Source organism: Oncorhynchus masou, chromosome 31, assembly GCF_036934945.1.
Source record: "Oncorhynchus masou masou isolate Uvic2021 chromosome 31, UVic_Omas_1.1, whole genome shotgun sequence".
NCBI classification, from domain to species: domain Eukaryota; kingdom Metazoa; phylum Chordata; class Actinopteri; order Salmoniformes; family Salmonidae; genus Oncorhynchus; species Oncorhynchus masou.
In genome coordinates, this window is record NC_088242.1 from 21,715,449 (window position 1) to 21,859,627 (window position 144,179).

The following is a 144,179-nucleotide window of genomic DNA, read 5'->3' on the forward strand; positions in this document are numbered from 1 at the left end:
TAACAAGTGTCTTGTTTCAGCCGACTAGAGTCAAGCTCCCTCTACAGGCTCTCACTTATTCTCTTTCCCCCTTTTCTGTCTCTCTCCCCCACTCTCATCAAGGCACACATTGTTTTGTCTGCATCCATAATGGCCCTGTATTCTCTATAGTGGTGCTCTGATCAAAATTAGTGCACTATAGGGAATAGACTGCTGTTTGGGACATCCCATAACTCTGACTTTCTTTCACTGAATAAGGACAACTCCACGAGGGAAGAATGAGTTGCCAGAAGCATGTTGTGCCCTCTCACATTCATGCATTCCTTATTGAAAATAGAGTTCAAACAAAGTTTATGAATACATAATTGGTCATATGAGCTATCAGTTTGATCCAGTTTGTAACAAAAACAACAACAACCTTAATAGAATAGCACATCTTGTAATTTGCCCAGAACACACTGTCTGTGCCTATGTAGTGGACTGTGGGAGCCTGTGAGGGCATGGCACGAATCCAGATAATCAAAGTCATGTTTCCTGCAGGGAGCTAATTAAAAGTCGCAGAGCTAAGGTTTGGGCTCTGTTAGGAATTCAATTCAAACTGTGTTTTCTTGTCAAATGGCTTGTTTAGCCTAACCTCTTAAATGTACATAGAAAGAGAGAGCCCTTAAATTGAATTGAAATTGATACCAGTCTTGTAAATTGACGTGCTTATTTATTGTCCACTTCTCTTAATTCAGAACAAGAAAATAGTGTTACCAACTATTCCAAAGAAAATAAGCTATATACACACGAATGGATTTATATCTCATGAAGTCAGTTATTTAAGAAGAGGATCTTGTCCAGGTAGGCTACAGAAGACTGTCTATGGGGGCGTCGTTGAAAGCGCACACGGGTCTGTGAGCGCACGATCCGAACAACCCTCTTGATACAGACAGCGGTTTTGCCTTCTTTACTAGAGATACGGTTGACAACTCACACGTACAAGGGCGATGGACGGTCCGGTTTTCCCGGGTTATCTGAGAAGTATGTGAATTTTCCGAATTTGAACACATTTGGAGGTAGGCTATTTCAATTGAGAATAGTTTTTTTTGACAGTAACCTAAATGTTTAAAAATTGGTCTTGTAAACTATGCGCCACAAGTCATTTTTTTTTACAGCTCGTGCACTCTAATAGGCTACGTGCCACAAGTTAATTTTACCATTATTTTCCACAAGTAGGCTAATGTCTCGAACATTTAAACTAGGCTACATAGTAACACAGCATCGATTGCTGAAAGACGTGTAAAATAGCATGCTGTCTTAGTAAAGTAGCGGCCCGGTTTGATTTTCTTATTTCGGGTTTAAAAATATATATTTTCTATCCTTAGAAATTGGAATAAGAACCGCTACAATGTCACAAGTGGAGGTTGAAATAGCTGGACGCGGCTTCCCAAGCCTCTCCGTCGACCTAAACGATGACTGCTTATCTGGTCGAGTCCCGTCGATGCCACTGACCTACAATTTGGGGACCAGGAGAAACTCTTATGGGCTTCACAAAATTAACATGGACATTGACCCACAACTATATGGCGGGGCGCTTTCCAAGGCTCTGTCCTGGTCAGCGGAGAATATTTTAACGTTAAACGAGGCCAGAGTAGAAGAAGACGACAAAACGGATACTCCACCGGCGTCTCCATCTCCAGTCTCCAGCCCGGGCGCGAGCATCACCGGCAGCACGCCCCCCTGTACCCAAGTCTCGGACCCCGTCACCCCGCTGGACAACAACTGGAGCTCGCTCCCGAGCCCCAACACACAAGATGCCAGCTCGGACTCAGACAATGAGCTTGTTCAAAATAAAGCACACAAAGTTTTGTCACGCAGTCCGTATGAAAGCAAATGTGAACAGGAGGAGAGGGAGGACATTGAGACCAAAGCTGTGGCCACCTCACCTGATGGAAGATACCTGAAATTCAACATTGAGATTGGGAGGGGATCGTTCAAGACCGTCTATAAAGGACTGGACACAGAGACTACTGTGGAAGTGGCATGGTGCGAGCTGCAGGTGAGTGACAGACATTTTTTTTGTCACACAGAAAATTCCAGTGTTAAATCAACACTGAAAGCATGTGCAAGCTCCATGCATATCTTTTCATTTCACTGGGCAAGTCAGTTAAGAACAAATTCTTATTTACAATGATGGCCTACCCCAGCCAAACTAGAACAACGCTTGGCCAATTGTGCACTGCCCTATGGGACTCCCAATCACAGCTGGTTGTGATACAGCCTGGAATCAAACCAGGGTCTGTAGTGACACCTCTAGCACTGAGAAGCAGTGCCTTAGACCCCTGCACCACTCAGGAGGACATAAACAGTCACGTTGGGGCCCAAGCAGCAAGGGAGCCCCCCACCCCCCCCCCAAAAAAGAAATATGTGAAACTTACTGTTGAGAATTAGTAAAGTAGAATACACAAGGTGCAAGTTCGAAGTTTGGTTTTCCTCAGCAATGTTTATCTTGTTATGTTAGTCACTGACAGTCACTCAAATGGCCATGTCAGTTAACAATTTTTAGTTTGATAAATTAGTCTAGCCAGCTATCTAAACTTGAACTAAACATGGCCGATTAATGGAGTCCCCATTGATTTTGTTAGTCACTCTCACTCAGATATCATTAACATGGCATGTCATGGCAAAATGTGGAGAATTGCAAGAAATTAGCTGTAAACCTTTTTTTCTATGCCCCATCGCAAAATGAGTAGATTTGCAGCAAATTTGATATAAAATTGGAAAAGATTCACTCTGCCCCATGGAAAAATGTGTACAATTGCAGGAAATGTACTTAGGCACTGAACAGTATTGAATTAACACATTGCTTAGTGTAAAGATTTATTTGCATATTTCCCAGAATGCCGTGCCTTTCATTCATTCATTTGTTAGTGACAGAGACATGCTTGTGGCATACATACATAGCCAGTGCACTACTTTTTCACAAAAGTAGTGCTCTGGGCCTTCTCGTGGCTATGGTTGCATATATTAATTTTCAGTTCTATGAACTTCACCAAGTGAGATGCTAAGTGAATATGTTATCATTCAAATTTAACAAAATATAATATGTATATCATAAGGGCTTATTTGAGTTCAGGGCTTACGCTCAAAAAAATACTTGGTTAGGTGTTAGGATTACCCAACTGCTGGGTTGCAGTGATTGGATCACTTAGTTGGGTGTCATGCATAGGTGTAATAGGTGGCAGGGAAGTCAAGCGCAGGAGAGTCAAACTGAGTGTAAAATGGAGTCCTTTAATAAAGTTCCACGAGTATGCTCCATAACAATAAATGAACAAACAAACCAAACATGGGTACGAGGACCCAACGCGCACCTATGCAACAATCACACTATACTGACAATAAAACAATCTCTGACAAAGACATGAGGGGAAACAGAGGGTTAAATACACAACAGGTAATGAATGGGATTGAAAACAGGTGTGTGGGAAGACAAGACAAAACCAATGGAAAATGAAAAAAGGATCAATGATGGCTAGAAGACCGGTGACGTCGAACGCCGAGCACCGCCCGAACAAGGAGAGGCAACGACTTCGGCAGAAGTCGTGACATTGGGTTGTTTTTTTAAAAAGAGCATGGTTGGTTTGTTGATGCTGGGTTATTAAGATATGACCCAGGTGATCAGAAAACTGGAAGCTTGGGCCTCCTGAGTGGCGCAGTGGTTTAAGGCACAGCATCCCAGTGCCCACTTGTGTCACTACAGCCTGGGGTTCGATCTCCGGCTGTGTCACAACCGCCTTTGACCGGGATTCCCATAGGACCGCGCACAATTGGCCCAGCGTCGTTAGTGGAGGGTTTGACTAGGGGTCTTTACTTGGCTTATTGTGCTCTAGCGACTCCTTGTGGTGGGCCGGGCACCTGCAGGTTGACTTCGGTCATCAGTTGAACAGTGTTTCCTCTGAGACATTGGTTAAGCGAGCGGGTGATAAGAAGTGCGGTTTGGTGGGTCATGTTTTGGAGGACGCATGACTCAACCTTCGCCTCTCCCGAGCCCGTTGGGGAGTTGCAGCGACAAGACGAGATCGTAGTATCACGAAATTGGGGAGAACAAGGAAGAATGGAAGCTTGGCTTAGTAGGGGCGTGGCTTTCAGGAAGTAATGTTTGGCCACACATAAGAGTAAATGTCATTACGGTGCACCTGTTCTGTTGAATTGTTATCACATGTTACAGTTGAACGCGGACTCTTTTGTAGCTTTAATAGAGCTTTCAGAAGTGTACGAGTTCCTTAAAAGCCTATACAAATCCCAATGTGATATCCCCAATGGAATAGTAAACCACTTTGTTTCAGTATGTAAACATTTTTTAAATATATTTTGTATTAGACTATATAATGTGCAATAATATTCAAGGAAGATGTAACATTGTGTGTACAAACTTAACATGATCAACTGGAATGACATTTACTCTCACGGGTGTCGAAAAATAACTATCTAAAAGCCACACCTCTTATAAGCCACACCTCCTGAAAATAACCTATGGATTACTTTAAAAAAGAACCAGCTGCTTGGTCAACCCAGAATGAAAGTGAATGAAAAAACAATTGATAGTTAAATTAACCCATGCTTGGGTAATCCAAACAACCCAACATGTTGGGTTATTCACGCAACCTGTCACATTATGCTGCCTTGCAAAGTGACAATTTAATTCCTATTGAAATCCAGCCTGAGTGGGGATATCCAACCTTCAGATTTTTTTATCACCTGCGACCTTCATTCAGAATTACTACCAGGGTTGGGAAGATTGAAATATGAGATGACCTAAAGCATCTAAACTGGAACAACCATTTCAGTATCGGGTACAATAAATGCAAGTAACATTGGGTTAGTTTTGAAAATGTATGTCATTTATATTTAAGAAACATTCATTTATCAATCAATGTACATAGATATCACAGGAGGTTGGTGGCACCTTAATTGGGGAGGTAATTGTGTTAATAAGGTGAATGGTATCAAATACACGATGCCATTCCATTTGCGCCGACATTATTATGAGCCGTCCTCCCCTCAGCATCCCCCTGTGATAGATATTGAAACAAACTATTCTTAAAATCAATCTGCAATAGAGCATGCTGGGAAATATGATAATGATGGGCGTGGTTTTGGTTTAACTTTCAGAGTTAATTGTTTAGAGCAGTGGCGGTCGGTGACATTTAAGATGAGTTTGGCCTTATTTCTATTACAGCATATTGGATGACTGTCATTCTTATTTCATTCACCGAGGTCAATGCAACATCGATAAGTTAAGGCTATTACAAGATGCTCAAATTTTCCCTATACCCATCATGAGGTTGCTACAACCTAGCCTATGAATGAAAGTCTACAACGCAGGTGCACAGGTCGAGAGAAAAATTGGAGTAATCAAGGTGACAGATAGTGACACATTAAATACCCCCTTGCACACTCTTGCCTGCATCGAGTTTCTATTGGACAAATTCAGGTATGTTTATCCCTGTTTCATTCTGTTTGCTTCCATTTATTTAGGCGGAATGAATACACCCGTGATCACACACTAACACAGTTCACTTTCATAGCAGCCACATACAAACAGCATGAACATTTTGCTCGTTTTATATATAATTCCTTTGCGGATCTACGCGCTCTCACCTTTGCTTGTGGACTTCAGTGCACAACACATTGACTGTCTGTGACCAGGGGAAAAAAAATGTTTCCAAGCCAAAAACTTTCGTATCATAACCACTAACCGCTACACACAGCCTACATCGTTGTTACCTTATTAGCTAACGTTATAGTCAACATAGCTACTATAACTAACGCATTAGTAAACCCGTTACAATCATGCAGTACACATTCAGCAAGCAGTTTAGCAGTTACACCATCGGGCCCCGGTGGCAATAAATTAATAAAACCAAAAGCTTACCTTGACTTGGAAGAGTTCCAGTGTTCGATAGCCATAGCCAGCTAGCTTTATAGCTCTCTGTTTGAACCGGGTATTTGACTAGGCTAAACTCTCTCTCTCTCTTGCTCTCTCTCCTTCTCTCGCTTCTCCTTCATTTATTTTTGTGTGTGTGAATTTTACTCCCTTTTCGTGGTATCCTATTGTTAGTAGTTACTATCTTGTCTCATCGCTACAACTCCCGTACGGGCTCGGGAGAGACGAAGGTTGAAAGCCATGCATCCTCCGAAACACAAACCAACCAAGCCGCACTGCTTCTTAACACAGCGCGCATCCAACCCGGAAGCCAGCCACACCAATGTGCCAGAGGAAACACCGTGCACCTGGCGACCTGGTTATTGATGAGACAAGGATATCCCTACCGGCCAAACCCTCCCTAACCCAGACGACACTAGGCCAATTGTGATTTGTTCAAAACGGTTTGACTATTGTTTTTATCTCCCTTTGAGTCAACTACTCACCACATAGCTTGTGCTTTCAGTATAGATTCATTCTCTGATCCTTTGATTGGGTGGATAACATGTCAGTTCATGCTGCAAGAGCTCTGATAGGTTGGATGACTTCTCTGGAAGTAGTCATAATTATTGTGTAAGTCTATGGAAGGGGGTGAGAACCATGATCCTCCTAAGTTTTGTGTTGAAATCAATGTACCCCAGAGGACGGAAACTCGCTGTCCTCCATGATGCTACACTATTTTTTATTTTACCTTTATTTTACTAGGCAAGTCAGTTAAGAACAAATTCTTATTTTCAATGACGGCCTAGGAACAGTGGGTTAACTGCCTGTTCAGGGGCAGAACGACAGATTTTGTACCTTGTCAGCTCGGGGATTTGAACTTGCAACCTTTCGGTTACTAGTCCAATGCTCTAACCACTAGGCGCAGAGTGCTGTTGAGGCTACTGTAGACCTTCATTGCAAAACAGTGGTTTTTAATAAATTATTTGGGGAACGTGAATATATTTAGTATAGTCTATATAGATATATTTTTTACTTTTACCCCCTTTTCTCTCCAATTTCATGATATCCAATTGGTAGTTTTGTCTTGTCCCATGGCAGCAACTCCACTACTGACTTAGGTAAAGCAAAGGTTGAGAGCCATGCGTCCTCTGAAACACGCTCTGCTTCTTGACACACTGCTCACTTAACCCGGAAGCCAGCCGCACCAATGTGTCAGAGGAAACACCGTCCAGCTGGCAACTGAGGTCAGCTTGCAGGCGCCCAGCCCGCCACAAGGAGTCGCTAGAACATGATGGTACAAGGAAATCCCAGTCGGCCAAACCCTCCTCTAACAACTCTGGGCCAATTATGCGCTGCCTCATGGGTGTCCCGTTCACGGCCGGCTGTGACATAGCCTGGGATCAAACCCATATTTGGTATAGTTTTATCTTAAGATAATAACTTTTTAATGTTTCACAATTTTTATGAAATTCACTGAGGTGGAGTGTCCTCCCCCTCCTCCTCTGAGGAGCCTCCACTGGTTTGGAGTGTATGCCCTCAAAATAAGGCATTGTGAAATATGTATTGTATTGGGTTAAATAATTACTTTTAAATGATAACATATTCGCTCAGTATCTCACTTGGTGAAGCCCGTAGGACTGAAAATAATAATGATAATTTATTACATTTCTACAGCACTTTTCATAGAATCTTCAAGCACTTAAAAAAAATCAATATATCATGAAAGCAGCTTTCTCCAAAGATGGTGAGGGTCAGTTTATGGCTTGAGTGTAGGGAGCTGGTCAGAGGATAGTAGATGATGGTGATGGAGTCTGCTGATGATCTTGTAGCGGGAAAGTCAGGGCACCAGCCTAATTCTTATAGCCACTGGACTTCTCTTCCTCTCTGAGTAGCACCGACTTGGGTGATACCTCAGCAGCTTTGGGCGCCAGAAAGCTCACCACACAAAGTTCAGAATAGTAGCCAGTTGTCATCACTATGAGCCCTTGTATGCTGTATTCCTTTATTTTCAGTTCCTCTCACGCTTCAATCGACTCCTCAAATTATGTTCTCAAAAGATCAGGAATTGGTAGGTGAAACAAAAAAGCTGGTACTGTGTCCAAAAGCATTTTTCAAACAAAACATTAGCTAGCGAGCTAGCTATCAAGCCAAAAACATTCTGCTCTTTCCATGACAGACTGACCAGGTGAAAGCTATTATCCCTTATTGATGTTACCTGTTAAATCCCCTTCAGTCAGTGTAGATGAAGGGGAAGAGACCAGTTAAATCATTATTTTTAAGCCTTGAGACAATTTAGACATGGATTGTGTATGTGTGCCATTCAGAGGGTGAATGGGCAAGATAAAATATATAAGTGCCTTTGAACGGGGTATGGTAGTAGGTGCCAGGTGCTGTTTGAGTGTGTCAAGAACTGCAACGCTGCTGTATTTTTTACACACAGCAGTTTCCCGTGTGTATAAAGAAAGGTCCACCACCCAAAGGACATCCAGCCAACTTGACACAACTGTGGGAAGCATTGGAGTCAACATGGGCCAGCATCCCTGTGGAATGCTTTCAACACCTTGTAGAGTCCATGCCCCAAATAATTGAGGTTGTTCTGAACACAAAAGGAGGTGCATCTCAATATTAGGAAGCTGTTCCTAATGCTTTGTACACTCAGTACGTGTACAGATTTACTGGCGCTCTATGCTTAGGCTGCTACTAGGACGCCATGGCAGCTACTGTATATGCAACAATCATGTGTCTGTCACTAAGAAATGCGGTCATGGGTGGTAACTCTACAATTCACTCAAAAGGCAAGGCACTCTAGGAAATAAAGCTTTACACCAAGCAGTGTGTTAATTTAACACTTTCCAGTGTCTATACTGTTCCACACTTTGTTATTGTTAATTTAAAACTCTCACCATTGATTTAACACTGGAACATTTGCTGTGCATGAAACAAAGGTGATCATGATGTCATCAGACCTTTTTTTTCGTGGTGAATTGCTTAAATGGTTAAGGATAAATAGCTTGATCATTGCTGACACCAGCTGCTCCTGTCTTGGTGACAGTGGACCAGGTGGGACATAGACACCTAGGAGTCCTAGGCCTATACGTTCTCTCTTCACTTAAGAATAGGTCTAATTCATACTTCATAGGCATACAATCTCAGTACACAATCCCCCAACAACTCATGGGTCTCACTGTGATGAAAGCTTCAGTCCAGAGCATTCTGAAAAATTGGTTGTAATCCATATTCTCTGTGACTTTGAGCTGGCTCCTGTGGGTCAGGGCGCTCTTGCATATCAACCTGTCAACGGTCTGCTGCTCCAACTGAGCCAGTCTGCCTGCCAGTCTGCCTGCCAGTCTGCCTGCCAGCCTGCCTGCCTGCCTGCCTGCCTGCCTGCCTGCCTGCCTGCCTGCCTGTCTGTCTGTCTGTCTGTCTGTCTGTCTGTCTGTCTGTCTGTCTGTCTGTCTGTCATGATTCCCTCTAAACTGTGTTTTCATTAACAACCAGTGACACCAGCACACCAGCTCCCTGCCTCTCTCTCGCTCTGCCCTGCTTACGTGTGATCTAGGAACTGAGGCGGGCTAACTACCGAAAGTCACAGATGACTAATTTTTCCTTCTCTCAACCACACATCCTCAATCCCACAAGAGACCCCTACTGACTGACTGACTGACTGCTATTAGATTATTCACTCACTGTTATGTAGGAATACTTTGTATTGAGGGTCCTTTTATGGTATCTGTCTGAACCCCTCTACACACACATATCATGAAAGGGTAGCTTTGTGAGCAGTTCCTCCATTGCTAGAGTTGTTATGAGTGACATAATCCCAGTATCCCACCATAGGATTAGCTCACTTGCCACAGGTATAACTAACACTATAAACACTGGGATTAGGTAAATCAGTGAGGGCGATTTCCCTTCCCAGTTCCCACCATCCCTTTTAGTCTGTTTTAAAACCCTATCATGATGACTTGCAGAAGCGGCTGTCTGTCAGTTTAATACAACATGCATGCAGCTTCCCAACAGCTTGAGTAGCAGCAGTCAGAGCCAATGACAGAGATATGCTCCGCTTTGGTAGCAGCTTGCTAAAGCTTCCAGTGTGGTGGCAAGATGAGTCAAGGATTTAAAGGTGTATTCTTAAGTTCTTTATGAACTCTTAGCGTACTGCCTTATGTTGAGTGGAAGTGGGTCAGGAAAGACTTCTTATAGGGAAAAGTTGTGGCCCCCCTTTACCTCAGCTGAATGTTTGTTTGTTTTAAATCGAGAGACAGAGAGGGGCTACTGAGTCATTTTGCTACCACTCCCAAGTATTGTGGTAAATCAAGTTTTTGAAAACTTTGTTTGTATAGAAATGCATGCCGATCGGCCAGGTGTTGTTTATGTTTGAAACACATCCCATAAAAATAGATCTCCCACTGAGGAGGAGAGTGGTGGCTAAAGAGCTACAGAGCCCCAGGCATAGTTAGCAATAGCCAGTCTGATCTCCCCGAGGAGGCCAAGGTATGCATCCAAAATGGCACCCTATTCCCTATATAGTGCACTATAAAGGGATAAGGGTGCCGTTTTGGATGTACTGCAGACAAGTTTTTTTTAACCTGATTCTTATTCCCCTCTCTTCACCTACTCAGAATATAATTTAGTTTATTTTTGTTTAGAGGCCAGTATATTCTGCCTTCCTCTGGCTAGCTGCCATGTTCAGTGGTTCGGTTTGGTTTCTCCTCTCTCTCTTTATACAGGAGGGAGGCTTTAGAGGGGTTAAGGCCCCTTTAAAAAAAAATCACCTTATTTGACCAGGTGAGCTAGTTGAGAACAAGTTCTCATTTACAACTGCGACCTGGCCAAGATAAAGCAAAGCAGTGCGACAGAAACAACAACACAGAGTTACATGGAATAAACAAGCCAATAAGTCAATAACACAATAGAAAAAAAAGAAAGTCTATATACAGTGTGTGCAAATGGCATGAGGAGGTATGGCAATAAATAGGCCATAGTAGCAAAGCAATTACAATTTAGCAGATTAACACTGGAGTGATAGATGAGCAGATGATGATGAGCAGATGATGTTGTGTAAGTAGTGATACTGGTGTGCAAAAGAGCAGCAAAGTAAATAAAAACAATATGGGGATGAGGTAGGTAGATTGGGTGGGCTATTTACAGATGGACTATGTACAGCTGCAGCGATCGGTAAGCTGCTCAGATAGCTGATGTTTAAAGTTAGTGAGGGAAATGTAAGTCTCCAGCTTCAGCGATTTTTGCAATTCGTTCCAGTCACTGGCAGCAGAGAACTGGAAGGAAAGGCGGCCAAAGGAGGTGTTGGCTTTGGGGATGACCAGTGAGATATACCTGCTGGAGCGCATGCTACGGGTGGGTGTTGTTATCATGACCAGTGAGCTGAGATAAGGCGGAGCTTTACCTGGCATAGACTTGTAGATGACCTGGAGCCAGTGGGTCTGGCGACGAATATGTAACGAGGACCAGCTGACTAGAGCATACAGGTTGCAGTGGTGGGTGGTATAAGGCGCTTTGTTAACAAAACGGATGGCACTGTAATAGACTGCATCCAATTTGCTGAGTAGAGTATTGGAAGCTATTTTGTAGATGACATCGCTGAAGTCGAGGATCGGTAGGATAGTCAGTTTTACTAGGGTAAGTTTGGTGGCGTGAGTGAAGGAGGCGTTGTTGCGAAATAAAAAGCCGATTCTAGATTTGATTTTGGATTGAAGATGTTTGATATGAGTCTGGAAGGAGAGTTTACAGTCTAGCCAGATACCTAGGTATTTGTAGTTGTCCACGTATTCTAGGTCAGAACCGTCCAGAGTAGTGATGCTAGTTGGGCGGGTGGGTGCGGGCAGCGAACGGTTGAAAAGCCTGCATTTGGTTTTGCTAGCGTTTAAGAGCAGTTGGAGGCCACGGAAGGAGAGTTGTATGGCATTGAAGCTTGTTTGGAGGTTAGTTAACGCAGTGTCCAAAGAAGGGCCAGATGTCTACAGAATGGTGTCGTCTGCGTAGAGGTGGATCAGGGAATCACCCGCAGCAAGAGCGACATCATTGATATATACAGAGAAAAGAGTCGGCCCGAGAATTTAACCCTGTGGTACCCCCATAGAGAGTGCGAGAGGTCCGGACAACAGGCCCTCTGATTTTACACACTGAATTCTATCTGCGAAGTAGTTGGTGAACCAGGCGAGGCAGTCATTTGAGAAACCAAGATATTGAGTCTGCCAATAAGAATACGATGATTGACAGTGTCGAAAGCCTTGGCCAGGTTGATGAAGACGGCTGCACAGCACTGTCTTTAATCGATGGCGGTTATGATATCATTTAGTACGTTAAGCATGGCTGAGGTGCACCCGTGACCAGCTCGGAAACCGGATTGGTCAGTGGAGAAGGTACGGCGGTATTCAAAATGGTCAGTGATCTGTTTATTAACTTGGCTGTCAAAGACTTTAGAAAGGCAGGGTAGGATAGATATAGGTCTGTAACAGTTTGGGTCTGGAGTGTCATCTCCTTTGAAGAAGGGGGATGACCGCAGAAGCTTTCCAATCTTTAGGGATCTCGGACTAAATGAAGGAGAGGTTGAACAGACTGGTAATAGGGGTTGCAACAATGGCAGCGGATAATTTTAGAAAGAGAGGGTCCAGATTGTCTAGCCCAGCTGATTTGTACGGGTCCAGGTTTTGCAGCTCTTTCAGAACATCTGGATTTGGGTGAAGGAGAAGCTGGGGAGGCTCGGGCAAGTAGCTGCGAGGGGTGTGGAGCTGTTGGCCGGGTTTGGGGTAGACAGGAGGAAAGCATGGCCAGCCGTAGAGAAATGCTTATTGAAATTTTCGAATATCATGGATTTATCGGTGGTGACCGTGTCGCCTAGCCTCAGTGCAGTGGGCAGCTGAGAGGAGGTGCTCTTGTTCTCCATGGACTTTACAGTGTCCCAAAACATTTTGGAGTTAGAGCTACAAGATGAACATTTGTTTGAAAAAGTTAGCCTTTGCTTTCCTGACTGACTGTGTGTATTGGTTCCTGACTTCCCTGAACAGTCGCGGGGACTATTCGATGCTATTGCAGTCCGCCACAGGATGTTTTTGTGCTGGTCAAGGGCAGTCAGGTCTGGAGTGAACCAACGGCTATATCTGTTCTACTCACCTCTAATGAGCTTTAAAGGTGGCCGTTGTTGGTGTGGTTACCACTACGTTAGACTAACCTCAAGGGGAAGCTACCTTAATTGCTCTGGTTCTTATTACTGCTTTAGTTTATTTCAGTATCTCCCATCATCTTCCTTCTCCAATGGCTACTCAGCAGGGGCAAGTCATTGACAACCCCCCCCCCCCAAAAAAAAACAGTCAGATGACAGTTAGTGGCAACGGCTGACAGAAAGCAGGAAAGCTCTATTGAAGTAAGAAACCATCAGGTGAAGTAGTCTAGAGCCCTATTAATAACACAGTTCTAAATGCACACCTCCTCCTCTCCCATGCCATGGTTTCATACCTTTCTTGTCCTGGTTCATATATTTTGCTTATGTCAACAATAAGATTTAGAAATATTAGGACTACAGCACACATTCCAATTGTACAATGTGAAGATAATATTAAATGGTTGTTATAATGAAGGGTGAAAATTGCACTGAGATAAATAATTATGTAGTGCTGAAGTAGGTGAATGATCTACTAGACCATACAGGCGGTATGGTACTAGTTCTCCAGTCTAAAACCTCTATCAAATTAGTTTTGTAGCATAAACAGTGAATTTGATATGTGGGAATGATATTATGATGACCTGTTTGTGTTATTTCTGTAAAGTAGGTATTAACTCTTTTATACCATGGAACTTTGTAGGATAATATGGCTTTGGGGAGAAGCACCACATGGGGGCTATCGCCTAGCAACCCTCACCCACAGGTCAACCAGAATAAACTGTACTACTGCGTCAACCGGGGATTCAAGAAGCCATGTGCCAGCCAGCCGGGCCAATGAAAAGACATGACACCTAACATGGTCCCTTTCACTGCTAAAGAGGAAGAGGTTTGCTCACATTTTGCATGGGACGAACTAAGCAGGCCACAATGTTTTCATTGCATTCACCTCCTATTCCATAGTTTTGTTGGTCGCCATGGTTCCAGCTGCTTCCTAATGTTGATGGGGTCCTGAACTCTACAAAGTGCTATAAAATTGTGTTTTCAGTTCCTTTGATTTCAATAAAGAGCACCTTTATTCCTACAATGAGTAGGCCTATGATGTTTCTGGTTTTGGTGTATTATGGAGCCTTAGAGGCTATGAATCTAGACTACAACTCCATCCACGAAACTCAGTTAACATCACGGAACCATTCAAGTCTGGTGCACTAATAGGGACCCAGTAAAAGGATTGCACAACAGACTGTAAGACCTGCTATTGTTTAAAAATACGCTCCCACTGTCCAGTTCCTCTGCCCTTCATAACACATTAATACGAGCGGCAGCACTGAAACTCTTCTGTTCCACCTTTAAAACCTTATTCAGGAATCCTTCATCACAGACTCATTAATGATGCTTGGGGACAAACAGCAAATGCCTGAATCTAACTGTCTTGTCTTCCCTTGCCATGTGTAAAGAGACTTGTTCAGAATACAGGGCTTGACTTGGGTGTGTTTGACAAAACACAGCACACAGTACTCAAAACAAATTAGGTTTGAAATCTTGACTCGCGTTGAGCCTATTAATGCAGATGCAGGAGGACGGTGTTGAATAACAAACACATACCAAGGAAATAAGGCATTGTGCACATTTAAAGGTGTTGCCGATAAAGAGCCCTTTGTCTGAAAAAGTACCACTTCATAAAATGTAGTTTGCAACTTTTAAGGCAACTGTGTTGCTTTGTTAGTATATGACTGCAATTCATGTTTCCTTTTATACACAGTGGTAATAGTGCACTATTTCTTGGAATTCTGTTTTGTACTCTTCCAGCTGTTTGTCACACACAGCCCCAGAGAGGGGTGGTACCATGCTGTTATCTTTCTACTGATTAACTTTCTACAGCTTGGACACGCATGCATAGACCACAAGACATGCCACCAAAGGTCTCTTCACAATCATCTAGTCCAGAACAGACTATTGGAGGTGCACAGTACTACATAGAGCCATGGCTACATGGAGCTCTATTCCACATCAGATCAACTGATGCAAGCAGTAGAATCAGATTTTAAAAAACAGATAAAAATACACCTTATGGAACAGCTGGGACTGTGAAGAGACACACAGGCACAGACACACATACACATGACAAGATACGCACTCTACATGCACTGTAATGTAAATATGTGATAGTGGAGTAGCGGCCAGAGGGAACACACTAAATGTATTGTAAGTGTTATGAACTGTAATGTCATGTAATATTTTAAACCTTATATAGAGTAACTGTGCCTTGACAGCAGCCAATGGGGATCCTTAATCAATAAAAATACTGAGAAACTATTTCAAGCCTATAGCTTGGGTGTATAGAGCTGACTGACACGTGCTGAACTGGAGGCAGTACTCGGCTCCTATAAGCAAGCCATGTGTGTCATGCAAAAAATGGTGAAGAAAAAGAAACGGTGAAATCATCCATCTTTATTATTCCTCCCCTAATCGAATCAACATTGCCAAGCATATGGTAAGCATTTCCTATCAGAGGCAAGAGAGTTATCGTCATGTAGCCTATGTGCTAAGGCGTACTACATGTGTGTCTTTTGTAACAGTGGAGCAGAAGAAAAGCAGGAGAGTGCGAGGGAAGAATCACATCACCTAGGCTCCGGTAGGCAATGCTGCAACCAGTAACAGAGCAGTGAAAGTGGGCTCTGGAAGGGGTAAGAGCTAGAAGCTCTGGTGTTAACATTTAAGCTCTGCTTTTTGGTGCATGCTAGATTTGAATATCTTCCCGGTACCTTACAAATGTTCCATCCTGAGAATAAATCACTTTTTTTCCGCCAAAAAGCAGAAATGTCATTCAAAAGCATTATAAAGCATGTAAATATGTCTGGATTTGATTAGAGCTTTGATCACCATGAAAATTCAAGCCAGATGCTACCTGAACCTGATGAGCCATATATTAAATACATTTCATGAGCCCAAGCCCGAAAAAGCCCAAATTATTGTGCAGTTATCCAATACAGGCTAAATGATATAGGCTACTGCACATTACACACAACAGAAAAACATAAAAGTCCATAGATGTAGCTAGCGATATGCTCTCTTGCGTGAATACATGAAACTTGTATTATACTGCATTTTATGGACTGGAATTATGCACATCGTTCAAACAATGATAAAGCAGAAGAGAGCATGCGATTCTGGTGCAGTACATGCGGCCTACAAAGTTAAAAGTATAGGCTAGCGAATGTAATTTTAATTTTATAATAGGGTATATTTGTATAATTAGTAGGCTGATGCATATATACCTTTCATAATATCTCCCCTAATGTTATTTGCCTACCTCCTCTTTCTCTCTCTAGTGTTGCTTCAATTCTTCCTCGCTTTCAACAGTTAAATGAAATACGTTTCATTGTCCTTATCTTCATCATTCTAATGACATCCTTGAATAATATAGGACTAGAATTAGATGCAGAAGACTTTCACTTCTCTTCCTGAAGATTGAATGGTTATGGGTCTGAATAATAACTGCTATAGCCTAACATGCTGACCAGACCGGACACCGTGTGCACGAGTGTCGCAAAATAAATGTAGAAATCCATGTTATTCAATTATTGCTCCCACACTGCTTGCGCGCCAACGAGCATCTGCGTTGCCAAGGGCTAAAATAGAAGTCATTCCTATTTCTGACGCAGATCGCGCTGCAAGTCCTGCCTCTCCCATCTCCTCATTGGTTTATAGAAGCAGATACCCACGTGCCATCTCCTCATTGGTTATACCCATGAGGGTGATTGAAAGATGTAATGTTTTTCTGGTTGTTGTGGTAATACTATGAAAGTGTAGATGCCAATCACCATATAAGTTCAAAGATGAAAAGCCTGGGAGGAGAGATGACTAGAAACAATTTGGTTGGCTGTTTTATGTGTCGATTAATTGTCGGAGTAGAGGACCTTGTGCATTTCAGGTAAAATAACAACTCAATGTTTGTATCCCAGGACAGGTTTGTATCCCAGGACACCCCGTGAGATTAATTGGGCTGCTGTATTTAACATTCAGTAAAAAGAGCTTGCTTCCCTCTTTGAATAGTCTATTGGTAGAAGAAATGCTCAAAAAATCATGATAAGAACAAAACTCAAATCATTAGTTTACATATTTCTACTACTGTTCTATATCATGCTACTGTAATCCAGCCACTAGCCTGCGAATGTGTGTGTGCATCTGTGTGTGCATGTTGTGTGTGTGTGTGCGTGTGTGTGCGTGTGTGTGCGTGTGTGTGCGTGTGTGTTTGTGCATGCACCTGCATGTGCGTGTGTGTGTCCATTATTTCTGACGGAGTGGTTAATGTTCAGTGTCAAATGTTCAGTTCAGTGTCAAAACAGAGGCAGGGTATCGGAGTGTCTCCTATTAGTTTAGCTGCTGACAACATCAACACTGTCTATCCTCTCAGAGCCCACAATACTGGATCCATCTTATCTGCACCTACCTCATGGTCCATTGACTCACTGGGGAAAGTGGAGGGGGCCCACAATGGTGCAGTGTAGATGTCAACACGTCATGTTGACGTGAGTCAGGAGCTCTGTTTGTTTGTGTTAGCTTTACATGGGTCAGAGAAAACGGTGCACAACACACGTGTGTGTGTGTGTGTGCACTTAGTAGAAAATGAGGGGCTGATCAATTTATGTTTTCCAGGTGGGCGAAAAAAACCTTGTGGTTATTCAGATCTGCTTAATTTGTTTTGAAAGGTATTTTAGGCCAGGGGTGTCAAACTTAAGGCCCGTGGACTCGTGAGAGGGGGTCCAATCTATATATACAGTATATATACAGCACCAGTCAAAAGTTTGGACACACCTACTCATTCAAGGTTTTTTCTTTATTTTGACTATTTTCTACATTGTAAAATAATAGTGAAGACATCTAAACTATGAAATAACACATATGGACACATTTAGTAACCAAAAAAGTGTTAACAAATCAAAATATATTTTATATTTGAGATTCTTCAAAGTAGCCACCCTTTGCCTTGATGACAGTTTTGCACACTCTTGGCATTCTCTCAACCAGCTTCATGAGGTAGTCACCTGGAATGCATTTCAATTAACAGGTGTGCCTTGTTAAAATTTAATTTGTGGAATTTCTTTCCTTAATGCATTTGAGGCAATCAGTTGTGTTGTGACAAGGTAGGGGTGGTATACATAAGATAGCCTTATTTGGTCCATATTATGGCAAGAAAAGCTCAAATAAGCAAAGAGAAACAACAGTCCATCATTACTTTAAGACATCAAGGTAAATTAATCCGGAAAATTTCAGAAACAACTTTGAAAGTTTCTTCAAGCGCAGTTGCAAAATGATCAAGCACTATGATGAAACTGGCTCTAATGAGGACCGACACAGGAAAGGAAGACCCAGAGTTACCTCTGCTGCAGAGGATAAGTTCATTATAGTTAAGTGCACCTCAGATTGCAGCCCAAATAAATGCTTCAGGGTTCAAGTAACAGACACATCTCAACATCAACTGTTCAGAGGAGACTGTGTGAATCACGCCTTCATGGTTGAATTGCTGTAAAGAAACCACTACGAAAGTACATCAACAATAATAAGAAGAGACTTGCTTGTGCCAAGAAACACGAGCAATGTATATTAGTCTGGTGGAAATATGTCCTTTATTCTGATGAGTCCAAATTTGCCATTTTTGGTCCCAACCGCTGTGTCTTTTTGAGACTCAGAGTAAGTGAACGGATGATCTCTGCATGTGTGGTACCCATCGTGACGCATGGAGGAGGAGGTGTGATGGTGTGGAGGTGCTTTGCTGGTGACACTGTCTGTGATTTATTTAGAATTCAAGGCACACTTAACCAGCATGGCTACCATAGCATTCTGCAGCGATACGCCATCCCATCTGGTTTCACGTTTAGTGGGACTATCATTTGTTTTTCAACAGGACAATGACCCAAAACACAACTCCAGGCTGTGTAACGGCTATTTGACCAATAAGGAGAGTTATGGAGTGCTACATCAGATGACCTGGCCTCCACAATCACCCGACCTCAACCCAATTGAGATGGTTTGGGATGAGTCGTACCACAGAGTGAAGGAAAAGCCGCCAACAAGTGCTCAGCATGTGGGAACTCCTTCAAGACTGTTGGAAAAGCATTCCTCATGAAGCTGGTTAATTTTTAGTGCAACCCTCTGGACCTCGGTGTCAGGATTTGGCCAGGGTTGTTCCGGGTTTTTGTCAGTAGATGTCCCCATTGTGCTTTTTGTCCCTGTGTTTTTCCCTTGATCCCCATTATTGTTTGCACCTGTGTCTCGTTTCCCCTGATTGTATTTAAACCCTTTGTTTCCCTCAGTTCTGTGCTCTGTGTTTGTATGTTAGCACCCTGCCCTAGTGTTCTGTGTGCTCTTGTCGATTCCGGGTGACGTTCTTGTGGTATTCTGTTTTTTGTTTTTGTTTATTTTTGGTGAGTTTCTTTTGAGTTCTTTTGTGTTTTACCTACCACCTTTTGGATTTGCCATTTTTGTATTTTAGGATTTTTTCTTTATTAAATTCACCGTCTTAAGTACTGCTGTGTCTGCCTCATCTTCTGGGTTCTGCTGTCTATTCGTGGCTCAGTTGGTTAAGTGACTGTTTCTCACTCCGGAGACCCAGGTTCGAAACCGGGTCCTGACAGAAACACAGAGCCAAAAATGAACCCAGAGGCAGCCAGTTCCCAGGACCTTTTTGCCACGCTGTCCCACCACCAGGAGACTGTCCAACGCCACGAAGCCGCCCTGGTTCAGCAAGAGGCCTTAATGGCTAGACATTCTCATCTTCTGTCGGAGATGCTGACTTCCAATAAGCAAATATCTGATCGACTTACCCCGGCAACAGTTCCCGTCCCAGTACCTCAAGTTCACGTACCCATGGCAGTTAACCCCCTGGCTGAACCTCGTCTTCCACCTCCCCAACGGTTCTCAGGTGATCCAAGTGCTTGTAAAGGGTTTCTCACTCAATGTTCTCTCTCCTTTGAGCTGCAACCTTCGTCGTTTCCCACCGACCGGTCTAAGATCGCATATATCATCACCCTGCTGTCGGAAAAAGCCCTGGCCTGGGCTACTGCTGTGTGGGATGCCCATAGTTCCTGCTGTGCCAGCTACTCTGCCTTTGCTGAGGAATTCAAACGAGTGTTTCAAGGCCCAAGCAGTGGTTCTGACTCAGCCAAACAGCTCCTGACTCTCCATCAAGGTTGGCGCAGCGTGACGGACTATGCCATCCAGTTCCGCACGGTGGCAGCAGCGAGTGGCTGGAACAACGAGGCGCTCACGGTGTGCTTTCTGAAAGGCCTTTCCGACACTATCCAAGATGAACTGGCCACTCGGGAACCACCAGACAATCTCGAGTCCCTGATCAAGTTGGCCTCACGCATTGACCAGCGTCTGAGAGAGAGAGAACTCAACCGTAGACCTCTAGCTCCTATCAGTCCCAGCTCCGAGTCCCCACCTTTATCATCACTGGCTCCACCGGAACCCATGCAGATTGGACGCATCTCCCAGGCTGAGAGAGACCGCCGGATGAGGGAGCGACGCTGTCTATATTGCGGCAAACCGGGCCATTTCCGTTCCACGTGTCCCGGGCTCCAGGGAAACGCTCTGTCCCGTACAGACCGGGGGAACTGTAACGGGAAACATAACCTCCTCCCATCCGTCCAACTCCCGTCTGCTCATTCCAGTCACCCTCTCCTGGGACAACCACAAGCTTCATCTTCAAGCCTTGGTAGACTCTGGAGCCGCAGGTAACTTCATGGATGGTGTCTGGGCGAAGGAGAATGGCGTTCCCTCTGAACTTCTAAGTGACCCCATGAGGGTTACTACATTGGATGGAAGCCCTTTGGGATCTGGACTTGTCACTCATGTCACTACCTCCTTGAGACTTTCAGTTTCACAACACCAGGAATTGATGAACTTTCATTTGATCTCCTGTTCCGAGTTCCCTCTCGTCCTTGGATACCCCTGGCTTCACAGCCATAACCCTCACATCGACTGGTCTGTGGGCACTATCAAGCAGTGGGGTCCTACGTGCCAAGCTACTTGTATTTTCCAGAATTCCCCGAGTTCTACTCCCGAGTCTTTAGAATCCATCGACCTGACCCGAGTTCCCGAGTGTTACCATGACCTCAAACTGGAGTTTAGCAAACAGAGGGCCGCCATGCTACCACCCCATAGATCTTACGATTGCCCCATCGACCTGTTTCCGGGCACTTGCCCCCCCAGGGGTCGGATCTTTTCCCTATCTCCACCCGAACGAGCTGCTATGGATACCTACATCAAGGACTCTCTGGAAGCAGGCCTCATGCGTCCATCAACCTCCCCGGCGGGAGCAGGGTTTTTCTTTGTGGCCAAGAAAGATGGTGGGTTACGTCCTTGCATCGACTACCGGGGACTCAATGACATAACCGTCCGTAACCGTTACCCGCTACCCCTTATGGCCACAGCCTTCGAGCTGCTCCAGGAAGCAGTTGTTTTCACTAAGCTTGACCTGCGGAACGCATACCATCTTGTGCGGATCAGACCTGGTGACGAGTGGAAGACCGCTTTCAACACGCCTACTGGTCACTATGAATACTTGGTGATGCCCTTCGGCCTGACCAACGCCCCAGCGGTGTTCCAAGCGCTCATAAACGATGTGCTTAGGGATATGCTTAACATATTTGTGTTCGTTTACTTGGATGACATCCTCATCTTTTCGAGCTCCCTTCAAGAACACACTAAGCATGTCAGACAAGTACTCAAACGCCTCCTGGACAGCCATCTGTACGTTAAGCCGGAAAAATGTGAATTCCATTCATCCCGAGTACAATTCCTGGGATTTGTAGTGGAACCCGGTCGAATCCAAATGGACCCTAGGAAGGTAGGGGCGGTAGCGGATTGGCCCACCCCCAAATCCGTTAAGGATGTTCAGCGTTTCCTGGGCTTCACAAACTTTTACCGCAAGTTCATCAAGAACTTCAGTTTGGTGGCAGCTCCTCTCTCAGCTTTAACCAAAGGTGGCAATGCAAGGTTTTTGGGGAAGAGAAGCTGAGACGGCCTTCCAAGGACTCAAGCAGCGCATCCTCTCTGCTCCCATCCTGATACTACCGACTACGGATGAACCATTTGTGGTGGAGGTAGACGCATCAGAGGTTGGTGTCGGAGCTGTCCTGTCTCAGAGGGGTGAAGACAAGAAGCTTCATCCGTGCGCTTTCTTCTCACACCGGCTTACCCCGACTGAGAGGAACTACGATGTGGGGGATCGTGAACTCCTAGCGGTTAAGATGGCATTGAAGGAATGGAGACACTGGCTCGAGGGGGCTTCTCACCCGTTTCAAGTGCTTACGGACCACAAAAATCTGGAGTATATCCAGCAGGCGAAGCGATTGAACTCTAGACAAGCTAGATGGTCTCTTTTCTTCAATCGATTCCAGTTTATCCTCACCTATCGGCCCGGGTCGAAGAATCTCAAACCGGATGCCCTGTCCCGAGTCTACGCTCCTGCCATTCGAGATGACACGGACATGCCTGTCCTTCCTGCTGCTAAGATTGTGGCTCCGATCTCGTGGCAAGTTGAGGATACCGTGAGACGTGCTCAAGCTAGCGAACCGGACCCTAAAGGAGGCCCTGCCAATCGGTTGTTTGTCCCCAAGGCAGTGAGGACTCAGGTCCTTCTGTGGGGGCACTCCTCTCGCCTCACCTGTCATCCGGGCGTAGGTCGCACCTTGGAGTTCATCCAGCGTAAGTTCTGGTGGCCTACCATAAGAGAAGACGTTGCCACTTTCGTCAATGCCTGCCCCGTGTGCTGCCAGGGCAAATCTTCTCACCTCCGCCCTCAAGGACTCCTTCACCCTTTACCTGTTCCCCACAGACCCTGGTCCCATATCTCATTGGACTTTATTACTGGACTTCCTCCATCCCATGGCAATACTACTATCCTAGTCATAATCGACAGGTTTTCAAAGGCGGCCAGGTTCGTCCCTCTGACTAAGTTACCTTCTGCCAAGGAAACTGCTGAGTTGGTAATTAATCATGTGTTCCGAGTCTTCGGCATTCCTCAAGATGTGGTTTCTGACAGAGGTCCCCAGTTCGCCTCAAGGTTTTGGAAGGCCTTCTGCCAACTCATGGGGGCTTCTGCCAGTCTATCTTCAGGGTATCATCCGGAGTCCAACGGCCAAACAGAGGATGAATCAAGAGCTGGAAACCACCCTCCGATGTATGACTCGTGACAACCCGTCCACATGGTCATCCTTTATTGTTTGGGCCGAATACGCGCACAACACCTTGCGCTCCTCCTCCACTGGTATGTCCCCGCACGAGTGTCAGTTTGGCTATGCTCCTCCATTGTTCCCGGACCAGGAGGCAGAAGTCAGAGTGCCTTCAGCCTTGAGGTTCGTCAGACGCTGTCGGCTTATGTGGAGGAAGACCCGTCTTAATCTGATGCGTTCCTCACAGAGGTATCAACAACAAGCCAACAGACGTCGCCGTCCCGGGCCTACCCTGCGCCCCGGCCAGAGAGTCTGGCTTTCCACAAGAGACTTACCTCTACGGGTGGAGTCTCGCAAGCTGTCCCAAAAATACATCGGTCCCTTCAAGGTTGCCAGGAGAGTTAACCCAGTTTCTTATCGCCTACACTTACCCAGATCCCTTAAGATTAATCCCACATTTCATGTGTCATTGTTAAAACCTGTTGTTTTTTCTCCCCTTGTCCCGGCAGACAGACCTCCCCCTCCGCCTCGTGTCATTGGAGGCCAGCCGGCTTATACCGTCCACCGGATACTGGATTCCCGCCGGGTGCAGCGGTCCTGGCAGTATCTGGTGGACTGGGAAGGCTACGGTCCTGAGGAGCGCTCCTGGGTTCCTGCCAAAGACATCCTGGACCCTGACCTCATTCGTCAGTTCAGGGTCCTCCACCCTGAGAGAGCTGGTAGGAACGTCAGGAGCCGTTCCTAGGGGGGATTCTGTCAGGATTTGGCCAGGGTTGTTCCGGGTTTTTGTCAGTAGATGTCCCCATTGTGCTTTTTGTCCCTGTGTTTTTCCCTTGATCCCCATTATTGTTTGCACCTGTGTCTCGTTTCCCCTGATTGTATTTAAACCCTTTGTTTCCCTCAGTTCTGTGCTCTGTGTTTGTATGTTAGCACCCTGCCCTAGTGTTCTGTGTGCTCTTGTCGATTCCGGGTGACGTTCTTGTGGTATTCTGTTTTTTGTTTTTGTTTATTTTTGGTGAGTTTCTTTTGAGTTCTTTTGTGTTTTACCTACCACCTTTTGGATTTGCCATTTTTGTATTTTAGGATTTTTTCTTTATTAAATTCACCGTCTTAAGTACTGCTGTGTCTGCCTCATCTTCTGGGTTCTGCTGTCTATTCGTGGCTCAGTTGGTTAAGTGACTGTTTCTCACTCCGGAGACCCAGGTTCGAAACCGGGTCCTGACACTCGGTGAAGACAAATTGCGGCCCGAGGGTAAAATTTGTTTTACACCCCTGTTCTAGCCGTATTTGCAATTGGTACTGAAAATAGAACGCAATATCAGATAGTTGCTAGTATTTCAGTAAGTGTTAGGATATGGACATACTGCATCTGCAAGCTCATCATTGAAGTTTCTCAGCTATCAAGTAATCAATATTCCTATTGTCGATGCCCCTCTTCAGATCATTTACAGTAATTCTTATGCCCTATCCTAATCCCTTCTAGTAAACCAGTAAACAGGACTATTCCATTGACAATAATATTTTTTCTAAAATAATTTCTAAACGTTTCCTTCATAATTTCTGTCATTGTTCCGCTTCAGTTAATGAAAATGAGCGAATGGAGAGAACATCTTGATGGCTGTGTTGAGTGTTAGCTAAGTGTTCTACCCCCCCCCCCCACATGTTTTAAGATGACTACCATCATTCCTTTACCCAAGAACTCGTAAGGCATCATGCCACAATGGCTACAGCCCTGTAGCACTCACATCTGTAATCATGAAGTGGTTTGAAAGGCTAGTTATGGCACACACCAACTCCATCATCCCAGACACCCTAGACCCACTCCAATTTGCATACCACCCCAACAGATCCATAGACGACGCACTGCACTGCACTCCACTCTGTCCTCACCACCTAGATACGAGGAATACCTATGTGAGAACGCTGTTCATTGACTACAGCTCAACTTTCAACACCGTTGTCCCCTCCAAGCTCGTCACCAAGTTTAGGACCCTGGGACTGAACACCTCCCTCTGCAACTGGATCCTGGACTTCCTGACGGGCCAACCCCAGATAGTGAGGGTAGGGAACATCACCTCCGCCACTCTAACCGAAAAAACACATAACATCCACACTTATACTGACTCTACGCACACTCACACACACTCACATACAATCTTAATTTACGCTGCTGCTACTCTGTTTATCATTCATCCTGATGCCAAGTCATCTATCCCCTATACATATCTACCTCTATCACTCCAGTATCCCTGCACATTATAAATATGGTATTAGAACTGACCCTGTTATATAGATGCTTACTTTCTTGTGCTCTTCATATTTCTTATTTTTATTTCTAGTGTGTTTTTGTTCTACCTTATGTTATTTTTTAATGCTACATTGATATTGACAACTGCACTGTTGGGTTTAGAGCTTGCAAGAAAGGTATTTCACTGTACATGTGCACGTGAGTTTAAAACTTGAGTCTTGAACTTGACTGTGTTGAGTTAGCTAAGTGTTTAACGCCCTACATGTTGTTGCCTTTCCTCTCATTTGGAGGTAGAACCTGGCTCTGACCAATGGGAGACCAGAAAGACTGCTCATAGAAAACTCATTGGAACATAACAGACCAAGACTATATCGTAATCTGCCAGTAGTAATGATTTAGCTATTGTTCTTACTGCTTTTACACACATGACTGTAGCCTTGGCATTAGCACATCCCTATTGAGTCATCACCATAACAAGAAACCCACTCTGTGTATCAATACCTTAGTGGGATTCATATTTTTTTAGGATTCATATCAACAAGCCAGAAACCATATCATAACTTTACCAGCCTATAAAAGTATTTGAATAAAAATGGTTTGGTGACCCACATATTCATGGATGATTAGTTCTGCTTTTGCTCTCTTTTTCACATTAAGCTGTACTATATTTTTTTTCCGTGCCTATTACCCGATCTCTGAAAGATAGGCATAATCCTGGTTTTTGATTGGCTGCCCCCTCCTACCACTTAAGTCACTGATGTTCATTATTTTGATCTGTCTTCAGTTTCTGGCCATCCATATCAAAACCATCCATCGTCTGCCATGGTGCTGTAGGCCCACATAAGTGGTAAAACTGGTTTAGGCTCTAGGAAAAACCATCACGCCACAGCTCCGTGGTTTTGACAGTGGGCGCCTGTGTACCATGGGCTTTTTTGGAGCGAGGAGGTGCTGTTTTGGGGGGTAAACATGTGGTCCAGCCTGGTCTCATAGACTAGACGTAACATAGTACTTCTAAATCGGGACACTCGTATTAGTATGATATGTTACGTTTGATATGGTTACACAAGACAGATGGTTACTTAAGGCAAAAAAGAAAGTAGGGTAACCTACTTACTACTTTTTAGCTCCTTTGCAACTACTTAGTATGTTAGATAAACATTCCCCTAACCTTATCCATTTTAGCTAACCCTTCTCCTAACCTTAATCCTTCAACCGAACTCCTAAACTTCACCCAACCTTAACCCCTAGTCTAGGTAATGTTAGACAGCTAGCTAACATTAGACAGCTAGCTAACGTTAGCCACCTTGCCACCATTGCTGGAATTCGTAACATACTGTACCATACGTTTTGATATTCGTAACATATTGTAAATTTGCAAATTCGTAAGATATTGTACGTTTAGAAAATTTGTAACATATAATATGAACTGTAATTGGTATGTTATATACCATACGAAATGGGGGATGGACATCCACAAATTAATACATACCATACGAAACATGACATATCATACCAAATGGAGTGATTCGGTTTTACATACAGATTAATACAAAATGCTCTGAGACCAAATTGTTTGGTCATGTGTGTTCACTCAGAAAACAAACACAGTGTTTCAGTCACAGCCGAGTGGGAAAGGGTGCCGCAAAACCCCACCTTGCGGGTAACCCTCGGTCAATTTGCTGTACATGTTGTGACTACAGTGATGAATGGGTTAATGGCATAATGAGTGTTGGACACACTAATGGCTATAACCTTTTTTTGGACCAACACACCGCATGTCCAAACAGAACAACAAACATTCAAATGTGTTTTCTCAGTCAACAGCTAATAGTATGTACTTTAACAGTGCAAGACACCCCTTAGGGTTATTAAAGTCCCCCCTGTCCCCCCATACTTTCCTAAAAAAATGCTGGGTTAAAAACAACCCAATTTGGGTTATTTGGTAAGTCAGCACTGGGTAAATATTGGACAGACCACACACTAGGTTATTTTGACCCAGCCAGGTGAGTTGCATGAAGAACCCAACATTTCGGGTTGTTGGGAATACCCAAACATGGGCTAATTTATACATCAGTTTGGTTTTTATTCACTTTCATGCTGGGTTAAGCTAGCATCTGAGCGACTGCCTTTAAAAAGCAACCCAGCATCTGCCTTTTAAATCACCCTATGTGGCATCAATATGAGTCAGAAACAGTTATTCTAGTGTCAAAATTTACTACAAAGTGTAAATCGGATAATCTTGGTCATAGTCAGTCTCGTCTAAAACAAAGGTTGGAACATCCATGCGTCACAATGTGTAAATTTAGGTTGGGTTTTGATTTGACGATGTCCATTTTTCCACAAACATGGTGAATAGCAGCATCTCCAACTTTGTTGACACAAGACAACATATTGCGCAACTTGAGATATACTGCACCAAACATCTTAGCTAGATGTAAAATTGCGCAACTAAAACATTTATTAATTACAGTAAGTCAAAAGTTTGAACACACCTACTCATTCCAGGGTTTTATTTATTTATTTATTTATTTACTATTTTCTACATTGTAGAATAATAATGAAGATATCACAACTATTAAAGAGCACATATGGAATCAAGCAGTGACCAAAAAAGTGTTAAACAATTCAAAATATATTTTATATTTAAGATTCTTCAAAGTAGCCACCCTTTGCCCTGATGATCTGATCCAAGGTGGCGTAGCAGTAGGTCATGTGTGTTTGTCCTTGTCTTATCCCGTATCTTATACTGTGTAAATAGACGGTCTTCTTCGTTTATATCTTAATCTCACTTTCTATCTACGAACTAAATAGACTTTCTTGCAACCCCCCTCACCCAATGTGGTACGGATCTGCTATTTTTATTCCTTATAACCGGAACTTCCATCAGAAGCTAGCCAGCTAACTAGCTACTAGTCTTTGTTAGCTGCGGCTAGCGGTCTTCACCTTTTACTTGGTCACCAGCCAGGCAGCCTTAGCTAGCTCGGACAACACCTGCCTGTCTGTTTAGTGCGATATCAACCCAGAGCATATCGGACTGATTCTCTCTACCAATCACCGGATTCCTGCCGCTCTGGATATTTACACTGGATCATCGCAGCTAGCTAGCTGCAAACGAAGTGGCTACTGTTAGCTAATGCCTCTGTCCCAAAGCAAGCATCAGTTATCCTTGAGATAGCCTCGAGCTAGGCCCATATACCAGCTAATTCTAGGGCTACAACTCCTCCTTTGCCATTTGGACAGGACCCTTTATTGTCGACACGGAGCCCCGCCGATCCATCACGACTGGACTGCCGACGTGATCGCCTGATGTAGTTTCAACAGGCTATTCTGTTATGATGTCTCCGAAGAACCATCTACTAGCCCTGGCCCGCTAGCTTTTCTGAACGCTGTGTCATAGTAGTGACTACCGAACAGCACCCTGACTCACCTATTGCTGCTCTTTTGACCCTATGATGACTCGGCTACACAGCTGATGCCCCTTGGACTGTTTAAGTAACACGGTACCTCATTTTGTTTACCTGTCAGCCCCAGCCTCAAACCCAGGTCCTGTATGACCCGCTCTGCCCATTCATCACCATTTATCCGTTGTTGTCTTAGCTCTCTTGATCAACACCTGTGTTTGCTTCATGCCTCTCTCTAATGTCAATATGCCTTGTCTGCTGTTGTCTTGGCTAGTACTTATTGTTTTATTCCAGTGTAGAGCCCTCAGTCCCACTCAAAATACCTTAGATAGTTCTTTTGTCCCACCCCGCACACATGCGGAGACCTCACCTGGCTTAACTAGTGCCTCCAGAGACGAAACCGCTCTCATTGTCACTCAACGCCTAGGTTTACCTCCACTGTACTCACATCCTACCCTACCATTGTCTGTACATTATGCCCTGAATCTATTCTACCACGCCCAGAAATCTGCTCCTTTTATTCCCTGTCCCCAATGCACTAGACGACCAGTTCTTATAGCCATTAGCCCTACCCTTATCCCACTCCTCTTCTCTTCCTCTGGTGTAGAGGTTAACCAAGGCTCTGTAGCCCCCAGTTCCACTCCTATTCCCCAGGCGCTATCATTTGTTGACTTCTGTAACTGTGAAAGCCTTGGTTTCATGTATGTTAACATAAGAAGCCTCCTCCCTAGGTTTGTTGTATTCACTGCTTTAGCACATTTCACCAACCCTGATGTCCGAGCGGTGTCTGAATCCTGGCTTAGGAAGGCCACCAAATATTCAAACATTTCCATCCCCAACTACAACATTTTCCGCCAAGATAGAACTGCCAAAGGGGGTGGAGTTGCAATCTACTACAGAAATACTATTTCCAGAAATAAGTCTCTCACTGTTGCCGCTTGTTGTAGACCCCCCTCAGCCCCATTAATTTTGCCCCATTTATCTTCAGAGTTTGTACTGTTCCGTGACCTAAACTGGGATATGCTTAACACCCCGGCCGTCCTAAAATCTAAGATAGATGCCCTCAATCTCACACAAATTATCAAGGAACCTACCAGGTACAACCCTAAATCTGTAAACACGTGTACCCTCATAGATATCATCCTGACCAACCTGCCCTCTAAATACACCTCTGCTGTCTTCAACCAGGCTTTCAGCAATCACTGTCTCATTGCCTGCGTCCGTAATGGGTCCGCGGCCAAATGACCACCCCTCATCACTGTCAAACACTCCCTTGGTTCACTCCAGATTTGACTGCCCTTGACCAGCACAAAAACTTCCTGTGGCGTATTGCATTAGCATCGAAAATCCCCCGCGATATGCAACTTGTCGGGGAAGTTAGGAACCAATATGCACAGGCAGTTAGGAAAGCAAAGGCTAGTCTTTTCAAACAGAAATTTGAATCCTGTAGCACAAACTACAAAATCTTCTGGGACACTGTAAAGTCCATGAAGAATAAGAGCACCTCCTCCCAGCTGTCCACTGCACTGAGGCTAGGAAACACTGTCACCACCGATAAATCTACGATAATCGAGAATTTCAAGAAGCATTATTCTACGGCTGGCCATGCTTTCCACCTGGCTACCCCTACCCCGGTCAACAGCTCTGCACCCCCCACAGCAACCTGCCCAAGCCTCCCCCATTTCTCCTTCACCCAAATCCAGATAGCTGATGTTCTAAAAGAGCTGCAAAATCTGGAACCCTATAAATCAGCTGGGCTAGACAATTTGGACCCTCTCTTTCTAAAATGATCTGCCACAATTGATGCAACCCCTATTATTGGCCTGTTCAACTTCTCATTCGTATCGTCTGAGATCCCCAAAAATTGGAAAGCTGCCGCGGTCATGCCCCTCTAGAAAGGAGGAGACACTCTAGACCCAAACTGTTACAGACCTATATCTATCCTACCTTGCCTTTCTAAAGTCTTCGAAATCCAAGTTAACAAACAGATCACCGACCATTTCGAATCCCACCGTACCTTCTCTGATATGCAATCTGGTTTCCGAGCGGGTCATGGGTGCACCTCAGCCACGCTCAAGGTCCTAAACAATATCATAACCGCCATCGATAAAAGACAACACTGTGCAGCCGTCTTCATCAACCTGGCCAAGGCTTTTGACTCTGTCAATCACTACATTCTTATCTGCAGAGTCAACAGCATTGGCTTATCAAATGACTGCCTCGCCTGGTTCACCAATTACTTCTCAGATAAAGGTTAGTGTGTCGAATCGGAGGGTCTGTTGGCCGGACCTCTGGCAGTCTCTATGGGGGTGCCACAGGGTTAAATTCTCGGGCCGACTCTTTTCTCTGTATACATCAATGATGTCACTCTTGCTGCTGGTGATTCTCTGATCAACCTCCATGCAGACACACCATTCTGTATACTTCTGGCCCTTCTTTGGACACTGTGTTAACTAACCTCCAGAGGAGCTTCAATGCGATACAACACTCCTTCCTTGGCCTCCAACTGCTCTTAAATGCAAGTAAAACTAAATGCATGCTCTTCAACCGATCGCTGCCCGCACCCACTCCCCCGTCTAGCATCACTACTCTGGACGGTTCTGACTTAGAATATGTGGACAACGAGTTAGACTGTAAACATTCCTTCCAGACTCACATTAAGCATCTCCAATCCAAAATTAAATCTAGAATCGGATTCCTATGTCGCAACAAAGCATCCTTCACTCATGCTGCAAAACATACACTCATAAAACTGACTATCCTACCGATTCTTGACTTCGGCGATGTCATTTACAAAATAGCCTCCAACACTCTACTCAGAAAATTGGATGTTGTATATCACAGTGCCATCTGTTCTGTCACCAAAGCCCCATATACTACCCACCACTGCGACCTGTATGCTCTCATTGGCTTGCCCTCGCTTCATATTTATCGCCAAACCCACTGACTCCAGGTCATCTATAAGTCTTTGCTAGGTAAAGCCCCACCTTATCTCAGCTCACTGGTCACCATAGCAGCACCCGCTCCAGCAGGTATATTTCACTGGTCATCCCCAAAGCCAACTCCTCTTTGGCCACCTTTCCTTCCAGTTCTCTGCTGCCAATGACTGGAACAAATTGCAAAAATCACTAAAGCTGGAGACTTTATATCTCCCTCGCTAACTTTTAGCATCATCTGTCAGAGCAGCTTACCGATCATTGCACATGTACACAGCCCATCTGTAAATAGCCCACCCAACTACCTCATCCCCATATTGTTTTTTGTTGTTGCTCTTTTTCACCCCAGTGTCTTTACTTGCACATTCATCCTCTGCTCATCTATCACTCCAGTGTTTAATTGCTAAATTTTAATTATTTCGCCACTATGGCCTATTTATTGCCTTACCTCACTAATCTTACTACATTTGCACACACTGTATATATATTTTTCTATTATATTATTGACTGTATGTTTGTTTATCCCATGTGTAACTCTGTGTTGTTTGTGTCGCACTGCTTTGCTTTATCTTGGCCAGGTCGCAGTTGTAAATGAGAACTTGTTCTCAACTGGCCTACCTGGTTAAATAAAGGTGAAATAAAAGAATGTATTAAATAAAATAACAGCTTTGCTCAATTTTGCAATCTCTCAACCAGCTTCATGAGGCAGTCACCTGAAATGCATTTCAATTAACAGGTGTGCCTTGTTAAAAATTCATTTATGGAATTTATTTCCTTCTTAATGTGTTTGAGGCAATCAGTTGTGTTGTGACAAGGTAGGGGTGGTATACAGAAGATAACCTTATTTGGTCCATATTATGGCAAGAATATCTCAAATAAGCAAAGAGAAATTACAGTTCATCATTACTTTAAGACATGAAGGTCAGTCATTCCAGAACATTTCAAAAAGTTTGAAAGTTTCTTTAAGTACAGTTCAAAAACCATCAAGCTCTATGATGAAACTGGCTCTCATGAGGACCGCCACAGGAAAGGAAGACCCTGAGTTACCTCTGCTGCAGAGGACAAGTTCATTAGAGTTAACTGCACCTCAGATTGCAGCCCAAATAAATAAGTTCAAGTAACATCAACTGTTCAGAGGAGACGGCATGAATCAGGCCTTCATGGTTGTATTGCTGCAAATGCAACAATGTTCGTCTGAGGAAGAAGGAGTAGACCAAAGCGCAGCATGGTATGTGTTCCTATTTCCTTTAACTTTAACTGAACACTAAATACAAGAGAATAAATCTAAACCAAAACAGTCCCGTATGGTGCAAACATTGAAACGGAAAACAACTACCCTCAAACACCAGTTGGGAACAGGCTACCTAAGTATGGTTCTCAATCAGAGACAACGATTGACAGCTGCCTCTGATTGGGAACCATATCAGGCCAAACACATAGAACTTTAACCCATAGAACAAAAACATAGAATGCCCACCCCAACTCACGCCCTGACCAAACTAAAATAGAGAATGAACTAAGGTCAGGACATGACAGCAAAGAAACCACTACTAAAGTACATCAATAATAAGAAGAGACTTGAAACACGAGCAATGGACATTAGACCGGTGGGAATCTGTCCTTTTTGACAGACACACTTAACTTCATATGGCTGCAGGGGCAGTATTGAGTAGCTTGGATGAAAAGGTGCCCATTGTAAACAGCCAGCTCCTCAGTCTCAGTTGCTAATATATGCATATTATTATTAGTATTGGATAGTAAACACTCTAAAGTTTACAAAACTGTCAAAATATTGTCTGTGAGTATAACAAAACTGATATTGCAGGTGAAGCCCTGAGGAAATCTAAACAGGAAGTGGCTTCTATTTTGAAAGCTCCATGTTCCATAGCCTCTCTTTGCTGGATTTAAAGGGATATGAACCAGATTCATTTTCCTATCGCTTCCTCAAGGTGTCAACAGTCTTCAGACATAGTTTCAGGCTTTTATTTTGTAAAATGAGCCAGAACGATAACATTGCGTCAAGTGGTCACATGAGTTTTGCTTGCGCAACAGAATTCCGACAGCCATTTCCTTTCCCTCTCCTACTGTGAAAGACATTTGCGGTTGATATATTATTGATTATATATTTTAAAAACAACCTGAGGATTGATTATAAAAAACGTTTGACATGTTTCTGTGGACATAATGGAAACTATTTCGAAATTTCGTCTGCGTTGTGGTGACCGCTCTTTCCTGTGGATTTCTGAACATAACGCGACAAACAAACAGGTATTTTGGGTATAAAAATCATCTTTATGGAACAAACAGAACATTTGTTGAGTACCTGGGAGTCTCGTGAGTGAAAACATCCGAAGATCATCAAAGGTAAACGATTGATTTGATTGCTTTTCTGATTTTTGTGACCGAGCTACCTGATGCTAAGTGTACTTTAATGTTTTATCGTGCGATCGATAAACTTACACAAACGCTTGGATTGCTTTCGCTGGAAAGCATAATTTCAAAATCTGACACAACAGGTGGATTAACAAAAGGCTAAGCTGTGTTTTCCTATATTGCACTTGTGATTTCATGAATATAAATATTTATAGTAATATTTATTGTATGTAGCGCTATGCTATTCAGCGGTTGTTGATGGCAGCCATAACAGGTTAACCAGCATCGTTACCTCAGCATTCTACAGCGATACGCCATCCCATATGGTTTGCACTTAGTGGGACTACCATTTGTTGTTCAACAGAACAATGACCCAAAACACAACTCCAGGCTGGTTAAGGGCTATTTGACCAAGAAGGAGAGTGATGGAGTGCTGCATCAGATGACCTGGCCTCCACAATCACCCGACCTCAACCCAGTTGAGATGGTTTGGGATGAGTTGGACCGCAGAGTGAATGAAAAGCAGCCAATAAGTGCTCAGCATATGTGGGAACTCCTTCAAGACTGTTGGAAATGAATTCCAGGTGAAGCTGGTTGAGAGAATGCCACGATTGTGTAAAGCTGTCCTCAAGGCAAATGGGTGGCTACTTTGAAGAATTTCAAATATAAAATATATTTTGACTTGTTTGCACTTTTTTGGTTACTACATGATTCCATACATGTTATTTCATAGGTTTGATGTCTTCACTATTATTCTACAATGTAGAAAATAGTAAAAATAAGGAAAAACCCTTGAATGAGTAGGTGTGTCCAAACTTTTGACTGGTACTGTACATTATCATATATTCTTTCTGGGTATTTTGAGGAAGTAAAATAGGCTTCCGCTTCTACGGTGTCTCATGGGGGACAAATGTTGTTAACAAAATGCGGAATCAGGCAGGAAACACACCTCCAAGACTGAAACCTTGTTTTTCTAATGAGCAACAGAAAAACACACGTACCAATCGGCGTGTTCAGTTGCTCTTTCATGAAATCTTTAGTTTTTTTTGGGTGAGATGTGGATTATTAGGGATGTGGATTTCAGATAGTTATTTTTGACCACATGTGAGAGGAAATATAATTCCTGTTCATCATGTTAAAGTTTTACACTGCAAATGACATTTTACTTCAATAGTTTTGCGCATGAGGAATTTTTATATAAAATGTATAATGTTACCTATTGTAACAGTGGTAACTATCTCAATAAGCCTAATTAAAGTTACAAATGTGTTCAACATTAACATCTGATAACAATACAACAGAACAGAATAACCGGAAATATGTTTACTCTCACGGGTGGCCAAAAATAACTATCTGAAAGCCACACCCCTGCTAATCCACGCCTCCAGTCTTCTGATCTGACGCTCTGAGTCATACCTCAATAACCCAGCATAAATAACCCAGCATCAACAACCTAACCTTGCTCTTTTTAAAGAAAGTAACCCAGATAGTGTGGAATGGTGGACAACTGGACATGTAAACAAATGTTGCCCAAAGTAAAATATATCATGTCCATGTTGACACAATGCTAGTAGTTATTGACACTATCTCATTGGATGGCGATGTCATTGGATAGGGTTGAATCCCCAGGCATCAAGGTATCCAGTGTTGGTCTATTAATCATTCAGGTGGTTGGCTTCCTTCCTGTGGCTCTGAAGGGCACTATGAAGGGCTCTCCTCTCCTCTTGCATACCATCATGTCCTTAACTATATCCCTGCTTGGCACCGGACAATACAGTGTTGTCCTCTCGCTGTAACATTACCCTTTAGTAAAAGTGATAAATAGAACTGACGTAGTGTCCCAAATGGCACCCTATTCCCTAATGCCTCGGTCAAAAGTAGTGCACTATGTAGGGAATAGAGTGCCTTTTGGGAGGCAGAGATACAGATCTTAATTTGATCACCCTATTGCATTGTTAAACAGTGTATTTGATGTTTAAAAAGTCTTCTGAAGTATAATTTACATTAGAAATGTCAGACTTGATTTTCCCTTACCGAGAATGTATCAACCCCTGCAAAAATGGCATTAATTATAATCCACATAATAATTCACATTTCCAGTTGCTGCATGATTATTTGTAGGAGGTAGCAAACTGGCTCAAATTAAGATTCTACATCTGTATGGTAGAGTACCACACATCTCCTTGACTGTGAAATATGGACATTTCCACTTGTGGTAAGGCAAATCACCTGCACTAAAGAATGCCAAACACCATGGTTCTAAATCTTATTCTCAGACTATTTCTGGGTCCCTCACAAATATTGTACATACATACATCCTTGTTCTTAGAAAGTACCCAATAGATAATATATATATTTATAATATTTGATTCAGAGGCTGGTGGGAGGAGCTATAGGAGAACTAGCATAAATACATTTACCAGAGTGACGTACAGGAGCAATTAAGGTCAAGTGCCTTGCTCAAGGGCACATTGACAGAATGTTCACCTCTGGGATTCGTGCCAGCAACATTTCAGTTAATGGACCAACGCTCTAACCACTAGGCTACCTGCCAGCTTAAATGGAATTGTGTTAAACAAATGTAACATAAGGAAACCACATGTTTGACTCCGTTCCATTAATTCCATTCCAGTTATTACAGTGAGCCCATCCTCCTATATCTCCTCCTACCAAACTCCTCTGATTTGATTACAGGGTACTACTTGCTGTAAACCTGGTAGCATTCATGCGTAGTAGAGCATCTTTGTGTAGGGCATCTTTGCTTTCCTGGTTTGCTATACGATAAATGTACTTGCCTCTTGCTAATCTACACTACTAATGGATAGTACAACATTAGACATCACACTGTTTCGTGGAAAAAACAACTGAGTGGCCTGATTTTTGGGCTATGCTGTGTCTGTTATTCAGCCCTCTGTAATCACTGGGATATACTTTGCTCACATTATATATGAACAGAGAATGGATTCATTACACCAGGCAAAACAACATGTACTCACTACTTTTGGAAGTAATGGCTCAGTGTCATGCAGGAGACGTAATCTGCATCCCAAATGGCACCCTATTACCTACATAGTGCATTACTTTTGATTAGAGCCTATGGGGTTCTGGTCAAAATAAGTGCCCTGTATAGGGAATAGGGTGCCATTTGAAACGGCCCACTGTTACCTGGCCAGTGCAATGCAAGAGACTCCTTTAAGCCCAGTTTAAGAGCTCTGTGTTCCTCCCAGTTCCTTTACGACTGGTGTAAGACATAACCTTGAAGGAACTTGACAGCTTGTTAAGTTTTCTGCTCCAGTACACTGAACAGCAAAACCTGTGTTGCTTACCTAGTTCCAGAGGTGTAAGAAACCTCACATAATACGTAACCTATTTATTGAATTTATGACACATTAGCCTCGTGAAATTCGGTCTCTCAAGCCAGTGGAAATAGGCTTCTAACAACCAGTGGTACACGTTCACAGTATTTTTTTAGGATGGAAAATAATTGTATTTGCTAAAATGTTCTTCCTGTGTTTGCCAAGTATGCATTAGCTCCTTCAGATTTCATACGTTTGTGCGAAGTACTGTAGAGGGAATGATGTGGCTGGAGACAAGGCTGTGAATTCCAGGTTGTTATTGTAAAATAAAATGTGTTCTCAGTAACAACAGAGGGTAATATGCATAAAGCCCGTCATTTGTTCTCTCATCTGTTCGATAGGATTACATCATCTCATGTTGAAGTCTATCATTGCGTTTTTTCATGTCCAGGAGCAGATAGAAGAGTCATTGGGTGATTTATAATGCCTTTAGGCTGCTATGAAGCATAACCAACCTACTCCATTCCACCCTCAGTGCGTCCCCCAAATGGCACCCTGTTCCCTATAAAGTCCACTACTTTAGGGCTCTGGTCAAGGGACAAAGACTGTTTTCATCAGGTTACATAGCTGCAGCACTGCAGTCTGTTTAATAAGAGTAACCTCTGCAGGCTGTACTTGTTATCTATCTATCTATCATCTGTCTGTCTATGTTTCATGGGAAGACAGTTCCGGACAAAGTGTTTGTTCTCTCTGGTCATTTCCCCTTGGATGGCATTACATTTATAGACAACACTTGTATCTACCCTGGTCTGACCCTGTAAAAACAAGGTAGTTGCAACAATGTTAACATTTTTGCTGTATGACCTATTTAATTCAGGGTCAAGCAGGGTCAAAATGAATAGAGAATTTGTCACATGGATGATGCTGGGGAGGCGAAGCAGGTACGGGAAGTCAAACGTTTAATATAGAACGGACATGGAACGAGGCAGGAACAGCGTCAGCATACAAGAAAACAAAGACAAAAAACAATCAATACAGCAGCGGGGAACAGAGCAGGGAACTGACAAATATAGGGGAGGAAATAAACAGATGAGTGAGTCCAGGTGAGTCCAATATTGCTGATGCGCGTGACGAGGGAAGGCAGGTGTGCGTAATAGATGGAAGGAGTGCGTGATGCAGGGCAGCCTGGCGCTCTCAAGCGCCAGGGAGGGAAGAGCGGGAGCAGACGTGACAGAATTAGAGAATGTTCACTCAGCAAGCAGTAGTAGAAACCTGCTGTCTTTTTGGGCAATAAAACCCAGATTAATTACCTTTGGGTCTTTACAAGCTTCCTCCCCTCTTAGCGTTATCAGACTAGATGGTATGCAGAACGTCCTCTCCCTTTACTATCAGAGATAGTAACCCTAAGGTCAGACAAAGGTTGTGTCCCAAATGGCACCCTATTCTCTATTTAGTAGTACATTATATAGGGAATAGGGTTCCATTTTGGATGCTGACCCAGTTACCTCACAGGTCAGAGTGATCATTAGCTCAGCATCAGCCCCACTCAGAACATACCCAGGAGGATATAGAGACAGTAGACTTGAGGGATCCTTGCCACACTAGATGGTAAATGGTTTCCACATCTCTGAGAAATCCTGACTTGTTCCAGGATAGACATGATTAACTCATGTACTTACTGCTCACTATTTATTTGAAGCATGACTTACATGAGGCTTACAGCACAAACATCTTAGCAACTCTTGCCCCACAAATAAATAAGTTCTTATTCAACAGGATGATCAAATTAAGATATGTATGACTACATCCCAAATGACACCCTATTCCCTATATAGTGCACTACTTTTGACTGAGGCCTTGGTCAAAAGTTGTGATCTACAGAGGGAATATGAGTTGCTGGCTTTGTCTTGAAGAATGAATGGATGGCTCTAAAAGATAAGTGTTTTATGACACAATTTATTCAGTTCCAAGGACAGTTAATCAGGCACAAGTGCAGTTTTTCCTTTCACACACTAGCCTACTATCTAGTAAAATCTTCAAAAAAAGGCCAAATGTCCAGGCCAACAGTAGCCTAAATAGTTCCCTTCTGGCACCATTTTCCCTATTTAGTGTACTACTTTATAGGGAATAGGGTGTCATTTGGGATTCACATAAAGACAGAAATCTTGAATCTGGGTCCATTGGTCTTTTGCTTGTGTAGTTAATTGCTTTAGGTGCCACTAAAGCAGCAGTTTTCAGAGTGCTAGCCCGGTGAGAGAGAGGGCGGGCTGAATCCGGATTTCTTATTAGATTAATGGCTAACCTCCCTAACCACCTGACCTCCCCTCTCTCCCCCGCTACATTCAGAGAGCAAGTCAAGTTTTTCTTGGAAAGTGTACACTGGTACCTCAGTTCCTCACACTGCGTGGTCTGTCTCTCGGTGTGTTTCCTGACCAGGGATATCAAAGGCATGTGAGCTCGTGTCAACCAACTTCTCCTCTCCCTTTAGCCTCAATCCCCAGCTTGACATGTCAGATGTCACCCAACGTTCAAGATGGGTGCTAGTCAGAACAGAGGCCATTTAACCCCTGATGGTTAGGGTACTTTGTTGTTTCTGATGCTGTCAACGTTGTGTATGAAATCTCTATCTGTATGGGGCGGCAGGTAGCCTAGTGTTGGGCCAGTAACCAAAATGTTGCTAGATTGAATCCCTGAGCTGACAAGGTAAAAATCTGTTGTTCTGCCCCTGAACAAGGTTGTTAACCCACTGTTCCTAGGCCGTCCTTGTAAATAAGAATGTGTTCTTAACTGACTTGCCTAGTTAAATCAAGGGAAAAAAAGGAGCCTCTGGGGAATATGTATGACCGAAACATATTGTAGTAATGGGTGAAAGACACGTAAAGAAGATAGCCACAGCACTGGTACTGCATTCATTCTAGACCAAACATGCTGGGATGTTTCTCCCTCTTCGTCTTCCTCTCGCTCTCTCTCTCCCTCATCTCTCTTCTTCTCTCTCCCTTGATGCAAACTCATCTTCCATATACTGCACTCACACACACAGAATAGAAATCACAGCAGTGCTGTTACAATATCTTTGTTTTGGATGTTATATGAGGACAGTGTTACGTGATCTTTCTTTCCTGTCCTTTGAAGTAAAGCCATAGAGTCTACGCCTCCTTTAGTGCTGGGTTGGCTGACACTTGCTGTCCATACGTCTCCCAGTTTGCATAATAGGGGTGCGGCTGACAGCCAGGAAGTTGTTAATACCAACGGTCCAACCATCAACACTGCTTATGTAACTGTGGAGGGAGTTGGCACAGGGCCTTAATAGTTCCTGCAGCTCTTCCATCCATCCATCCATCCATCCAGACCCCAAATCAACATACACACAGCTCCCTCTCCTCTCTCCTCTCAGTGGCTATGAATACAGATTCTCAGAGACACTGTATTTAATGATGAGATGGTCTTGTCTCCGCAATAACAATGGGAGTCATTGTCGCAAAGTGGAAACGCAGGCGGTCTGCTTATTCATTCCAATAATCCCATAGAAATGCATTGAATAACGCTCTATTCCCACATGGACAGATTGTGACGGGAGTGGACCCTCTAGCTTCGCCTCTTATCTGATATTCTCTAGCCAAACAAAGAGAGAGGAGACATTTAGCGACCCCAATTCATATTTTACACCCCTGCAGTGCAACAATACATTTGGGAGATGTGTAGACTTACTCTATTCAGGAAAGGAAATAAACCAGATCAAATCAAACTTTGTCAGCTGTGCCGAATACAACGTGTACACCTTAGCATGAAATGCTTACTCACAAGCCCTTAAACCAACAGTGCAGTTCAAGAAAACTGTAAGAAAATATTTACCAAATAAACTAAAGTTTGAAAAAAAAACACTCGATTAGATCAATGTTACAATTTAATGCATTGCCTTAGGCCATAGAAATATGGCACAACATGATGTATTTGGTTATGTTGCATATCTTAAGGTGCAACATCTATGAGGTGTTTGTCTGTGTTTTGTCATTGAGTTCATACAGCAGTGAACAGCAGTGGAAAAACAAGATAAGACCTTGTATGATATCCAGCCAAGTGGCATTCTCTGTCAGTGCTGTCATCTCTCTCTAGGAAATAGCAGAGGCCCAACTATACTATAGTGTTCCAGACCAGCCAAGGTTTCTCACTACTAAGACAACATAGCATAGCTTACTGTTGGTTTCTCTTTACGTTCAGACCAAGTTAAGTGGCTAGTCTGTCACTTGTATTGTATCAGTGTTAAATCCAACCATGTTAAAGATGTGCTATTTACTGAATCTGGAAAGCATGTGATGACCCATCATGTTTAAGTGGATTTGACAACATAAATGGTCTTACTTTCACACAAGGCACATCAACTCATCGAACATAATTATCTGTAGTTTGTATACACGTGTATATGCTTAAAATGTATCATTACATCACTGTGAATTTAGTCCATCACACAACAAACCTATCCCGTGATAGCAGAAAATGATAGCAGAAAGTGATAGCAGAAAATCAGCACAATTGATGTTTTCACTTTTACTTACTCATTCTGGTATTCCTTATTATTACTAACATTTTTGTCTATGTGAGTAGTAATAACATGAATACATTTAATTTATAACACAAAAAATATCCCAAATGCAATAGGTGTTCATTGGATACAGCTTTTGAATGAGTCAACATAATCAGTCCGTAATCAGACACACGTTACAGGACGCCTGGAAGCAAGCAGCACATTTTGTCAGGCTCTTGCAGGCTTTAGTTTAGGAAGACCTGAATAAGTCATTGGCTCTTCCAGGAAAGCGTCTGAAGTTGCCTAAATGTATTCTCTGTATTATGCATTTTAATGTGTTGTGCTTGCCATGTGGTATAGTGAATGGGGTTTAAGGAGCTGCCAAGGCTTCCAAGTGGACAGTCTGTTAGCCATGAGGATAAATGCACATACACACTACAGTGGGCTGTTCTGTAGAGGGATCTTCAAGATAAACAGGCCAGTCAGGTTGTCAATCAATAGGAGATGCACATGGTCCTCTGCTCTGGGGTTCGGATTGAACACACTTGTCCTAACACAGACTTCTGCAGCTTCAACTCAATGACAGTGTGTACCATGCAGTGGGTCTCATCGGTTTAAAAACAAAGGCAGGGGAAACACCCAATCAGATCAGTGGGATCATTATATAATGCTGTTACAGTTTACTCAGAATTTACCATCAAGGACACTGAAGCTGTCTCCCATCAATTACTGTAATCCTAACATACGAGTCCTAGAATGTATCACTTGTCGTCGCATCATACTCCTGTCACACCAATTGTCCACATAAATACATACAAAATCATTGGTTCAAAAGTCCTAAGCTGTGTGTTGAAAACAGAGGCACCATGTTGGAATCAATCTTCTAATTGAATTAGTGTTTGGCAATTGATGGACGCCGGTTGGTGTGGGAATGGGAACCGCTTTTTTGGGGCTCCCCTTGCATGCCTCCCTCTCTGAGATAGTGTGCTCCCAGTGTTGATAGGGTGTGCATCCCAAATGGCACCCTATTCCTTATATAGTGCACTACTTTTGACCAGGGCCTTGTGCCGTGGTCAAAAGTAGTGCACTATAAAAGGGAATACGGTGCGATTTGGGAGGCAGACAGGGCCTGGTAACATGAGTGGCAGCCCCCTTCTCTAAAGGGGAGGAAGGAGTCATGGTCAGTCAATTGTAAACATAAACATAACCTCAGTTTTTCCCAGAACAGCCTCAATGCAGGATTCATGGTTGTAGAAGTCTAGAGGTCTCTCTGGTGTTTTCCAAACAGCTATCCACCCACTGCAGCCTCCCGGCAGCACTACACTAGAGACTCAATCAAACCATTCATACACCTTTAAAATGAAGTGCTTTGTAACACTAAAACTAGTGGCAACTGAGCTGCCACCACCTTAAAGGAGACAAAACCTTAACTTTGCTGGAGTATTGAAACACGTGGCTGTCAGGGTATTAGAACAGATTTAAGATGTACTGAAACATTCATCCTGAGATGTTCTGAAATATGACGTGGTGTAACACCACATAAGACCTGGAAAAGGTTGAAAACCCTATGGTGTTTAGAGTCCCGTATAGTGCAGAATTTACGTCCCTCTTTTGGTATTGTTTCCTCTCCCTAAAGGTCCCAAAAACTAGGATTGTGTTTTGAATCCTGTCTAGTGCAGAATGAGTTCCATTTTTCTGCAGTTTCCAAATACTGTAAATGGGAGTCCCTCCCCTTAATGTATATTCCCTGCTCTTATATCATGTACTGGTAAACTCCTCATTGGTAATTCCAAAAGGTTAAAGTTTTATGCTCTAACAAAGCACACAAAAGTTAGTCCAGGACAATAATTAATGAGTTAAAAAAAGTATTTGAGAAGTTGTATCTTTTATTTGCTAATTATCAAATGACAAAACATGAACAGGTCTTCCAGATGTTTATATTGATAAAGTAAGACAGTTCATAGATCTGCAAGATTTTTCTCATGTTATTCCTCAAATTCAACTGATATGCCATTATATTTCACATCCATAAAAACAATACTTCAGGCAATGACTGCTAATGTTAGCAGTAGCACACATACAAAACTTGTGCAAAACGTCAGCTAAGGGCTCAATCAAATCAAATTGCAGTTGTCACATGCGCTGAATACAACAGGTGTAGCCCTTACAGTGAAATGATTAATGCAATCCACCGTTCGTCCATCATGCTAATGTTTCTGTCCGGAGTCTTTATATTCGGATGATGTTGAATGGTATGGAAGGTTGTTCAGATGAATTGAATCACAATAGAGTTGAGCTAGATGATGATTGACAGTTCAGTTGGCATTAGTATTCATTGGCTTTAGTTAGGATCAGCCAGCCAGTGGATAGAATAAGTGATTAAGCAATGCAAATCTAGCAACATGATGACAATATTAATGTCAACAGTGGAATGCAATAACATGTGTTGTGGTAGGCCAAAGCTAGAGCAGGCTAAAATGGCAGTGGCTATGTAGTGTAGCATGTAGGCTATACATCAGAGCAGATACAACTCGTAAATCTAGTAGGCAAACAAGCCAGCAGTATTAACTAAAAAGCAGGCCTTCATTTACATAAAACACAAGTGCACGAAAGGTGCACGCAATGACGTGTCAATTAACTTCATGAGGCATCAAGAAAGCTGATCAATGGATCAAAAGGACTGTTTTTCTTGGACTATTAGCATTAGCAGCCAAAATGCTACACAAAATAAATGTTCTTATTGAGTGGATTCCTTTTTGGTTTCCTTCTTCAATGTGATAACATTGTATACTCACGTATTCATTGACGCATACGTTCTTGGATTTTTGTTGACTAGTTCATCTGAGCATTTGGTGTGCTCTCACCTCTCTGAGTTTGTGAAGGACTTGCCTGTTTTTATACTTGACCATACAGTTTGCTAGAGGGCACACCTGCCACGAATCCCATCTCTCCGCCTCCATGCCCCAGACTGGGGAGATTCTGAACAGTACGTCAGCACAATGTTTGAAGTTCACATTTTGCCTTCAATCATATAAACATTTGTCTTCTGTTGTGTTAAGATCCTCACATGGTGTGTGGTTGAATGGGTAAAATTCCAAATAAGTTTGGCATTTTTCTGTCCCAACAGTCAGGGGTTCAATTCCTGCTTTTGCCTGTCTAACTTGAACTCCTTCTCTGTCTCTGTCTCCTCCTGTTTCTAATCTGTCTAAACAAAACACAGAAAAAATGTGTCAGGTAGCCTAGTGGTTAAGAGTGTTGGGGCAGTAACAGACAGGTTGCTGGTTTGAATCCCAGAGCTGACTCTGTGAAACATGTAACCTTGAGCAATGCACTTAACCCTAATTCCTCTGGATAAGAGCATCTGCTAAATGACTAAAAGGTTCACATCCACCATCTCACATGAATACCAGTGATGAAGGCCCACTTTATAACTCATGCTACCTCTGCTATAACCTACAGAAACATTTTGATTGTAACATTATTTATAATCTCACAAAGTTTCCTGGCAGCTGTAGCCTATAATTACTGCCAAAGTCTGCTCTACGAAAATTATTCAATTCCGTGTCTTCTTAAGAATATTTACTGAAAATTAAATAATTATTTATAATCAAATCAATATTTATGCTATAAACAATTTGCAATTTAAAACCATTTGATTATATGAGAGACACAAGTCTGCTAAAACAATACTTTTGTGTTTTGTTGCTGCCTTTTACATGCACTGAAACATCAACAAGTGTTTTCAGAACGCTCTCTTAAAAACACAATTATTCTGAATGAAGAGCCACTTTGGGTGTTTCAGAGTACTTCCATTCTATTTTGAAATCTATTCAGTGTACCATAACACTTACATTGGGTTTACATTCAAACACCCTCCAGAAACACCAGATCTCAGCTTAGGTGAACTACTTTTCATGGTTTCAGAGTTTTTAGTCTTTCTATTTTAACAGTGCACCCCACTCTGCACAAAAATGGCTTTATTCACCCACCTACCCACTGTGATTACAATGTGTTCGGTTCAATTTCTCACAGCTTTTGGAAACCTCTTAAAATGTGTAGAAGTCACAGTCCAAGTTTCTATGGAAAAATATCATTATGTAACACTGGAATCTGGTTCAGCAAGATGAATGACCAATGGCGGTAAACATGTCAGTCGTTCTGTTTTTCTCTTCCTCTAGCTCTAGGACACACACATTTACATATTTTTCAACACAGCTTGATAAGCTTATAAATTCTGTATTGAGTCTTGATAATAAACTATAGTCACAAAGCCAGGCCTGATGGATGCAGTGTGTTATATCTATGTTGTGTTCCGTGCAGACCCGTAAGCTGACCAAGGTGGAGCGGCAGAGGTTCAGCGAGGAGGTGGAGATGCTGAAGGGGCTGCAGCACCCTAACATTGTCCGCTTCTACGACTCCTGGAAGGACAACTCCAAGGGCCTCAAGTGCATCCTTTTGGTCACTGAGCTCATGACCTCCGGCACCCTCAAAACGTGAGCTTACCCTTTCCGCCCCGACCTAGCCTCAATACTCGTTGTAGTAGAGGAGACTGTTGTGCCTGTTCTGCCCTGTTTCCTCTACAATTTTTTCCTCACAAATTCCTAGCGTTTTAATATTTTCTATCTTTTATCATGATCATAGAATCTTCATAGAAAACAAGGATTGATCAAAATAGTTTTCCATGTAGACTTAAAGATGGGTTCCTGATAGTCCTCTCTGGTCTGGCCTGTACTGTAGGTAAGGAAGGAGAACAGTTAGTATATGAGCCTCTTTAGGTGATGCATCCTAATATCCTGTGTTTACCTGCAGGTACCTGAAGAGGTTTAAGGAGATGAAGCTGAAGCTACTGCAGCGCTGGAGCCGTCAGATCCTGAAGGGGCTCCACTTCCTCCACACCCGCACCCCTCCCATCATCCACAGGGACCTCAAGTGTGACAACATCTTCATCACCGGCCCCACCGGCTCCGTCAAGATTGGAGATCTGGGCCTGGCCACACTCAAAAGAGCCTCCTTCGCTAAAAGTGTCATTGGTGAGCACAGAGAGCCTAGAATTGTATTTAGTTCTATATTTAATTCTATGTTGGGGAGTGTTTAAGGTCAGGTGTTGTCGCTATGGGGTTCACCCAACTGGGGTCATCAAGTTTTAGGGATTCATTTAAAGTTTTAGTTGTTTCTAGATTATGACCATTGACGTTGAGTGCCCTTTCTAGATGCTCATTATTAGATCACTCTGCCACAGATTCCTACCCTATGATGCATGTCCAGTGTAATCAAATGTCTGTCCCCTACAGAAGATTTGTTTGTGTAAATCTGTTTGTCGGTGTGTGTGTATGTTTTCTTGTGATTGGTATTGTCTCTCTCCTTTCCTCCAGGTACCCCAGAGTTCATGGCTCCAGAGATGTATGAGGAGAAGTATGATGAGGCTGTGGATGTCTATGCCTTTGGGATGTGTATCCTGGAGATGGCCACATCAGAGTATCCCTACTCCGAGTGCCAGAACGCAGCACAGATCTACCGTAAAGTCACCAGCGTAAGTGGGAATATATGCAATTAGGCAGACCCATTTATCCAAAGCGACTTACAGTAAGAAGTGCATGTATACATTTTCATATGGGTGGCCCCTGCGGGCTCAAAACTCAACACCCTGGTGGTGCAAATGCAAACACCATGCTCTACCAACTGAGCCACACAGGACCATAGTCCCACACAGTCTCCTCTCTCCTTGCAGTGTTCTTCAATAGCGTAATTGTGCACACGTTTGCTTTCCTTCCCTTGCACAATGGAAGTGACAAAAGGATCTTAATTTGGCCTCTATTGTCACATCAAAATAATCCTTTTGAGTGTTTAGTCTATAATGTTGCTTGATCGGTGGTTAGGCTATTACCTGGTCAAAATGAGGTTACATGAAAAGTGGAATACTTTAGTATAACCGTGTGTAGGTTTTCAGTTAATTTATGTAAATCACAAAGCTCATCTGTAGCAACAAAATAGTGATCAAATTAAGATCCTACATCTGTAGATTTCTGGATGAAGTTTTGATGTTTGACTCCACTCCTCAGAAACAAAGAGGCCCCACGTGAAATTATAAAAGCACAATTTTTTAAATGTTTTTGTTAAAAATCCAATGCAGTCGTTTTTTATCTCAATATTAAATCATTTTTGGGTAACAATTAAGTACCTTGCTATGATTTTTTTCAATTAAAATGGTCAAAAAGAAACAAAAAGAGCTTCTTAGGAAAGAGCAATTTTTCAAGCAAGAATTTTGTTAGGACTGTCCAGGAGTGGTCTAAGCACACACAGGCTGCCAAATATTTCCAGCTGGCAGGCAAACACTGGAATACATTTCTGAGTGACAGTGAGGGTTTTGCATAGGCGCTTTTTTTTTTTTGTGGGACTGTAGAAAAATACCCGGAACATAAAATAGCGTTATTATATGGTTCCCATGCTTTTAAAATAACGGTTCTGTTCCCGGAACAGTATAGATCACTTTCGTTCCCAGTTCTGATTCCGTTCCAAGAATTTTGTTATTTTCAGTTCTGTTCCTTGAACTGGCGCCAACGTCTAAAATTACACCCTATTCCCTATATGGGTATGGTCAAAGGTAGTGCACTGTATAGGGAATAGGGTGCCATTTGGGCGCATACTACTCTCAAAACTTATTAAAGCAATCCAGAAGTAAGTAACTCGATGAAAGGCCAAACTTCTCCCTGACCGAGGTGTTTACTACTCAGAGAGGGAGTCAGTAATGACAGGAACCTCTACATTGAGAGCTGTGTTCTTCGGCTTTGGGCTGGAGCATACAAGGTGGTGACGCCACAGTGGGTTTGGGCAGGCGATGGTAGAATGATCTGTTTTGAAAATGACGTCTGCATTCTACACAAACAGCGCCTTTCTCTCTCTCTCTGTCTGTCTCTCTCTCTTTCTTGAGACAGACAGCAGAGCAAACAGAGCCTTGTTGAGGCTGTAGAGTGGGTCTGAGAGAGTGTGTATGGGTCATAAGTACAGGTTACTATAGTCGCCTCTGATCGGTCGCCACTCGTCATCCATAAAGTCAATGTTCCATAAACAACCAAAAGGCCCTACTCAGGGGAGTCTGGGGCCTTTACCTGTCACATTAACTCTGCTAGCCTGAACACATTTGAAATGTCACGTTTTAACACAATAAAATGTTAGATTCACAAACAGAGGCATTATGACCACTGTGGAAGTAAGCAGTGCATTCAAACAGAGTCAGATCAAAAGAGAATACTCAATTGGTTTGCTTGCTTGTATACGGTCTGTTCCTGTCACGGTTTTCTGTATGCGAAGGAGAGTCGGTCCAAACTGCGGCGTGGCTATTGCGATCCATGTTTAATGAAAACAAAGTGAACACAAAAACGTAATACGAAAACAGCCTCACACTGGTGCTAAGCAACACACAACAGAAAAGGACATAAGGACAATCACCCACAAAAACCAACACCAAACAGGCTACCTAAATATGGTTCCCAATCAGAGACAATGACTAACACCTGCCTCTGATTGAGAACCATATCAGGCCAAACACAGAAACAGACAAACTAGACACACAACATAGAATGCCCACTCAGATCACACCCTGGCCAAACAAAACATAGAAACATACAAAGCAAACTATGGTCAGGGTGTGACAGTTCCTTTGTTAAATTGATATGCCATAGAGATATTATAATTATAGTGGAGGCCAAATGAAGGGCAGTGTACTTTGTGGTCCATTCTTGTAATCAAGTGTTTGTAAGAGTTGAAGCGATTTAGAGAAAAGGGTCATTTACAGCTCGATCCTCTGTCTCAGAATAAACAAGGAAATTGCAGGCCTGTGTCTGCCCCTTCGCAAATCGCAAACATAACAAGTCAACATTGTTGCACAATTACAACAATGTATACCAGCTAACCAACCAACAACCTTTATTTACCCAACGGTTTTATTTTAATGTTGGAATAAACATGGGGTAACATTAGGACAGCTGTGATGTTAACCTTGGCTGTTTAAAACACGAGGGGATTTGCTCCATTCTCTTATCAGCATTGTCTGAGGGAGATTGAAACAGTTGCAGACCCATAATAGACTGCTCACTGCCCTGCACTGATGAGAGACAGAGGTCTGCATTCTTTTTGTAGCCACACTGCCCTTTAAAAGGACAACACTAACACAAACAGAAAAACTGACTCTCTCTCTCTCTCTCTCTCTCTCTCTCTCTCTCTCTCTCTCTCTCTCTCTTTCTCTCTCTCTCTCTCTCTCTCTCTCTCTCTCTCTCTCTCTCTCTCTTTCTTTCTCTCTCTCTCTCTCTCTCTTGCTCTCTCTCTCTCTCTCTCTCTCTAATCACTGTTGTGAGTTCACTTATCATGAGGGAGGAATGTCTTGCATGTTTCTGTGAGGCAACATCTGAGAAAGCTATGCATTCTCCTATGTTACTCTTATGTCCCCTAGGTTACCATTGGTTACCATATGTTACCTTACATTTTAAACCAAGCAGATAAATAACCAATGTTAACCAGATTGCTTCTCCTCGCAGGGGATGAAACCAGACAGTTTTTACAAAGTCAAGGTCCCAGAGCTCAAAGAGATCATCGAAGGATGTATCCGGATGGACAAAGATGAAAGGTATTGGGCTATTGGGCTTCTCATAATATCCTTACATTACATAAAACATATGAGACATTACACAAATGGTGAAATGAAATTCTGGTCCTTCTGCTAAGAAAACTATATATCAAATCCTTTGGTGTTCAATTAATGTGTCAAATTAAAAGGAATTGATTGAATTTAATAGTTGTATTATTCCTTTACCTCAGGTACACCATCCAGGACCTGCTGGAGCACACGTTCTTCCAGGAGAACAACGGCGTCCGTGTTGAGTTGGCTGAGGAGGACGACATGGTGAAGTCAGGCCTGAAGCTGTGGCTCCGGATGGACGACACCAAGAAACTCCACGGGAAGTACAAAGACAACAACGCCATTGAGTTCCTGTTCGAACTCTACAAGGACGTGCCAGAGGAGGTGGCGCAGGAGATGGTGAGCAGCTCACAGCTCACATACATAAGTTGTACGTCTTATTCAGAGCAGAGCTCTCAGCCGAGCATTGAAAACAGTAAAGGATAAAGCTGAGATTTATATACGGTAAGATTGGTATACTATATCCACTCCCTTTGGTACCACTCATGAGTTGATCTCTGTTTCAGTAATAGGCTGTGTGGGACAGCTCTATGACCTACCACTGTAGGCTGGGTACATTCCCACAACACTTGACCTTCGCAGTTACCTAACATCATGGTCTCTTTTACCTTTACTTCCCCTACATGAATGATTAAAAGGAGGGTTTACAGTTGTGGCTCTCACAAGAGAAGGACCCGTGGAAACAACTGAGGTGTAATACTATAGCTATTATGCAAGTAGGTAGTAGAATCAGCTTACATATTGCTGGAGTGTCGGTGTTGCACCAGGTGAAAACACAGCCATTCTTATATTTAGAGACAAACCAAAAAGTTACACTCACATATCTAGACACTGTATGTATAGATAGCAAACCATACAGTGGTGATAATGAGTACAGGATGAGTTGAAGAAGGAATATCCTGTATAGATTCTGATGATATATATATTCAGTGGTGGAAAAAGTACCCAATTGTCATACTTGAGTAAAAGTAAAGACAACTTAATAGAAAAAGTGGAAGTCACCCAGGAAGATACTACTTGAGTAAAAGTCTAAAGGTATTTGGTTTAAAATATACTTAAGTATCAAAAGTAGAAGTATAAATAATTTCAAATTCCTCATATTAAGCAAACCAGTTGGCACCATTTTCAGACTTTTTGTATTGACTGATAGCCAGGGGCATGCTCCAACACAGACATATTTACAAACAAAGCATGTGTGTTTAGTGACTCCGCCAGATCAGAGGCAGTAGAGATGACCAGGGATTTTCTCTTGATAAGTGTGTGAATTTGACAATTTTCCTATCCTGCTAAGCAGTCAAAATGTAATGAGTACTTTTGGGTGTCAGGGAAAATGTATAGAGTAAAAAGTACATTATTTTCTTTAGTAGTACAGATACCCCCAAAAACTACTTAAATAGTACTTTAAAGTATTTTTTACTTAAGTACTTGACACCACTGCTAGTTGCAACAGACCCCAACCAGCAAACACAAGGAATCTAATACAACATAGTTTATGATTCGATTACAATTGTGGACACACACTGACATATGCTTAGCCCATGAAGTGAAGTGGATCCGGCTGCAGACAGTCTGTCAAGGGCTCAGGTCAGCGTTTAATCATCAGCGCTAGAAATGTGAGAGGAGAGCGTGGCTAAGGAAGATAGCGGAGGTCAAGGCTTTAATAATATAATGCCTGTCTCTCATACAGGACGCATTATGAAGCAGCTTCTCCTTGGCTGAGTCCCAAATGGCACCCTATTCCCTGTATAGTGCACAACTTTTTACCAGGACCCACACACTGGGGTGCTATTTGGGACATAGGACTTGTGTCCTCCAGCCCCTTTAGCAGAGGTCACTTTTAATGAGAAGGACCCGGCCTGGCCACCAGCCACAATTCCATACATGTAGCCTTTTCATCAAGATCCCATTTATTATCATCCAGAACTGGGTTTTCCTAACTTGGTCCTTGGGCCCCCCCTGGGTGCACGCTTTTTACCCTAGCACTACACAGCTAATTCAAATAACCATCTCATCCACAAACTTGGATTATTTAAATCAGCTGTGTAGGGGGGGGGTTGGGAAACCCTGCTCCAGGACATATTATTTGGGTTATGGGAATCTGACAGCGTAATCTGACAAGGTGTTGAGCGAGGGTGAGAGAGGAGGGAGGCAAATGACCAACTTTCAGTACAACCCAAATGGTACCCTATTCCCTATATCAGGGGTCCAAACTCATTCCACGGAGGGCCGAGTTTTTGTTTTTTCCTTTCAATGAAGACCTAGACAATCACGTGAGGGGAGTTCCTTACTTATTAGTGACCTTAATTCATTACAAGGGTGGAGCGAAATCCCGCAGACAACGTGCCCTATATAGGAAATAGGGTGCCATTTGGGACGCAGTCCTTGTCTTCCCCGCCGGTCTGAGACTGGAACACTGTGTTCTGAGTGGGACAGGTTTGGATGTAACAACATCCTTTAAAGGTCCACTCTGTGATTTACAGCTGTATCTTTTATATTGATTCTTGAAGAATATCAAAGGGCCTCAGATCAGCCCCTCCATAAATAGACAGCGTATGCTCAATACATATTGCTTATCTACACAGCAAATGACAAGACTAGCGTCCTGTCCAGGGGGTGTACAGGTCTACTATTTTAATTTGATCACTGTTGTTGCAGAGGATTTTCCTGCACAGCAGGAAATGCAAACTTGTAGTGTATTCAAGCTTTAAAAAGGCTTCTAAAGTTTGTAATTTCCCCTTTAAATTGTCAGACTTTAACAAAAAAAGTTATCAACCCTGCAAGAATGTCAATTTATTATAATCCACATAATAATTCACATGTCCTGTTGCTGCAGGATTATTTTCCTGCTGTGAGAAACTGGTCAAATTAAGATAGCATACGTACAGTGGGGAGAACAAGTATTTGACACACTGCCGATTTTGAAGGTTTTCCTACTTACAAAGCATGTAGATCTGTAATTCTTTTTATCATAGGTACGCTTCAACTGTGAGAGACGGAATGTAAAACAAATATCCAGAAAATCACATAGTATGATTTTTAAGTAATTAATTTGTATTTTATTGCATTTACATAAGTATTTGATACATCAGAAAAGCAGAACTTAATATTTGGTACAGAAACCTTTGTTTGCAATTACAGAGATCATACGTTTCCTGTAGTTCTTGACCAGGTTTGCACACACTGCAGCAGGGATTTTGGCCCACTCCTCCATATAGACCGTCTCCAGATCCTTCAGGTTTCGGGGCAGTCGCTGGGCAATACGGACTTTCAGCTCCCTCCAAAGATTTTCTATTGGCTTCAGGTCTGGAGACTGGCTAGGCCACTCCAGGACCATGAGATGCTTCTTACAGAGCCACTCCTTAGTTGCCCTGTCTGTGTGTTTTGGGTCGTTGTCATGCTGGAAGACCCTGCCACGATCCATCTTCAATGCTCTTACTGAGGGAAGGAGGTTGTTGGCCAAGATCTCGCGATACATGGCCCCATCCTTCCTCCCCTCAATACGGTGCAGTCGTCCTGTCCCCTTTGCAGAAAATCATCCCCAAAGAATGATGTTTCCATCTCCATTCTTCACGGTTGGGATGGTGTTCTTGGGGTTGTACTCATCCTTCTTCTTCCTCCAAACACGACGAGTGGAGTTTAGACTAAAAAGCTCTATCTTTGTCTCATCAGACCACGTGACCTTCTCCCATTCCTCCTCTGGATCATCCAGATGGTCATTGGCAAACTTCAGACGGGCCTGGACATGTACTGGCTTGAGCAGGGGGACCTTGCGTGCGCTGCAGGATTTTAATCCATGACTGCGTAGTGTGTTACTAATGGTTTTCTTTGAGACTGAGGTCCCAGCTCTCTTCAGGTCATCGACCAGGTCCTGCCGTGTAGTTCTGGGCTGATCCCTCACCTTCCTCATGATCATTGATGCCCCACGAGGTGAGATCTTGCATGGAGCCCCAGACCGAGGGTGATTGACCGTCATCTTGAACCTCTTCCATTTTCTAATAATTGCGCCAACAGTTGTTGCCTTCTCACCAGGCTGCTTGCCTATTGTCCCATCCCAGCCTTGTGCAGGTCTACAATTTTATCCCTGATGTCCTTACATAGCTCTCTGGTCTTGGTCATTGTGGAGAGGTTGGAGTCTGAAACAGGAGGTAGGCTTCTGCCCTATGAGCTTTTCTAAATGTACATTTGAGTAAATCAAGTAGAAAGGTGGAGCAAAAACCCACCGACACACACTCGTGCCTTGCTCAAGGGCACATCAACAGATTTTTCACCTAGTCGGTCAGGTTTTCGAACCAGCGTCCTTTCAGTTACTGTCCCAATGCTCTTAACCACTAGACTACTGGCCACCCACTGGCTCAGGCAAGGCATACACAGCTGTGATGAGCTTGTCATCTTTTCATTTCATGTTGTGTGATATACAGATGTAGGACCTTAATTGGATCACCCTGTTGCACAAAATGTAAAATGTGTGGTTTATTCAAAGTTTTAAAAGGCTTCTGAAGATTCTGAGATTTGATCAACGTAATCCACATAATAATTCACATTTCCTGTTGCTGCAGGATTATTTACATGCTGTAGCAAATGGGCTCAAATTAAGATCCTATATATGTACAGTACAGAACAGCACGGTTAGGAAGTGCCTCAGACCTCTATGAGTTATTCTTTTCACAGACAGTGCTGGATCATGGGCCGTGAAATGTTCCCTGTTTGTCACACTATTGTGCCCTGACTTTGATATGTCCCTTCCTTGTCTGTATCCCAGGTAGTGCTGGGCTTCGTGTGCGAGGCTGACTTCAAGCTGGTGGCCAAGGCCATCCGGAACCGTGTCAACGCCATCAAGCGCCAGCGGGAGAAACTGCGCCTCCTTGCAGAGAAGAAGAAGGAGGCCATTGAGGAGGAGCCTGAGCCTGCACTGCAGCCACCCTCCCCGAAAATCAACAGGTCTCCATCAATGTTGGAGACTCCTCAGTGCCCCATCCTCATCCCCACCCCGACCCCCACACCTGCCCAGAGCCAGGTTCAGACCCCCCTGAACCCTCTGACCCACACTCTGTCCCCACTCAACAGCTATCTAAACGTGGGCATCAATGCCAGCTTCATTCCTGAACCAGAGGAACCAGAGGCAGACCAGCATCAGCACTTCCAGGTCCACCACACCAGCAGCTCCTCAGCCAACTGTAAGACCACTTAACTTAACTTTCAGCTGATTTCGGCTGTGTCTGCGTCCCTAATGGCACCATAGTCCCTATATAGTGCACTACTTTTGACCAGGGGCCATAGTAGTGGACTATATAGGGAATAGGGTGCCATTTGAGACACAGATTAGACTGTATCACATGTCATTGTCTCACTGGTCAACAAGGTCTATTGTCAACCTTGACACCGGGTGTGGAATTTTAGTAGCCCTCTGAGGTTATAAAAGCAATGTCCATTATGGCAGTATTTGGCAGTATTTGGCAGTATTTGTTGATTTCGTAATTGTTGTTGTGCTGAATGGCCCTGACTAGGCCCTGAGAGAATGAAATGTGAGCCTGAGGATAACTTAATTATTCAGTCCTAGATGGTCTTACCTCTCCAGTCGAGTGTGTGTGCGTGTGTGTGTGTGTGCGTGTGCACGTGCGTGCATGTGATTATCCTCAAATGTTTTCTAGTGACCAGCAGGAAGACTATTAAAACTCTCTTTGACTGCAGGTCCCAAATAATTCAGGTTAATCTAGTTTAAATATTGGAGCTGCATTCTTCCACATTTGTCATTGTGTACTCACCATGGTGTTAATTAATAGTGAGTCCTCTGAGTCCTCTCCGTGTGTGCACACTACTCAAAAATGCTGGGTTAAAAACAACCCAATTTGGGTTACTTGGTAAACCAGCAGTGGGTAAATATTGGACAGAACACAGGCTGGATTATTCTGACTCAGCCATTTGGGTTACTTGACTAACCCAACATGTTGGGCTGTTGGGATTGGCCAAACATGGGTTAATTTAACCGTCAATTGGGTTTTTATTCACTTTCATTCTGGGATGAATGTAATCCATAGGTTATTTTCAGGAGGCCTGGCCCATAAGTGGTGTGGCTTTCATGAAGTTATTTTTGGCCAGCCATGAGAGTATGAGTGTAAATGTAATTCCTGTTAATTATGTTAAGTTTGTACCCTGAACAAAAATATAAACACAACATGCAACAATTTCAAAGATTTTACTGAGTTACAGTTCATATAAATAAATCAGTCAATTGAAATAAATAAATTAGGCTCTAATCTATGGATTTCACATGACTTGGTCACAGATACCTTAAAAATGGCAGGGGCGTGGACCAGAAAAACAGTCAGTATCTTGTGTGACCACCATTTGCCTCATGCAGCACGACACATCGCCTTTGCATAGAGTTGATCAGGCTGTTGGTTGGGTTGTAACCTGTGGAATGTTGTCCCACTCCTCTTCAATGGCTGTGCGCAGTTGCTTGATATTGGCGGGAACTGGAATACGCTGTCGTGCACGTCGCTCCAGAACATCCCAAACATGCTCAATGGGTGACATGTTTGGTGAGTATGCAGGGCATGGAAGAACTGGGACATGTTCATCTTCCAGGAATTGTGTACAGATTCTTGCGACATGGGGCTGTGCATTATAATGCTGAAGCATAAGGTGATGGCGGCAGATGAATGGCACGATAATGGGCCTCATGATCTCGTCACTCTATCTCTGTGCATTCAAATTGTCATTGATAAAATGCAATTGTGTTCATTGTCCATAGTTTATGCCTGCCCATTCCATAACCCCACCGCCAACATGGGGCATTCTGCTCATAACTTTGATTTCACCAAACCATTCGCCCACACGACTCCATACATGCTGTCTGCCATCTGCCAGGTACAGTTAAAACCGGGATTCATCTGTGAAGAGCAGCATGCCAGTCGCCATCATAGGTGAGCATTTGCCCACTGAAGACAGTTTCGACGCCGAACTGCAGTCAGGTCAAGACCCTGGTGTGAATGACGAGCACGCAGATGAGCTTCCCTGAGACAGTTTCTGACAGTTTTTGCAGAAATTCTTCTGTTGTGGAAACCCATAGTTTCACCAGCTGTCTGGATGGCTGATCTCAGACTCAGGTGTGCCAGATGTGAAGGTCCTGGGCTGGTTACACGTGGTCTGAGGTTGTGAGGCCAGTTGGATGCACTGCCAAATTCTCTAAATCGACATTGGAGGTGGCTTATTGTGGAGAAATTAACATTACATTCTCTGGTAACAGCTCTGGGGACATTCCTGCAGTCAGCATGCCAATTGCACGCTCCCTCAAAACTTGAGACATCTGTGGCATTGTGTTGTGAGACAAAACTGTACATTTTAAAGTTGCCTTTTATTGTCCCCAGCACAAGGTGCCCCTGTGTAATGAACATGCTGTTTAATCAGCTTCTTGATATGCCACACCTGTCAGGTGGATGGATTATCTTGACAAAGAAGAAATGCTCACTAACAGGGATGACAACAAATTGGAGCACAAAATATGAGAGAAATAAGCTTTTTGTGCATCTGGAGCATTTCTGGGATCTTTTATTTCAGCTCATGAAACAAGGGACCAACATTTTACATATTGCATTTATATTCTTGTTTAATGTAAAATCATTAAACATTATTATGTATATATTGTAACAAAGTGGTAACTATCCCAACACTGGGATATGCATAGGCTTTTGTGAAACTCATGCACTTATGTAAGCCTCATTAACACTACAAAAGTGCCAGTTGTTCAACCTGAAAGGGGCAATCAGCAGTTGCTACATCCATTTTTGGACTTAAATAATGACATGTACCCATTGATTCTTGAAGAATTTAACTTAGAAATGCCTCATGAGCTTAGTTCAACAGTCGTACTCCGTCAGAACCCAAAATGTAAGCTTGTTTTGCCACACATAAGGACTGACATAAGGACTGACCATCCATGATATCAAAAGTTTTAACCAGAATACATTTCTCCAGCCCCATACCTCAGCGTTTTACCCACCATCAACAATCCAACCTTTCTGTTTTAAAAGAGAACAATCCAAATAAGTGACCCTATGCCTGCAACCCAGCAGTTGGGTCATCCAAATAACCCAGCATTTTTTAGAGTGTGTGTGCGTGCATGCGTCTGTGTGTGTGTGTGTGTGTATGTGCGTGAATTCGTTCTTTTGTGTGCGCGTGCGTGTGTGTGTGTCAGTGAGTAAAGGGGATGCGGCCGTGCCTGGTCAGTCACATGCTCATGTTTCATGTGTTTGTTGTAACAGCTGACTGTGAGACAGACGGCTATCTCAGCTCCTCTGGCCTCCAGGATCCCCTGGAGACAGCGGTCAGCCTCAAAGGGTCAACCCTCAATGGGACTGGGACTACCTCCCTCAATGGACACCCTCACCACCACCCCATCCCAGCCCTTCGCTTTCCCTCTGTGAGTGAATGGGACAAATAGTGAGCTAGTTATCCAAGTGTAAGAGTAGTAGAAAGGTGATGACTAGCAACTCTACCTCAACTGTCCCTGCTTATTTTTGAATTACCTTTATTCACTATGTTTCTGTGACTGTTGCCTTATGCTTAATTGTGCCCTCTCCTTTTCCCGTTGGTAGAGTATTGCAGTATTGGGTAATACGGAGCATGGACACTCTGGAGGACACCCTCCCAGCGGCTTCACCTCACCTGTGGACAGGTGCTCTCCTCAGCCTCTTCCCTAGAATAAATACTTTGTCTATTTTTATTAGAAAGAGACATTCATCTCCTGCCATTCCCATCACCCCCAGACACACACATGTACACACACGCACACACACACATACACACACTCGCTGAGAGGCACAGAGTCAGTCAGTGCTGCGTTCCTTGATCTGTTTTTGGATGTGCTTCCAACAGCAGTGGAATAGACAAACAGACCCCCAGTAGCCAAGTTCCTACTGGACCCTCTAACCTCTAGGCTTCTTATGCCTCTGTACACATCTGTGTGTCCGAATAGCAGACTGATCTGGGGGAAACAACAGCCTCTCCCCAGTCTAGTGTTTGAAGCACAATGGACTTTGAGGTTTCTGTCTGTTTTACTTTAGTATCAGATGTTTCTGGCTAGGGGGTGTGCGTGCGTGAATGCGTGCGTGTGTGTGTGTTGTCATCTGGTGCCCATTCTGTCTAAGGTATTTTGTGTTCCAAAACATCTTCAGCATGCACTACTTATGATTCTATACATATCAATTAGAAAGATGATACTTTGGGAAAGTGGGAAATACATTTTTACAGTTAGTCAGCAAAAACACTACTTAAAAACTGAAACCCAACACCAACACATAAAACCAAACAAGTATGTCATAAACAAGAAGAACGTAAACAAAAACATTTCCATTTCCCCATTACGTCCATCCTGAGTGGGTGAACAACCAGTTTTGTCCACCGTGAACTGAAGTTCCCCAAAAGTACTTCAGATTTGAGAGAATGTTTAGAACCTGCCAACCAGTAGAGTGTCTGTCTGTAAATCTTTGCTGAAGTAGTGGATGGAGGGAGGGATAAATCAGGGACCACGGCACTAAGCGACCCAGAGGACTGAATTTAAGCTTTTTAAAATGTACTGCATGTCCCAGGCTGTGCAACTTTTTCATAATATAAATACTACACTGCTGAACAGAATATGTGGATTTGTTGTTCCTTTACAATGACTGTGTACTTGTTTTCTATAGGAGATTTGTCCCAACTGTTGCCGGCCCATATTACAGCACACTGATGTTTAATATATCCTCACATTGGGCTTTATTTGGCATATATATTTGGCATGTATAACAGTCTAGCTCTGTTTCTGACCTAAAACTTGACAGGTGTTTTTTTCTATTTCCTCCTTATAGCATAGCATGTATTAACTCATAAATGTTACGGCGGTTATGACACAAATTCACTAACACACCAATCATCTTCACAGCTACGCCCCTGACATGATCTCGGGTTTGAGTGACGTCTATGAGGGCCTATCAGAGAGCAGCGGCAAGACTGCTGCCAGGCGCACGGCTGGCAAGCTGTTCCGGAGAAGGGCCCGTTCAAGACTGCGCATCACTGGGGTAAAACAAATCAATCAATTAATCAATCAAGACTATTCTATACAAGTGATTGTCAAGTCTAATTGTCAAGTCCACAGGTAGGGCCCATCCCAAATGGCACCCTATTCCCTATATAGTGGAGGAATAGGGTACCAATAGGGTGTCATTTAGTGATGCATACTTTGCAGTGTTTCCCCTATAATAATTTAGCAGCAGTATCCAATAAATTGTCGCCACCACTCAAAATAATATGATTAAATGTAATTATTTTTGGGGGATATTCTGCCGAGACATGCTTTTAAGCATTTTATGCATTTCTTTTTCAATGATTCAGCCTATTAATTCAAAGCCCCTATGCTGCATCAGTTGGGCTACAGGTAGTAATGCTTTTAAAGGGAAAATTATATTTCAGATGGTGTCAATATAATTCCATTTTCATTCATTTTGGGGTAGAATGTCCTTTAAAAAGTAACTAGAAGTGACATTATCACAGTCGTTATACAAAAAAACCCGTGGTATTTCAGTTTATGTTATCATCTTAGAGGTTATGCTGTTAGTACAGTATGCTCTTCCTCCACCTGCCATGTCTCTTGTGACCAGAACACCTGGGGAAGCAGAAACAAACATTTTAGTCATTTAACAGACACTCTTATCCATACATTTTTGTACTGGTCCCCTGTGAGAATCAAACTCAAACACACACACACACACACACACACACACACACACACACACACACACACACACACACACACACACACACACACACACACACACACACACACACACACACACACACACACACACACACACACACACACACACACACACACACACACACACACACACACACACACACACACACACACACACACACACACACAGTGCTTTATCTGTGTTCTACTGCTACCCCAGTGTCTATATTATACGTAACATAAACGAAACAAACTAACACTGGTGGATGTTGTCTCTATGTGCAGCTCTCTGACAAAGACGACCGGGTGGTGGAGTGTCAGCTGCAGACTCACAATGACAAGATGGTTACCTTCAAGTTCGACCTTGACGGAGACAACCCAGAGGACATTGCAGCTGTCATGGTTTGTTGTCACCTCTAGGGTGTGAATAGCCTTTGGTCATTTAGGGATTTATTTAATGACAGCCATATTATTATCTCCGTGTTAAAGACTCATTATGCTGAAGGAAGAGCCTATAAGCGCAGGAGAAATTAAGCACTATCAGCTTATCTTATTGATACTCCTATCTACTTCTATCTCACACAGCAGCACAGACTCTACGTCCCACTTCCAGTTAAACCTCTTGTGTTTCTGTGTCATATAGATTTATCTTGGTTAGGGGGTTGTGAGGCAAGAAGATAAGCAGTTTACACACGTGCCATTTTAGTTTACATGTGTGTGTCTCATTTTATTTTGATTACGAACTTGGGGAGGTTCTGGCGTAGAGATACACAAAGTACGTAGGCATGATGAGGTAGTGGTATTTTCAGCTTCTGTTGGTGGTAGATTCCAGAACTTTGTGTTCACTGAGTGTTCTGTTTATTCCGATTCTGAATGAAACACAGTGAGCTTTTGTTTAGGCCAGTCTTGGCACAGAGCTGGTCAGGTCTCATAAATGCCCCTATTAGTGCAGCACACCAGCACTATACGAGCTGAATTAAGACATACTGACAGGAGAGCCAGCCCATTCACCACACCTCACCACACCCCACCACCCAACCCACAATTCACAGAATCTGCACAACATAGACTCAGACTGCTTCAACAAATTAGCATACTATGAAGGTTGGACAAGAAGCCACTTATGACTCAATACACAATAACTGAAGATGGAAGGACAGGTGGATGGACGGAAGGATGATCAAAGAGACAGACAGGCATGTAGACAGGCAGGCAGGCAGGCAGGCAGGCAGGCAGACAAACAGACATATGTTATCAATGTGTTATTATTAGGTTATTAATGTTATAAAAATGTTGTTATTCATATGTTATTAATGTGTTAATTGCGTCTGTATTTTCCAGGTTCACAATGAGTTCATCCTGCCAGCGGAGAAGGAGGGGTTTATCCAACGCATAGGTGACATCATCAAGAGGGCAGAGGCTCTGATGAAGGAGCATAAGGTCCACGTGGGTGTCGGCCACGGAGCACCACGCCCACAACACCACAACGGTGTCAACTCACTATCCGCGTCCCAGGTAAGTACCACTACTAGTACCAGTACCAATACCAGAAATAGTACCAGTACCAATACCAGCTCTGGGTTCCCACATCATCAAAACCATTTCACTGACTTTCAAATGTTCACAGACTCTGTGTCATCATGGTATGTACTACTAGCTATGTGATTATATATTGAGGAGGAATTGTATGTGAATTGGGTGTGAATCCAATTGTGGAGGATCTTTCAATTTCCTTTTGCGGTCAATGCATAGGGAGCTATAGTGAGCTATAGGGAGCTTTAGGGAGATGTATGGAGCATTAGCAAGCTATAGGGAGCTTTAAGGAGCTATGGGGAGCTTTAAGGAGCTATAGTGAGCTATAGGGCACTATAGGGAGCTTTAGGGAGAGATATGGAGCATTCGTGAGCTATAGGGAGCTTTAAGAAGCTTTGGGGAGCTATGGGGAGCTTTAGGGTGATATATGGAGCATTAGCGAGCTATAGGGAGCTTTAAGGAGATTTATGGAGTGAGCTATAGAGAGATTTATGGATCTATAGGGAGCTCTAAGGAGCTATAGGGAGCTATGGGGATAAATATGGAGCATTTGGGATCATTAGGGAGCTATAGGTAGCTATGTGGAGCTTTAGGGAACTATGGGGAGCTTTGAAGAGCTATTGGGAGATTTGGGGAGCTATATGGAGCTTTAGGGAGCTGTAGGGGACTATAGTGAGCTTTGGGGAGCTATGGGGAACTATGGGGGGCTTTAGGGAGTTATAGGGAGCTATAGAGAGCTATAGGGAGCTTTAGGGAGCTATAAGGAGCTTTAGGGAGATTTAGGGAGCTATAGGGAGTTATGGAGCTATAGGGAGCTATAAGGGGCTATAGGGAGTTATAGGGATTTATATGGAGCTTTATGGAGCTATAGGGAGCTATGGGGAGCTATAGTGATCTATAGGGAGCTATAGGGGGCTTTAGGGAGCTATAGGGATTTATATGGAGCTTTATGGAGCTATAGGGAGCTTTATGGAGCTATAGTGAGCTATAGGGAGCTTTATGGAGCTATAGGAAGCTATATGGAGCTATAGGGAGTTATGGAGCTATAGGGAGCTATAGGGAGCCATATGGAGCTATAGGGAGCTTTATGGAGCTATAGGAAGCTATATGGAGCTATAGGGAGTTATGGAGCTATAGGGAGCTGTAGGGTGCTATAGGGAGCTTTATTGAGCTATAGGGAGATTTATGGAGTTATAGGGAGCTTTATGGAGTTATAGGGAGCTATAGGGAGCTTTATGGAGTTATAGGGAGCTATAGGGAGCTATAGGGAGCTTTATGGAGTTATAGGGAGCTTTATGGAGTTTATATGGAGCTTTATAGAGTTATAGGGAGCTTTATGGAGCTATAGGGAGCTTTATGGCGCTATAGGGAGCTTTACGGAGCTATAGTGAGCTATAGGGAGCTTTATGGAGTTATATGGAGCTTTATGGATTTATAGGGAGCGTTATGGCACTATAGGGAGTTATGGAGCTATAGGGAGCTATAGGGAGCTTTATTGAGTTATAGGGGGCTTTATGGATTTATAGGGAGCTTTATGGAGTTATAGGGAGCTTTATGGAGTTATAGGGAGCTATAGGGAGCTTTATGGAGTTATAGGGAGCTATAGGGAGCTTTATGGAGCTATAGGGAGCTTTATGGAGTTATAGGGAGCTTTATGGAGCTATAGGGAGCTTTATGGAGCTTTATGGAGTTATAGGGAGCTTTATGGAGCTATAGGGAGCTTTATGGAGCTATAGGGAGCTTTATGGAGCTATAGGGAGCTTTAAATCAAATCAAATTTTATTTGTCACATACACATGGTTAGCAGATGTTAATGCGAGTGTAGCGAAATGCTTGTGCTTCTAGTTCCGACAATGCAGTAATAACCAACAAGTAATCTAACTAACAATTCCTAATCTACTGTCTTATACACAGTGTAAGGGGATAAAGAATATGTACATAAGGATATATGAATGAGTGATGGTACAGAGCAGCATAGGCAAGATACAGTAGATGGTATCGAGTACAGTATATACATATGAGATGAGTATGTAAACAAAGTGGCATAGTTAAAGTGGCTAGTGATACATGTATTACATAAGGATGCAGTCGATGATATAGAGTACAGTATATACGTATGCATATGAGATGAATAATGTAGGGTAAGTAACATTATATAAGGTAGCATTGTTTAAAGTGGCTAGTGATATATTTACATCATTTCCCATTAATTCCCATTATTAAAGTGGCTGGAGTTGAGTCAGTGTCAGTGTGTTGGCAGCAGCCACTCAATGTTAGTGATGGCTGTTTAACAGTCTGATGGCCTTGAGATAGAAGCTGTTTTTCAGTCTCTCGGTCCCAGCTTTGATGCACCTGTACTGACCTCGCCTTCTGGATGATAGCGGGGTGAACAGGCAGTGGCTCGGGTGGTAGATGTCCTTGATGATCTTTATGGCCTTCCTGTAACATCGGGTGGTGTAGGTGTCCTGGAGGGCAGGTAGTTTGCCCCCGATGATGCGTTGTGCAGACCTCACTACCCTCTGGAGAGCCTTACGGTTGAGGGCGGAGCAGTTGCCGTACCAGGCGGTGATACAGCCCGCCAGGATGCTCTCGATTGTGCATCTGTAGAAGTTTGTGAGTGCTTTTGGTGACAAGCCGAATTTCTTCAGCCTCCTGAGGTTTATGGCGCTATAGGGAGCTTTACGGAGCTATAGTGAGCTATAGTTAGCTATAGGGAGCTTTATGGAGTTATATGGAGCTTTATGGAGTTATAGGGAGCTTTATGGCACTATAGGGAGCTTTACGGAGCTATAGGGAGCTATAGTGAGCTATAGGGAGCTTTATGGCGCTATAGGGAGCTTTACGGAGCTATAGTGAGCTATAGTGAGCTATAGGGAGCTTTATGGAGTTATATGGAGCTTTATGGAGTTATAGGGAGCTTTATGGCACTATAGGGAGCTTTACAGAGCTATAGGGAGCTATAGTGAGCTATAGGGAGCTATGGCTATGTAATAAAGTCATACAGTGAGGGGGCATTTGTATGGTATACATTACATTAGTTTAAATACAATGCCCCCAGCTGTGCTTATCCTGGGCAGGTCATAAATATAGTAGAAGAGTGTTTTTAGTAGGGGCCTAGTGGGGAAAATGCCGAGGAGACAGATGTGGGTTAAGGAGTAATGGAGAAGGTGTGCTCAGAAGAAAAGCAACTGGAGTAATACTGTAATCAGGACATGGTGGTACTAAAAAGCTCTTAAACCCCCTTATAAATCCTATGACGTCATTAGTGGAAGTGCACCACCATGCCTACGGTGTGTACACTCAATCAAATCACATTTTATTTGTCACATGCTTCGTAAACAACAGGTATAGACTAACAGTGAAATGCTTACTTACCAACAATGCAGAAAAAAATGTAAAAAGAATATAAAGATAAAAACACAAGGAATAAAATACACAATGAGTAACGATAACTTGGCTATATACACAGGGTACCAGTACTGAGTCGATGTGCCGGGGTACGAGGTCATTGAGGTAGATATGTACATATAGGTAGGAGTAAAGTGAATAGGTAACAGGATAGATAATAAGCAGTAGCAGCAGGGTATGTGATGAGTCAAAATAGTTAGTGCAATACAGATAATCCAGGTAGCTATTTGGTTAACTATTTAACTAACTATTTAGCAGTCTTAGGGTAGGGTAGAAGCTGTTCAGTGTCCTGTTGGTTCCAGACTTGGTGCAATGGTACTGCTTGCTGTGCGGTAGCACAGAGAACAGTCTATGACTTAGTCTATGACTAGAGTCCAGATCTAGATAATATAACTAGACCATTATTTAGGTTCAGAGTGGTTTGCTGAGAAAGGGTGTATCGGCCCTGGTCAAAAGTAGTGCACTATAATGGGAACAGGGTGCCATTTGGGACGCACATGTACCTAGATAGGGGCAGCCAGGAGAGAAGAGTCTGTACTGCCAGGACATGTTCCTATCCTCAGAACAAAACCAGCCTGCTGTGCTGAGCCTTCCAGTAAACGGATCTAGGAGAACAGTGAAGAACAATGTGTTGTTTCATGTGGGTTGGGAGGACCAGTAACTCCTCCTCCTACACACACACACACACACGCACACGCGCACACGCGCACACACGCACACACGCATACACGCATACACGCATACACGCATACACACATACACACATGCACACATGCATACATGCATACATGCATACATACATACATACATACATATATACACACACTACCCCCTAGGTACATAATTACCTCAGGCTGTCCTGGAAATCTCTCCTCCCTGGCTCCGGACCAGGACTTGATTGAAAACAGGCTGCTAACCCGACCACATCTCTAACTCGGAACCCCTATGGCCTTATACGTTTCTGGGCTAATTGTGTCCCACGTAATCCCCGGGCCTCTTCCCCTTAAAAACATAGAAAATGAGTTCCGTCTGAGAGAATGGAACCACAACTCTGGAACTTGTCTGTCTCTGTCCTGCTTGTGTACTAGGGTTATGGTTTAGGTTAGAGGCATATCTGCATCTATTATTCTATTCTTAACAACATCTCAGAACATCTCAAGTTATTTGTATATAGAAAACTCCTCATGGAAGACAAGAACCGAAGTGTACCTCTGGACATTTATGTCTTTGCCTAGTCGTTACTGCATGTTTGCGTGACCAGTCATTACACTGCAGTAATTCAAGGAGATAAAATAGAGCTGTGACTCTAGAGGGTTTGTTTCCTGTTTAGGAGGGTTTAGAGTTAGTTTTTCGTTCAGATTATGGTGGTTAAAAGATTTAGACCAAAGTGAAGTAGAACACTAAATAGATGTTAATGGTTGCTTTAATGAGTCCTTATTAAAATGGATCGTATCATTAAAATTACCCTGGCTAAATGCAACTGACTTCTCAACAACAAACCCCTTGGGAAGACCAATGATAAATGCAGTGTATGAAGTAATACTGTATCATGAATATAATAACGTTGTATATCTGTGTCCTCTATTCCAGCCCAATCTTCACAGTCACATTCTGGAGCGGACACACTCTTCCTACTCTCTACCTGGTAAAATGTCTAAACCTTAATCTTCTGAACTTCCTTTTCTGCTGCTTGGCCTTTGTTATATTTCTGGGCCTCACTTGGCCTATGTATGTTATATTGGGTTTGCATGGCAAATAGACCTGCATGTGTCTGTCTCTATAAGTTTCCTTAATTTTGTTGCCGGTGAACATGTCCATTTCAATGACTGAGACTGACTGTGTCTGTCTGTTCTCTCAGACTTCAGCATGGCTGGCCCCAGTGTAGGGGTATGTGACTCTCCCTCAGGGCCCACTGGTGGAGGAGACTTCTTCAGCCCAGCAGACATGACTTCACCTGCAGGGAGACCTCTATTACGCTCCCAGTCTTTCCAAAACGCCCCAGGTACTGTATTGTAAGGACCCACCTCTCCTCCTCTCCCTCCTCCCCATGGTCCCATGTGAAGAGGCATTGTTTACTCTTCACAGAGAGAAAACTTTTGTAGACTGAGGTTGCTTCACAAATGGCACCCTGTTACCTTCAAGGCATTACTACCAGAGCCTGGTCAAAAGTAGTGCACTATTATGTGAATAGGATGCCATTTGGGATGCAGGCAGGGATTTATTTGGAATTAGAACATCAATGGAGTGAGGAAGGACTTTTTTTTACATTTGAAGAGTCTGAAATTGAAAACGTGTGTATTCATCACAAGTCTTTAGTTTAGTTGAGAACCCTACAGTGGAGACGAGCCAGAGATATTGATAAATCTTCAGGGACTTTTCAGGACGCCATAACATTCTTCATTCATTGATTTGACATTTAATTCAACAATGGCTCTACAGTTATGGACCAACACGACTCCCAACACTGAAGTAAACAAGCCACTGACATGTCAATGTGATGGAAATATATAGTAGGTTAGGCAACTATAAATGTGGCGGAGAGCCAAAAGGCATTGCGAAACCGGACTGTGCTGTGGCTGTGTCCAGCAGAGAATAGAGACAACTGGGGAGGGAGGGTGATATACTTCAGATGGCCACCAAGTCTTTAGCTAGTGGGGGTGGAGGGGCACTTGTATGTTCTTTAATTGAAGTCAAATGCTTCCTTCTCTTGCGGTGGGAGTTTTGGAGGAGACTTTCTTGAAAAGTGTGTGTGTGTGCTGGCAAACAGATGTTGCAGAGAATCATACTGTAGTACAAGTTAGGCCAGAAAAGCTTATGCTTCACAGTGAGAGCATTCACATCTCAAAAAGAGGCTAAAAGCGCTCTTCAAGTGAAGTAATTGCCCAAGAGGCCCTAGGGCAAGGCCGGCGCCGCACCACTGAGGCACAGACCTGGGGTGTGAGGTGCAGGGATGGTTAGTCAGAGCCATGCAAATCTCCTGACAATACCAAGAAAGGGGTCTGAGGAGGGAGGGGTTTTATGACGGTGTTGGGCCCGGTTTGTGTTCTTCTCTGCCAAGATCAGGATGAGTCCCAAATGGCACTCTATTCCCTAAATAGTGTATTACTTTGACCATGGCAAATAGGGTGCCATTTGGGATGCATACATAACAGCGCATGCCCACATAACAGCGCATGCCCACATAACAGCGCATGCCCACATAACAGCGCATGCCCCTACATTCAACCAACCGCTCCGGCTATCAGGGCCTTTATTCAATAAAATCATCATCCGAGCTCTCTTAAACAGGGATTTTGTTAGACAAAACCCTACCATGGAAACCATCTTTATACCGCACATGAGGAATTTATTTTCTAAATGTCTGATGTCACTTGGCAGTGGGGCGGAAGGAACGACAAGACAATCCAAAATCTGAGAGAGAGATGGAGCAATAATATAATTGACTCTTTTACAACCTAGGGGATTCTGCTAGTAAATGTCTCTCGAGACGTTGGCATAAGGGTTTGTGTGAGGACACTGTAAAGAACCCATTAAGGTTTTGTAAGGCGTTCCTTTTACATAAGTGGTGTTTCTGAGTTAGGTCATGTTATGTTGTTTTGTGTCTACCAATCAGTCACCACACATGAAGTTCCCTCTCAGGAAATAAAAGTTTTGAATGAAATAATAATAACTAACATGTATTGTTATGTTTTGTTTCTATGTTCCAGGTTCTCCTCACTACTACTACCACCACCCAGCCTCCATGTACTCCTCAGAGCCCCCCAGCAGCAGCAACACCAGCAGTACTACCACATGCCCCCCTTCATGGGCCACACACACTTCCCCTTCCCCTACCCAGTGAACCCCAGTGCCCCCAAACCAGCGGGGTCCCATCCTTCCCTCACACGGGTCGCCAGCAACCCCACGTTCCCCTCCGTCCTCTCCCCAGCCCCAGGCTCCCCCGGCGGCCCCCACTCTGATGCTCCGAGCCCCTCTGAGTACAGCGGTGAGGGGAACCCCCTGACCCTCCCTCCTCACCCCCAGAACCCCAACATGTGGCCCTCCCACACACAGCCCCTCTTCTCCCTGGCCAACGTAATCTCCATGGCAATGAGCATGGCTCAATCCTTCATCCCTGCCAACAGCGTGGCTAACCAGGGGATGCCCTCTATAGCAGGCTTCCACCCCCAGCTAACCCACCCTCAGTCGGTCTACTCGTCCGTCTACTCCTCCCACTACCAGACTGCTCCAGTGGAGCTCCCTTACACCCAGGGTGGGACGCCTGGCCAAGGGCAGCAACACAGTGTCTACCAGGGCCCAGACACTCCACCACAGATGCAGAGGGATGGCTCAGTGTCTGTGTACTCTCAAAATGGACACCCCGGCTGGCAGCATAATCACATATCTCCCCCTACGATGGGCTACAACAGCCCACAGATGGTATCACAGCAAGCAGCATCCAGCCCTCTATGCCATTTACAGAATAGTTCCCATGGGTCCTACATGGTTCCTCAGGACCAGTCTGATGTGTCCAGCTGTGCGTCAGGGTCTGATCTGTCCCCTTCGTCCCCAGACAGCCCGGAGAGCACAGTAAGCTACCAGCCAGCCCATACATGAATGTCTGACAGTGAGAAGTAATGCCATTCTGACAAGTTGTCTCCCTCCCCCTTCTCTTTTCCCAAGTTATCATCGTTCAGCTCAACCACACCAATGTCGAGACCTACGGTGCCTGAGATGAACGCCAGTGCTCCCAAGCCCAGACTATCCCCCAGTTACACAGGTAAGATTCACAGTGACTTTCCCCTCTCTACTTCTACACCAGCTGTATTCTGTATTGTACCGGCCCTTACCTAAGCTTACTGTTGATCTGTTGATGGCAGGAGATGGGTTGGGGAGGATGCTGGCAGACCTTTGTTGCTTCTGTTAGCACACTAAACAAATGCAGAGTACACACTCCAGACACACACACACATACAAAAACACACACACTCCAGACATACACAGACACTCAACGAGGCCTGTTTTATGTTGTATTTGGTCTAAATAAGGCCTGATGACTGTGTTAGGGCCAATTGGCTCTTCCTGTTGTTTTCAGTTCTGTTTTGTGTTTTATCCTGTCCACATCAGTGTTTGGTGACATTATCACCTATAAGCACTAGCAGTGCCTCGGGATCTGTTGCGTAACCACATGTCTGGATGGAATGTTCCATTGAATAAGGGACCAATAGGTAGGTGTGATAATACCCCGCCTACCAGTATTGACCAGTTAGAACCCACTGGGTACAGATGTCAATTCAACGTCTATTCCACATTGGTTGAACGTAATTTCATTGAAATTACGTGGAAACAACGTTGATTCAACCAGTGTGTAACCAGTGGGAAGCTTTGCCCAGCAGAAATGACCAATCAGAAGGCTTCCACACTCGTTACAGGCCTCTCCTCCCACATCCTCCCCACCTGTCTGTGTTCACACCCCCACCCGAACCAGCTCCAGTACCCGAGCAACCCAACCCAGCCCATTTCGCTCAACAGACTGACAGAACAGGCTCTGTTTTTGAGAAATCCCAGGGCCACATTCAGCAGAAAATAATTGTTTTCCAACCGTGTAGAGTAGTTACACCTAGTGCCAGACCTCCGCTAGCTCTTGCTTCCCACCCATTTATGGCACCATGAACACAACCAGATGTTGGCAGTAGATATGGCAGTTGGATTGGTTTTTCTGACAGAAAGTTATGAAACTAAGGCCAGGGTTGTATCCAATCCCTGGTAGATCCGCGTAACAGCACGCTTGACATTTAAAGTACATTTCAGATTGAGATGACATTATGCATTTGAATCAATTTGAAAGTACGAGTCAATGTCAATGGAAAATTATATCACTACTGGAACAGAATGTAAACACAAACTGCAGATTGTGAAAAATAATAATTATCACTGTGTTGATATTAATCATAAACCTCCTCCACCACACAGATCCCCCACCTGCTGCCGTCACAGTGGGTCGTTTCCAGGTCACCCCTAGTATGGAGATCCCTGTGCCTGCTGCACCAGATGGACAAGGCTCTAACCCCACCAGGCCCAAGCCAGTGAGCAGCTCCTCCCCAGGTCGAACCAGGCCCAAGTCAGTGGGCAGTTCTACCCCTGGCCCCACCAGGCCCAAGTCAGTGGGCAGCTCCACCCCAGGCCCCACCAGGCCCAAGTCAGTGGGCAGCTCCACGACAGGCTCCACCAGGCCCAAGTCAGTGGGGAGCTCCACCCCAGGCCCCACCAGGCCCAAGTCAGTGGGCAGCTCCACCCCAGGCCCCACCAGGCCCAAGTCAGTGGGCAGCTCCACCCCAGGCCCCACAAGGCCCAAGTCAGTGGGCAGCTCTACCACCTCCGAGAGCAGCACAGAGGAGCAGGGGCGGGCAGAAACCAGCCTGAACACCTCCCTCACTCTCTCCCCCCCAGACCGACACCTCCCTGTGGAGGAGGACCGGGAGGTCCAGGTAGGGTGGGCCGGGACCAAAGAGCAGCAGCAGGAAGAGGAGGAGGAAGAAGAGGGGGAAGAAGATGATGAGGAGAAGAAAGAGCAGCAGATAGTAAGGAGGAGGAGAGTGTGTAGTCTCAGTCTGATGGGTACGTCTGCAGACAGCGGCCTGTCCGTCACGGTGGTGGATTCAGAGGGGCGTGGCCTGTGGGAGGGAGGTGCAGGGAGCCCTACCTACAACTCGGCCCTACACCACTTGTGGCTGAGCTACAGCCGCAACTTCACGTACATGAGCAGTGACGACTCGGAGAGCGAGGACGAGGACATGCGGGAGGAGTTGCAGGTGATGAGGGAGAAGTGAGTGTTTCACCTTCATCATCTCTCCAGTTATTTACCCATTTTCCTTCCAGACCGATTTAGGGTTTGAATCCAAGTTTGATTACTTTGAACTCAACTTGCATCTCAACTATTCCAAATCACTTAAACAAGTCCTCAGAGTTCTCACCTATCTGTTTCTCTGTCTCTCTTTCTCTCTCTCTCAGACACTTGGTGCAGGTGCAGAGTCTCCAGGCCACCCAGAAGAGGGAAATTGAGGAGCTGTATGAGAGGATGGGGAAGGTTCCCCCTGCGGGGATTGTCTCACCTGCCGCCATGCTCTCCAGTCGCCAACGCCGTATCTCTAAGGAGAGGAGTTACCCCTCCACCTCCCGCAGAAACAGCCTGCAGCGCTTGGACATGCTCCCCCTCCAAAGTATCATCAGGAGGAACTCTCTGGGTGGCAGCAACAGCAGCAGCAGCTCTCTGGAGAAACCCTCTAAAGGGGTGACCTTTGCTTCCGATGTCAGTAGAATGGTTAGAGTTCTCTCATGTCTTTATTTACTGTATACAGAGCATGGCCACGATTCAAATTAGAGGTGCGTTGTCGGTACTGCAATGTGCTTGTCTACATCGCACCTCTGATTGAATCACGACCCATATCTTACATTTATTTTGCTGTCTAAAATCTAAGTTTATCTGGAAATCATAATGTGCAATGCACAATGCTCTACAGATTTAATCATTGCATCTCCTTGTCTCCTCTCTCACCAGTAAGAATCTTCAGCCATGCTTGCTGTAGAATAAGCCGACTACCTCATCTAAAATGTGACTGAAATAATCATGCCCATCCTGCTGGAGGAAAGAACTGACATCACCTTTATCTGGGCCCCCATTGGAGGAGACTAACCTAGAACCCCCAGAAACCAGGAAGCTCCTCTGCTGATCCAGTAGTCACAGGGTTAATCACAGGTCCGTCAGAGGTCGCTGAGCCCTCTGCTATGAAGGGGCAACAGAGCCTTTGTCATCCTCTGTCAGTCACCCCCAAGAGAAGCTTACCAGATTCAACGGTTCAGTGCAACATACCCATTCTAGGACGCCACCAGAACAGTGTTTAAAGTGAGATGGTCAAAAGTTTCAAAACGTCCTCAGCTAATGCGTATAAAAGGCTCACAATAGTGCTAGCCCAAGTAGTGCACCATCATTCTTCATACTATGCAATGCTAGTGAGAAACGTGCGATCATTGTACATAGCGCCTTAATGATCAGCTGTCGTCCTGCCTTGTAGCCACAGAGCAGTAAGGGTTGTTCCAGCTACAATATTGGGATCGATGCCGAGGCTATTGATCATTATTTTCCTGCTTATCTGACTGTCGCACACATTTTTATTGTGAGCAGTGGAGTGGGATGAAGCTCAGTAACTCTTGCTGTGTTTCAGATGATTCACTCTCCTCTTTGCACATTTGACTGTCTGTTTGCAATCTGTTGATGCTGACTGTAGCTCGCTACTGCCCTCTAGAGTCTGACTACGGAATTCCAGATTGGTTGTTATAGTTTTAGTAACTCATGCCTGTTTTCCAATGTACAATAGTGATGCAACAATATTTCTGATGAATTCAACAGATTTATGAAGGACGACTGTTGTCAATGTGTAGAAAGAATTGAACATAGGTGTTAAAAGATGTTAGGCAGTACCTTATATACATTATAGTGAGCATTTATCAATAAAACAAGTAGCTTTCCGAACCACCATATACAGTACTATAGGTAGACCAACAACACTGAAATCATTTAGGTGTCAGTCTTTACAGAATATTTCATAATTTCACGTGTTCATATGAAATATAAAAAGGTTATACAGTAAGAAGCTCGGCACAATACAGCTCTATAAATGAGAAATAGCCAAGACTGAAACTATTTATAAAAAAAATTAAGTTAAATTATCGCCAAATCATCCACATCGTTTAAAGAAAATAAGGCAATTTATGGTTGATGATTTTCAACTCTCCTGACTTTTTAGCTGAGACTATATTTTCTCCCCAAATAATCAAACATAGGTCTAGACTACTGGTTCTCAGCATGATTGTAAGTGTAAATATGAAATAATGCATTTGTAAATTACTTTTACAAATTAATCAAAGACATTTTGGCAAGCTACTTTTCTTGTGCAAACACATTGACAATGAGAAACCTTGCTACAATAAACCAGGCACCCTATGCACTTTAGTCAATTCTACTTTAGTAGTAACTCATCACACTTTTTGGTAAAGTAAGTAGCATATTTATATGCACAAGTGGGGAAGAGTACGACTACCCTAACAAATGAATTAAACTGTGAGCCCATATTATTGATTGCCTTAAATACACATATGGAATTCTATTGCAATGATACTCTTAAGATTTACATTTAAAGAAAGAAAAAGTGAATGCATGTATGATTGTTGGTTGATTGTATTGCTTTACCATACAAAGCTGCTGTCCTGCCCAATCTGTGCCTTTTCCTTGTAATGTCTTATTTTAGATTTTTACTCTGTAGCTTTGGTGGCTACAACATACTTTGTAACTCATATTTTGACATAAATACAGTTGAAATAATGATAGTGTTCCTCTCAGCTGCCATACTACTGTGGCAATATCAGTGTATGAAACATTACACTGACCTTGCTATAAGATGTCATTTATTGTTGTGAAAAAACAAATACAATATAACAAATGTACAACTCAATCCGTTATCAACATAAATATATTTCAATATAAATGTGTTTCTTTGTCTCAGTTGAGCTGTTCTAATTCTAATCCCACCTATTTCAAGGCCACTGTAGAATTAACATTACTGATATAGGTTGAATTAGTTTTATAGTTTGGGAGAAATCATTTGATGCTGATTTGAAGGGAATACAAATAATTTTACACAAGTGCCTACTCGTTGGGAAGAAAAGGAAGGAGAATAGGGTCATGTTCATTGGGGCACTTAACAGAAACCATTTAAATAAATGTTGCCATCCGCTTGGTGCCTAATGAACAAGACCCAGGATCCTGAAATTGTAAGGGGGTAATCGGGGGCATTAGATAATTCTTTCTACAGACAAGCATGTTTAATCACCATGAAGACGCTTAAGTCAGCAACACAACCACATAAAAGTCTATATACCAGGGCCCGAGGCTGCCTTGACAGTGGCTAGCAGTGGAATAAGATGTAGCACCAGCATTTGTCAGCATTAGTCCCTTCCAGTGCAAGTAGGCCTACAGGCGATAGGATCAGTGGCACACCACACAGTCGATCTGAGCTCAGTCCATCTGATCATTAAGTCAGTTGGCGCCTGTCTTTGCCCCCCCCATCCTCGCGACCTTGGCCTCCTCATCCAGCTCATCCATAATCTTCTCCTGTTTCACTGAGTAAAACGTGTAGCCATCTAGGAGGAGCAAAGTCAAGGCAAATGTGCGGACAGAGGCTAGGTGTGTGCTGGGTATGAAGCTATAGTCGAGCTTAGCTACATAAACACAAGGATGAACGTTTTCATCATCATCAACATACATTTATGGCAGACATGTTTTACACTCATCACCAGCTTTCACTGTAGCAACTTGTAATAAAGTGGCATGTTGAGAGAGCTACTTAGCTAACTGTAGTTAGATCCTTGCTTGGCTACTAGCTAACGTTACATTGTTATACAATTAGCTAACTTGCTACAGTACATGGCTGTTATGCAAACACATGTCATGCGGTTCTTCACCACTACAGCGTGAATTTCATAACCTATCTACAATGACTTACAGCTTCAAGGACATACATGAATTATGTCTGGTTGACTCTAACTGCTAATCGTTATGGCAACATTAAAATGGATCGCTATATCATGCCGTTTAGGGCAAATTAGCTCATGTTACGCAGTTCACCTTTAGTGACTGAGTTTGGCAAGGATACAAATACCCATTACAATGGCTCCGATAGCAAGTCCTGTTGCAATATTACGGCCCCTGAGTTGCTGCGATTTCTTCTTCCATTGCGCGAGCTCCACTTGTCTGATAAAGTAGAACTCGTCCCTGGTAAGATCCTCCTTGTTTGGATCTATCCTCTTTGCAAAAGGGACTTCGGGATCCACTGTCGGTTTCTGGTCAGCCATTTTTGCGACAGCCTGACCTGCTTGTGCAACACTATAATAGCTCCCCCAGACATTTCCGGGTTCGACGCGAAAGGTTCGTTTTTTTAATAGTGTGTCAACCGCCATCTCATGGCAAAATAAAGTACTGCATTTTCAAACAATTAACTCCGCGGACAACGAAATCCGAAGTTTTTTTTTCTCTTGCCATTTTATTTCTGGCTAGCTAGTAACTTTAGCCATGGCGAAGAAATTCATATTCTTGCCAAGCCAAAGCAAAAACCTACAGTTTGGTGAAGCTTCTTTTGACATTTTATCAGACTTTCTCATAAATCTCAATATCAGAAACAAAGATAAACTGAGCAATTTATCACGTTACAGTGGGGATTTTAAAGACAAAAGATTGATAGGTAAGTTTTTAGCTCGCTGCTGGCTAACGGTTGTTCGTAACTTTGGTCAACTATCTCATTGTTCTGTCTGTGCTTTGGCAACGTTCCTTACAATAGGGTGACCAGATGTCCCCGTTTACCGGGGAAATTTCCCCGTTTTTAACTGCGTTAACTGCGTTAAAAACAGACCGCAAAGTAAAATATTTTACTTGGCAAGAAAGACCAGGCAGCAGAGCCTACGGGTTGACGTCTCAATCGCGTTGTGCTTGTTTAGGCCAACAGAGGGGGCTGCTCGCTATAGTAGCTTCATTCACTCTTCTTCTTCAACTAACTACTTGCTCGCGATAGTTTTAGAGAAAACTGCTATGGAAAACTCAGCCAGAAGCTAGCAAGTGTCAAGTGACTCCAAAACATCACCACAAACGTCTTTTCAAGCCAGGTAAATTACAATCGTTTGAGATACTAGCTAGTGATGTTATAATATCACAATTTATTATATAGATGGATGATCTGCTCTATAAGGTTTTAAATATGTTATGCTAGCTAACGTTAGCTATATAGACTAAGTTAGCTAGCGAGGTTAAAAAACGTTCACATGTAAACATGCAGTGGACAGGCTATTTTGAAGATATGATTATATTAAATGAATGCACAATTTATTCAGAGCATATTTTTGTAGATTACAATTTGAATGGTTTGGCATTATAATAAGTAGTGTGAAAATATATTTAGAAATGTTCATGGATAGCATTAGCAGTGGAGAGGAAGGAGAGGAAGACTGGATAGGAAGAAGAGTGAAGGAGACAGAGGAGGAAAGATAAAGATATGATTACAGAGCCTGCCAATTTATTATTCCAAACAATGTTTTTGAGATAAAATACAAGCATGAGGCAAGCAATGGGAATCTGTTAAAATACTTTGGGTATCTAATAGTATGCTATTTATTAATACAGATTGGAGAGGAAGGAGAAGGAAACATGAAGGGAGTAAAAAGACTGAAGCAAGGAGAGTGTAGAAGAGTGAAGAGGAAAGGAAGACGAATGAAGAAAAGAGAAGGAGAATAAAAAGTTAAGAGAGTAATTAAGACTGGCACAAGGAGAGTGAAGAAGAGCAGACAGAGGAGATACAATGACTCTTCCCAAGAAATGGAAATGCACTGTTTTTATGATAAACATGATGAGAGAATTTCCATTTCATACGCTCAGGTCAAGACGATAGAATGGTTCACTGCATCCTCTCTTTCAATTGGCAGCCGGTGAAGAACGGCAGTGGTGGAACATCAGCAGATGAAAAAGCATAAAGCCACTCTGATTGCCCGTGTTGGTATGTCCTCTGTCACCACATTCTTCAAGAAGGTAGAGCCTTCCCAAGAAGAATATGGTTTAGCTGTGCAGGAGGGTGTCTTTGCATACCACACTATGCGACACAATCATAGTTACAGATCTATGGACTGCACAGCACAACTGACACGGAAGCTTTATGAGCAAAAGTTTACATGTGCTAGGACAAAATGTGACGCCATTGTGAGTAACGTGTTAGTAACATGGGCAACTACTTTGGTAACACAGGACCTAGACCAGGTTGAATTTGTGTCCCTGTCCATTGATATGTCCAATCATGGGCATGTAAAGCTGCTGCCAATAGTAGTCAGATATTGTAAGATATATGAAGGCAGCACATCTGTGGAAACAAAACTGCTTGATTTTGTTGAATTGAATGGAGAAACAGCAGAGGAAATTGTAGCTATAGGTCCTGGTGGTCATCCAAAAATGTAACCTGGAAAACATTCTCTGCCGACAACAAATACCAACTTTGGAGGACTGAATAGGCTGGGGAGGGTCAATGTCCATACCAAAGTTAAAAATGCTCTGCAGCAGGAGGTGATTGGCTTAGGTTTTCATTCATAACACAGCCAGAACAGCTTTGGATATGATGTTGAGTATCTGCTCACAAAGATCTTTGAATATGTTCATATTTTCACCGTCAGAGTAGAAAGACTGAAGGGCTTTTGTGAGTTTGTTGGCCAGGAGTACCATAATATTTTAGGACACAGCAATGTTTGCTGGATGTCCATGCTCCCTGCTCTAGAAAGAGTGCTGGAAATGTATGTGCCATTGAAATCCTTTTTTATTTCTGAAGACAAATGCCCTGTTGTCCTGCGAACAATGTTCGAAGAACCACTGACTGAACTTTGGCTGGCCTTTGTCCATAGAAACTTGACTGTATTCAGTGACACGATCAAGATGCTTGGAGGCCAGGACCACTGTGCTGTGGACTCCGCTGCAATTCTGAGAAACGTTGATGCAAAATTGACTGCGAGACGTGATGAAAACTTCATTCCAGTTTTGGTCAGAGGACTTTGAGAGAGCTAGAGGAAAATGGAGCCATGTCTAAAGACAGCTTTCTCAAATCATCCCAATTATTCTTCACTATGGCTGTGAACTACTTGCAAGCATGGGGAAAGCACACAGATAATCTAAAATATTTACATAGTCTCCTTTTAAAAAGGCAACCTCTGCGCAAAGAGATCCAGAAGGCAGCAGACACACAGAAGGAAAAATGCCCCAATGTGACCATCAATGAGGATGCATCATTGTGTGACGAAGTTACTGGCCTGCACGAGTTCCTAAAGGGGGGATCGCTTGAAGAATGGAAAACATCTGAGACACCGCTTAGTCAGAGATGGAGCACGGTGGTTACCCACTTCAAATAGAATGACATCCCACACACTAACCTGGCTAGATTAGCGTCTGTTGTCATGTGCTTACCTGGAAGTAATGCACCAGTCGAGAGAGTGTTCTCCCAAATTAAAGATCTATGGACAGCAGCAAGAAATAGGTTCACTGTTCCTACCATCAAGCCCATGCTTATTGTGAAGACAAACTTTTAACCTCGCCTGCCAGGAGTTCATGGAGAAGCTGGCCAAAGACAGAGCAATCCTGAAGAAAATACATTCTTCTGAGAAATATACAGATTAGGTTGGTATACGTATATTATGTAGTTACCAATCTCATCAGCATCTTATTTCTTTATTATGTTAAGTATTTCATGTATACTATTGGCTGTTTTTTCAATTTTGTTCATGTTCTATTCTGCTCTTATTCTACCAGGACCACTGAATGGCTGTTCAGATTGGACAGTTCTTTCTTGTCTGTCGTGTTTCTGTAATATAGTTGTTTTCTCTATCACAGTGTGCCTGTTAGTCTAAATACATGAGACTGGAATTGTCCCCCTTTTTTAGTTCATAGATAATAACATTGGATATTTTAATTATTTATTGACCGCCAAACTGGAAATGTCCCCGGTTTTCATATCAGAAATCTGGTCACCTTACAAGAACACGCCACCGGAAATGCAAATGGCGCCACGTTTGTTTAGGCTAAAGTTACGTAACATTACGTTATTTTGGCTTCTAATATCAAATATAAAAAAACGAGGCCACTAGGGTCAAAATTAAAGTAAATATGAATTATCCATAACCACACGGACACTAGCTATAAGTTATGTGCTATTATTTTGTTGATTTTCTGATCGACTGATAAACAACTGAATCACGTCGTAAACAGAAGAGATGATGAAAGTCGGATCTTTCATATTAGATTTGATTGGACTAAGTTATTCTGCTACACAGTAGCAAGTAGCATAACATTTTGGCTCCCGAGTGGCGCAGCAGTCTAAGGCACTACCTCTCAGTGACAGAGGTGTCACAACAGACCCAACAAACACGTTCGATCCTGGGCTGTATCACCGGTGACTGGGCGTGCCATAGGGCGGCGCACAATTGGCCCAGAATTGTCCGGTTTGGCCGGCGTAGGCCGTCATTGTAAATACGAATTTGTTCTTAAACTGACTTGCCAGGTTAAATAAAAAAAATAAGCGTTGACAATAACATTACAAATGTATTTATATAGCCCTTCTTACATCAGCTGATATCTCAAAGTGCTGTACAGAAACCCAGCCTAAAACCCCAACAGCAAGCAATACAGGTGTAGAAGCACGGTGGCTAGGAAAAACTCCCTAGAAAGGCCAGAACCTAGGAAGAAACCTTGAGAGGAACCAGGCTATGAGGGGTGGCCAGTCCTCTTTCTGGCTGTGCCAGGTGTAGATTATAACAACATGGCCAAGATGTTCAAATGTTCATAAATGACCAGCATGGTCAAATAATAATAATCACAGTAGTTGTCGAGGGTGCAACAAGTCAGCACCTCAGGAGGAAGTGTCAGTTGGCTTTTCATAACCGATCATTCAGAGTATCTCTACCGCTCCTGCTGTCTCTAGAGAGTTGACAACAGCAGGTCTGGGACAGGTAGCACGTCCGGTGAACAGGTTAAGGTTCCATAGCCGCAGGCAGAACAGTTGAAACTGGAGCAGCAGCACGGCCAGGTGGACTGGGGACAGCAAGGAGTCATCATGACAGGTAGTCCTGAGGCATGGCCCTAGGGCTCAGGTCCTCCGAGAAAGAAAGAAAGAAAGAGAGAATTAGAGAGAGCATACTTAAATTCACACAGGACACCAGATAAGACAGCAGAAGTACTCCAGATATAACAGACTGACCCTAGCCCCCCGACACATAAACTACTGCAGCATAAATACTGGAGGCTGAGACGGGAGGGGTCAGGAGACACTGTGGCCCCATCCGATGAGACCCCCGGACAGGGCCAAACAGGAAGGATATAACCCCACCCACTTTTCCAAAGCACAGCCCCCACACCACTAGAGGGATATCTTCAACCACCAACTTACCATCCTGAGACAAGGCCGAGTATAGCCCACAAAGATCTCTGCCACGGCACAACCCAAGGGGGCACCAACCCAGACAGGAAGATCACATCAGTGACTCAACCCACTCAAGTGACGCACCCCTCCTAGGGACGGCATGGTAGAGCACTAGTAAGCCAGTGACCCAGCCCCTGTAATAGGGTTAGAGGCAGAGAATCCCAGTGGAGAGAGGGAAACCGGCCAGGCAGAGACACCAAGGGCGGTTCGTTGCTCCAGAGCCTTTCTGTTCACCTTCACACTCCTGTGCCAGACTACACTCAATCATATGACTTACTGAAGAGATGAGTCTTCAGTAAAGATTTAAAGGTTGAGACCGAGTCTGCGTCTCTTACATGGGTAGGCAGACCATTCCATAAAAATTGAGCTCTATAGGAGAAAGCCCTGCCTCCAGCTGTTTGCTTAGAAATTCTAGGGACAATTAGGAGGCCTGCGTCTTGTGACCGTAGCGTACCTGTAGGTATGTATGGCAGGACCAAATCTGAAAGATAGGTAGGAGCAAACCCATGTAATGCTTTGTTGGTTAGCAGTAAAACCTTGAAATCAGCCCTTGCCTTAACAGGAAGCCAGTGTCGGGAGGCTAGAACTGGAGTAATATGATCAAATGTTTTGGTTCTAGTCAGGATTCTAGCAGCCATATTTAGCACTAACTGAAGTTTATTTAGTGCTTTATTCGGGTAGCCGGAAAGTAGAGCATTGCAGTAGTCTAACCTCGAAGTAACAAAAGCATGGATGAATTTTTCTGCATAATTTTTGGACAGAAAGTTTCTCATTTTTAACCATCAAGATTTATTGTCAGATTCAACAGAAGATCTCTTTGTTGTGACCTAGAACAAGCATCTCTGTTTTGTCCGAGTTTAAAAGTAGAACGTTTGCAGCCATCCACTTCCTTATGTCTGAAACACAGGCTTCTAAGCGAGGACAATTTTAGGGCTTCACCATGTTTCATTGAAATGTACAGCTGTGTGTCATCTGCATAGCAGTGAAAGTTTACATTATGTTTTCGAATGACATCCCCAAGAGGTAAAATATATAGTGAAAACAATAGTGGTCCTAAAACGGAACCTTGAGGAACACCGAAATATACAGTTGATTTGTCACAGGACAAACCATATACAGAGACAAACTGATATCTTTCCGACAGATAAGATCTAAACCAGGGCAGAACTTGTCCGTGTCGACCAATTTGGGTTTCCAATCTCTCCAAAAGAATGTGGTGATCGATGGTATCAAAAGCAGCACTAAGGTCTCGGAGCACGAGGACAGATGCAGAGCCTCGGTCTGACGCCATTAAAATGTAATTTACCTTTTTAAAAGGATATTTACAAGCAATATCCACCCTGTACAATAAATATTGCTCACTATGCTATTTAGCTTAAAATTTGATAATTTTAACCTTTATTTAACTAAGCAAGTCAGTTAAGAACAAATTCTTATTTACAATGACAGCATATCACGGCCAAACCCGGACGACGCTGGACCAATTGTGCACCCCCCTATGGTACTCCCAGTCACCACCGGATGCATTAGAGCCCAGGATCGAACTAGGGTCTGTAGTGACGCCTCTAGCACAAAGAAGTAGTGCCTTAGACATCTGCGCCACTCGGTAGCCCTATCCCAAGAATCGAACCCACTCTCCCTACATGTACATATTACTTCAGTTCCCTCAACTAACCGGTGCCCCTGCACATTGACTCTGTACCGGGACCCCCTGTATATAGCCACGCTATTGTTATTTTACTGCTACAGTTTAATTAATTGTTACTTTTATTTTCATTATTTTTTTACTTATCTATTTGTTGGTTAAGAGCTTTTAAGTAAGCATTTCACTGTAAGGTCTAGTCTACACCTGTTGTATTCGGTGCATGTGACAAATAAAATTTGATTTGACCCTGTCGTTGCAAGTGCCATGCTCGAAAGTTACCACAATAAACTGTCTAGCTAAAACATTTACAGACTTGAACCGTAGGACTAGGCCATGAAATCCAATCTGAATAGGCCTAAAACCTCTGGCTCTGTTTTCCACAGAATGCATTTTCCTTGTCACGGAAGAGTTAAGACTTGACCCCTTGGTTGGATATCATGCTGTTGAATTACTTGAAAGGTAGGATTCATGATTTGAAAACGGAAACTATCAGTTATCTGTCAATGTGATTAAAAGTAAGACCAATTTAATGAGTATCTTCTGCTAACAGGTTTATGATAAAGCACCTGGAGGATCTGTTTTCAACACCACACACACCTGCAGGGGCAGCAGGTGCCCATAAAGGAAATTACGCAGACCTTGTTTTTGAGAAACTGAGTGAGAAGTTCCATCTCATTCTCCTCTCTTGTGTGCAAATAGCAAGCAAACTGTCTTTGCACAGTGCTGTGAGTTTTGGGAAACTTTTTCATTATCATATGTAGTTGAGGTTGACCGATTTTACAATTTTTCAATGCCGATGCCGATTATTGGAGGACCAAAAAAGCCGATACCGATTAATCTGGCAATTTTATTTGTTTATATATATATATATATATATATATATATATATTTGTAATAATGACGATTACAATAATACTGAATGAACAATGAACACTTTTATTCTAACTTAATATAATACATAAAATCTATTTAGTCTCAAATAAATAATGAAACATGCTCAATTTGTTTTAAATAATGCAAAAATACAGTGTTGGAGAAGAAAGTAAAAGTGAAAACGCAGTAAAGTTTGAATGATTGCTTACGAGCCTGCTGCTGCCTACCACCACTCAGTCAGACTGCTCTATCAAATATCAAATCATAGACTTAATTATTATATAATAAACACATAAATATGAGTCTTTGGTCATTAATATGGTCAAATCCGGAAACTATCATCTTGAAAACAAATCGTTTATTCTTTCAGTGAAATTCACGGAACCGTTCCGTATTTTATCAAATGGGTGGCAACCCCACGTCTAAATATTGCTGTTACATTGCACAACCTTCAATGTTATGTCATAATTATGTAAAATTCTGGCAAATTAGTTCGCAACAAGCTAGGTGGCCCAAACTGCAACGAACGCAAGAGACGTGACACAATTTCCCTAGTTAATATTGCCCGCTAACATGAATTTATTTTAACTAAATATGCAGGTTTAAAAATGTATACTTCTGTGTATTGATTTTAAGAAATACATTGATGTTTATGGTTAGGTACATTTGTGCAACGATTGTGCTTTTTTTGCGAATGCGTTATTGTTAAATCCTCCCCGTTTGGCGAAGTAGGCTGTGATTCAAGGATAAATTGACAGACATTGATTATATGCAACACAGGACAATGTAATGTAATCGGCCATAATCTGCTTCTAAAAATGGCAATTACCGATTGTTGTGAAAACTTGAAATCGGCCCTAATTAATCGGCCAACCTCCAATCTGTAGATCACCATTTGTATCACCATTCATAATGTCAATAAAACGTTTCTCACCTTTTACTTTACCAGGTGGTTGATAACAACACAGCAGCGCAGTTTCTTCACTCGATGGGCCACAGCATTTCCAAACAAACTATCATGGACATGGAGCTGATGATCTTGAAAGCACTTGACTTCAGGCTAAACACCCCCAACCCTCTGACTTATGTTGAGATACTCCTGGAGGTGCTTGGTAAGTATTTCACATTCTGTAGTCCTTATGATAACCATAAAAAGAGACATGACATTTTGCTGTAATGAGGTCTACATTACATGCTACATTCCTATTTAGGCCCGTAGAACCCATTGCCTACAGGCAATGACCAAAATGTCTCTGGAAAAGTTGTGTGAGGAGGTAGCAGGGCTGAGGGGGAGTTTGGAGTTTAGCCAGAGTGAAATTCTCACGCTTCAAGGAGAGAACAAGGCACTCACAGCCAAGTTAAAAATCCATGATTCCAACATGGATAGTTTTTTCAGGGAAAACAGTGATGGAGTCGCTACTAGACATACAAAGTCGTAGCATGCGTGAATTTTTTTTTTTTGGGGTTCCCGAGGATGTATCCAATAATCCAGAGGGCGCGATCAGAGAATTCATGCAATCTGCCTTGAAACTTCCTATAGAGACTGTAAACAAGAGCTGAGTACACAGACTTGGAGCCCGGAGCGACAAGACCAAGGGAGCTTAAAGGGACCAAATTTGGTCTCAATGACCAATTTCTAAGGGAGTTAAACAAATGTCGTAAGAGACTGTATCCGGTACAAAGGCAACAGAGGGAGAAGGGTAAGCGTGCCTTTCTCATTGTGGACATACTCTTTATAGATGGACAGCTATTCCGAGACAGCTCCATAACACCATGGCTGTACTAAATTCTACAGGGACTTCAGGTTCTGAAAAAAAGAAAGTATGGGAACTGTAAAAATATCTGAACACTATGAAGTGGATATGAACACACACATACTCAATTACATGCTCGCATACACATATGGACTTATACATACACACACACACCTGATCTTGCTCTCTCCGCTCACTCAGGACAAAATATCAGCACAGCACGCATTATAGTCTTACTCTTATACAAACATCATGCACACTCACTAAATCACATCCAATATCATACACATCAACCTACTTAGATTTACTACACACATAATATCTTGTCTCAATTTTTTAACATCTGTGGCATTGGCTCACAGGCAAGGGAATAAAACAAATATTGCTAGAACCTATTTCTTGAATTCTAAATATCAGACATTTGAATGCTCTAATTTTGACCGTCATAACTCTGATGGCAGTGAAAAGTCACTAATTATGGTCAATTTAGACTGAGAATAGTATCTAGTTATGGTAAGGGGTGAAATAAGTATAGCCAGTTATAATTGTAACAGTTTAGCAGATTATAAAAATAAAAGGAATATAATATATACTGTTTACAGGAAACTCACTCTACATCCTTAGATGAAGTTGCGTGGAAAAATGAATGGGGTGGTGAAATCATTTTCTGTCATGGACAAAGGAACTCAAAAGGTGTGATGATATTAATTAACAAAAATGTTGATCTGAATGTGCAAATAGTCAGGAATGATTTGCAAGGAAGGTGGATCATTTTGAATATGAAAGTGGACGAAAAAGAGATTTGGCTCATTAATCTATATGGTCCAAATCAGGATGATCCATACTTCTTCAAAAACATTTATACCAATTTATTGAACTTACAGGCAACAAATTATCAAATCATTATGGTAGGAGACTATAACACAGTTAAGTACCTCAATGGACCGTAAAGGTAATCACTCTACAAACTATCATCACTGTGCCCTTAAGGAAATCACAAATATTATGGACACGTTAGAAATAGTGGATATTTGGAGACTAAAAAACCTCGGCCTAGTGAGATATACATGGAGGAGACTTCATCAAGCTAGTTGTCTTGACTACTTTTTCTCTCTTGCATTAAAGGTTAAAAAAGTTTTAATAGGGGACTGCGATTGGATCATCATCTAATTGGCATTCACATATAGGTTTTCCACGTGGATGGAGATATTGGAAATTTAATCAAAGTTTATTGGAGGACAACTTATTTTTAACTAAGACAAAATAATTTATAACTGAATTTTTCCAGTATAATATAGGTTCAGCAAATCCCCTTATTGTGGGGATACCTTTTAAATGTACCTTCAGAGGTCATTCAATTCAATATTTATCAATAATAAAAAAGCCATTTCTGGCTAAAGAGATGACACTAACAAGGGAAATCCATTAACTAATAGTACAGCTAGATAGCAATAAAAACGATACTACAGAGATACAAAATAAGTTAGACGAAAAACAAAAAGAACTTGAGAAACTTATTCAAGAACGATCTAATGTAATCTATTCCAAAAATAAAGCAAACTGAATGGAATATGGAGAAAAATGCACAAAATTCTTCCTGAATTGCCAATACAAGAACACTAACAAAAATAATTTGCAGAAACTCGTTACTGAAGACGGAGTCATCTATGATTCTCCGAATTATATTTTAAGAGGAAGCTAATTATTTTAGGCCGTCCCATCTTCTGAAAAACTGAGTTTAAATGTATCTGGCTAAGGTGTATGTAAACTTCCGACTTCAGCTGTATATAATGGGCTGATGTTGAAGTAGACATACTTGGTATTCATATCACAAAATATATAAATAAGCTCTCCACAATGAATTTCAATAGAAAACTTGTAAAAATAGACAGGATCCTGCAACCATGGGGAGGTAAATACCTGTCTATTTATGAAGAAATTGCCCTGATTTAACTCCTTAGTCATATCTCAGTTTACTCACTTACTTATGGCGCTGCCCACTCCTTCTTTTTCAAATCATGAGAAAAATGTTTCAACTTGGGGGGGGGGGGATCTCGAATTGTTGAGGTAAACCTATGGTGGAATTGTGGGTTGATCTTGGAGGGTTCGGGTTTACTTTTTTTGTCCTGGTGGGAGTTCTGTCAACGTGCCCTTGAGCAGGGCATTAACCCTGGATGCTTCTGTGTGTCACTCTGCATGGGAGTCTGTTGGATGACTGGTATGGTGTAGTTGTTGAGCTGCGTCACTGCAAGTATATTGTATGTTTTGGATATCCAATAAAAACATTTTTTTTAAATGCCTCTTGGTGTTTCCGGTATGTAACTATTTATTCACTACCCACCATATCCTACAGGGCACAATGACTCTTCTATCCCTGTGGAGCACCTGCATCACCTCAGCAGACACGTGCTCCAGTTCACCTACCTCCAGAGGACAGCCATCTATGACTCCCTGCTCAAGGCCACCACTCAGTGCCTGAGCCCATCTGACGAACAGAGGTAGGCTGTGTCCCAAAAGGCACCCAATTCCCTATAGTGCTCTACTTTTGACCAGGGCCATTGGCAGCCATAGTTCTCCCCTCTCAATGTTAGTAACAGAAGGCCGTGTGTGTTTAGTTAACAGCAGTGTAACAGCCATAAATAAGCATGTGTCCCCTTTGAAAACCAACAGAAAGACTTTTGTGTCGGTGACTGAAGACTGCATGCTTCTTGGTGTTGGTGTCATTGCTGTGGGTGCATACATCCTCAATGTCACTAACTGGGAACAGGTGATCAGCTACTATAATATATCCTTCTTGTAAACAGTCATAGTATTAACTTTTATTTCTTCCATACTTAGTAAGGTTTAAGCTATTATGTTGAAGTTGGATTGTATAAACTTTCGCTAAAAACTATTGTTTGGTTACGACAGTGCATGCTGCTCAGTGAACTAGTAACGGCCCAACCATTGATCACCAGGTAGTGGAGGAGCTGAGTCACATCACAGGGATCTCAGTGAAGAGCATCAGTGATTTCACACATGTTACACTGATGCACATTACCAAGAACAACTCTCCCATGGTCACAGCAACTTGAGTCGAGTCCGAACAACACATTCATCGATTGAAAGATTTTATTTACGCTAATTTGTTTTAAGTTGGTCTGAAACTTGACAATGAACTAAGTTTCTTCAGCTACAGGAAGTTATGAACGAAAGAAAGCCATTGAGACTTAGACATTACAGTACTGTACAGTAAAACAGTACAGTAAAACTACAGTGTCTGTGTATGTAAAAAGATTGAAAGGTTCGCACCAAACATCTGTATAAAAACTAGCTCCCTGAGTTTGACTTTCTAGTTGATTTCCTTAAGAATTTAACTTCTATTTTCTGGATGTTTATTTCTGTTTACTGTTCCAACAATTAGCAGCATTAAAGAGCCTTCTTCCATCTATCAAGTCATATCTGTTAAATGCCATAGTGTGCAATATAAAAGCAAAGCTGATGTTAAAATCCTAATAATATAAATGTAATAAATAGTGTAATAAGTAATTAATTTAACTTAAATAGATAAGAATACATGTATTTATTATACCCACCACCTCTCTGTCAAGTTTCTTTCTCCTCTGTCCAGATGGTACCATTGAATAAGATGCACTGCATCGTGTGTTAAAATCATTTCATGAAATAAGTTAGAATAAATTCATCATAAACATCACTTCACCCAGGATTTAAAAACAGGAAGTAAGAAGGGTGAAGGTGTCAGGTGGGTGGGTCAGGTGTCCCTGGCGTGTGATTGCCTCTCTGGCTCCCTCTGCTGGCTCTCACCCTCAGTGTGCGTGGAAGAAGAGAAACCCATCAAACCTGAGGGAGATTCAAGACAACACCCAGTCAACTGCTGTTATTCAACTGTAGATAGCTATTCAGAGAGTGTGACACATTTCACTGCACCTATCCGGTGTATGTGACAATAAAACATCTTAATTTGTTGATATATTTTTTAATAAAAGGCCCGTAAACATAACAGGTTCCATTGATCAATCATTCTTCAATCAAAGTTGTCCTTTAAACCTAACGATCTTTCAAATCAAATTATTTAAAATCAGATTTACTCCTCAAATCCATTTTTACAAAGAAGGCAATTATTTAGTAAATTGCAGACATCTTAATATAAGAACTCTGGCTATCAAGTGTTGATCCATTTAGATTTTCACAGTATTTCTGTCACCAAATGATCAACACTGTCGTCACCTACTGTTGGCCCCTGCTGTTCTCTGAATCAGGTACAGTCTGGTAGCCATCTAAGATAAAGAAACATTTCTGACCTTCAATCTATCTCATACTGTAGCAGATAATCATGAATGTACCAATTAGTTATACTCCATTATTTATGGGAAGCCTAGTGAGTCATCTTGTTTTAAATCCCTCTCTCTCACTTATACTGTGTACCTCACCTTTAAAACAGGCTTAGATATAGGCTATCTACTTTCTGAAGGAGTAACAACAGCATTAACTTGTGATACTGTATGTATAAATGGATAGCTGTGGAGTAGTCTGTACCATTGGGGAACAGAACGTTAGTCCCTCACTGCATGAGCACCATCACCATGAAATAGTTCCTCCCTACCCTAGAGACGGCGTTGCTACGTGACTGGGCCACCTGCAGCAGCTCTGAGAACCTCTGCCGAAGGATCAGCAACATGTACAGCTCTGGACTGGTCTGCTCCACCTGGGACGGCAGGGAAGTCAGAGGAGGTTAAAAGAGAATATGGATGAGATAAACAACCTACTAATATTTACTCCTGCTAGCATGCCATATTACACAGCAGGTTAGTGTTTTTCGTCATGAATCTTGTTCTGGAGGCAGATCTGCAGAGTGGTCACTAGCTGGCACAACCACAAAGTCATAAAATCTGATTTGAAACCTATCCCTAACATTCAAATCAAATCTATTTCTATAGCCCTTCGTACATCAGCTGATCTCTCAAAGTGCTGTACAGAAACCCAGCCTAAAACCCCAAACAGCAATCAATGCAGGTGTAGAAGCACGGGGGCTTGGAATAACTTCCTAGAAAGGCCAAAACCTAGGAAGAAACCTAGAGGAACCAGGCTATGAGGGGTGGCCAGTCCTCTTCTGGCTGTGCCGGGTGGAGATTATAACAGAACATGGCCAAGATGTTCAAATGTTCTAACCACACTGCAAACCCAAATGCCTAACCCTAATGTCAAATTATGAACTAAAGGCAAATTTGGATTTTCATGAATTATTACAATATAGCCAATTTTGACTTTGCAGCTGACACATCTAGCGGGAATTTCTCAGCTCAGCCTCCAGAGCAAGATTCATAACCGTAAACGTCAGCCTGCTACCACACAGATAAGCATTTATATTGTAAGTCACAACAATAGACTGATACAGTTATTGCACAGCTGGGTAGTATGCTATAGGGATATGCAAAAGAAGGGATGTTGTGTACCTGTGTCTGGCCATGCCTTTGGTAAAACTCCTCCATGTCAAAGTCGTCTAGATCCAGTGTTAGGCTCCCCTTACACAACTCACAGGTTTTGACCGCAGACAGTGTGGTCCCTGGAAACACATGGTAACACACACACTTCATTCCTTCGATCAGTTCAGAGCCACACCATCATGATTCATTTCAACAATTAAATCAGTCATTAAACTTACCTGACTGTATTTTAGTCTGGATCCACCTCTTCAGGCAGTCGTGGTGGATGTACTGCAGGCTGCCGGAGCAGAGACAGGGGGTGAGCAGGGGGTTGGTCAGGGAGCCAGCACCACACTGACAGATACGACACTGGTCCCCTTCCTCCTCATCAGACGACTCTTCCAACAGACTGTGGAGGTTAGAAGACTACAAATGAGATGAAGAATATAGGATGATTTCATGCTACTTTATAAAGTTGTTCTTAATGTTTTTTACACTCAGTGTAGGACAAATTAAGATACTACATCTGTATAAAAGCAAAATAAATGTGCATGCTAAACTTTATCAAGGTACCAGTAACTACACTGCTCAAAAAAATTAAGGGAACACTTAAACAACACAATGTACCTCCAAGTCAATCACACTTCTGTGAAATCAAACTGTCCACTTAGGAAGCAACACTGATTGACAATACATTTAACATGCTGTTGTGCAAATGGAATAGACAACAGGTGGAAATTATAGGCAATTAGCAAGACACCCCCAATAAAGGAGTGGTTCTACAGGTGGTGACCACAGACCACTTCTCAGTTCCTATGCTGATGTTTTGGTCACTTTTGAATGCTGGCGGTGCTTTCACTCTAGTGGTAGCATGAGACGGAGTCTCATCCAGGATGGCACATCAATGCGAGCTGTGGCAAGAAGGTTTGCTGTGTCAGCGTAGTGTCCAGAGCATGGAGGCGCTACCAGGAGACAGGCCAGTACATCAGGAGACGTGGAGGAAGCCGTAGGAGGGCAACAACCCAGCAGCAGGACCGCTACCTCCGCCTTTGTGCAAGGAGGAGCAGGAGAACCACTGCCAGAGCCCTGCACAATTACCTCCAGCAGGCCACAAATGTGCATGTGTCTGCTCAAACGGTCAGAAACAGACTCCATGAGGGTGGTATGAGGGCCTGATAAGCCTAATAAGAATAATAAGAATATTTCATTCATTCAGATCTAGGATGTGTTATTTTAGTGTTCCCTTTATTTTTTTTGAGCAGTGTATATTTAAAGAGGATACTCATTTGACATAATGAAAGAACAGAAGGAAAGAGTACTTGTCCCATTCTCCAGCTCCTCTCACCGTTCTTTGATTTTGCGTAACGTCTCTGGGTTGGTAGCCGGTGCTGATTGGGCCTCCTGAGCTGCCATAGCACCGCTACCCTGCTGTGCGTTGCTCATCTGAATGTGAGCCACCTCCCTGCGGATGTCACGGAGGGCCATCAGGGCCATGGTCAGGTGATCCATCAGCCCAGAGGTCCCATGGCGCGAGGCTTCACTGGAGGACGGAGTGTCCTCTGTACTACTGTCACTACTACTGGCCTCTCCTCTGACCTCCTCTGGTTCCTCCTGCTGGATTCTGCTGACCAGCTGGGAGTGCCTCAGGGTGTAGCTGGTCCTGGGTGGTGAGGCCTCCAGCACCGGCCATCTCTCTGAGCCCAGCCAGATGGGGTTAGCTCTCCTGGGGCTAAGGGGGCTGAGATTATCCAGCTCAGGGAGGTGTTCATACAGCTGCTGTGGGATAGTGAGAGCCCTGCTGGCTCTCTGTGTGACAGAGGGTGTTATGGACAGTGGTGATATTGACAGTCGACCTACTTGCATTAGTGAATGCATGGGACTATATCCTTCTCCAGTGTATGAAGCTCTACTGTTTGGTGATTCTTCAGGGGTGCTTGTTGACTCCAAACTCAGCTGGGACTGCAGGCCCCTGGGAATCCGGACGGTACGGACACTGGGAGACTGAGAGGCAGTCCACCTCACGGGGATTTGGTAGCTCTCTCTGTCAGCATCCTGACATGAATGGCTGTCGTCTTCCCCGTCTGACTCAGACTCGGAGGACAGAACACCCAGCGTGCGGAAGTGGCTGCTGAGGGGGCCGATGAAGGAGTCACTGAGGCTGAGAGAGCTGCTTTCCAGGGTGCCACTGCTGGAGGGGCATTGCGAGGGGAGGGACTCCGGTACGGACAAAGGACTGGTGTCAGCTAAACTCCTGGAGCAGATCTCAGCCCTGTAGGTGTCATCACTGCGTACGTACTCCTCTTTGATACTACTACTCTCTGAGAAGCCCTGGAAGGGATCCGAGATCAGCTGGACATAGGGATGTGACTCTGGGTCGTCTGGGCTGGGGGAGCGGTGGTACTGCAGTGAGGGAAGACAGGGCCAATCTGTGTAGGATCTTCTAGAAAAGGTCAGGGGCTGTGGGAGGGAGCAGTTGTCTAATGGCCTCTTGACCAGATCATGTCTTGTAGAGATGTTTGAACTATCTGCACGGTCACATGATGGTGCCCCTATCTGTTTCTTCACCCTCAGTGTGTCTTGACTTTGTGTTAGTTTCAGAGTGTTTGACTTAGATGCACATGTGGATAACTTACATGCTCTGTTTTTTATAGCCACAGATCTGTGTTTGTGACATGGTGGAGATTGTTCCTTACCTTGAAAAAAGCATAAAGAAGAGGGTATAATAAATTTGGTAAAAAATGTAAATGGAGTCATTGGACCCCATAACCTCTGGTGAGAGAAGTCCGTTGTCTGAAACAGGGTTTTCCAAACTCGATCCTGCCCCCCCGTGCACATTGTTTTTTCCCTAGCACTACATCGTCAAGCTTTGATTTATTGAATCAGCTGTGTAGTGCTAGAGCAAAAAGCAAAAAACTAAATGTGCACCCCCGTGGGGGGGGGGGGCATGGTCTAAGAGGATGCACCAGAGGATGCATTGTGAGAATCTTACAGTGGGATGCCAGTGGGGCAATGGCTCTTCTCCATGTCTTTGATGTGGTTGCCAATTCTGCTGTTCTACTTTGGGTTACACTGCTCTGGGTTCCGCTGGAGATGGCAGGAAAGCGGGACTCTGAGCCTTTGTTCTGTGAGTTTCTCATCTCTGATCTGGTGGATTTCACAGAGCTGGAGGACTGAAAGGCAGCAAGGACAAGGTTTAGAGAAACTATTAGAGGATGGATAAAGATGAATGTAGGCTACAGTCTCAACCAATGAACTGTAGAGATGTTGACATTTTACTTTAGTCATTTTGCAGACTCTCTTTGTAGTTAGTGCATACATTTTTCATACTGGCCCCCCCATGAGAATCAAACTCACAACCCTGGTGTTGCAAGCACCATGCTCTACCAACTGAGCTATACAGGACCAATGTTGTTTCAATGACATGTACAGACAATGTTATGTGGCACTTGTAAAACTGTAGAAGTGTGAAGAGTTAATACCTTCTTGGTGCCTGGCGCTCCCTGTGCCCATGGTCTTTCATACCTGCGGGCTTTGAACCTATTTGTCTGAGGTGTTGGTGAAGGCGTCCGTACTCTGTGTACTTCCCTCCTCACATCTGCCCTTTCCTGTTCCTGTCTGCGTAGGTAGTCCTGCAACATAATTACCTTCATTTCCATATAATCGCCTTAATTATCACCATCATTATCATCACTTTCATTCAGCAATAATCTCTACACTATAGGCTACCACTGTTATCTGTTGCTGTTATACTTGAATAACATCCGTCATGCAATTGTCTATGCCCTGTAAACTTTCATGTCATTTAAATGATTTGAGAACTGCTAATGTACAAGATTTAGGCCTACCTCTTTGGAACATAGCTTACCTCATATTTAATGTCTCTCCTCTTCCTCACCTCACAAATGTGTTCAGCATTGGTGAGGTTCTCAGCTGCGCGTCTTTCCCAGCTGTACATTATGTGGACAAAGACTCCTGACATACAACGTTACAGATGGTCGATATTTGAAGTAAAGTTTATTGATTTATAAGATTAAACATGGAGCTATTTTATATATCAACAAAATTAGCTAGTTAGCTAACTTAGCTAACTCGTTGGCGTGTTCATCACCATAATAATGTAATATATTAGCTAGTTAACGTTATATAATAGGTAGGCTAAGACAGGTGGATCGGTTGAATTGTGGTGGCAGATGCTTTAACAAATGCCCTACCATTCTGTTAACCTATTAACTAATTACAGAATAGCTAAATTATTATAATCTCTTACTATTTAATCGAATCCATTTTCAGTCAGTGAGCCGCTAGATAGCTAGCTACTTCCCAAACTGTGTTTTCCCCTCTGATGCGTCTCTTCGTCTCCATAGAGATGAGGCACGCTCACAAAACTTCAGGTGGAGTTGTATGGGCGAGTCGGTCGCGCGCATGCAGATTTTTTAAATGGAAATTTGTCTCCCAAAAATTATACAACAGGTCAGATCTGAGCGCATTCATGTTGGTAAATATAGGATATCCATAGCCCATCCAAACAGCTCCATCACTTCCCATATGGTCACCATGGAAACATGGTAGGTAGTCATTGGGGGATTCATTTTTTTTATGGCTCACTTGCCAAATAAGCAAGTCAGTTCTTTAGGGGCCTGCCTTTTGCTTTTTCCTAGCAATTGGTTGCTATGCGGCTACTGTTTCCATGATTTTGTTGATTCAGTGTATGAGATTCATAGGCCTTATTAACCTGGTCACTCACACCTATAGGCTACAGTACAGTCTAGTTCACACAATAATCTAATACACAAAAGTAGTTCCCTGCATGCTGGTTTTCCTGCCCCCTGTTTTCTTATGAGGCAGAAAGAAAAACATTTTACCTTTTTTGAATGTATAAAAAACATATTTACTCATGTCTCAACTTCAATACTATAACTTACTTCAGTAATATCAGTGCCAGTTCAAGGTGGCCTTCTCTTTACCCTTATACAATACAAACACACGGCTTCTTCCCGCCCCTGTTTCGGTAAAAAGTTGAGGATGGGGCTAAAGAAATGTAATCACTCTCAAATTCATGTACAGAGATATGAATGCAAGGACTGACCATCCATGATATCAAAATAATAGTTATAACCATGTTTTGAGGCTGTATAGTGTTTGTTTATATGTACTTTGTTTACAAACATTGGAGTAAAACAAGCTTACATTTTGGGTTCTGATGGAGTACGACAGTTGAACTAAAGCTCATGAGACATTTCTAAGTTATATTCTTCAAGAATCAATGGGTACATATCATGTAGCTACTGCTGATTGCCAATTTAATGGACAATTAACTGCATGTCAAATTGTTGTTGTGCTAACCTTACAGCTTGAGAATATGCCTGCCGACCCCAACTTCAGTAGCAGATTGTATATCTGCTATGGAGAGATCATGGGAATAGAGAAATCTGCACCCCATGATCCTTCAGGAGTCTCACAGGCAGCACAACATCTGAGTGCAGAGCGGAGCGGTGTGAGGGATTACAGCTGCCTGAAGCACCTGAGGGAAGGTGTGTGCAGTGGAGCTGCTGTGTGCGAGGTAGACTTTGCTTTGGCATAGAGAGTTATGTTCATCCCCAATAGCACCCTATTCTCTGTTTAGTACACTACTTTTGACCAGGGCTAAAAAACAGTGCACTAAATAAGGAAGAGGGTACCATTTGGGATGCAGTGAGAGAGAGGTGCTGGAGTTTCAGTGGATTAGTAGGGGATGCAGAGGACAGACTTCACTCTCGCTGGCATAACACTGCTTCAGCTCTGCATGACTGCTGATCGCTCCAAATCAAATTTAACCCTAATTAATCTCTCCTCCTGCCTGCCTCTCTGGATGCTTCCCAAATCGCATCCCTTTATAGTGCACTACTTTTGACCAGGGCCTATAGAGCTCTGGTCAAAAAGAAGTACACTATTTAGCGAATAGAGTCTCATTTAGGACATAGATTCTGTCAAAACCCACACACTGGAACTGGCAGCCCTGGGCTGAGCACACACCTGGCTGGGGCATTTATCACTGCTATACTGCAGCCTCAGCCATTCTACTGTAATATAGTACGCTACAGCACAGACACATTATATATTATGTGCACATTATATTTGTGCACCAGTTACACCTACAGATCACATTTGGAATTACAACAAAATAATAACTTCTATATAATTTATTTGACATACAGTACCAGTATTTAGGCATATGCATCATGTCATGCTGATGCAATGTTTTTACAACAACAGTGTTCAATAAGCAATGTTTCTATCTAGAGAATCCTTTAAGTAGAAAATGATCAATGTGTTGACCACCCCAAGAGAATAGGCATACTAAAGCTGTTTTTTCTCAATAAAATGTAGAGAGAAATTTCCATCCTGACTTGAAAGAACTAGTAGGCCAAATAGCAAATATATTAAGCTATAGTTTATTGACTTGCGGCTTGCCTATAGGTTTAGCAGTAAAACAGGTAGCTTGGAGTGAATCTCCTGCAGACTCTGCATTTTGATAACATAATTCCCTTACATCAAATGCTTTGATCCTGGGGGGAATGGGCCGAGGTTTTTGATTGACATCGACCTTGTCCCCTCTTGAATAATTATGACCGGTTTAGACATTAGTGCCTCCCATTCTCATGATTTATTCACCGGCTTCGAGCTTGCTGTGCACTGCTCTGGTCAATCAGAGGTTGCACCGGTAGGCGTGCTAGCGATCCATACATAGGTTACTGCAGTTGTGGCACATATGACTTTTTGTTGTGAATCGGTCCGGCAACTATAGTTGCTCGGTTGAAGTTACCTGCAGCGGTGGGATTGGCTACTTCCGAGTGGCGCGTGCTGGGTGAACATGTAGACGGTATTCTATTTGGCCTTTAGATCTATTTATCCTTATATTATGGCCGAATTAGACTATTGGAAATAGAAAGTCCATAGACATTTCAGTTCAGTATATTTGGCTAGGCGGTGTAGCTTTTTTATTCGCTCTGTTGTGTTAGTAGGCTAAGATAACGTCAGCTGTAGCGAGCAATTTCGCTTGAGGATCCTAAAGAAACCGTCTGGTTGCAGTTCTCTACAGCGGCTACCGGTTGTCGGCAGGCTATTTGCTGCGACTGATGCGAAGCGGCTCGTGAGGCTGGAGAAAGAGTCAAACAAGGTAAGGCTACTGTAGGGGTAATCTGTCTTATTTAGGCAGTAGGCTTGACATTAAGCTAAATTAAATCTTTGTGAAATCCATTTTTTTTTAAACGGACACAAATTATATCTCCACCCTGATCGAAATTGCCTGTCAAAGCTGTAGCCAGGAGCCACCCTCCCCACCCCCTACAAAAACAAATGTTCAGTACAGTGTAAGCAAATTGTTGTCAATGCCAACAGGTTACATTGTATCATGTTTGCGTCCACAAATGGATTACAGTATCCCAATTTGCATGTGCATTTCCATGTGAAAATCAATGCTTGGCATTATTCCACACCACTGTTCTGGTTCTAACAATGGGAGTTATCAGTTATTGTCAAACTGCTGGACTGGATTATTTTAACTTCAACAGGCAGCTACTAATATGAGATGTAGTTACCGTTGGATACATAGGAAAGTAAATGTATTCTGTAATATTCTATTCAGTAGCTACTGCTTGTCTCTGCACTTGACTACAAGCCAAACAAAAATATATCACACCATGACAAAGAGCGGTGCATAATCATGTCAGTAGGCTAGTTTATAGTAAGGAGTAGTTATAGATTGTTACACCAGATAATGTGATTTAACCAAAGATTTTTGGTATCCATTACTGGGAGGTACAGGTTAGGCACCGTTTGGTGAAGCACAGAGCATTTTCAACCAACCTTACCGATACTATCTTCATTCTGGATTTGGCCAAACATGTATCTTTGCAGGTGGTGTATTTGAATTTAGAAAATGCTCCATTATTAAAATAAATATTTGTTTTGCTCCATGAAGTAATCCAACAATGTGTAGTATTAGTATTTAGTAGTATTTTTGGGGGTCCAAACAGGAAACAAAACACAACAAATAAAATACTTATCTATATTATGTTATTATATAAATTAACACTATATCATACTACATAATCTCCTGCCTCTGCCTCGCGCTTCAGAAACAGGAAATGGCTCCTGCCCTATGAGCCGTTATGGATTACACAAGCCAAGGATTCGTACAAGGCCACCCACCTACAAAATACAATAAATAATACAGTGCAAATTACAATTCAAAAGATATAAAAATAGCTCTTCACATGTCTCCACATTCCCCATGTGCTGTAGTAAGGGGTTCCTTTGTCAGCTTTAAAAAAATATATGTTTCTATTGCTAGCTTGAGTTACCTGGGTTACCAGAGTTCCATGTAGTCATGGCTCTATTTAATATTGTATGTTTCCCAGCCTCTGTTCTGGACCTGGGTACTATGAAGAGACCTCTGGCTGCATGTCTTGTGTGATACCGATGAGTGTCCGAACTGTGTGCCAAGTGCTTGAACAGACAGTGTGATACCTTCAACACATCACCACCTCGCACAAAGACCAATAGTAATGCAGTCAATATTGAGCCAGGAAAGATTGACATGAATGTTACTGACATTCTGCGATGTCAAGAAAGCAGAGCTTTATCATGGACAGACCTCTTCCTATTTTAGCAAGCTTTGAGTCGATGAATGTTACTGACATTCTGCGATGTCAAGAAAGCAGAGCTTTATCATGGACAGACCTCTTCCTATTTTAGCAAGCTTTGAGTATGTTTTGACCATGACAGTTTGCTATCTAGGGTTACACCCAGGAGTTTAGTCTCTACTTGCTCAATCGCCACATTATTCAATAATAGATCTAGATGAGGTTTATGGTTGAGCGAGTGATTAGTTCCAAAAAATATTATTTTAGTTTTCAAGATATTTAGCACCAGCCTATTTGCTAGTTAACCATTCTAAAACTGACTGGATGTAATTTGATTACTTTACTGCCGTAGCTGACATGTATATACTTTTGAGTCATCAGATTACATAGACGCAGCCTTTATTCAAGGTCAGTGGAAGGTCATTAGTAAAAACAGTACAATAATGGCCCAAGCTGGCTGCCCTGCAGGCTTCCGGGTTAAGCGGGCATTGTGTCAAGAAGCAGTGTGGATTGGCTGGGTTGTGTTTCGGAGGATGCACGGCTCTCGACCTTCGCCTCCCGATTCGTACGGGAGTTGCAGCGATGGGACAAGACTAACTACCAATTGGATACCACAAAATTGGGGAGAAAAAGGGGTAAAAAAAATATAAAATCAAAATAAACTCTCAATCCATGATAAGGCAGTGGATGCAAATCCATAACACCTATGTATTTTCAGCAATTGGTTATGATCAATGATATCAAAAGCTGCACTAAAGTCAAGCAAAACAGCTCCCACAATCTTCTTACTATCAATTTCTTTCAGCCAATCATCAGTCATTTGTGTCAGTGCTGAGCATGTTGAGTGCCCTTCCCTATAAGTATGCTGAAAGTCTGTTGTAAATTTGTTTTCTGTGCAATAACATTGCACTTGGTCAAGCATTGTACTTCAAAAGGTTGCTAAGCACAGGTAACAGACTGATTGGTTGGCTGTTGGAAGCATTAAAGGGTGCTCTGCAATTCTTGGGCAGCAGAATGACCTTTGCCTCCCTCCAGGCCTGAAGGCACACACCGTCTTCTAGGCATGCATTGAAGATGTGGCAAACAGGAGTTGCAATGTATTCTATTTCCAACCTCAGCAATTAACCATCCAGGTTTGTCAGTACCAGGTGGGTTGTCCTTATTTATAGAGAGAAGATATGAAATAGACAAGTATTACGTCATGGAGCAAAACATTTATTTATTTTATTAACAGAGCATTTTCTCAAACACCGTCTGCAACTGGACATGGACATTTTAGAAGATACATGCTTGGCCGGATCGTGAACAAAGATGGTATCGCAGTTAAGATTGGTCGTAAATTCTCTGTGCTACACCAAACAGTAACTATTCTGTAAAGCACAGTAATGGATACCAAAAATCATCTTTGGTATAATCACATCACCTAGTGTAACAATCTGTAGCTAAGTAAGTAGCTGTTCCTACTTGCTGTGTGGCTTCAGGTCAACACCTACCTCATTCTGCCTCTTATCTGACATTTGCTGACGGCACAACAGTGGTAGGCCTAATCACCAACAACAATGAGACAGCCTATAGGGAAGAGGTTAGAGACCTGGCAGTGTGGTTCCAGGACAACAACCTCTCCCTCAATGTGAGCAATACAAAGTAGCTGATCGTAGACTACAGGAAAAGGAGGTCATCACCACATCACCAACAAACTATCATGGTCCAAACACACCTAGACAGTCGTCAAGAGGGCACGACAACACCCTTTTCCCCTCAGGAAACTGAAAGGATTTGGCATGGTTCCCCAGATCCTAAAAACATTCTACAGCTGCACCATTGAGAGCATCCTGACCGGTTGCATCATCGCCTGGTATGGCAACTGCTCGGCATCTGACCGTACGGCTCTACAAAGGGCAGTGTATACGGCCCAATACATCATTGGGGTCCTACTGTCATCCAGGACCTATATACTAGGTGGTGTCAGAGGAAGGCCCCCCCCTTTGTTTTTACACTGCTGCTACTCACTGTTTATTATCTATTCATAGTCACTTTACCCCAACCTACATGTACAAACTATCTCAACTAACCTGAACCCCACACATTGACTCTGTGCCGGTACCCCCTGTACAGTATATAGCCTCGTGTTTATTATGTGTTTTTATTTTTTTACTTTAGTTTATTTAGTAAATATTTATTTAACTCTATTTCTTGAACTGCATTGTTGCTTAAGGGCTTGTAAGTAAGCATTTCTCGGTAAGGTTCATGTGACAAAAGCAATGTGATTTGGTTGGTTCCCCCTGACAGGGTCTTATGTGGCAATGAAATGGTTCAACAAAGAGGCATCTATTAGGCTATAGTGCCTGTTGTTTTACATCGGCTGTGATTGTTATGAATACTGTATAGTTCTCTAATAATTGTGGAATGTGAGATTTAATAAATATTGGTGTTATGTTTTGATAGAGGAATTTGCAAGCTTCCTGCTGAGCTGGAGCAGATTAAAAACAAAATAGTTTATTACATTTGTCCTGAGATTTGTTCTCCACAAAATATGCTAAAATACCTTTTGCAATAACTGCAGAGACTATCAATTTACCATATATTCCCCATTATCAGGTAACAAACAACTCCTTCCTGACTCAAGTGGAACATATAACAATGATCCTACAAAGATGCATTTCTATAAGATTCCTCAGACATAAATACATGTAAAATAAGATGGTGGAGCTCTCATTACATGGTTATTCTATGAGAATGGCTGCTTCACTGTGTAGTGTTCTGCTGTTCTCTCTGTTGAACGCTGAGCTCCCTATCAGCAGATGAAAGACAATCATCTCCACAGCATTTCTCAAATCCTATCAGAGACATGCACTACGGTAAGTGTACCTATGAAGCCCACTTCGATCTTTGAATTAAAATAAAACGTAAACATTTTTTAAAAAGTCAATCAGATGTTTTATAATGAAGCTATTGACAATTATGTGTAACTTCAAACTAGTGGCCATTTTCAAAGCTGCAAAAAAAACTTGTGTTGAGGACTTAGATAAACATATTTTTCAGATAAAAAACGAACTCATAAGTGATACTACTTTATCTAAAATGAAAAGATGAATGTGCTGATATTTGCACATGATAGCCTATTTCATGAGCATTCATTACTATTTCTTGCCAATCGAAAATGTGTTTTTCATGCTAGCAGTCATGCCTGCATGTCAGTCTCACAGTAGCAACAACTTGTTGAAGTACAAGATAATAGATTTCAGGCATTCACAGCTTCAAATCAAATGTATTTATATAGCCCTTCGTACATCAGCTGATATCTCAAAGTGCTGTACAGAAACCCAGCCTAAAACCCCAAACAGCAAGCAATGCAGGTGTAGAAGCACGGTGGCTAGGAAAAACTCCCTAGAAAGGCCAAAACTAGGAAGAAACCTAGAGAGGAACCAGGCTATGTGGGGTGGCCAGTCCTCTTCTGGCTGTGCCGGGTGGAGATTATAACAGAACATGGCCAAGATGTTCAAATGTTCATAGATGACCAGCATGGTCGAATAATAATAAGCTTCCATTTTTAAATGCATTTTGTCTTATTTTACTGGTAAATGAAACTTGCATTGTTATACATAAATGGCATTTTTGTAAATTTGACATTTATCTCTGGCTTAAAGGGTAGCACAGAAAGCATTCCCTCTATACAGAATGAAAAATGACAATAAAGCAATATTGTTCAATAGGATCAATACTAACTTTGCATAATATTGTAGTCTGTGTATAAAAACTATTTATACCCCACACCATTAGTTTCTAAATATTTTGAGTAGTCTTTGCTATTCTGTCTTTTTCACCATAAATTACTGTTGTTCCTATTAAGCCCAGTATGCTCTTAAGCCTGGTTTGCATTGAAACACATGTGGAAAGTGTTGATATCCCTAATATTCAATGAACATGAGCATAAATACACTGCTCAAAAAAATAAAGGGAACACTAAAATAACATCCTAGATCTGAATGAATGAAATATTCTTATGAAATAATTTTTTCTTTACATAGTTGAATGTGCTGACTACAAAATCACACAAATTATCAATGGAAATCAAATTTATCAACCCATGGAGGTCTGGATTTGGAGTCACACTCAAAATTAAAGTGGAAAACCACACTACAGGCTGTTCCAACTTTGATGTAATGTCCTTAAAACAAGTCAAAATGAGGTTCAGTAGTGTGTGTGGCCTCCACGTGCCTGTATGACCTCCCTACAACGCCTGGGCATGCTCCTGATGGGGTGGTGGATGGTCTCCTGAGAGATCTCCTCCCAGACCTGGACTAAAGCATCCGCCAACTCATGGACAGTCTGTGGTGCAATGTGGCGTTGGTGGATGGAGCGAGACATGATGTCCCAGATGTGCTCAATTGGAATCAGGTCTGGGGAACGGGCGGGCCAGTCCATAGCATCAATGCCTTCCTCTTGCAGGAACTGCTGACACACTCCAGCCACATGAGGTCTAGCATTGTCTTGCATTAGGAGGAACCCAGGGCCAACCGCACCAGCATATGGTCTCACAAGGGATCTGAGGATCTCATCTCGGTACCTAAAGGCAGTCAGGCTACCTCTGGCAAGCACATGGAGGGCTGTGCCCCCCCCCCCCCAAAGAAATGCCACCCCACACCATGACTGATCCACCTCCAAACCGGTCATGCTGGAGGATGTTGCAGGCAGCAGAACGTTCTCCACGGCTTCTCTAGACTCTCACGTCTGTCACTTGTGCTCAGTGTGAACCTGCTTTCGTCTGTGAAGAGCACAGTGCGCCAGTGGCGAATTTGCCAATCTTGGTGTTCCCTGGCAAATGCCAAAGGTCCTGCACGGTGTTAGGCTGTAAGCACAACCCCCACCTGTGGACTTCTGGCCCTCATACCACCCTCATGGAGTCTGTTTCTGACCGTTTGAGCAGACACATGCACATTTGTGGCCTGCTGGAGGTAATTGTGCAGGGCTCTGGCAGTGGTACTCCTGCTCCTCCTTGCACAAAGGCGGAGGCAGCGGTCCTGCTGCTGGGTTGTTGCCCTCCTACGGCCTCCTCCACGTATCCTGATGTACTGGCCTGTCTCCTGGTAGCGCCTCCATGCTCTGGACACTACGCTGACAGACACAGCAAACCTTCTTGCCACAACTCGCATTGATGTGCCATCCTGGATGAGCTGCACTACCTGAGCCACTTGTGTGGGTTGTAGACTCCGTCTCATGCTACCACTAGAGTGAAAGCACCGCCAACATTCAAAAGTGACCAAAACATCAGCCAGGAAGCATAGGAACTGAGAAGTGGTCTGTGGTCACCACCTGTAGAACCACTCCTTTATTGGGGGTGTCTTGATAATTGCCTATAATTTCCACCTGTTGTCTATTCCATTTGCACAACAGCATGTTAAATGTATTGTCAATCAGTGTTTTTTTCTAAGTGGACAGTTTGATTTCACAGAAGTGTGATTGACTTGGAGTTACATTGTGTTGTTTAAGTGTTCCCTTTATTTTTTTGAGCAGTGTATTTTTTTTTTGTTCAGATTTAAGTTTGATTAAACCCCCCAAAACCACAGTTCTGCATATTGTGCATCTAGCCATGGTTCCTTTTACCAAGATTAGAAATAATTCCAAATAATTAGAAACCTCTGTATACTCCAATAGGTTTGATGCAGAGAGAGGAATAAGATCAGGGTTGAGGGATATCAGGGATAGAAGACCTACAAGTGATGCGGACGAATGAGGGAGATGAAAATGGACTATGGGGTGAGGGCATTGTCATAATTGTTGTCTTTCATTCATCCACGTGATTCTGTTTGTTGGTCCACCACCTGTACCTTTTTAATACACAGTTGAGGGAGGTTTGAAACTGTCTTCAGATAAGCTTTAGGAGACAAGTTGAACTAATTAACAAGAATATTAATACAGCAACTGTGAATCAGCTTTCAGTCCGAAGTTTACATACACCTTAGCCAAATACATTTAAACTCAGTTTTTCACAATTCCTGACATTTAATCCTAGTACAAAATCCCTGTTTTAGGTCAGTTAGGATCCTCACTTTATTTTAAGAATGTGAAATGTCAGAATAATAGTAGAGAGAATTATTTATTTCAGCTTTTTTTTCTTTCATCACATTCCCAGTGGGTCAGAAGTTGACATACACTCAATTAGAAATTGGTAGCATTGCCTTTACATTTTTTAACTTGGGTCGAACGTTTCGGGTAGCCTTCCACAGGCTTCCCACAATAAGTTAGGTGAATTTTGTCCCATTCCTCCTGACAGAGCTGGTGTACCTGAGTCAGGTTTGTAGTCCTCCTTGCTCGCACACGCTTTTTCAGTTCTGCCCACAAATCTTCTATAGGCTTGAGGTCAGGGCTTTGATGGCAACTCCAATACCTTGACTTTGTTGTCCTTAAGCCATTTTGCCACAACTTTGGAAGTATGCTTGGGGTCATTGTCTATTTGGAAGACCCATTTGCGACCAAGCTTTAACTTCCTGACTGATGTCTTGAGATGTTGCTTCAATATAGCCACGTAATTTTCCTCCCTCATGATGCCATCTATTCTGTGAAGTGTACCAGTCTCTCCTGCAGCAAAGCACCCCCAAAATATGATGCTGCCACCCCCGTGCTTCACGGTTGGGATGGTGTTCTTCGGCTTGCAAGCCTCCCCCTTTTTCCTCCAAACATAACCATGGTCATTATGGTTTCATCAGACCAGAGGACATTTCTCCAAAAAGTACGATCTTTGTCCCCATGTGCAGTTGCAAACCATAGTCTGGCTTTTTTATGGCGGTTTTGGAGCAGTGCTTTCTTCCTTGCTGAGCGACCTTTCAGGTTATGTCAATATGGGACTCATTTTACTGTGGACATAGATACTTTTGTACATGTTTCCTCCAGCATCTTCACAAGGTCCTTTGCTGTGGTTCTGGGATTGATTTGAGCTTTTCGCACCAAAGTACGTTCATCTCTAGGAGGCAGAACGCGGTATGTGCGGTATGACGGCTGCGTGGTCCTGTGGTGTAAATACTTGCATTCTATTGTTTGTACAGATGTACATGGTACCTTAAGGCGTTTGGAAATTGTTCCCAAGGATGAGCCAGACTTTTGGAGGTCTACAACTTTTTTCTGAGGTCTTGGCTGATTTCTTTTGATTTTCCCATCTTGTCAAGCAAAGAGGCACCAAGTTTGAAGGTAGGCCTTGAAATACATCCAATTACACCTCCAATTGACTCAAATGATGTCAATTAGCCTATCAGAAGCTTCTAAAGCCATGACATCATTTTCTGGAATTTTCCAAGCTGTTTAAAGGCACAGTCAGCTTAATGTATGTAATCTTGTGACCCATTGGAATTGTGATACAGTGAAATAATCTGTCTGTAAACAATTGTTGGAAAATGTACTTGTGTCATGCACAAAGTAGTTTTGGCAAGTTGGTTAGGACATCTATGTTAAAACTTGTTAACAAGAAATATGTGGAATGGTTGAAAAATGAGTTTTTATGACTCCTGCCTAAGTGTATGTGAACTTCCAACTTGAACTGTAATTCATTGAAAGTTGTGTGGTGTTATGGTCTTTGTTGCATGGCTTGTTATCCAAATAAAATAAAATTGTATTAGTCACATGCGCTGAATACAACCTTACAGTGCAATGCTTACTTACGAGCCCCTAACCAACAATGCAGTTAAAAAAAATACAGATAAGAAATAAAAGTAACAAAGTAACAAGTAAGGGCCAGAGTGGTGTTATGGTCTTTGTTGCATGGCTTCTTATCCACAGAGGGCCAGAGTGGTGTTATGGTCTTTGTTGCATGGCTTCTTATCCACAGAGGGCCAGAGTGGTGTTATGGTCTTTGTTGCATGGCTTCTTATCCACAGAGGGCCAGAGTGGTGTTATGGTCTTTGTTGCATGGCTTCTTATCCACAGAGGGCCAGTGTGGGTGCAGGTTTGTGTTGCATGGCTTCTTATCCACAGAGGGCCAGTGTGGGTGCAGGTTTGTGTTGCATGGCTTCTTATCCACAGAGGGCCAGTGTGGGTGCAGGTTTGTGTTGCATGGGCTCTTATCCACAGAGGGCCAGTGTGGGTGCAGGTTTGTGTTGCATGGCTTCTTATCCACAGAGGGCCAGTGTGGGTGCAGGTTTGTGTTGCATGGCTTCTTATCCACAGAGGGCCAGTGTGGGTGCAGGTTTGTGTTGCATGGCTTCTTATCCACAGAGGGCCAGTGTGGGTGCAGGTTTGTGTTGCATGGCTTCTTATCCACAGAGGGCCAGTGTGGGTGCAGGTTTGTGTTGCATGGCTTCTTATCCACAGAGGGCCAGTGTGGGTGCAGGTTTGTGTTGCATGGCTTCTTATCCACAGAGGGCCAGTGTGGGTGCAGGTTTGTGTTGCATGGCTTCTTATCCACAGAGGGCCAGTGTGGGTGCAGGTTTGTGTTGCATGGCTTCTTATCCACAGAGGGCCAGTGTGGGTGCAGGTTTGTGTTGCATGGGCTCTTATCCACAGAGGGCCAGTGTTGGTGCAGGTTTGTGTTGCATGGCTTCTTATCCACAGAGGGCCAGTGTGGGTGCAGGTTTGTGTTGCATGGCTTCTTATCCACAGAGGGCCAGTGTGGGTGCAGGTTTGTGTTGCATGGCTTCTTATCCACAGAGGGCCAGTGTGGGTGCAGGTTTTTGTTCCAACCAAGCAATAACACACCTGATTCAACTAATCATGTCTTGATTGAAGTCTATGATTAGTTGAATCAGGTGTGTACTGGTCGGCAAGAACAAAATCCCAAGTCCACATTGATCTCTGTGAATACGATTGCCCCCCTGTTATCAGTGCTGCTTTCTTGATGAATAGCAATGACCAGTTTATTTTAATAACTTTAGGGAAGATTCCTATAATCCAATTTTACATAAGAAAATGTCAGTTTGTAAGTTTTGAACATTTGTAAATGAATTCAAATTGATTATTTAATTAAGAGTGAGGCTTATTTGGAACACCCATGGGCTTAAAGGGTACACTCAGTACCCATTAAGCACAATCCAGACAAATATTTTTATGTCTTAACATGTTTTAGTAAAGTCATAACTTCACATTAGAGTTTAATCTTTTATTTTATATCCACTTTTCTTGCAAAAATGTAGGGCAGTGTACATTAGAAATGTTTAAACTTAGATTTTGTTGGGTAATTTAGTTCTCTCCTTTGTCCATCTCTCTTTATCTTTGTCTCTTTTTCTCTCTGTCTCTCTCCATCCCAAACTCACTCACACACATCTGTGATTTAGTATGCTGGAGACAGTGAACGTGTTATGTGGATAGATTTCCATTATGAGGTCATGTTTTCTGCTGTCCAGCGTTAAACTGTTGTCTTTTCACTACGTTATCTTTGTCCACAGGGAGTCACAAGGCGTTAGTTTCCATCATCCCAGCCAGACACTATATACAGACAGGTCTAGGATGGACCCGAGGTGTAGGAATGGAGAGAAAATACATTTGTTTTAAAGTACAACAGTAAATCCCTTTTTATTGTTAAAAACAAATCCTATTCAGTCACATGATCGGCATTCCTCCGACCAGACAGGAACTGTGACTATTTGCTGCCATGCATTGGAATTTACAGTACATTTGCTTCACAACAGGGTAATAGTGGATATTTTATGCTTTACCAGTAGTATGTCTTACTTGGAGTGGTTAGAATGGATTTCGGGATTACTGCCGACACAAGAAGTGTAATAATATTGCTTGGTTCAGGTTGAGACTGACTGTCTGTTGTCTAGGCACGTCAAAGCGTCTCTTTCTGCTGCGTATTATCAGCCACCAACCGAGAGCTTTGGGTGGGAGTCTCTCTGGATGCATTCCAAATGGCAAAATTAGTGCACTATGTAGAGAATAGGGTGTTATTCGGGACTCTTTCACGCTCTTTCTCTCTCCTTGTCTCTATCATTCTCTCTCTCTCTTTGAATGTTATCAGCGTTGAAAACGTGAGGAGTTTTCCTGACCAGGTATTAAAGGTGTTGCCCTCTGGGATGTCGATTAATTTCACTGAGCTCTGAGGTAAATGGCAACTCAATGCCCCATTAATCAGGAAGAGCAGTCATGGAAATCAGAGAGCAAGCACGGTCCACTGTCACGGAAATAATGTCAGATGGGTGCTTTATAGTATTCTTTTTGTTTAGGATGGGTGTGTTTGGAGTCCTTTTAATATAGGGCAAAATTAGTTTTACAAGATAATTTTTTGTCTTTTTTGTTGTTGCGCAACTCCACCCTCCAGGACCAACATCTAATTTGTATGCAAAAGCAATCTCTTATATGCAAGCCAGGCATGTGGAATAGTACTACTGTCAGATTCATATGAGGTAGCAGAAATTACCCGTACAAACATTTATTGTAAATCTCTCTCCAGGAAAGGAAACATAAACTATATCAGATGGAACATCCATGGTGGAAAATCTGAAGATAAAAATTAGATTTCTGATATGATAGCTCTGTGTGTGTGTGTGTGTGTGTGTGTGTGTGTGTGTGTGTGTGTGTGTGTGTGTGTGTGTGTGTGTGTGTGTGTGTGTGTGTGTGTGTGTGTGTGTGTGTGTGTGTGTGTGTGTGTGTGTGTGTGTAGTGGATTAGTCATTGAGCTGAACTACTTTAATTAACTAAGGATTCACACAGGCTTTACCACACACATTGACGTTCTGCTTTGATTCTGTAAATATGGTGCTGCAGATGAAGTGTTCTCACAGCACCTTTGTCATCCTGTTATAGAGATCTATGTGCGTCCCAATTGGCACCTATTCCCTATGTATTGGTGCACTACTTTCTACCAGGGCCCATAGGGTTCTGGACAAAAGTAGTGCACTAGATTTGTAATAGGATGTGATTTAGGACACACAGGATAAACAGCAAAGCCTTTTTGCTCAGCCTCTGTGAGTTGTGTGTCTGTCAAAAGAGTTAGTGGCTGGTTGCTGTGGGCTGTCTTAACCTTTGTCAACTGCTCCCGGGAGTTGGAGACCTTTATTAAGTCTTGATGGATGGAACAGGTCTGACAGTGACAGTTCTGCATTCTGGTTCTTGAGCCTTTGGCCAGGTGGACCAGGCACCTGAGGTCACACAGAGCATCTGAGAATGTTATTTTCTATGTCTCAAAGAGCACCCTATATCCTATATAGTGCACTACTTTTGACCAGAGCCCATAGTCCTCTGGTCAAAAGTAGCAACTATAGGGAATAGGATGCCATATGAGATGCAGACATCCTGTCTCTATTAGAGGTCGACCGATTATGATTTTTCAACTCCGATACCGATTATTGGAGGACCAAAAAAGCCGATACCGATTTAATGGGACGATTTAAAAAAAAAAACCCACACACACAAAAAAAAAACATTTACATACATACATACATACATACATACATACATACATACATACATGCATGCATGCATGCATGCATGCATGCATGCAAAAAAGTATTTAGTCAGCCACCAATTGTGCAAGTTCTCCCACTTAAAAAGATGAGGCCTGTAATTTTCATAATTTTGTCTGTCATAGTTGAAGTGTACCTATGATGAAAATCTTTTTCTTTTTCATCTTTTTAAGTGGGAGAACTTGCACAATTGGTGGCTGACTAAATACTTTTTTGCTCCACTGTATGTATGTATGTATGTATATATATATATATATTGTATGAATATATATATATATTGTAATAATGACAATTACAACAATACTGAATGAACACTTATTTTAACTTGATATACTACATCAATAAAATCAATTTAGCCTCAAGTAAATAATGAAACATGTTCAAGTTGGTTTAAATAATGCAAAAACAAAGTGTTGGAGAAGAATGTAAAAGTGCAATATGTACTATGTAAGAAAGCTAACGTTTCAGTTCCTTGCTCAGAACATGAGAACATATGAAAGCTGGTGGTTCCTTTTAACATGAGTCTTCAATATTCCCAGGTAAGAAGTTTTAGGTTGTAGTTATTATAGGAATTATAGGACTATTTCCCTCTATACCATTTGTATTTAATTAACCTTTGACTATTGGATGTTCTTATAGGCACTTTAGTATTGCCAGTGTAACAGTATAGCTTCCGTCCCTCTAGTTAGCGCGCCTTAACTTGCTAGCCATTTCACTTCGGTTTCACCAGCCTCATCTCGGGAGTTGATAGGCTTGAAGTCATAAACAGCGCAATGTTTGACGCAGAAGGAAGAGCCGCTGGCAAAACGCACAAAAGTGCTGTTTGAGTGAATGTTTACGTGCCTGCTTCTGCCTAACACCGCTCAGTCAGATACTTGTATGCTTGTATGCTCAGTCAGATTATATGCAACGCAGGACACGGTAGATAATACCTAGTAATATCATCAACCATGTGTAGTTAACTAGTGATTATGATTGATTGTTTGTTTTTTATAAGATAAGTTTAATGCTAGCTAGCAACTTACCTTGGCTTACTGCATTCGCGTAACAGGCAGTCTCCTTGTGGAGTGCAACTAGAGAGAGGCAGGTCGTTATTGCGTTGGACAACTGTAAGGTTGCAAGATTGGATCCCCCGAGCTGACAAGGTGAAAATCTGTCGTTCTGCCCCTGAACAAGGCAGTTAAACCACCGTTCCTAGTCCGTCATTGAAAATAAGAATGTGTTCTTAACTGACTTGCCTAGTTAAATAAAGGTGTATAAAAAAATAGGCAAATCGGCGGCCAAAAATACAGATTCCCGATTGTTATGAAAACTTGAAATCGGCCCTATAATTAATCGGTCGACCTCTAGTCTCTGTTTAACCTTGAAGGGCCTATTCTCATCACAAATAGTACATACTGTATAAATAGTACATACTTATTTATTTGACTGCAATTGAGTGGTTTAAGTCCTAACCTGTCCATATCTCAACTTTGAACAAAATGTATGTCTCCCTTTTATGTGTAAACGGCTCATGTAGTTTCAATAGTTGGGTGACAGCTACTGGCATCAGAATGGTTTTGTATGAGAACATATGTTGCTTATCTTTCTTCAAAGGATCAGTACCCTTAAAGGGAGAATCCAACAGTACAACCAAATATTACAGCACATGATCAAAGCACTTCAGTGTTTCATCCCTGAAACACAGCTAAGGCTTTACACACATGTAATTACTGTTGTGTAACAAATATGATCATAGTACCTTTAATCGTAGAATAACTGAGGCTAGTATTTCAACAGTATGTGGGTAGAGATTGTATACTACAGTAGAGCTCAGTAAAATGCAGCATTGACTGACTGTGTGTGAGTGGCGTTCTGCACATCTCGACAATGCCTCATGCCTGGCCTGACGTGTCCAGTGTTCCGTTCACACTCTCAGCCTCTTGTCCCCCTCAGCCTCCTTTCCCCTCCACATCCTCTATTAGGGCTCTGTGTGTCCTCCTAGTTTCACCAGAGCAGCCTCCTGTCTCTTTGTCCCATTGTCCCTCCACCCTCTGTGTTTCCACTAGCATCACCAGGGCGAGACCGACCCTGCAGACATCTATAGAGGCTGCCAGCCTATTCCCCTAATCCCTTCAGACAGCCAGACGTCACTTCTGTGCTGCGGCACAGTATAGACTTCTGCTCACAGTAGAGTCCGTTTTAGATGTTCAGCATAGTACAATGTAGCCAGTAGGCCATATCCCTAAAATAGACAACCAGTGATGGCAGTTATATTTCCGGTCAGTCAGTGACTGATGTGATTGGAGCAGGGCCTGTGTTGCTGCATCCTGCTCTAATGAAATTTAATTAATCTTTCCTCTGGACAACCCTAAATGTGTGTCAGTTTGTACTGTGTGTTTGTCACTGTGTGTGTCTGTCTGTATCTCTGTGCCTCAACATGATGGAGCTTTCTGATTCTGAAGTAGATGGCCATACAGCCAGGATGTTGTTGTGTAAACAAAGAGGAGCTTCCGTAGCCAATCAATCTGCTGCTCCAAAGCCTCTTCTGGGGGACCTGGGACCCTTGTTAGCCAATTAGACTGCTGCATCTGCTGGCTCCAGCTGCTGACAGCAGATAAATAGCAGACTGTGGATTCATCAGGGCTGAGAGCTATGACTTTCTTCTAAGTCCCAAATGGCAACCTATTCCCTTTTTTGTGCAATACTTTTGACCAGAGCCCAGGGACACCTTTGGGACGCCTCCTCTCTATCTTTTCTGTTTCCCAATCACCAAGGCTGGTCTCCCTCTCTCATCCCCAGAGTCAGGAGCAATCGCTGACCCCTGACCTCCCGGCGAAGCAGTTATTTCAGCCCTCTGCCTTCTGTTGGGCTGTTTGTTATTGTTATTCTCTTCCTATCTCCGCACAACAGGGGACATAACTCATCCAACCATTGTCCTCTCCTCATTCCCATCTGTCGCCATTGTCGGCACATTACCAGGGACATTGCCATCAGTCTTAAAGCATCTGATAAAGAAAGAAAACATAGCTAGTAGTACAGCAATTGTCTGTCAGATAGTCCCCTCTATAACACTGTATGATTACTAAGAAGAGTGGTGTCAGTCGGTACTGTATTCTAAATGATTGCGTTGAGTAGATGCATAGTGACATTTGATCGTACAGAGGAAGTGCTGCCTGAGCTGTTTTATGTGGTCTGCAGCAGCAGGCCAGCGTGCCGTGAAGTCACACTGAGGCAGTTACAGTCCGTTATATAAATAAGCAGGCTCGTATCTGACCTTTATGCTTACAATGGGCTTAGTAGCAGGAGGAGTGCGTCCCAAATGGCACCCTTTTTGGTAGTGCACTACTCTGGTCAATATGTAGGGAATGTAATTTGGGATGCAACCTGGGGCTCTGTGATGTTCTTGTACAGTGTTTAGTTGAAAAACCCTGATGAAGCCATACACTGGAACTAATGGTTTTAACAATAAACAATTGTTTTTGAAGTGAACTTCCATTGTCTTCCGAAGAGTTTCTGAAACTGGTTTCATCTATTTAAGTATTTTATCAGGCTAACTTCATTGGTATGGTGTTTTGGCTGACACACCTGTGTTTGCATGAAGGGGATGTATTGTCATTCACACAGCTTGTGTTATGATGAGCTGTGAGGATGGAAATAAAAGGTGTGACAGTGGAGGATTCTAGGCTAGGCTACAAGTGTCCAAACCACTCCTGCTTGAACTAGTGTAGGAGGAATCTAGGCTAGGGGACAAGCGTCCAAACCACTCCTGCTTGAACTAGTGTAGGAGGAATCTAGGCTAGGCTACAAGTGTCCAAACCACTCCTGCTTGAACTAGTGTAGGAGGAATCTAGGCTAGGGGACAAGCGTCCAAACCACTCCTGCTTGAACTATGCAGCAAATATTCACACATCAAATACTCTCTCTTTTCGAGCAGAATTATTGATTGAGATAATAAAAAGAACATTGAGTTGTGGATTGTGATTGTTAAGGGAAATACTCTGTGGTTTTTGAGAAATGGGAATCCAATTTATAATAAGTCGTGGAGTGCAAATAGAATTGTGCTGCTGGTTGAGCACAAGGGACATTGGAAATGGAATGGCAACAAGCCTACTAAGTGAACTGCTCTTTGCCAGGATTATTATCCAAAAGGAAAGTGAGTAGTAGGTTATGTCCCAAATTGCACTCTATTCCCTATATAGTGCACTACTTTTGACCAGGGTCCATAGGAAAATAGGGTGCCATTTGGGACACTGGTATATTCCGCTGCCTCCAGTCCAGTTACCAAAACGACAAGACGTAGTCAGCTACCTCCAGTCCAGTTACCAAAATTGTGTCCTTGTTCAGGCATGGCTGTTCATTGTGTTAACAGTTCGCACAGACCGATGGCCTTCTGAAGCCAGCTATAAATACCCTAGCATTTCTGGCCCAAAATACACATGAGCTAGTGCAAATGGATACGCTGGTCCCCACACAATAGTCCTAGTAGCAATGTATGAGAAGTTGAGGTCATTACTGGGTTATTATGCTATAGGCTCAGGCTTTTCCAATGGACTACACATTTGTGAGTGAACTGGATGTTAGCTGTCCCTCTCAATGGCTATGTACTGAACAGTAAGCTGCTTTTAGGAAGTCTCTTCCTGCCTTCCCTCAGTGCTTTTATTTGATATAGCCAAGTCTTAATGGTCTCTCAGACCATCCCATTTGCAGGGTGGACATTCTGAACCACCTGACTTCAAAGGGTGAAGTAATCTCCCACAGCCTCAAACTGGGACAATGTGTTTCCCTCAAATGAGATTTGAGACCAGCTACAGGAGAGCGAGAGAGAGACAGCCTCGGGCTACAGGGTCAATGATTCTCTGGGGGCTACAGGAAGCCGCGGGAAGGGGACTGTTGCTGTTCTAATGAGCTGCTAATTGATATCCAACAGTACACAGAACACCCCATTTAGAATCTCACTGGGAATTCCATGGAAGGGAAAATATCCCTTTTTAAAGAGGAACACCCTAGGAGTTGCTTGGCGTGCATGTTTTACTTTAGTGAGTGGGTTTATGATGCTATACAATGCGATACTGTCAGTTCTGTATTTCCACTTTGAGGACAGAACTATTTAGGAGAGTGTACTCCATGTGGATCCATCTCTAATTGTAACTAACAGGTCTCTAATGTGATCCATTTCAATCACATTTATTTTTTATAAAGCCCTTTTTACATACGCATTCGTCACAAAGTCCTTTGTGTTGTTGAGGTTGTTTACGTTGGTTAGTGCCCTGGCAAACACCTCTAGTAATAAAACTTGTTGCTTGGCCAGTAGAACTTGTACTTGCCGATACAGGTCACTTGATACAGGTCACTCAAGCATCCCATCTTAGTAAAGACAAGCAATAGGTTAAGATGGAGGAGCAGGAAAAACCTGGAGCATTGCCTCATGTTCTTCAGGAGAAGTCAGACATATAGGCGACGTTGGAAATCTGATTACAGTCCTGACTTAGAGAGTAATGGGAAAAGCGGCTTGCTTGCCTTGCACTCAGGCTTCTGCTCCATTCAAAGGAAGCCATTCTTATTTCCCTTGAGTGTGCTGTAGTTAAGCCACAAAGCAGATCTGAACCGACAAACTACCCTGTTTCGGCTGTTTAGGAGATATAACAAAGTGTTGGAAGGAGATGCTGATAGACAATAGCTGGAGTAATTGCCCTGTTCTAAAGCATCTATTATACCTACTCCCCATGCAACATTTTCAGATTAAAGTTTTTGTCTGCACCTTGGGGCAACCCCTGTGGAGTTGTATGTCTGTGTTTCTGTTATTATAGAGAATGAAAGCAGGAGTCGGTTAGGGAGTCCCTAAGCTTCCAACAGTGCACAGAGCTATGTCAACCACTTTCTGAGAACCTACAGTACCAGTCAAAGGTTTGGACACTCCTACTCATTCAAGAGGTTTTATTTTTACTATTTTCTACATTGTAGAATAATAGTGAAGACGTCAAAAATATGAAATAATACATATGGAATCATGTAATAACTAAAGAAATGTTCAACAAATCAAAATATATTTGGGATTCTTCAAAGTAGCCACCCTTTGCCTTGATGACAGTTTTTCACACTTGGAATTCTCTCAACCAGCTTCAACAGGAATGCTTTTCCAGAGCACTTGTTGTATGCTTTTCCTTCACTCTGCAGTTCAACTCATCCCAAACTATCTCAATTGGGTTGAGGTTAGGGGATTGGAGGCCAGGTCATCTGATGCAGCACTTCATCACTCTCCTTTGTCAAATAGCCTTTACACAACTTGGAGGTGTGTTGGATCATTGTCCTGTTGAAAAACAAATGATAGTCCCACTAAGCGCAAACCAGATGGGATGGTGTATCGCTGCAGAATGCTGTGGTAGCCATGCGGGTTAAGTGTGCCTTGAATTCTAAATTAATTAATCACAGACCGTGTCACCAGAAAAGCTCCCCCACCCCATCACACCTCCTCCATGCTTCACAGTGGGAACCACATGCGGGGATCATCCGTTCACCTATTCTGTGTGTCACAATGACACGGCAGTTGGCACCAAAAATCTCAAATTTGGACTCATCAGACCAAAGGACAGATTTCCACCAGTCTAATGTCCATTGCTCATGTTTCTTGGCCCAAGCATATCTCTTCTTATTGGTGTCCTTTAGTAGTGGATTCTTTGCAGCAATTTAACCATGAAGGCCTGATTCACACAGTCTCCTCTAAACAGTTCATGTTGATGTGTCTGTAGATTACCTCTGCAGCAGAGGTAACTCTGGGTCTTCCTTTCTTGTGGCGGTCCTCATGAGAGCCAGTTTCATCACAACACTTGATGGGTTTTGCAACTGCACTTTAAACGTTTCTTTAAGTTCTTAATTTCTGCATTGACTGACCTTCATGTCTTAAAGTAATGATGAACTGTCATTTCTCTTTGCTTATTTGAACTGTTCTTGCCATAATATGGACTTGGTCTTTTACCAAATAGGGCTATCTTCTGCATACCACCCCTACCTCGTCACAACAAATTTTTGGCTCAAACGCATTAAGGAAAGAAATTACACAAATTAGCTTAACAAGGCACACCTGTTAATTGAAATGCATTCCAGGTGAAGCCTGTTGAGAAAATGCCGAAAGGGTGGCTACTTTGAAAATCTCATTTTGATTTGTTTAACACTTCTTTGGTTTCTATACGATTCCATGTGTTATTTTATAGTTTGTCTTCTATTCTATAATGTAGAAAATAAAGAAAACCCCTTGAATTAGGTGTGTTCAAACTTTTGACTGGTACTGTATTTCTCAAACTGCCATTATAGAACCTATTTCAAACTGCTGTTAGTCAATGGGCACCCCAGTGGTTTTCTCAAGTTGAGCAGCAATATATTTTAGCCCACATTTAAAGCCAGACAGAAAATCTAAATCAAATCAGGCAGTTTACCTTGTTGTTCTTGGGCACAGGGACTATGGTGGTCAGTTTGAAACATGTAGGTATTACAGACTCGGTCAGGGATGGTTGAAAATGTCAGTGAACACACATGCCAGTTGGTCAGCGCATGCTCGGAGTACACATCCTGGTAATCCATCTGGTCCTGCGGCCTTGTGAATGTTGACATGGTTAAAGGTATTACTCACATCGGCTACGGAGAGTGATCACACATTCGTCAAGAACAGCTGATGCGCTCATGCATGCTTCAGTGTTGTTTGCCTCCACACGAGCATAGAAGTAATTTAGTTTGTCTGGTAGGCTCGTGTCACTGGGCAGCTCACGGCTGTAATAGTCTGCAAGCTCTGCCACATCCGACGAGCGTCGGAGCCGATGTAATAGTTTGATGGTTTGTCGGAGGGCATAGCGGGATTTCTTATAAGCATCCGGTTTAGAGTCCCGCTCCTTGAAAGAGGCAACTCTAGCCTTTAGCTCAGTGCAGTTGCCTGTAATCCATGGCTTCTGGTATGTTTGTACAGGCGCTATGGGGAAGACGTCATCGATGCACTTATTGATGAAGCCAGTGACTGATGTGGTGTACTCCTCAATGCCATCAGAAGAATCCTGGAACAAATTCCAGTCTTTGCTAGCAAAACAGTCCTGTAGTTTAGCATCTGCATCATCTGACCACTTCCATATTGAGCGAGTCACTAACTTCCTGTTTTAGTTTTTGCTTGTAATCAGGAGGATAGAGTTATGGTCAGATTTGTCAAATAGAGGGTAAGGGAGAGCTTTGTATGCGTCTCTGTGTGTGGATTAAAGGTGGTCTAAAGTTTTCGATTTTTTTCTTCCTCTGGTTGCACATGAACATGCTGTTAGAAAGGAGGTAAAACGTATGTTTCCCTGCATTAAAGTCCCTGGCCACTAGGTGCGCTGCCTCTGGATGATCATATTTTTGTTTGCTTATGGCCTTAAACAGCTCGTTGAGTGTGGTCTTTGTGCCAGCATCGGTTTGTGGTGGTAAATAGACTTCTGCAAAAAATATAGATAAACTTTCTTGGTAAATAGTGTGGTCTACAGCTTATCATGAGATACTCTACCTCATGCGAGCAAAACCTTGAGACGTCCTTAATATTACATTTCGTGCACGAGCTCTTATTGACAAAGACACAGACCGCCACCCCTTGTCTTACCAGAGGCAGCTGTTCTATCTTGCTAATGCACAGCAAACCCAGCCAGCTCTATGTTATCCATGTCGTCGTTCAGCCACAACTCGGTGAAACACAAGATATTACAGTTAATGTCCCGTTGTTAGGATAGTCTTGATCGGAGTGCATCCATTTTATTATCCAATGATTGCTGGTTGGCTAATAGGACTGATGGTAGAGGAGGATTACGCACTTGCCATCGGATTCTTACAAGGCACCCCGACCTACGTCCCAGATACAGTGCCTTGCGAAAGTATTCGGCCCCCTTGAACTTTGCGACCTTTTGCCACATTTCAGGCTTCAAACATAAAGATATAAAACTGTATTTTTTTGTGAAGAATCAACAACAAGTGGGACACAATCATGAAGTGGAACAACATTTATTGGATATTTCAAACTTTTTTAACAAATCAAAAACTGAAAAATTGGGCGTGCAAAATTATTCAGCCCCCTTAAGTTAATACTTTGTAGCGCCACCTTTTGCTGCGATTACAGCTGTATGTCGCTTGGGGTATGTCCCTATCAGTTTTGCACATCGAGAGACTGAAATTTTTTCCCATTCCTCCTTGCAAAACAGCTCGAGCTCAGTGAGGTTGGATGGAGAGCATTTGTGAACAGCAGTTTTCAGTTCTTTCCACAGATTCTCGATTGGATTCAGGTCTGGACTTTGACTTGGCCATTCTAACACCCGGATATGTTTATTTTTGAACCATTCCATTGTAGATTTTGCTTTATGTTTTGGATCATTGTCTTGTTGGAAGACAAATCTCCGTCCCAGTCTCAGGTCTTTTGCAGACTCCATCAGGTTTTCTTCCAGAATGGTCCTGTATTTGGCTCCATCCATCTTCCCATCAATTTTAACCATCTTCCCTGTCCCTGCTGAAGAAAAGCAGGCCCAAACCATGATGCTGCCACCACCATGTTTGACAGTGGGTATGGTGTGTTCATGGTGATGAGCTGTGTTGCTTTTACGCCAAACGTAACGTTTTGCATTGTTGCCAAAAGGTTCAATTTTGGTTTCATCTGACCAGAGCACCTTCTTCTACATGTTTGGTGTGTCTCCCAGGTGGCTTGTGGCAAACTTTAAACAACACTTTTTATTGATATCTTTAAGAAATGGCTTTCTTCTTGCCACTCTTCCATAAAGTCCAGATTTGTGCAATATACAACTGATTGTTGTCCTATGGACAGAGTCTCCCACCTCAGCTGTAGATCTCTGCAGTTCATCCAGAGTGATCATGGGCCTCTTGGCTGCATCTCTGATCAGTCTTCTCCTTGTATGAGCTGAAAGTTTAGAGGGACGGCCAGGTCTTGGTAGATTTGCAGGGGTCTGATACTCCTTCCATTTAAATATTATCACTTGCACAGTGCTCCTTGGGATGTTTAAAGCTTGGGAAATCTTTTTGTATCCAAATCTGGCTTTAAACTTCTTCACAACAGTATCTCGGACCCGCCTGGTGTGTTCCTTGTTCTTCATGATGCTCTCTGCGCTTTTAACGGACCTCTGAGACTATCACAGTGCAGGTGCATTTATACGGAGACTTGATTACACACAGGTGGATTGTATTTATCATCATTAGTCATTTAGGTCAACATTGGATCATTCAGAGATCCTCACTGAACTTCTGGAGAGAGTTTGCTGCACTGAAAGTAAAGGGGCTGAATAATTTTGCACGCCCAATTTTTCAGTTTTTGATTTGTTAAAAAAGTTTGAAATATCCAATAAATGTCGTTCCACTTCATGATTGTGTCCCACTTGCTGTTGATTCGTCACAAAAAAATACAGTTTTATATCTTTATGTTTGAAGCCTGAAATGTGGCAAAAGGTCACAAGGTTCAAGGGGGCCGGATACTTTCGCAAGGCACTGTATGTCTCTTCTTCATGCGAATGACTGGCCTTGTCGGGTGTCTGACGTAAATCCTTTGTGTCCGACTCGTTAAAGAAGAAATATTAGTCCAGTAGGAGGCGCTACTAAAGGCATAAGAAAGAGCTGTATATTTACATTTGGAAGAGTTGTATAAATAGTAGGCTTGGGCGGTAGCCAGATTGTCATACCGGGATATTCTGTAGTACTGGCACTGGACACAAACCCCACTGTACTTGTAAAATCCCATAGAGAATAACTAAATGTGAACGATCACATTGAAAATGTCTACAGTCTCTGACCTAAGCCATTTCCAGGACAGATATCCCAGCTCATAAAGTTATACAAGTATCTAAACAATGCCACACAGTTAGCTGTATGCACAGCAAAGCTCTTGATCCAGGAGGGGATTATCTGTTGTTACCAAGCAAAGCTTGATTTTGGAAAAAGCTAACAGCTAAATAGCTACTAAATTAGCAAACCGAATGCACAACTGCAGAGCATTTAGCATATTTTAGATAGTTAATATAATAGCTTTAAGATTTCTAGCTGAAAAACAGTTATAAATTCCATACTATAACTTGATCACCTGGTGTGTGCGCTGCACAACAGTGATTCACAAGGTTCCGGTCTTTCTTCATGTAAACAAACACCCCACTGAGTGGGGACTACCGGTAAGCTTCATAATGAAAAATTGTGTTGACTGTATTGAAAAAACAGCCCATAGCCATCTCCAAATAATCCAGTATACAGTATACCACTCAATCCTAAAAGACATTAGGAAGAGCTGTATAAAAGATATTAGAAAGAGCTTGTCGGAAGTGTGCGGTGTGCCTGACTACACAAGTGGCAATGAGTAAATAGTTCAAGTTTCAGATGCTTTTACTTTGTCTTACGGCTCTTACTTGCTAAGATTTTAGTGTCTCTGGAGTTTTAGTCCACAAAGCCTTTGAGGCAGGAGAGTGGTTAAAGATGGCGGCCACCTGTAGTCTCAGGCTTTGGCTTCACTGCTCTCACAACTCTCCTTCTGAGGAGTCTGTAGACGGCGAGAGAACCAAAGAGTCGGCATGATGTGTCTTCCTAACTGCTCCCATTGAGTGAGGTCCAGCCTGCACTCTTTTGCCAATCAGTTGATTAGGGAATGCCTTGCAGGTGTGCTGATTAGTAATCCTGCACAGGTGTGTTGGGTGAGCAGCGCTGTGGTGCTGTCTTCGGCTGGCCTGGTGCTGAACTGAGTGCTGCTGTCCACTGTGTTGCAGTCCGTGCCGCTGTCCATGGTGCTGAAGTGAGTACACCTGTCTCTTGTGCGGAGGTAGGTGGCACTGTCCATGTTGCTGAACTGGGCATTCTTCAGCCACAGTTAGGCATGGGCATTTCACGGTGCCACAGATCTGTATAAAAATGTTAGGGGAGCTGTATAAAGACGTTAGGGGGAGCTGTATAAAGACGTTAGGGGGAGCTGCATGAAGACGTTAGGGGGAGCTGCATGAAGACGTTAGGGGGAGCTGCATGAAGACGTTAGGGGGAGCTGCATGAAGACGTTAGGGGGAGCTGCATGAAGACGTTAGGGGGAGCTGCATGAAGACGTTAGGGGGAGCTGCATGAAGACGTTAGGGGGAGCTGCATGAAGACGTTAGGGGGAGATATGAGACACAAAGGCAAGAGCATTGTAGCAGAGTAATGGAAGAGAGGAGAGGCAGGATGTGAATGCACATATTTATCTCAGAAATGTATCAATGAAATGGAGACACTAAGTGTCATTCCGGGATACAGATGAATGCAGTAATTTATACGGAAATCATACCGTATGAACAGAATTTAATGATAGCCTGGTAGTATCAGCACTTAAAACAGTGATTTAAAATATTTGGATACATTCAATAGACTTGTTGTGAAACAGGACTGTGGTAGTCTAATATGAGCTGATCTGTATGGATGAAGACAGAGAGGTTTTCATCTACTTCCTCGTATCCTTCCTCGTATCCTTTCTAATCAGCATGTGGGACCTGGGACCTGGGGGACAGGTGGGCTGCCTCACCTGAGCCCTGTCTACTGCCTGACCCCTAGTCTTCCTGTGTGTCTAGACTGGTGTATTAACCTCGGGATATCCCCCTCCTCTTTCCCCCACCCATAAATCGTTGCTTTGCCATCTATTTTAACTCCAATCACTGCCCTTTCAGCAAGTGTACTCTCTGAGAGTGCAACACAGACCATTATTTATTTATTTTTATTGTTATTGTTTTTTTTCTTCTTGGGCCTCTAGCTATATCTATTGTTTTTATTTTTGTTGTTGTTGTGTGATTTGGATTAATCCCCTCTACCACATGGAACCCCACTAATCTACTGACGGAACGCAAGAGGTGGCTAATAACAGACGCCCATCCTATGCTAGCTTGCTACCGATGACCTGGCTAGCTGTCTAAATCGCCGTGACCCCCAACCAACCTCTCCACTCTCCGGACCCTTTTGATCACTCGACTAAGCATGCCTCTCCTTAATGTCAATATGCCTTGTCCATTGCTGTTCTGGTTAGTGTTTATTGGCTTATTTCACTGTAGAGCCTCTAGTCCTGCTCACCATACCTTATCCAACCTATTAGTTCCACCACCCACACATGCAATGACATCTCCTGGTTTCAATGATGTTTCTAGAGACAATATCTCTCTCTTCATCACTCAATACCTAGGTTTACCTCCACTGTATTCACATCCTACCATACCTTTGTCTGTACATTATACCTTGATGCTAATTTATCGTCCCCTGAAACCTCCTTTTACTCTCTGTTCCAGACGTTCTAGACAACCAATTCTTATTGCTTTTAGCCGCACCCTTATTCTACTCCTCCTCTGTTCCTCTGGCGATGTAGAGGTGAATCCAGGCCCTACAGTGCCTAGCTCCACTCCTATTCCCCAGGCGCTCTCTTTTGACGACTTCTGTAACCGTAATAGCCTTGGTTTCATGCATGTTAACATAAGAAGCCTCCTCCCTAAGTTTGTTCTATTCACTGCTTTAGCACACTCTGCCAACCCGGATGTTCTAGCTGTGTCTGAATCCTGGCTTAGGAAGACTACCAAAAATTCTGAAATTTTAATTCCAAACTACAACCTTTTCAGACAAGATAGAACTGCCAAAGGGGGCGGTGTTGCAATCTACTGCAAAGATAGCCTGCAGAGTTCTGTCCTACTATCCAGGTCTGTACCCAAACAATTTGAACTTCTACTTTTAAAAATCCACCTCTCTAAAAACAAGTCTCTCACCGTTGCAGTCTGCTATAGACCACCCTCTGCCCCCAGCTGTGCTCTGGACACCATATGTGAACTGATTGCCCCCCATCTATCTTCAGAGCTCGTGCTGCTAGGCGACCTACACTGGAACATGCTTAACACCCCAGCCATCCTACAATCTAAGCTTGATGCCCTCAATCTCACACAAATTATCAATGAACCTACCAGGTACCTCCCCAAATCCTTAAACACGGGCACCCTCATAGATATCATCCTAACCAACTTGCCCTCTAAATACACCTCTGCTGTCTTCAACCAAGATCTCAGCGATCACTGCCTCATTGCCTGCATCCGTAATGGGTCAGCGGTCAAACGACCTCCACTCATCACTGTAAAATGCTCCCTGAAACACTTCAGCGAGCAGGCCTTTCTAATCGACCTGGCCGGGGTATCCTGGAAGGATATTGATCTTATCCCGTCAGTGGAGGATGCCTGGATATTTAAAAAAAATGCCTTCCTAACCATCTTAAATAAACAGATATAGCCCTTGGTTCTCCCCAGACCTGACTGCCTTAACCAACACAAAAACATCCTATGGCGTTCTGCATTAGCATCGAACAGCCCCCGTGATATGCAGCTGTTCAGGGAAGCTAGAAACCATTATACACAGGCATTTAGAAAAGCCAAGGCTAGCTTTTTCAACCAGAAATTTGCTTCCTGCAACACTAACTCAAAAAAGTTCTGGGACACTAAAGTCCATGGAGAATAAGAACACCTCCTCCCAGCTGCCCACTGCACTGAAGATAGGAAACACTGTTACCACTGATAAATCCACCATAATTGAGAATTTCAATAAGCATTTTTCTATGGCTGGCCATGCTTTCCACCTGGCTACTCCTACCCCGGTCAACAGCACTGCACCCCCCACAGCAACTCGCCCAAGCCTTCCCCATTTCTCCTTCTCCCAAATCCGTTCAGCTGATGTTTTGAAAGAGCTGCAAAATCTGGACCCCTTCAAATCAGCCGGGCTAGACAATCTGGACCCTTTCTTTCTAAAATTATCTGCCGAAATTGTTGCCACCCCTATTACTAGCCTGTTCAACCTCTCTTTTTGTGTCGTCTGAGATTCCCAAAGATTGGAAAGCAGCTGCGGTCATCCCCCTCTTCAAAGGGGGGGAAACTCTTGACCCAAACTGCTACAGACCTATATCTATCCTACCATGCCTTTCTAAGGACTTCGAAAGCCAAGTCAACAAACAGATTACCGACCATTTCAAATCTCACCATACCTTCTCTGCTATGCAATCTGGTTTCAGAGCTGGTCATGGTTGCACCTCAGCCACGCTCAAGGTCCTAAACGATATCTTAACCGCCATCGATAAGAAACATTACTGTGCAGCCGTGTTCATTGATCTGGCCAAGGCTTTCGACTCTGTCAATCACCACATCCTCATTGGCAGACTTGACAGCCTTGGTTTCTCAAATGATTGCCTCGCCTTCCTATTTCGCAACAAAGCATCCTTCACTCATGCTGCCAAACATACCCTTGTAAAACTGACCATCCTACCAATGCTTGACTTTGGCGATGTCATTTACAAAATAGCCTCCAATACCCTACTCAACAAATTGGATGCAGTCTATCACTGTGCAATACGTTTTGTCACCAAAGCCCCATATACTACCCACCATTGCGACCTGTACGCTCTCGTTGGCTGGCCCTCGCTTCATACTCGTCGCCAAACCCACTGGCTCCATGTCATCTACAAGACCCTGCTAGGTAAAGTCCCCCCTTACCTCAGCTCGCTGGTCACCATAGCATCTCCCACCTGTAGCACACGCTCCAGCAGGTATATCTCTCTAGTCACCCCCAAAACCAATTCTTTCTTTGGCCGCCTCTCCTTCCAGTTCTCTGCTGCCAATGACTGGAACGAACTACAAAAAGCACTGAAACTGGAAACACTTATCTCCCTCACTAGCTTTAAGCACCAACTGTCAGAGCAGCTCACAGATTACGGCACCTGTACATAGCCCACCTATATTTTAGCCCAAACAACTACCTCTTTCCCTACTGTATTTAATTAATTAATTTATTTGGCTCCTTTGCACCCCATTATTTTTATTTCTACTTTGCACATTCTTCCATTGCAAATCTACCATTCCAGTGTTTTACTTGCTATATTGTATTTACTTTGCCACCATGGCCTTTTTTTGCCTTTACCTCCCTTATCTCACCTCATTTGCTCACATCGTATATAGACTTGTTTATACTGTATTATTGACTGTATGTTTGTTTTACTCCATGTGTAACTCTGTGTCGTTGTATGTGTCAAACTGCTTTGCTTTATCCTGGCCAGGCCGCAATTGTAAATGAGAACTTGTTCTCAACTTGCCTACCTGGTTAAATAAAGGTGAAATAAATAAAAAATAAATGTAATAAGGTGTTTCCAGTTTACATCTCTCACTTCTACTCAGATATCTCAGAATGATGCTAGACACTTGTTCAGACACATCCAAAACATTTGTTCAAATACATTAGTTGTAAAGCCAATAACTCATGCATGAAAACTCATAGATAAAGCACTACAAAATGTTCCCTGCAGGGGTAAAAATGTACAAATAATTAGGAAATCTGAAAAGTCCATGTGACACCCTTGAGGAAATCTAATTATTGTGACTCAGACCGTTAGTCTGAAGAAGCCTATTGTACGCCAGTGGCATTCTATCCTCATGAATGCAATTTTTTTTGTCATAAATGGCACCCTATTCCCTTTGGGCCCTGGTCAAAAGTAGTGTACTATATAATGAAGGGGTGCCATTTGGGATGCATACCAAATCTAATTTTGGCCTGTGTTTGAAGAGGGTGCAAAGCAGACAGACAACTGCATTGGGTAGTGGACTAGAGTGGAGGAGCTCAGTGGTGAGCTATGGTGAAGAAGGGGCTCTCTGAAGCCAGACAGAGATGAAATTCAATTTGGGATGTTGGTAATGTTTCCTTAAGTCAGTTTTGATGAAATCTTAGCTACTGACTGATCTCTGGGTAAACAAATACCTCTGTCAGTTCTTAAACTTCTGAAATCCCTCCTTCTGTGCTCCTATAATTATTTGTAAATAAATAATTTATATTTGTCACTGCATTATTCATGTTGTGCTTTTATTTTGTTCTCTTGTCTATTCAACATCAATTGAGGCTTGTACCTTTATCAAGTGATCATGTATAGGTCATCCTGTGCTCTCACGGAAACCAAACAAAGACAGTGCAACTTGACAAGCAGAATGTTGTCAAACAGCTGTCTGTCTCTGTCTGTCTGTCTGTCTTTCTAGCTCTCTGTTGTAATGTCATAATGAGTACAGTTACATGCACAAAAATTAATGTAGGCATCTTAGAAGTAGTTTTCACGTACAGACTATATGTCCAAACTCAGAATCAAATATGCTTATTAGGGATGCACGATATATTGGTGAACATATCGGAATCAGACAATATCTATGGGGGTACCACAGGGTTCAATTCTTGGGCCGACTCTTTTCTCTGTATATATCAACAATGTCGCTCTTGCTGCGGGTGATTCCCTGATCCACCTTTCCACAGACGACAACATTCTGTATACATCTGGTCCTTCTTTGGACACTGTGTTAACTAACCTCCAAACGAGCTTCAATGCCATACAATACTCCTTCCGTGGCCTCCAACTGCTCTTATATGCTAGTAAAACAAAATGCATGCTTTTCAACCGTTTGCTGCCCGCACCAGCCCGCCCGACTAGCATCACTACTCTGGATGGTTCTGCCTAAGAATATGTGGACAACTACAAATACCTAGGTGTCTGGCTAGACTGTAAACTCTCCTTCCAGACTCTTATTAAACATCTCCAATCCATCATTAAATGTAGAATCGGCTTCCTATTTTGCAACAAAGCCTCCTTCACTCACGTCGCCAAACATACCCTTGTAAAACTGACTATCCTACCGATCCTCGACTTTGGCGATGTCATTTACAAAATAGCTTCCAATACTCTTCTCAGCAAACTGGATGCAGTCTATCACAGTGCCATCCGTTTTGTCACCAAAGCCCCTTATACCACCCACCACTGTGACCTGTATGGTCTAGTCGGCTAGCCCTCGCTACATATTCATCGTCAGACCCACTGGCTCCAAGTCATCTATAAGTCTATGCTAGGTAAAGCTCTGCCTTATCTCTGCTCACTGGTCACGATAACAACACCCACCTGTAGAACGTGCTCCAGCAGGTATATCTCACTGGTCATCCCCAAAGCCAACTCCTATTTGGCCGCCTTTCCTTCCAGTTCTCTGCTGCCAATGACTGGAACGAATTTAAAAAATCCCTGAAGCTGGAGACTTATAATTCCCTCACTAACTTTAAACATCAGCTATCTGAGCAGCTAACCGATCGCTGCAGCTGTACATAACCCATCTGTAAATAGCCCACCCAATCTACCTACCTCATCCCCATGTTGTTTTTATGAACTTTTCTGCTCTTTTGTACACCAGTATTTCTACTTGCACATCACCATCTGCACATCTATCACTCCAGTGTTAATTTTCTAAATTGTAATTACTCCGCTACTATGGCCTATTTATTGCCTTACCTCCTCACGCCATTTGCACACACTGTATATAGACTTTCTTTTTTGTCTATTGTGTTATTGTCTGCGTACAGTCAGTATGCTCGTTTATTCCATGTGTAACTCTGTGTTGTTGTTTGTCTCACTGCTTTGCTTTATCTTGGCCAGGTCCCAGTTGTAAATGAGAACTTGTTCTCAACTAGCCTACCTGTTTAAATAAAGGTGAAATAAAAAAATTTAAAAAATAAAATTAGTTAAAAATGCTATAATCGTATCAGCCGATTGTCTAGTTTAACGCCCCGATGTGCAAAACCGATGTCAAAGCTGACGTGCATACCTATATAACGTAGCTACATGACGTAATGATGCCACGTAAAATGTTGTGCTATATTTTGCCCTATACGTGCGCGATACTAGCCCACAATGTCTGCTGTGTGGATTGAGCAGTCTACAAGTCGAGCAGTCATTTGAAAGAGTGAGTTGTCTCACTCTAATTTTCTTAAAGGTGAAATTCATTAAAGCCAAGATAATGGAATTTATTGCCCTTGTTAATCAACCGTTCTCTGTCGTGTGTGATGTTGGCCATCTCCGACTGGTCGAGCACCAGTACACACTACCAAGTGAGCTATTTTTCAGATGTTGCCCTACCGGAGTTACACAGTAATAATGTCACTGGTATTAGCTTCACGGCATACTATGGAACGCCGTTTGGATCTTTCCGTGTCAAAAAAGATACAGTAGCACTGTCAAAGCTGTACAAAAAAGTCTGCTAACAAGCAAACACCGGCCACAAACGTTGTGTTTACAATACCTCGTTGGTAAACCTCTTGATACTCCCCATCCCGGATCTGGGATCGTGAATAAAGCCTCAGGATCATTAGCATAACGCAACGTTAACGATTTCTGAAAATCGCAAATAAAATGAAAATAATGTACCTGCTCTCAAGCTTAGCCTTTTCTTAACAACACTGTCATCTCAGGTTTTCAAAATATGCTTTTGAACCATAGCAAATCAATCATTTGTGTAAGAGTATTGCAAGCTAGCTTAGCATTTTGAGTAGCATTTAGCACGCAACATTTTCACAAAAACCAGATAACCAAATAAATAAAATCATTTACCTTTGAAGAGCTTCGGATGTTTTCAATGAGGAGACTCTCAGTTACATAGCAAATGTTCAGTTTTTCCTGAAAGAATCTTTGTGTAGGAGAAATCGCTCCGATTTGTACATCACATTTGGCTACCGAAACAAACCGAAAGTTCAGTCACCAAAACGTCAAACTTTTTCTGAATTATCTCCATAATATCGACCGAAACATGGCAAACGTTGTTTAGAATCATTCCTCAAGGTGTTTTTTCACATATCTCTTCATTGATATGCAGTTCGTGGAAGCCTGCTTTCCCCTCAGAATCACATGGAAAAATACCAGCAGCTGAAAAAGACGAACCAATTTCGACGGAGGACACCGGGCGGACACCTGGAAAATGTAGTCTCTTATGGTCAATCTTCCAATGATATGCCTACAAATACGTCACAATGCTGCAGACACCGTGGGGAAACGACAGAAAGGGCAGGCTCATTCCTCTCACATTCACAGCCATATAAGGAGACAATGGAAAACGGAGCCTCAAAAATCCTGCTGATTTCCTGGTTGCCGTTTCATCTTGGTTTTGCCTGTAGCTCCCGTTCTAGGGCACCCACAGACAATATCTTTGCAGTTCTGGAAAATTCAGAGTGTTTTCTTTCCAAAGCTATCAATTATATGCATAGTCGAGCATCTTTTTGTGACAAAATATCTTGTTTAAAACGGGAACGTTTTTCATCCAAAAATGAAATTGTGCGCCCCAGAGTTTCAAGAGGATAAAGCATCATTTGTTCAGCCGCAACTTCTGGGGTTTCTAGCTTTAGCTTGGTACCAAGCTAGCACCAATACATCCAGCCTGAAAACAATAACCAGTAGAACATGCAGTCATTTTCATTATTCTTAGCAATGATTTAGGAATGCTTGTGAGTAAGTATTAGCTAGGTAATCACTTGTTCTTCACCTATTGAAATTGAACTTCAGTTCATGAAAATAAATAGCTAGTCAGCTTTGGGCAGCAGGGCTAAGTTGCTAATGTTATAAGCAGTCAGCTAGCTTCATCTGGCTAGTGAGGTTCAACCGCACTGGGTTATGTGTTGTGAAGCTAGCCACAATAAGGATTAGGCACAATAGTGTAATTTGCGGTTTGGCTTCAAAATGAAAGAATGTCATTGACAGTAATGCAAATGAATACAAATAGTAGAATTATGCCATACTTTTATTTTTAAGGCTAACCGCAAAGTACACTATTGTGGCTAATCCTTATTGTGGCTAGCTTCACATAGATTGGTCCAACCACCATTAATCAAATAAGAACTGTCTTATAAATTAGGGTTATTTTAGATGATGACACCTAGCTATATAGTTAGCTAGCTACTGAAACAGATTTCGTGTTATTTGACATGTCAAATAGTGTTATTTGAGGTGTATCATTTTTGACACACAAAGACCCAAACGGTGTTCCATAGAAATCCTGGTTGAGAATGAAACAACGAAATAGTGCATCAAGTAAGTGAAAGAAGTAGGTTTTGATTATGTTTTACTGGTAATGGGACATACGTGAAAGCAAACAAAATAACTTTTGTGTGTGTGTGTGTGTGTAACCTTTATTTAACTAGGCAAGTCCGTTAAGAACAAATTCTTATTTATAATGACTGCCCGGACGACGCTGGGACAATTGCGCGTCGCACAATGGGACTCCCAATCACGGCTGGATGTGATACAGCCTGGATTCGAACCAGGGACTGTAGTGTCGCCTCTTGCTCAGAGATGCAGTGCCTTAGACCACTGCATCCGTGTGTGTGTTAACTATTTAACTGTACTAGAATGCTTAAAAGGCCACTAAAATTGTAAATATTGGTTATCGGTATCGGGTTTTTTTTGGCAAGGGAAATATCTGTATCTGCCAAAAATGTCATATCGGTGCATCACTAATGCTTATTATTTTGATTGGCAATTTTCTTCATTTATCAGAGTGCCATCAGGTAGCCTGATTTCAGATGTGTCTAGGTAAACAGGATTATTAGTGAAATAATTATTATTGGAAAGCATGTAAAACGTTTTAATCGAACTATACTGGACAAAAATATAAATGCAACATGTAAAGTATTGGTCCTATGTTTCATGAGCTGAAAAAAAAATGTGTACAAATTTGTTTACATCCCTGTTAGTGAGCATTTCTCTTTTGCCAAGATAATCCATCCACCTGACAGGTGTGGCATATCAAGAACAGCATGATCATTACACAGGCCACTCTAAAATGTGTCATTTTGTCACACAACACAATGCCACAGATGTCACAAGTTTTGAGGGAGTGTGAAATTGTCATGCTGACTGCAGGAATGTCCACCAGAGCTGTTCCCAAAGAATTCAATGTTAATTTGTCCACCATAAGTTGCCTCCACGTCATTTTAGAAAATGTTGGCGGTACATCCAACCGGCCTCACATCCAGCTTCTTCACCTGCGGGATCGTATGAGACCAGCCACACGGACAGCTAATGAAAATGTGGGTTTGCACAACCAAAGAATTCCTGCAAAAACTGTCAGAAACCGTCTCAAGCTCATCGGCGTGCTCGTTGTCCTCACCAGGGTCTAGACCTGACTGCATTTCTGCATCGTAACCGACTTGCTCACTACTGGCATGCTGGAGAAGTCTGGTCTTGATGGATGAATCACGGTTACAACTGTATGATGGTCGACGGCGTGTATGGCCTTGTGAGGGCGAGCAGTTTGCTGATATCAACATTGTGAACAGAGTGCCCCATGGTGGCTGTGAGGTTATGGTATGGGCAGGCATAAGCTACGGACAACAAAGCATTTTATCAATGGCAATTTGAATGCACAGAGATACCATGACGAGATCCATTGTCGTGCCATTCATCTGCCGCCATCACCTCATATTTCAGCATGATGATGCGCAGCCCCATGGAAGCTGAAAATGTCCCAGTTCTTCCACTCATCACCCATTAAGCATGTTTCGGATGCTCTGGATCGACGTGTACGATAGCATGTTCCAGATCCCGCCAATATCCAGCAACTTCGCACAGCCATTGAAGAGTGGGACAACATTCCACAGGCCACAATCAACAGCCTGGTCAACTCTATGCGAAGGAGATGTGTCACGCTGCATGAAGCAAATGGTGGTCACACCAGAGGCTGACTGGTTTTCTGATCCATGCCCCTATCCTTTTTTTAGGTTATCTGTGACCAACCGATGCATATCTGTAGTCCCAGTCATGTGAAATTGATAGATTCTGTCCTAATGAATTGATTTAAATTGACTGATTTCATTATATGATATGTAACTTAGTAAAATCTTGTTGTGTTTATATTTTTGTTCAGTGTTCATCACAGTTCTTGGTGCAACACTATGTTTGCATCTAAAATGGTACCCTATTCCCCCATAAGGATCTAGTCAAAAGTAGTGCACTATATATTGAATAGGATTCCATCTGGGACACCCTATACACCCTATGTCAGTCCACCCACAGTTTTCCATTAACACGCGGGATCTTGCCTGCCTGCAAACACTTTGACAACAGACTCTTTCAGACATCCCACACTACAATACAGACTGAGTAACTGCACCATTACATTAAATTCTGTTGTGGTTTCTGAAGGCTAGATTATTCTCTGTCATGTATCACCACATGTGGTTTTGTATGCCGTTGAACATTCTTTCCACTGTGTGCCAATAATTCTCTCTCCCCCTTTCTCTCTTCTCCTCTCTCTCTCTCTCTCTCTCTCTCTCTCGCTCTCGCTCTCGCTCTCTCTCTCTCTCTCTCTCTCTACATCTTTCCATAGTGTTTAATCATCCTTGTATGGGTTTCCCTCCATAGAGAGCTGTGCTGGATGTCTGCCCCTTTTGTAGTGGGATCAGGATCAGGACAATGGTTCATGTTCATCATAGAGACATGTAGCACCTCACTGCCTCAGTATCTGGACACCTGGACAACTCCGAACACCTGAACACCTCGGAACACCTGCCTAGCCTGCTGTCTACTCATGGTGAGTCATCATGTCTCAGGTTTCACACAACTAAGACTACACCTGTCTGGGTGGCTCTACAGTCATTTAGGTCTAAACCGATGTTACTCATGCTCAGCAGCTCTCTACAGAAACAGGCTGTTGGTGTAAAAGAGAATGTGTTCTCAATGACATACCTGATTTTAAAAAGGCAAGCACAAAAGTGTTCAGAGGTGTTTAATAAGCTGTACCTGTTTTGGCATAAACTGAATGAATAGTGGTTCTGTCAGTCAGGGAATGTATTTCGAGGGTATAATGTAGCTAGCTTTAACTGAATACCGTGCTTTTGTAATCAGGTTGGAACACGTATTGCAAGCTTTGATCTTGGTTAGCCCTTTAGCAGTGATGTTTGCTAATGAGTTTTTTCCATAGGAGACTAGTAAGGATACAGCCCTTGTAGTAATGTCTAGCAACTACCCCGTTTTATTTGGTAGTGAGAGGAGGTTGGGAGCCACTGCCTCAGAATAGATTTGATGTTTTTTACCAAGGCATAGATGGAGAGCCCATCAGCAAAGAATAATAATGTATTCTTCTATTGTCCTTTTTTCAAAGGCTTGTCATCAAAGACCAGCAGTGGCAGATAGGCAGCTTCTCACAAAAGACATGAATATCACTATAAAAAAATGGGCTATTATTTCAGAAAGAAGTACTGAGTGCTGATCGATGTGTCTGCTTGGGGGCCTCATGTAATTATTCTGCAACTGTCCAGCCATGAAATTGTTGTTTGGCTTCGAAGTGCAAGACTGTGTATGCGGCTGATAAACTTTGATGTGATTTGAAATGGACCCAAAATAATTGAGTGAGTACAAGTTTGAGTGTGCAAGGCCTTCTGAGAGAGGGAGTGTGATAAAGTGAAACAAAGAAGGGGAGCGAGAGAGGGGGAGAGAGAAATATAGAAAGACTGAAAAGACGAGAGAGTTACCGACTGGGGGCCGGGGCCCCGATTGATTTTGTTAGTCACTCTCACTTAGATATCATATTTATAAACTGCAAACATTTCTCTCCAGCCTATGGCAACGTGTAGAATTGCAGGAAATGATTTATCAAATTGCATGATCTTCTCTCAGGCCCATGGCAAAATGTCTAGAATTGCAGCAAACTTGTAACATTTTCTCTACGCCCCATGGCAAAATGTGGACAATTGCTTTTTCTCTCCGCTGTCAAGAGGGTGGCCGCTGAAATATTTTTGCTCACAAGGTGGTGTGGCCCCCCAACACAATTTCACTTATGGCCCCCAACAGGCTAGCAAATAAGGTTGAAGTCAAGAAGAAAAGTCTCTGCCAGTAATTTCTCTCTGTGAGAAGGAAAGTTACCAGTACCAGGCTTTAAAGTAGCCTCTACAGCTTCTGCTCTGATGCGTCATGACGGGGCTGCTCTGCTATTTTGTTTTGAACAGTGTGTCTGACTCAGTAGTGCAACGTTATGACTGGGCCGTGTGTGTGTGTTGTTTTGAACTGTGTCTGCCTCTGTCTGAATAGCTTCTGACAGCTGTTTAAGGGGTGTAGAGCTGTTGCCGTGGTGCCACTGCAGAGCTGTATCCGTAGTGACAGAAGCCTGGCACACACGGTACGCTGCTACGCAGTGTTGCCCCTAAGACATACTGCAGCAGAGCAGCAAATGGAGTGGAAGCGTAGGCCCATTAAACCGTAGCTCTCCTCAGAGAGGCGACAGAGGCCAACAGCTCCCCCCTCTCTCTCTCTCGCCTTCTCGCTCTCTCCTTCTCTCTCCTGCTCTCTCTCTCGCTCTCTGGGCTTGCCTCGCACGGCTCTCATTCCTTCACAGGAAAGTGCTGACACAAACTTTTGTCTGACTAAATGTCTCCTGACCCTGTGACACAGGCTCTTTTGTTCCTTGTGAGATTATGGAGCCGCAGAGCAGACTACAACAACGGAAACACTGTTAGACAGTGTTCTGGAGGTAGTAGAAATTAAAGCTATGGATTGTTCAAAATGTAGTAAATGACATGGAGGTCACTCTGAGGAATGGCTTTTTTGTTTATCAACCACTTTCAAAATGTTCTCTGCAGGGATGTGCTTTTTGACATTAAAGCAAATGGGTAATGTCAAAACCTGCAATAGTTAACCATTCTGCCACTGTTCTGTAAAAAGCGGTAGGTGTCGATGTTTGCCTGTAAAGCGTGGGCTTGGTGAATGACTCAGAATGTTCTTTGTCAATGTGAATGATTCCAATCAGCACTTGAGAATGTATGTGAATACCAGTTATTTAGATACTGGACACTACTGCTTGCTGCTCAGCTATAGAGAGGATGAAGATGATGATGACTTTTGCCAGGATGGTGCATGGGATCTTAGGAACAGCATTCATCCCTGTTGGTGGGAGTGTGTGGAGCTGCAGTAGCTGCAGGTAGGCGAGTGTAGGTGAGTGTGTGTCTGTGTCTGTGTCTGTGTGTGTGTGTGTGTGTGTGTGTGTGTGTGTGTGTGTGTGTGTGTGTGTGTGTGTGTGTGTGTGTCAAATGCACTTCAAACTCACAAATGACAACCAGCGAAGGCTAACCACAATTCGCAAGGAAGACAATCCAGTTGAGTTATGATGAACAGTGAACAGTCCTGCCTCTTACCTGGTCTTGTTCTATAGTCGTAGTCCTTTTGATCTTTGCCTGTTTCATTCATCTGAGTTTGTAGTGACTTTGAGCTCAGTATGACTCGAGGCCACAAATCCCTTCAGATTAAAGATGGCGCTGGGACTTTTTCTCTCTCGCTATTTTGTGACATGTCACGGCTGTTCAAAGAATGTGATGCAAGTGAAGTATCAGTGAGATCTGGTTATAATTCATGAAAGGATTCATTGGAATGGAAAACTTGTATGGCAGACAGTGGTTATATGTCTACTTTGCTCATTGTCATCTGCTATAGGAGGTGGCGACTCTGGGAGTGTGGTGCCTGGAAAACAACCTCACTCAAAGTCAACAAAACAAAGGAGATGATCCTGGACTTCAGGAAACAGGGGGGTGCACTCTCTACTATCTACATCGATGGGACCGCAGTGGAGAAGGTGGAAAGCTTCAAGTTCCTTGGCGTACACATCACTGATAAACTGAAATTGACCACCCACCCAGACAGTGTGGTGAAGAAGGCGCAACAGAGCCTCTTCAACCTCAGGAGGCTGAAGAAATTTGGCTTGTCACCTAAAACCCTCACAAACTTTTACAGATGCACAATTGAAAGCATCCTGTCGGGCCGCCTGTTACGGAAACTGCACTGCCCGGGAAACGCAAGGCTCTCCAGAGGGTGGTGCCGTCTGCCCAACACATTACCGGGGGCAAACTACCCACCCTCCAGGAGACCTACAGCACCCAATATGACACAGCAAGGGAAAAAAGCAACTTTCTGTTCACCCCGCTATCATCCAGAAGGCGAGGTCAGTACAGGTGCATCAAAGCTGGGACCAAAAGACTGAAAAACAGCTTCTATCAAGTCCATCTGACTGTTAAACAGCCATTACTCATCTCATATGTATATATACTATTTTCTAGACTTCTACGGTATCTTAGTAACTTAATAATGTTTACATATCTTGCATTACTCATCTCATATGTATATACTGTATTCTATACTATTCTACTGTATCTTAATCTGTTCCTCTCTGACATCGCTCGTCCATGTATGTATATAGTCTCAAATCAAATTTGATTTGTCACACACACATGGTTAGCAGATGTTAATGCGAGTGTAGCGAAATGCTTGTGCTTCTAGTTCCGACAATGCAGTAATAACCAACGAGTAATCTAACCTAATAATTCCACAATTACTACCTTATACACACAAGTGTAAAGGGATAAATAATATGTACATAAAGATATATGAATGAGTGATGGTACAGAACGGCATAGGCAAGATGCAGTAGATGGTATCGAGTACAGTATATAAATATGAGATGAGTAATGTAGGGTATGTAAACACTATATTAAGTGGCATTGTTTAAAGTGGCTAGTGATACAGTTTTACATCAATTTCAAAACAATTGAAAAGCCATAGTCAATCAATCAATAATATAATAATTATTTTAGCAAAAAATTGTATTTTTAATTTACAATCTGTAGAAACTATGAGAATAGAAAGGTTCAGTTCTTTTGTGAAGAATCACAGCACAGTTAAAAAAATATATGGCAAATAGAAATCCAAAATGGATGGTGTTAAGAAATAGATGGGAGGGTTGAATAGAGCTGAAGGGTGGGACTAATAACAAGATAACCAATGTAAAACATACGTTGTGTAAAATGTATATATGTTGTGAAATAGCACCGTTACAAATAGAAATCAAACTGGATGGACATCAGAAATAGAGGAAGGACTAAACACAAACAAAATATAACTATTGTAAAATAGATTGTGTCTGTAAAATGTGTATAAGATGTATAAACTGAAGGTAGAAGCCTAAGTGATATTGTTCATTGGTTTACTCCAATTGGGGTAAGGGTGGTAGCGTTTGCAGGGAATAGTAAATGTATATATTTTTTAAAGTATGTATATACAGTTGAAGTCGGAAGTTAACATATACCTTAGCCAACTACATTTAAGCTCAGTTTTTCACAATTCCTGACATTTAATCCTAGTACAAATTCCCTGTCTTTAGTCAGTTAGGATCCCCACTTTATTTTAAGAATGTCAAATGTTAGAATGATAGTAGAGAAAATGATTTATTTCAGCTTTTATTTCTTTCATCACATTCCCAGTGGGTCAGAAGTTTACATACTCAATTAGTATTTGGTAACATTGCCTTTAAATCGTTCAAATTTGGTCAAATGTGTCGGGTAGCCTTCCATAAGCTTCCCACAATAAGTTGGGTGAATTTCGTCCCATTCCTCCTGACAGAGCTGGTGTAACTGAGTCGGGTTTGTAGGCCTCCTTGCTCACACACGCTTTTTCAGTTCTGCCCACAAATTGTCTATAGAATTTAGGTCAGAGCTTTGTGATGACCACTCTAATACCTTGACTTTGTTGTCCTTAAGCCATTTTGCCACAACTTTGGAAGTATGCTTGGGGTCATTGTCCATTTGGAAGACCCATTTGCTACCAAGCTTTAACTTCCTGACTGATGTCTTGAGATGTTGCTTCAATATATCCACATAATCCTACCTCATGATGCCATCTATTTTGTGAAGTGCACCAGTCCCTCCTGCAGCAAAGCACCCCCACAACATGATGCTGACATCCCGTGCTTCAAGGTTGGAATGGTGTTCTTCGGCTTGCAAGCATCCTCCGTTTCCCTCCAAACATAATGATTGTCATTATGGCCAAAAAGTTATATTTTTGTTTCATCAGACCAGAGGACACTTCTCCAAAAAGTACGATCTTTGTCCCCATGTGCAGTTGCAAACCGTAGTCTGGCTTTTTATGGTGGTTTTGGAGCAGTGGCTTCTTCCTTGCTGAGCTTCTTACTTACATCGATATAGGACTTGTTTTACTGTGGATATAGATACTTTTGTACCTGTTTCCTCCATCATCTTCACAAGGTCCTTTGCTGTTGTTCTGGGATTGATTTGCACTTTTCGCACCACAGTACGTTCATCTCTAGGAGACAGAGCGCGTCTCCTTCCTGAGCGGTATGACGGCTGCGTGGTCCCATGGTGTTTATACTTGCGTACTATCGTTTGTACAGATGAACATGGTACTTGTTAGATGTTTGGAAATTGCTCCCAAGGATGAACCAGACTTGTGGAGGTCTACAATTTGTTTTCTGAGGTCTTGGCTGATTTCTTTTGATTTTCCCATGATGTCAAGAAAAGAGGCACTGATTTTGAAGGTAGGCCTTGAAATACATCCACAGGTACACCTCCAACTGACTCACATGATGTCAATTAGCCTATCACAAGCTTTTAAAGCCATGACATAATTTTGGAATTTTCCAAGCTGTTTATAGGCATAGTCAACTTTGTGTATGTAAACTTCTGACCCACTGGAATTGTGATACAGTGAATTATCAGTGCAATTTTCTGTCTGTAAACAATTGTTGGAAAATGTACTTGTGTCATGCACAAAGTAGATGTCCTAACCGACTTGCCAAAACTGTAGTTTGTTAACAAGAAATTTGTGGAGTGGTTGAAAAACGAATTTTAATGACTCCAACCTAAGTGTATGTAAACTTTCGACATCAACTGTGTGTATATGTATGCATATGTGCTTATACGTGTATGCATATGGATAGATATTTACCAAAACAATATATGGGGAATTGGAAATTATGCAGACAATTACATTGATGGAAGCAACAATCTTTCTGCAATATTAAGCTGATCCACCCCCTAAAAATAAAAATAAATTGCAGCGCTGTATCTGGAACTGCATTTTGCAGAAATAGAACGAATAGAGCACACATATTTTGCTATAATATTTAAATCCATCTGACAGTGGATCTACACAATGCATTGATATCTGAACATTCTGTACATTTATTTTCTCCTGAACAGGCCCCAGGCCAGTGTAAGTGGTCAATTCAAGGTGTTATTGTTTCAATACACACTGTACCATCTTTAAAGGGATGGGTGGCTGCAGTATTGATGTAATGTTAATCAGTTCTTTTGATTTGAACTGATTGTTTTAGTTTTGTGGGCGAGGCTACCTATTTAATTTATGGATCAAGCCTTAGCAGTCATTTTGATCTTGTTCCCAATGATCAGTGCTTTAGTTTATTATATTGCTGTCCAGTGGTTCTGAACTTGCAATTCAACCAATCGTCCATGTTTTTCTGTGAAATAACCTTTTGATTTGAACATTTGAAAAGTTTTGGTATGGGTACCCACACTCGGCCCCGCCTCACCTACTCAGCCAATCTACTGCGTTGTGGCGTACTGTTTACTAAACAGTACGTGCTAAATAGTATGTGATGATGAGTAAATAGTATGCAGTTTAATTATATAGTACGCTTGTATGGGTATTCGGACACTGCCCATGTCTCTAGATAAATGCCTGAAGTTGACATGTATCATTTTGTCGGTCCCAGGCCTTTTGTTGTGTAGATCCAGTTAAATGCCTCAATGCTAATGATCATATATTTAATCAAATGAAACTAACTGTTGTAGTTTTTAGTTCTTTATCAAATATTTGGCAGTCATCCAATATTTTGTTTTCAAATAACTTGCATATATAATACCTTCAAAATTATTTGTTTTTCTGAGAGTTATTCAAAATAATTTCAAATATTATATTTTTTTCTGAGGCCTGTATTTAAATATCAAAAGGAAATCATTGCCTTGAGTATTTGAAAAGTTGGTCTATTTTCTGCCCAGGTCTGCATCAGTATTCATTAATGACGGTTAAGTCTGATTGCGCCCCAAAATTTAATGGCACCCTATTCCCTATGCAGTTCAGTAATTTTGACCAGAGGCCAACTATGGGCCCTGGTCAAAAGTAGTGCACTATATAGATAATAGGGTATCATTTGGGACTCCAGGCCACAGCTGCAGCAGCTCCTCTTCTCAGACGCTCAGGGGGAATTCAATCAAAGAAGCACATGAAAGGACACCAGTAGCTTTTCATGTCCCTCCTTGACTCTCTGAGTAGTCCTGTGTGTACCAAAAAAGCCCTTTCGCTGCTACTATTTAGTCTTTATTTTTTTGGTTGGGTTACAAACTACAAATGTAAAAGACTGGAAGCGGCCATTTGGAAGTAGGCCATCACCATCATTTGATGGCTGCCGATGTGTAGTTCTCATTCAATGACTGCTTTGTGTCTTTTGCCAAGTGGTATGTTGATAGAGTAGATAGAGAGGGGTAGTGGACACCTGTAATGTTCGTGTGTACCAAATGGCTCCCTATTCCCGTTATAGTGCACTACTTGTCACTGTACCCCAATTAACAGTAGTGCACTATAAGGGGAATAGGGTGCCATTTGGGACACATTTTTTGCGAACGCTACGGAAAATGGTACTTACTTTGAAGCTCTCCCAGGGTCTTACTTTGAAAGGCCTTCATTCAAAATCAAATAAAATATCTCCTTTTAGATGAGTTATAGCATATGGATCATTGTACCTTTTTGAATTGATGTTACTTTCATTAACCTTTTTGGATTTAATACATGAATATTCATCCAATATTGTTGGATGAGACAATACACACCAATGAGATTGAGCCGGTACAATGTCAAATACCAAGACCGTGTTAGTCAAACTATTTTACATAATGACAGCCTATGAACTGGTCAAATTAAACAGCAGAAATCAAGAGCACAGCACTGAGACCTGTCTTTCTCTGATAGCCTTTTAAATATAGCTCTCTGGGTGTGTGAGGCACTGCATTTGTCCCAAATGGCACCCTAACTCCTTTATAGTGAATAGGGTGCCATTTGGGACGTAATAAAGCGTTGTGCCTAGTTCATGTCTTCTACACTAGACTGAGTGCTTTTCTCTATTCTGCTACATTTTTCATTTCCTGTGAGTCTCAGACATTGCGCATAATTGTCAACAGGGGCGTGAGATATGAGCTGGCGAGAGATTGTTTTTAATTCATTTTTTTGTTGGGAGAGCTGCTGCCTCCTGTCTCCCTACGTCTTGTCAGGTAAATGTTTGGGTTCAGTGATTTTTATGCCGCAGTGTCCTCATGCAATGGGTCAATCACATAGGCTGTAATAGGAAATGGTACTGTTTATCTCATGTAGCAGTGTATGGTGTCCTCAATACTAAGCAGTATATTTAATGTACTGAATCCAAATACAGGAGTTATACATTAAAGCAGTTTGAAGTTGGCCAGACCTGAGTCCCCATTCACTTACTGT

General features: G+C 42.8%; 5 protein-coding genes across 5 annotated transcripts; 2 read left to right on the forward strand and 3 right to left on the reverse strand.

The window, feature by feature from the left end:
* The first annotated feature begins 744 nt into the window (after positions 1 to 744).
* On the forward strand, positions 745 to 75,850 carry wnk4a (WNK lysine deficient protein kinase 4a). The gene is given in 21 exon segments (XM_064950361.1): positions 745 to 1,002; positions 1,347 to 2,020; positions 46,288 to 46,460; positions 46,777 to 46,997; positions 47,340 to 47,497; positions 50,499 to 50,587; positions 50,779 to 50,998; positions 55,419 to 55,833; positions 58,921 to 59,078; positions 59,254 to 59,333; positions 60,579 to 60,714; positions 61,674 to 61,790; positions 62,730 to 62,903; positions 67,920 to 67,974; positions 68,188 to 68,331; positions 70,037 to 70,084; positions 70,087 to 70,898; positions 70,992 to 71,088; positions 72,282 to 73,134; positions 73,320 to 73,617; positions 73,867 to 75,850. Coding segments are annotated over 21 exon segments (4,959 nt in total). The 5' UTR covers positions 745 to 968; the 3' UTR covers positions 73,870 to 75,850.
* On the reverse strand, positions 75,754 to 77,259 carry LOC135523586 (cytochrome c oxidase assembly factor 3 homolog, mitochondrial). Its single transcript, XM_064950363.1, has 2 exons — positions 77,018 to 77,259; positions 75,754 to 76,505 (listed from the first exon to the last, which is right to left on the reverse strand). The coding sequence occupies exons 1-2, from the start codon at positions 77,214 to 77,216 to the stop codon at positions 76,402 to 76,404; spliced, it is 303 nt and encodes a 100-aa protein (XP_064806435.1). The 5' UTR covers positions 77,217 to 77,259; the 3' UTR covers positions 75,754 to 76,401.
* A 149-nt stretch (positions 77,260 to 77,408) lies between these two features.
* On the forward strand, positions 77,409 to 90,198 carry cntd1 (cyclin N-terminal domain containing 1). The gene is made up of 7 exons (XM_064950365.1): positions 77,409 to 77,602; positions 84,386 to 84,461; positions 84,553 to 84,727; positions 85,825 to 85,987; positions 88,983 to 89,127; positions 89,300 to 89,396; positions 89,587 to 90,198. The coding sequence occupies exons 1-7, from the start codon at positions 77,434 to 77,436 to the stop codon at positions 89,701 to 89,703; spliced, it is 942 nt and encodes a 313-aa protein (XP_064806437.1). The 5' UTR covers positions 77,409 to 77,433; the 3' UTR covers positions 89,704 to 90,198.
* Positions 90,199 to 90,269: 71 nt separating this feature from the next.
* Positions 90,270 to 94,101, reverse strand: LOC135523587 (E3 ubiquitin-protein ligase MARCHF7-like). The gene is made up of 5 exons (XM_064950364.1): positions 93,398 to 94,101; positions 92,292 to 92,461; positions 92,083 to 92,192; positions 91,233 to 91,334; positions 90,270 to 90,469 (listed from the first exon to the last, which is right to left on the reverse strand). The coding sequence occupies exons 1-5, from the start codon at positions 93,925 to 93,927 to the stop codon at positions 90,464 to 90,466; spliced, it is 918 nt and encodes a 305-aa protein (XP_064806436.1). The 5' UTR covers positions 93,928 to 94,101; the 3' UTR covers positions 90,270 to 90,463.
* LOC135524915 (uncharacterized) lies at positions 93,977 to 96,387 on the reverse strand. The gene is made up of 6 exons (XM_064952757.1): positions 96,320 to 96,387; positions 95,918 to 96,024; positions 95,532 to 95,681; positions 95,042 to 95,222; positions 94,075 to 94,745; positions 93,977 to 94,021 (listed from the first exon to the last, which is right to left on the reverse strand). Exons 2-6 carry the CDS (start codon positions 96,005 to 96,007, stop codon positions 93,977 to 93,979), a joined length of 1,137 nt encoding a protein of 378 aa, XP_064808829.1. The 5' UTR covers positions 96,008 to 96,024; positions 96,320 to 96,387.
* Between the last annotated feature and the right edge of the window lie 47,792 nt (positions 96,388 to 144,179).

Coding starts and splice junctions, on each gene's coding strand:
- LOC135523586 (XM_064950363.1), bottom strand. CDS start 77,216: ATGGCTGACCAGAAACCGACAGTGGATCCCGAAGTCCCTTTTGCAAAG. Junction 76,506..77,017: donor AGCCATTGTAATGGGTATTT/GTATCCTTGCCA, acceptor TGCTCCTCCTAG/ATGGCTACACGTTTTACTCA.
- cntd1 (XM_064950365.1), top strand. CDS start 77,434: ATGGCGAAGAAATTCATATTCTTGCCAAGCCAAAGCAAAAACCTACAG. Junction 85,988..88,982: donor GATACTCCTGGAGGTGCTTG/GTAAGTATTTCA, acceptor CATATCCTACAG/GGCACAATGACTCTTCTATC. Junction 89,397..89,586: donor ATGTCACTAACTGGGAACAG/GTGATCAGCTAC, acceptor ATTGATCACCAG/GTAGTGGAGGAGCTGAGTCA.
- LOC135523587 (XM_064950364.1), bottom strand. CDS start 93,927: ATGCATTCACTAATGCAAGTAGGTCGACTGTCAATATCACCACTGTCC. Junction 92,193..92,291: donor CCAGACTAAAATACAGTCAG/GTAAGTTTAATG, acceptor ATGTGTTTCCAG/GGACCACACTGTCTGCGGTC. Junction 91,335..92,082: donor AAAGGCATGGCCAGACACAG/GTACACAACATC, acceptor CTGCCGTCCCAG/GTGGAGCAGACCAGTCCAGA.
- LOC135524915 (XM_064952757.1), bottom strand. CDS start 96,007: ATGTACAGCTGGGAAAGACGCGCAGCTGAGAACCTCACCAATGCTGAA. Junction 95,682..95,917: donor GGAGAGACATTAAATATGAG/GTAAGCTATGTT, acceptor ATTATGTTGCAG/GACTACCTACGCAGACAGGA. Junction 94,746..95,041: donor TGCCCCACTGGCATCCCACT/GTAAGATTCTCA, acceptor GCTTTTTTCAAG/GTAAGGAACAATCTCCACCA.